The 144,179-nt window shown below is 41.9% G+C and overlaps 1 protein-coding gene across 1 annotated transcript; it reads left to right on the top strand.

Moving 5' to 3' along the window:
• Positions 1 to 54,116: 54,116 nt before the first annotated feature.
• ajap1 (adherens junctions associated protein 1) lies at positions 54,117 to 104,959 on the top strand. The gene is made up of 6 exons (XM_031868751.1): positions 54,117 to 54,906; positions 81,601 to 82,364; positions 95,945 to 96,032; positions 96,171 to 96,413; positions 98,290 to 98,422; positions 99,218 to 104,959. Exons 1-5 carry the CDS (start codon positions 54,878 to 54,880, stop codon positions 98,360 to 98,362), a joined length of 1,197 nt encoding a protein of 398 aa, XP_031724611.1. The 5' UTR covers positions 54,117 to 54,877; the 3' UTR covers positions 98,363 to 98,422; positions 99,218 to 104,959.
• Positions 104,960 to 144,179: the final 39,220 nt, after the last annotated feature.

Genomic DNA, 144,179 nt, shown 5'->3' with positions numbered 1-144,179 from the left:
TATTGACTTAAGAGTCTTTCTTAAACCAATGAAATGTTGCATTAATAAGCAATAAAACACACCCATCAATTCATACACTTACAAGATTGTGCTGTGATCTTGCTGGTGGTCAATGCTAGTTGATGTTTGTGAAATTTCGTTATCCTGTGCAAAGGACGTTCACGTTACAACAAGGAACTTTTTATTTTGTGTTGATTTTGGTGGCCCCTGCGGACAAATGCGGTGTTTTTTCCAAGAGCACCACCGCTTTGCGTTGTGAAGATGTGCACCTGTCTGAGTCCCTTTAGAAAACCTCTCATTTCACCGCAGCGCTGGAGTCTGAGCTGAGGGAGTTCATGGTGAACCTGCTTAACGTGAATTGTTCCGTCTGATGACGCAGTGAATCTAACCCGGGGAAATGCATTAACAATACGCCTAACTATAGAAATAGCCGATCTTCTCGCTGATGGTCTCGTTTGCTCATGTCGTTCTTATAGAGGCATCGGTATTACACCGAGACTGATTCATAACCAGTTAACTTTAAAGATTAGGGTTCATCCAACTGTAAAAAAATACACCTACAATAAAATTATTTTGCTTCAGGTCCAAAATATCAAATTGACTAAAACATGAAGAATATTATTTTATAGATGTCAAAGATTCTTCTGTATTTTATATGTTCTTACACGTAAATATTTCAGTGGATTTTTATCAGAAGAAGAGAACAAACTGTCCATTAGAATTCTTGTTCCCTGTTTTTGCTCGTTCTGTTCATTCTCAATGGATCTGCTTGTAAATGATATTTGGACTCAAAAGGATTCCGGGGAATAAAGGGAAATTGTGCCGACACCTGTTGATACATACCGTCCCGTAAAGAAGCTCTTGTGGCCACTTTTAAACAGAAACTATAGAAAGAAACAAACAATTTTTATTGTCATATACATATACACGAAATTTGCCTTCTGCATTTGACCCATCCCTGTATATAGGGAGCAGTGGGCTGCCAATGATAGGCGCACCGGGAGCCGGGGGTTCAGTGTCACGAACCGTTGACCCTGCGGTTACCAGACAACTCTCTTAACCCAGTGAGCCACAGTCGTCCCATGGCTATAAATAATATAAATGATAATCATGCTATAAATGATGTAGATACATTTTCTTCACTGATGTTTTACATCACATTCAAAAGCTTTCTCATGTTCAGGTGACAAACAAAAAAAAAGAAATGTTGGCAGATCAACACAAATATCAGTCAGATCAAAGTGAGCTTGTGCTCGGTTCAGTGGCTCCGCCATGGCACTTGAATAGAATGCAATAAGTAAAAGGAGGGTGTTGTTGGCTTTCAACGACAGCTTAAAACACAATGTGCTGAACAATCTCGGTTGGCAGGGAAGAGATCAAGGCAAATACTGGCATTTTCTTTCGACAACAAACAAACCGCCCATAAAGGACAAAAGGACATTCACAGAGCTGACTGTGAATGTCCTCCGAATGTCACGAAGCCCACCAACAACTAACCATGCTCTCTCATCGCTTTTCATTTTCAACTCTCCTGTCACATTACGGTTTATACTCTAGATGAGAACTCTTCTGTTTTTTGCCCTGTAGTTTAATTGCTCTTGTATAGTTTATCTTTTGTCTATTCTAAATTTCCCTTTTTCATACTAATCATATGTTTAACTCTTTATCTATCTGCATTTCTCTCCACTTACTTATTTTTGTCCTTGTGCTGCTGCATTTCCCCTCTGGGCATCAATAAAGGCTTATCTTAACTTTATTAATGGTGTCACTTTTATAGATTGGATTTGAATGACTGTCCGTGTATGCTATAGATATTATACTGCATATCTATATCTATCTGTACATCCATCTGTCAACCCATCCACCTCATCTCATACACAGGGGGCACTCATCTCACTCCGGCATCACTGGGTGGAGTTAGGAGAGGGGGCGAAAGCCTTCTGAGCCTCGCAACCTCTAATACACTGACGCTATTGAGCAGGCAAGTGGGGCTGTATTGACTTTGATCTGAATTGAGCGACTTTCATGGTCAATTTTACACGGGCTGCTAGCTCTGCACATCAATTCACCCCCGAGAGGAAATTAGATTCCTTCTTCACTGCTGGACCCACTGCAGTGTGAAGACCAGATACTTGCTCCCTCACTGTCACGTGACGTGACGTTGTCTCCCCAACGCGCACACGCACAACATGCAGCTCATCTTGTATCGTGAGATTTGTGAAGACCTTCAGTTGAAATAGAGCCGCTCCCTCACTGTTACCACTTATTCTACCTGTTTTACCCATTCGACATAAAGTCTCATTACCGTTAGTCAGCTGGTCATGGACTTTGAGCTTTTTTACTCTCATTTTTACTCTCCATCGACAGGATTATGTGGCCAAGACTTTCTCAGAAGTTCATTATGTAACAAGATTTTTTGTTTTTATTACGTTTTAAGGCAAGCAGAGACATTTTGCCTTAAATTAGGGATTGGGGCAATAAAAGCTGAATGATCATGCAATTCAGCTGTTTTATATGCTGATATAAAAACTAATGCACATCTTTTATTCAGAAGGTCATTGTTAGTCATGTTGGTACCTAATATACCTGAATGTTAATACTGAACTCATCAGTTAAATGTTGACTGATAATCACAATCCAATAACTGTGTGTAGCAGGGTTGAGTGTTAAAAGTGTTAAAAAATAAAATAAATAAAGAAAACAAGTAAAGGGGAATGTTTTGCAATTTATTTTAAGAAATGTTCAAGGCAATGCAAATGTGTTCACATTCTGTACTGAAATGAAGTGGAACCAATAGCTGCCCGGAAGGTCTGTGACGTGACGCTGCTTCGTAATTCGGCCGCATGGCGTTGCTTAAGTCAACCTTAGGGGGGAGTTTATATTAACCTATTTTCCAGCAACAGGTTGCATCTTCAACAGTCTGTGATCTCACAAATGTCTCCAGCCAAAATTATAGAAATCCCACTTTTAAATCCAATTTTACAAGCTAAGGGGCAGCAGCAATAGACAGTGACCGAAACATACAAAGTAGAGCCACGTTTTTGGTAACTGTACGGAAAAATGTTTGAATCCAGCGAAATGATTATTTTAAACATTTGGCTCGACCTAGGTAACAATTTCCTCATTCCTCAATTTCCCACCTGAACTGCATGGACATACCTTTGAAGATATAATCCCTGCTGCTGGAAAAAAGGAAAAATACTTATATATTTAATTTTTATTCCCCCTTAAGGTTGACATAGGCTATGCAATGGGACTAAATCGTATAGTGACACATGGAGTGCTGAGGTTTCAAACGGGGGCTACCTGGGTGGTAGGAAATCAATCTTAAAAACTCAAAGTACTCTTTGGAAAAACATCCCAAAAGTCTGTGCTCAAAAAGGCTAAAGTCATGCTGTCGACACAAATAGACCACAAGGAGAAGAAATGAAGACACAGCATTTTTCTCTATATGGAAAACATCTCTTATCTAATAAACAGAGCTGCATTTTCCTACTGAGTGAACAAAGTGCCTCTCAACACAAACTGGTTAGCCGTAATGGACCATTTTCACATGTTGTAGTTCATGTGCTAAAACATATCAGCCTATGTTAAGGTTAACATTTAAAACCAACTCACCAATTCACATTATTGTCCATTTTAAATCAAAAACATCGTCTTCTTTCATTTTCTGCAATTCTGTCAATACATTTTGGCCCTCAAAGATCAAAAAAGTACAAGAATAAACCCCCCACACACACACTACTGTCTCCATGTGGTTCCAGTTCACAAGCGGCTGTGTTATCTTCAGCTTGTCCAGCAGCCACATGATCCGGTGCATCTCTCCCAGTGGTTCTCTTGCTAAAGAGCTTTGGCAGAGATGCAGCGGGGGTGTAAGTGTAAGGGTGAAATGATGAGATTAATTAAAAATGCAAGAGAACATCAGCAGACTCTTTCCTCAAAGCAAGCGCTCTCACGCTCTCTTCTGTGTCATATAAAGTGCATTTTCGAATACATCGCCGCTGTACTCATTTGGCATTACAAGCCGACCACTCTCGCTGTCGTCTGTTCTGTCTGCAACGGTTTTGCGAGGAGATGACGCGCAGGAGCGTCTCAAAGACTTGAGAGTCCCTTTTTTCTCTCGCAAGAGTCTCATGGTGAGCTGTGGATTACCCAATCATCACTCAGAAGAATGACAAATTGTATCAAATTTGATTAAATTCACTGGACTTGGCTCTCTGAGGTTGTGTTAGCTGTTTCGTTCATGTAATAGTGTGTGAGATTATACAAGCTAAAGATGCTCTCAGTGCTGTTTGCACAAATCCTTAAAATATTGTCATAGAATTATTTTTGCAAACAATTGCGTATTTAAACATCCAGCAGACAGCATTCATTAATAGTTGCTGTATGAACTTACTGTTGTATACAGCTTACTGAAGTACACTTGAGCGGTGATGTGACTGCTTAGGTTAGGCACGGTCAATAGACACGGTCAATAATAATAAACATGCGATTCTAGGTGTACCAAAAATGTGAAGCAAAACTATTACATATCCTCGGTCTTCATGTCGAAGTGTCCTTTGGCAACATCCTGTGCCCTAAATTGCTGGTCTGCATGTGTTTATCGCGCCTATGTAACAGGTGGTGTCTTATATGGTGTGTCTCTGTCACCAGTGTATGTGTGTGTGTGTGTGTGTGTGTGAATGGGTGAATGCTGACTTGTGTTGCAAAGCGCTTTGAGTGGTCACTTAAACAAAAGAAAAAGCGCCATATAAATGCAGTCCATTTACCACCACCCATATAGGCTTGGTTCTCCAAAAGACTAACGATAAACATATAATAATAAACACAACAATACTCATTCAGTGCTAAACGTACTCCCTGGGGATGAATGTAAATATATTTGCCAAAGTTAGTTGGGCCAAAGGGTAGGCCCTATAGGTTTGCATATGGACAGTAGAGACATGTCCTACCAATATTTTGGGAGTACAGAATTGTCCCTACCAATATTTGAGCAAACTTCTCGTACAACGTTTGCATTATCTTCTACAGCTCACGCACAGAGAGAGTCTGAGGAGCAGAATCGCTTGTTTCCAAAAAGCCCACCGTCTCCGCTTGAGACTGACAGCCATCAACAAGACGGCTGTCTGTAGTGGTGAGGTGACTGGAGAAGGCAGAGAGTGTAGCGCACTGCGTCGTCTTCATTGCGCTCTGTGCGCCTGACAGCACGTCCATGGCCACAAAAGCTACATGAAAACTAAATTCGTACTTGGTGATATTGGCACAGTATTAGAAGATATTATCAAAAACTATATTGGCGCTCTGTTGTGCCATTCCTTGATGCTATTTGATGTTATATTTCTACAACCGATGATGATAATTTCATCAGCTGCTCTCCAGCAAACCAAGAGTGTCCGTAGCAGACAGTCCGGCCCCTTCCTCTGTGCTCCAGGATGTAATGGTTTGAATGTTTATGATCAAGTGGATCTATAGCCTGCATTGCATCAGAGTTGGTGAAGTTTATATTTGTGTGGACAATAATACACACAGTAGTCAAATGTATTCGTTATCAACTGTTCTTTTCTGTTAGTATCAGTTTTACAGGGCAGGTTGAATTTTTTTTCTTGAAATATGACTTTATTCTGGTAATATTACAATGTTTTTCTCAAAATATTTAGGGCGTGTGTGTGTGTGTGTGTGTTGAGGGGAATTTTGTATGGCCATTAGACGTCCTTGTTAGGTAAATATAAACACAGATTGTTTCAGGCATTTGAACAAATCAACAATGTGTTCTTATGGTGAGGATAGTCTCGGGGACTCTGCTTTTTATAAATAGTTTGAGCATATTGACAGCAGCACTACAATCATCCAAAGAATCCCGCATCCAGCCGTTACATAGTTAACAATTGGCATCACAAAAATTTGAACAACCACCGAGATGGTGTGGGAAATAAAATTGTGGTGGTGACATAGCAGACGGAGCAGTGCACTCTCTCTCTCTCTCTCTCTCTCTCTCGCTCTCTCTCTCTCTCTCTCTCTCGCTCTCTCTCTCTGAAGCTTTGAATTCAATCACTGCAAATTTCATTAACAACAAACCCAGCCCTGGCCTTGGAGATTAAGTTTTGTTTAATTTTTCATCAGCTCTGTCAAAAGACGGTGAGGGCAGCATCACCCGTGGCGCTGGATCAATGAGCGGATGTGTCACTCGCTGAGGATTAAGCTTCCCAGCTCGGTCACGCGGCATTGTTTGCTGTGCTCTTTTTGTTGTCAATATCTAAAGTGCAACTGCCTGATTTCGTCCACGTAAACATGCACAAACAGAGTAAGAGCCCGGCTGTTACAATACTCTAAATCTAATCCTGATGGATTTTTTTTCTCCCCCTTTCTTGCGTATGTAAGCCTCACAGAACATAAAATCAGGGACTTCATTGCTAGGCAACTAGTCTCAGCACAGTGATGGGGAGGGTGTTCTGTGTTTACTGTCAGAGATCTGCTGCTGGTGGGAGTGCAGCCTCTCCAAAAGAGAATAGATAAAAAATAGATAAAACAGATACCACTCGTTTGTTCCGACTTGAAATAAATCCAAGTAATTGCTGAACTCAAACATGAACATGTATGACATGTTCATGTTTGAGGTCCGTTTCGTCGCCCACTCCCAACGCGGCACATTCAAGTCTCACGGGCAGAGAGAGACGCTCTCCGGATTACCGCGCTGCAAATTTGCTGGGCAGACTACAGAGGGAGAGGGAGCTCTCTAGAGAAAGGGAATGATGAGGTAATCATTCACCCTGATCTGAATTAATAAGGCCTCATTAGGCAGTCGGAGACACACTGCAGCGCTGAAAAGAACCACGGTGTGGATTCGCCCCACCATCTCCTCCAGTCGGATTTGGCCTTTGCAGCCCGCCGGCGCACGCCGTGTTCGTTAAAGAGAACTCCATGTCTCATTCGCACTTGTGCATTAGCCTGATCTGATGTGCAAGGGAATTGTAGAGTGCGTCTATTGCAGGGACAGCCTTGTGCGACATGCTCGTGCTTTGTCACAACAGAACAGTTGAGGTAGCAGGTCTTCTTTGAAGGGACCTGAGGATGTTAGTTCAGAAGACTTGATGTACTGTTGTTCAGTAGACTTGATTGCGTCACATATTCCAGCATATTCCTCCGTGTCTGAATGCTCTACCTCACGCGAGTAACCCTTTATTCTGGCAATGCATGTGGTGTGTTCTGAGTCAGCGTGAGGAGGCCTAAAGCCCCCAAATGCCCAACAGGTGACTTGTGACTACTCTCATTCCCTTCAACTGACAGCAGCTTTACTGGGTTTGCACCCCTGTGCCTAAATGTGCAGACAGCCTCATTGAAAAACACCATTGATTAAATGGCCAAAGACCTCACCACAATCTAGATTTCATTACCCAGAATAAACACGTCGCATCAGGGCCTGAGCTTTTGTCTCCCTGCCAGTCTGTTTTGAAATGCAATAGATTGTAGTGGCAGATCTCTGAGGAGTGGCAGAGAGAATTGTTTCATGGAGTGGAAGCCTGTGGTTTTGGTTTTATTCCCAGGGAGTACTTGCCCGAGCAGACTGAAGGGCACTTTGGTTCAGAAAGCGCCTCAATCTAAGTCGATGTGACAGGTAGCCATGAAAAAAACGAAGCAAAAAAAAAAAAAATAGATGAAATGCAACAAAGACACAACAGCGAAATTACTGACATGAAAACCTCTGCCTGTCCTAACTTTTCTCCCTCTGCCATACATGGTATTGCATTTGGAGGACAACCAAGCAGAAAGACAAGTAATCGGAACAGTTCCAGTTTGATGCATCTTGTTTATTTCCATTTACCTCAACCTTCAAAACGAAATGGAAGTTAGGTAACAGTTAAAGATCGAGCTGGAGAGGTGAAATAAAATTCCATGAAAGTTGCATGATGTAAAAAGAAATCTGTTGCAACGGTATCATTCGCTGTTTCATCAGAAGCATTCACTGAGGTGTGACAAGCATACGGAAGAAACTCGGGGGTAAATTATTGACGACTCAGTCATTAACCTACTTCTGCTGTTTACTCAACTACTCAACTGAAATAAAATAAGAAGGGAAAGACACTTGAAGACATGAAATAAGCACATTGTGTTAAGATTTGAACTGTTCAATTGTTCCATTAGCTAAGAAAACCCAGCGTGAGTGAATGTCCACACACTGACAGATTATATGATCTCAGTTACCAATGCAATGCTTCACAACATAAAGCACACAGATCTGTGCTTTCTTTTCTTTTTTTTTAACTGTGGCAGATCTACTGCTGTGATAAGAAGACAGAATTCCCAGAGGAGAGGTCATTTACAGGACAGAGCCACGCTGTCTGTCAGAGCAAGGTTTGCATTGCTGAACAGTTCAGATGGAAGGACATCCACCGCGAGGCCAAAAGTGAATCTCTTTAAGATCCACCGAGGACTCGAGAAAGACAGAACAGCTCGCTAGATTTGTGACCAGTTGGAATCAATATAGACTACTGTAATCATGTTACTTTTCCTGTGTTGGAGTGAAGATATAAGTGTTTCAATGTAAGTAATGGCCTATTGATCCACAGGATAGCGTGTAACAAAAAGTCTTTATTCTCTCCATACTCTTCCTTGGTGCAATAAATATTGACATCCTGCCTTCAGGTCATGTGATGGAATATTGGAAATTGAAGGAGGTTGCACATGAAGGAAATAACAAAGAGGTAAACGTGATCTCTTGCTTCTTTATATGTTTATTGAAAGACCCTTAACGGAATAGTGTGAATAGCCAATAAACAAGTCCTTTCTAAATATCTTTTTACAAAGATACAAGCAACATCAGATAAACTACAATAATGCCCTGAAAGCTGCTAAGTCATCATACTACCCTAAACTAAGAAATGATGCACCTACAATAACTCCTGCTAGTATCCCTCAATGCCTTCATCCACTGAGCAAGGTAATAGATTTTCTTTTAGCTTTTTCACATTTCAATACATTTCTAAACCTCTACGATGAGGGCCAACACCTGTTCCCACTTCATTACTTAAAAGAACCTACCTGCAGTTTGCACACCCATTACCACCGTCATCAATAACTCAGACCTGGTCACAGTACTGAAAATAATACTTGTCAGGGTAATAACCAAATGACCTCCTGATGTCGGATGACTCTAAAGCTGTCAGCGTTTTGATCCGAATGAACCTAAGTGCATCCTTCGACACGGTCAGACACCCACCCTACTCGAAAACATGGAGAAATACCTGTTCATATCAGGAACTGCACTGATGTGGTTTGCATCATTCCTGACAGACCGTTCGCAATCTGTCATTATAGGGGCCAGTCTTTCCTACTCCTGTAATACAAGGCTTCCCACAAGGCTCTGTTTTGGGCCCACTTTTATTCTACATGGCACAGCATTAGGATATATGAGCAAGGCTTTCATTGCTATGCAGAAGAAGCACAAATGTGTATGTTTCAACCAAGCCTGATTTGACTGACTCCTCCCCGGCCTAAGCGACTCACAACAGATCACTCATCAAACCATGCCCGGAGTCCTCGTGTCCTGTATGCAGTGCTGGAAGACGTTTTCAGATATTTTACTTAAGTAAAAGTAGCAATACCACAGTGCTACACTATTAAAAAGTACAAAATTGAAATATAAAAAGTAGCAGTAGTCAATATCCAGTATGGCCCATTTCAGAATAATGTACATTATATTATTGGATCTGCAACATAACTAGTAATTAAATGTATCAGAAGAATGTTGTGGAGTAATATAGAATACAAGTATAAAATAGCAGGAAATTGAAACACTCAAGTTAAGTACAAGTACCTACAAATTGTTAAATACTATACTTTATTAAATGTACTTTCACCACGTTTGTATGGAAGCACATGCTATGATTCTTATTTATTTAGGTATTTCCTTTAATTTGCCACCCATCTCCAGATGTCAGCCAGCAAACCTTGGAACAGCTACAGTCGCTGCTCTGAGAAACCAGGGATCGTGGAGTCAAACAGGCTATTGCAGTAAATGGCTTATGTGATAGAACTATGGATAACTTTTTCCAAAACTCAAGAACGAAGGACCTCATTGTTGCAATGTTTCTTAGCTGAAATGAGCAGGACAAGCAGTGTATACATCTCGTAGTATACCACTTTCACACAGCAGATGAGTGCATGACTTGTCTCTGACCCATTCATAACTTTTCACAACTTCTACTATGGTGTCTATGATTGTCACCATTAGACTAGACTCCACGCTCCAGTGCACCTCCATACAAGGATTTGATCATTAATTGTCATTACGCAACACAGGGTTGCTCAATGAAATGCAGTTACAGCCCATTTGCTACACATGAAAAAAATTACAAAACAAAAACAAAACAGGAGTCCATTCCTGTAGTGCATTTATTATTTGATTATGGAGGAATGTGGGCAAATAATATGGATTGCATCTTTCCATTAAATATCAACATTGCTGTGTTGGGAGCTCTGAGCTCTCAACACTTCCTTCTCCAATGTTGATGAGTGTATCTCTGTCCAATGCCATATGCTCTCCAGTAATAAACAGGAAGAGACAACAAATAACAAGAAACATGTAGCGTAGTTCATGCAAGCTCCACATGCGTCGCAGTTGACTAATAAATGACAGATTTACAAGGAATAGTTCGCACTTTTCTCCTCTTGTGCTGTCAAATATACACCCTCCCACACCTGGACGCTTTCTATTTCTCTCTCTCTCTCCCTCCCTTTTTCCCCTCTCCAGTCTTGTTTAGGCAGTGAACTAAATACCATCAGTTGACCAAAACTGGGTATAACATCCGAAACCACGTCCAATACTGGTCTGGAGGAGGGTTGTGACGGACAGTCTGATGAAGGCCGTCGAAACAACTGAGATGCACTGCTGACACGGGTTCAGCCTGCGTCCCTGTGCCCGTCAGAATGGGCTATTAAAGACGCTTGGCTGCAAAACAGGAACGAACTGCACAGCGAGCAGCACCTGGTCAGGTGAAGCTTGAGTCGCTAGTGAAATGATGAACATTTAATTTAAACCCACCCACAGAAGAACCATCCACGCTGCTCCTTATATAACCACAGTTAAGTATGCATGAAGCTCCAGCAGCCATGGCATGCAGCATTGACACCGAAAGGTCACAGAGATTCAAGGCATGTGGATGTGCATCGAGAGAGAGCCATTAATCAGGCCTCTCCTGAGAATTTTCCCTTTAATACAACAACCTCCCGTGTGACAAGCGTCTTCAGCAGCATGAACTCCCACTTCAAAGTTGATGAGTCTCCTGTGACAGCGCCCATAGCTTCTCAGCACAAAGTGGGGAAGCAGCAGGCTCTATTTGGTTCCTGCAATTTGCCCTAATGGTTATACATACCTCATTCATTGAAACAGACACTTTTGATTTACCTTCGCAGAGCAGGGAGCTGGGTGGACATTGAGATTCCAGCGGATAGGTGCCGTGTACAACAGCGATAAATAATCCAGAGGGTGTGTTCAAAAGACAAATGGCTTTTTGCTTGACTTCCGTCCCTCCTGTGCAGACCGTGCGGGTCTGAAGGGGCAGTCGTCCTACTCTGTACACTGTTTATTCTCACCGCCCGCAGCTCTAATGCTCTGCCGCTTTGCTTTCTTATTCCACTCACGAGATCGTTCAAGTGCATACAAAGAAATACTGACTGTGTTTTTAAAGAGTTTTAAAAATCATAATAATAATTCTACACCTGCTGCACTTAACGATTGGTGTCTAAAAGCTGTTTCACAGTGTTCGGTTTTAACCAGAGATGCTTTCCCCTTGGCTTGTCTTCTCACTTTCTTCCCATCAGGCAAGAAATGACAATCAATTAATGCTGTTGTTTTTATTCCTTTTGAAGTCATTTTCATGAATACAAAGAAGCCTCTTTATGATCAGAAATGACATGAATTAGTTTGGGAAGCTGTCAGGGTATGTGTCAGATATCAAGGTGTCAACTAAGTAGCCAAAGTGCATTTGAGGTTAATAGGAATGTCATTAGTTTTGTGGGAATTTCGTCATGAAATATTGGCTGATGATTCTATAGCTGAAAAAAAATCAATGAATCATCAAAGTCGTTACAATTCATTCAATCGTTTGCGCCAAATTTCTTGGCAATACATGCAACAGTTGTCAAGATCTTTCACTCCGAACAATAAACGCCAACCTCATGGTGGCACTAAAGGAAAAGTTAAGTCAAAAGGTCAATAGGATTCATCCGACCAATGTCTACACAAACATTTCCCGGCATTCCATCCAAAAGTTGTTGTGTAATTTCAGTCTGGACTAAAAGGGTGGACTGACCCCAGAAATAGCCATTCCTGAACGCCGCTAGGGTGCTTACAAATAAACTTGGCAGTGTTCTCTGGTGGTCAAACTATGCAATGATGACAGCATTTCCAAAATTACATCAAATATATCTTCTCCTATAGCCATTTCAGATATACCTTGGTACTTATTGGCTGATATATGTAGTTACTGACATATCTGTGATAAGCTCAAATCAGTAGGGCTCTAGTCCAGAGTTGGAATCCGAGTTTCAACGTAGTTCACTGATGTGCACCTCCCACATAGAGATGGGTGAAGAAGTCTGTCACCCTTTCAAATGCTGCACATCCACCCATTATGCATGTAAAACATTAAGCAAAATAGCATGGGAGGAGCGCCAGAGGACACCAAAGGCATGTCTTCCGTATTATTCATGGGGATTTGGGTTTCACCAAAGCTCAGGAGCTTAACAATTAAAAGTTCAGAATGCATAACGTTTAAACTTTCACTCAATTTTCATTAGATCTTTAGACTGACTGTGAGTCGGCAGTGTGTTTGCAGTATGACGTACACTTTTGATTTGTGTTCACCTGCATACCTCTGCTTCCTTTAATACTGCCAATGACTAAAGAGTGTAGGTACAGTATGCACGTAGCTATTTTAAGTACGGGCTTGGATCCAAAAAATCCTTCCCAAACAAGTACAGAGAGGAGGCCAACATGTGTTGCTGCTCTCCTTCTCTCTGAGGTGCAATATGTGGTTCAGTACCACCGGACAGCTGCAGGATAACGGCTTCGATTTTTGCTCTCTGCTCCGAAATCCTGTGTGACTAAACGGTCTGCCATCAGCAAACAGGGCCGGTCAGTCAGGTAGTGAAGGGTGGACTGCAGCCAATGGACATACTGTACAGTGTATTTTTTTCATAGCTGGCTTAGTTATCTTTTGCTTTGTAAGACTTCAACAAATGTAACTACAGTAACTCCAAGGACGAACAAACCTCGCGAGTGAAAGCCCAACAGACAACACCAGAGAAAAAAACAACAGCAAAATTGCAAGCATTGACTTACTAGGTAGCCTTTTTCTATGTTTTCTATAAACAGTATATTATAATATATTTTAGGCTACTATACTACATCATATAAACATATAAACATCTGGGCCCTGTAGTTCTTTGGCGAACCTTATTCCAAACAGGAATGAATATTTTATTTCTTGTGGATTTCAGCTGTGGAATAATATGCATTAAGTGCACTAGTGAGTACTTACAGCAGCAACACTGTGCATATGAGATAAACTCAAAATATCCTTTAAGGGTAGCATCCTGTTTGTGTTTTCACTCTAAAATTGTGTCTGTGGGGGGGCCACCATATGCAAGTGCTTCTGAAAGGACAATGGGAAAATGTCCATATTCTTATTCTTAACCTTTCTTACTCTTTTTTTCCTGAAGCTCGCAGAGCATTCCAAGTCTGATTCACCGAACCCTTTTAACTGGACGAGCACGTCAGATGAATGTCACCTGCTCATGAGGTGTTTGTTAGATTCGATCATTAACATAATCTACAACCTGAAATTGCCCAAAAAGGCAACCTGTCCTGCCCCAATTGAGAAATGAAATCACAAAAATGTCATATAAGAAGAACTTCAAATCGTTGAGCTTATTCAAGGAGATGTGACAGAATATTTTAAAATGGGTAATGTTAAACTGTTGTGTCCAGCGGTCACCCTATGGAGACCCTGTGGAGACCAGCTGTTTATACCTGGCATTAACATGCATCTTGGGTGATCGGCTCACATGTGTGTCTCTAAATACAAGCGTAAACGACTGCCAAGACTCATTGTGATCCAATCACTGAAACCACTTAGCAAGGTGATCTTTGATCACGTATTTTTTGGAGTGCGAACGCTAATGCTAACTTAAGAGGAAAATACGTCATCACAGCCGGGGTTCTCCTTTTGCTCGTCTTTCTCCTGCTGGTTCTCAAATAAGCTTTTGTAGAAACAGGTAATGAGTTGTGCCTATACTTATGAAGGTTGTGTAATAATAACAGAGGCTCCCTAGTCTGAACCAAGAAAACTCTTTATTGCTCCCATATTGTCAACTGCAGCATATTATAGCTTCTATCATTCTGTTCTTATCTTTCACAATAAAAGCCCTAGACATAGACTGCATCTCTGCTTACCAGAGCTTAAATTCGCTCAGAGCATTTTGCTTAGAGGCATCTCAACAAAAATAGCATACACTGGCTGTTTCAATATCTGAAACTTTTGAAAAGCCCATATAGGTATAGTACGGGTGTGTCAAACACCGTGAACAATTTGAATTTCTTCCTCTTCTTTTAATTTCCAGCAGACTAGGCACAGGAATGCCTATGTTTATTTGCATATAGAGCGAGCAAGTGAGATCCGATCACAAGTGGACCCTCTAGACGCATGTGGAGACGCATTTTAATGTGTGAACTGACGTACTTGGAGCTGCCCACTTGTGATAGGACCACCCAAGACACAAGACCCACCCAAGATGTTAACGCCAGGTGTAAACAGGGTCAGAGTGACAGAACCTTGGGGAAAACAACTAAACTGTGAATGTCGAAATTTACTGATAAAACCATTGAAATTAAATAAATAAAATGTTGTGAAATCTTGTCAAGCCATGAAAATGGTAATATGGTGAACACACTTGGAGATTTCGTGGAAAAAAACCCCCAGATGAATGCAACGAGTTCTCTTAAATCACCATTTTCTGGGACTAAAGCAAACATCTGTGTGCGAGTGGTTTGTGCATGAAGCTCATTGTCTCCTTTAGTTATTTTTATTCCTTCACAAAAATGTAATAATCAAGACACAACATGTAAATAAGACATTTAAAAATGTGGAGTTGTTTAAAGCTCAATTTTGTTTTATCTTCTGACAGAGCTTGACTTGTTGCTTCCTGTCTTTGTCCAAAGCTAGGACACAAATGGCCAACTGGTATATGGCTCTGGGCAAGATCCCAAACAAGAGTATGGTTCAATATGTTGGACTGTTCCATTAATGAGTTGATCGGCTTTACTGATTCAAATATTCACAGTCAAACATCATAAGTGGACCTCCCGAGCTATTGTCTTCGTCTGCCTGCCTTTGACTTTCTCCTTCAAGTGGCTACTAATAGTGAAATGATGTTCAGTGGACCTGCACATTAAAAGTCTCCCAGTCATTAATTACCATGCAGGGGCGATCAATCCAAACCACTGTCAGAGCTGAATGAGGGATTGTTGGTTGGCCTGTTGTAAAACACAATTATTTTTGGAATGGCCTCAACAGCCCCCCTATTGATGAAAGCTTGCTGCTTTCATACGAGAGCGCTTGCCCTTGTTAATTGCTCGGGGAGATGTGAGGGTAATTGGGTTTCACTCACTCAAATCATGCATTCATCCACCTGTTAACATCAAGGATCTGCTATGTTACAGCAGCACAGCGCCGTCCGAGTTTCAGACAGTCTCTCAACAAAATGTTACATCTACAGAGGCCAGTGGTACCAGGAGTCAACAGAAGTAAAACCAGAGGTAACAGACACAACTGCTGTGATTTTATTCCCCGTGTTTGATACTTTTCACAAAGGCCTCAGAGTGCTCCATGTATTTTGGTGAGAATTCCCTTCCTTCCTGCTCAGTCAGTAACAAGAATGAAGATGATGCTCCTATGAGAATGAACAGAAAAAGACGGATACGGTGACTGTAGGATAAATTTTGGAGGAGGGGACGGGGGGATAATGGGTCCATTTTCTCAGTCGGATCAGTTATCTCCAGCAAATAAAGCTCATATGGTGAGAAAACAACAACCCCAAAAAACAAGAAGGCTCAATGAATCAACACGGCTCAGGCAATGTCAGTGATGCAGCTCCAGGTTGCACAATGCACACATCAGAAGATAAAGCTTGTGTGATGTCTGGCTGCAGGCAGGGGTTTCTCATGTTTGATTGCTGTTCCGTTTCATTTTCGCAGCAGTTAACAGCTGATAAGATGAACCCCATTTATCAGGTCTGCCCACTAATCTTTCTGAGCAATAACTAGGTTGGAACTATCTTGAACGGGAGGCAAAAGCAATCATTCGATGAAGCCTTGAAACAAGGCCGTACCCTCTGATGGAGAAGACATGTTCCTCTCTGGAGCAGCTTTATTAATATGTAAAGCTCATGTAAATGCAGGATCTGTCACTTGTCACTTGAGGGGGAGCAAGAGCACCAGCGGAGTGGCTTTCTGCATCTGCTGGAGCTCCTCTCGTTCCGTTAGTGCTTCAGTTGGAGGAAGTGAGACAGACCTCTTTTTTTTCTCTGTCATCAGCTGGCAGTGATAATATTTATTCCCCTCATTTAATTTTCACCCACCCACACACTGTGAAAGACCCACGCATATCATGCACAAATGGGTACATACCAACTTTCCGCCAAAATTTGCTATGAGGTGATTCTGAGTTGTTTTCTAATGTGCATTTGGGTATTTTGCTGCTGGTAATGCATCAGATGAACTCACTCAGTCTTCCATCCAAAGCCTCGAGCTGCATATTAGGATTCAGCCTAGCACCACTGGTAACACCCAAGCACTTATTGTAGGTAGCATAGGCATTTCTTTCCCCCAGTTTTGGTACCCAAACAACAGGTGCCATTACATAACGCTCAGCTGAGCAGATAACACACAGAGTCCCTTGGTACGCAGTTGCTTTTTCTCATTATGAGTGGTGGGCTGGGTTATCTGAGATGGAGCATCAACATGTTGTCAACACTTTCCAATAATTAACCCTGATTCAACAATAGCTCTTGCAACAATGTGGAACTCTAGAATCAAGCTCGATCAAATCAGGTCGTAATAGAAATAAAATGCAAAAAAATAAAAAGAAGTTTTCCCTCAACATGTGTGGCAAGAAAAAAAAAAACACGTAGTTTTTCCTGTAACGAGCCGACAGTTAAAAAGTCTAACCGACCATATAGATATCGGATTCTGCCTTTTCTATTTTGTGATGTGTACTTATGCGCGTTAGTTTCTCTAATAGCGCCGTTTACCAACTCGTCGTTGATGAACAATGTGCGTGATAGTTAAATGTCAATTGCTTAGCAGCGGGTGTCGTTGGCCGATATCGCCTGGCTCATTAGATATCGGCACACGTTTTTGAGGAAAAAAACAGAGATACAATTCAGGCTTTAATTCTTATAAACATTATATCAGCCTCCAACGGTTATCTGGGCCGCGACCCCACTGGCCCCTCCCCCAGCTTCGCGGTCGAACGCCTACACAGGAACAACTTGACAAGGTTAAACTGAGATTGTTGGATTTATCCCCGGGAGGCCGCACATTAGCTAAAGCCTGTACTGGTGGAGATGTAGGCCAATTTATGTTTTGTTTTCCTTGGTGCCTAATGAGCAAAGGCAAACGTGTATTTAACTTCACCCCAAGAGGTTTCAAATTTGAATACACCCACAGTTTGCCGTGTCTGCCATGCACGACAATTGATAATTATTATTTTTTCACTTTTAAATACTTGCACAAACAATTTCCAGCATGAAATCAGGCTGATTGGCACAATCAGACTTCAATCAGACTTCATCTTTTTCAAATCAGTTTTGTTATATTCAGAAACAGTGATTAGCACGTCCTCGCGTGACATTTGAGGATGAACTTAAAACTGCGACTATGAATCGTTTAAAGACTTTAAAGGTAAAATTAAAATGTGTCTCTGGAGAAGTTGATACCATTAGAATTTGCACAAAAATCATGGCTGAATGGCTTCACTCCATAATGTTGAAGTTTCATTCTTGCGAAGGGGTTTGCAGTGTCATTCTCTGGTCCTAAGATCATAATTACCACAATGAGAAATGGATAGTTAAACACAAATTATAGAGGTAGTGTGATAAATCCTGGGCCACAATTCAGCGGGGAAACGTTCACCTCTGTGTAACCTGCACCTAATTGGGGAACAATGACTTGCTACAAAAGGGATAACATACGTGAGTATGCTTTCCTTTTCTAGAAGGACAGTGTAAGTGCCTTTTTAGCCCTTTTGCTCTGTTAATGGCAGGGCAAGTCAGTCTTTCCGATTGTCCAGCACTGTCATCCAGGCCAAGACATTTTGACATCTGCTGGACAACTTAACTAGCGATTGAGACCATGAACTAATTTTTATAATGTTTACCAAGGTAGTAAAACAGGTGAAGGTATGCTAATTTTCTCATAGACCTCTATACAATCGGAATTCTTTGTACCATTACATGAGTCATCCCCTGCTGCCTAAATTATAAGAATGTAATGCACTTCCGCATTTGCTTAACATTTCAGATCTGGAGGTTGTTACCCGGAGCTTCCCTTTAGTGCCTCCATCAAGACAAATGCTGAAAACTAATATTGAAAACGAATAGCTCGATTTAGATAGATTTTCATCTAGCGGCTCAAAATTTTAATTTGTCCAATGCTTTGATTTGTGAAGTATTCGCCTTAAACTCTTCCATACCAAGAGTTTAAGGCGAATACTTCACATTTTCTGACCAAACACCATTTCAAATGAAGAACTGTATGACAAATGCCAACAAGAATGCATGGAGACAGAGATGGATAGGACCTGTGTTGAGAAAAGTCCCTGCTGATATTACAAGAACAGCCTTACATTGGACACCAAAAGGGACAACACATAGAGAAGAACTGTGGAGAAGGAGATGCAGAGCCTAAAGCACTCATGGGGCACCATCCAGCGACTCACCCAGGACAGACGGGAGTGGAAGAGTTTTGTTGCTGCCCTACATGCCAGGAGGCATAAAGGGCAATGATGATGATGATTTGACTTGTGACCGAACTAAACTCGGCAAAACTAATCATAGTCATAAAAACCTTGGACTTCTGGACATAATGGGTAGCATCTAAAACAGCTCTTTGCTTTAAAGATGTCCCATATATTGCATGCAATCAAATGTTTGTATTTAATTGAGCCTTAAATAATGCAATCAAACAGCAGCCTGCTCCTGTGCCAGCTAACATAGCCCTCCACTGTAGATAAAATGACTTGTTCAATTATTTATGAGGAACGGGAGGAAAAGCAGAGACGACCGGAGACTATAGGCCTATGATAAATGAAATAAGCTGAATGCTTTTCCATTTAGAGCGGACAGGGATTCGAACAGACAATTCAATGAAACCAACCGGCCTCAGTGAAAACGGAGTCATCATTAATAAAAGAGGTTAGCTTTTCTTGAAGCAACTACGAGGAAACGCATTTGCAACGGTCATACCAAAGCATCATCATGCGATAAGGAGACATGCAATATGCTGATATGGTGAAAAATACGTTTTCAAGGCTACGAGAGAACATTAGGCAGAGGCCTGAGTCGAGAATGAAAGGAGATTGCAACCGAGTGGACTTCAAAGGAGTCAAAGATTATCAAGGTGAGTCCCTGTGCAGGGAGCAAGATATAATTCCTTGTCATTAAAATACAAATTACAGCCAAGAAAGAAGCAAGCTCTGTTGATAACTAAACTCCATTTGTGTGGCCCTGTTTAATGGATCTTGTCGCACTGATAAAAGTGTGTGTTGTTCATGAAGAATTAATTACCACCCACAACCAAGAGGGCCATGTTAGGAAAAAAAGCTACCAAACAACTGTGTCTTTTATTGGTGGCAGAGTGTTTATAGGGCATTAAAAGAGACGCGCTTTTAACAGCGGCTGCCTTTATCTAGAGTTTGCCAGTTCATTACCAACCGCCCTACAGAGAACGAAAGGTTCCTCGAGTCTAATTCAGTCATGGCAATAATTTAGAGAAACCGGAAAATTGATGTGAATGCCCCTTGTCAGTTTCTTAAAAATCATTTTAAAAGATCGGTCATCGTATAAAGTACTTGCCGCATGAGAGTTTACAGCTTGCCCTTTTGCAGAGGACGGCACCTGCCATTAGCTTGGATCAGAGCCACGGCAGAAAAATGTGTCAAAATGTCCATATCCATATCTAAACCACTGCTGCAGCATAAGAAACGTCCTCCCTAGAAGTCAGTTGTTTCAGAAAGCGACATACAGTATGTGTATATTCAGGTGACACAACCTTCTAGCAGCTGTAGGAAGTATGACTCTTTTCCGTTGGGGGCATATGGAGGAAATAGGGTTATAGACGTAGGAAAAAAAAAGTTATTATAGAGCGATAAAGTTCACGTAGAAGCACACCTTTCAACCCAAAGCGTGATCTTACGAAGTTCCAGTTCATCCAAAAAGGAGTTGGATGGGGTTGAGGTCAGGGCTCTGTGCAGGTTCTTCCACATCAAACTGTGAATAAGGCTTCGTGCACCGGAGCTTTGTCTTATTGGAACAGCACCTTCCTCAAACTGTTGCCACAAAGTGGGAAGCACACTGTTCTAAAATATCTTGAGCATTGAGGCTTACCTCAATTGGCAGTAAGGGCCAACACCATGAAAAACAGCTCCATACTATAAAAGTACACAAACGTAGATGTACATTCTTTAGTCGAGCTCTAAAGCGTTGCCAGCAGTGGCATATGTAGCACTTTACTTGCGCAGCACCGATTGTAGAGAACACATGGATTAACAGCAGAGAAGTGGATTGTGCTGCGTGAGCGGTTTGAGCAGTTTCTTGATAAGTTATGATACGTTTTTGTTTCCTGCCAGTTACTGTGGGCCTCTATTGTAATCCAGTGTAACTGATGTGAATCCAAGCTGACTACAGCTGCCATCCTCCGAGAAGGAGCGAGCTGCGAACTTTTCACAGCCACCTTTCAAGCTTGCTGGGGTAGGAGTCTTTTGATAGATTCTTGGTTCAGGGTTACTTTAACACTGACAGATATTTGATGCACTCTGAAAGTGACTCTTTCTAGCGCCGTAAAAAAAAGAAATTACATATACAACGTATATAATGTGAAAAAATACATTTTATAAAAAGTTTCAATTTCATGGTTGAACAAATAAGAGTGAATAAGGGCCATCGGCTCCAATTTGCTGAGATTATTTTTTTAAGAAAAAGAGGTTTGAGTAGTTGACTTAAAAAATTGTTCTAACTGGTATTATTCAACTGACCCCTGAGAAGATTTTTTATTTTGTTTTGCGGGAGGAACCTCTGACATGTCCCAGGACCCCGCTTTACTATAACAATCTATTTTTGTTGAGAGTGTGATGATATGGTTTATTTTGCTCACATGCTGCTGAATTGGACCATGATGTATAGCACATTATGCGCACTGCAATCGAGTCAAGCAGAGAGAGCGGCTGATGACAAGGACGCCGCGGCACAGAGGGCGAATTCCTCCACAGTCGGCTGTTCCAATGGCTCAGGGCTCAGGCAAACATCTGTTGGTCGGTTGCATGTATTAAGATCTAAAACCGAGCCAATTACCAGGGAGAAACACAGCCCCTGGTCAGTCTGTCCGCGGCCCATTTCTGGTCAGCTGTTGATGACTTGCGGCTCGCTTCCATCTTCCTCCCTCCTACAGGCGTGATTGGCTGATTCTGGTCCAAGGACGGGGATGTGGGGAGCTACAGCGGTGATAGAAAGCCAAGTGACTGACTCATATTGTTTATAAAGGAATCCGCGCTGGAGTGGGTGTGAAGAGGTGGACCTCTTTGTTTATGTGTGTACATGTGTGTGTGTGTGCTTTGTGTTTTATCTCTGGCAGCTATTTAACATCGACACATTCATATTCAGATGTGCTTCCAACCGCTGGGGTTTTTTAAGGCCCTTCTATCTTTATAGGTGGCTTGATCTGGAAGGAGGAGGCAATTATTTCTGATTGGACACAGATAAAAGGCTTTGCTAAATGCATACGTGCCAGGTCTGTTCTGCGCTGTAGCTGGTGGTTCAGTGGCATCAACACCGGATTAAAATGACGGCAGGACGGTAGATAATGGACTGGTTATATAAAAATGTGTGATGTGGTTCGAGCAAGTGACAGTCACCGTGGCTAGGATGTGGTCCTGCTAATTGACGCTTGCGCCAAAATCTTTTAAATTATCAGTTTTATTCAGGAACCTAAAAAGGCACCTAAAAAACTCACTTCATTTCATATCAACAGCCATCATTGGTTTGTTTTAAGCATGACCCAGAATCTTTTAGCCGTGCTTTTGTCAGTGTCGCAATTTAAAGAAAGGATCAAAATCAACGCAGCAGAAACAGAGCTTATGTCTTTTTTCAATCAATGTGTGCTCAACATGTTTGTTCTTATAACGATGTTCTTATTGTGTATTACAATGAAAATGTCAGCCTGCATTGGCCATTATGTTGTTTTTTTTCTCAGTGGATCCTACTGACACATACAAAATAAGCTCAAGCTAAAGGTACGCTGGTGTTACACTACATCTCACTACACCTAGTGCTATGTCAAGGTGTCAAAGGATATAAATGTAACCTACATTTTGCCACCTGGACCGGATGTTTGATTAGCAGTTTGGCGGTTTCTCTTCTCGCTAATGTTGTGATATGCAGCAGCAGTGTTTCTCTCCCTTGGTGCCTCGCTCCATTTCAGTCTCCGCAGGCTACTCCATTATTCTGACTGGGAAAATCTATGCTAACGCCATCATGGGGGTACACTGCCTCACTTTCTGTTTCGGATATGAAACGCTTTCTCAATTTTATGCTCAAAAAAACAAAAGGAAATCCAAAATGAGCTTCACTTGCCCACTATTGTGAACATGGAAGATGTGCTTGTTGCCATTTTGAAGTACAAGACCTGGCACCGGGTCTTTAATGTATTTTCTGTACATGAGAGCTTGACAAGGATACATTTTAAATTCCATCAGCAAAGATCGGGGCTTTGAGGAATGACACCTGGTGGTAAAATAATATCTAATGCACATATCTTCTGCTCAGAAGATTCAGTAAACCTCCCCACAATCAGGACTTTTGGCTGTTGTTATTGCTGTTGAGTGGATTTTCCCACTAAACCTTTAAACCCTCAAAGGAGTGATTTCATATTCTCTGAGAAGTAGAGGAAGAAGAAGAAAGAGAAGAGGAAGTCAGAGTGCCCTGTCAAACAAGTGTTCAGACTTGATTCAATACTGTAAGGTCAAGCAGCTCCCATAATCCAGTGAAAATAAGATGACATGCTCTACGGCGGCAATTTAAGTCAAATAGGGCTTTTGTACAGCTCAGTCTGAGCAGTGAAGGTCAGCATTTGGCCTTTTTCTCTCAGGTTCATTGCTCACAGAAGATAGCCATCTTTAGACACCTGAATGATGTCATTATCTAACTTTTAAAGGCAGATTTCTATGAGACACAGTGACACCAGCAGATGAGTCAAAGCAACCTCTTTTCTCCCGTTCGGCAGTTAAGACATGTTATTGTCCGCAAAAGGTGAATTCGTACTCAAGTATGTATGACTATGCTGGCAGGCTGCCCAGTTTTGTACGTATATTACATTTGCACATGTGATGGCACACGCTAGGCTATGACTGCCATACCGGGTGATCAACAATCTCCTCGACTCCTCGCTGAGCCTCCGCTGGAATCCGTTGGTATTTTATTTGTTTATGTCGGGCCGACACCGCCATGAAACTGAACACAACTTTCACGGGGGGTGTCTGTCAACCATATCAAACTCAACTATTCCCAGGGAAGCTTCCACCAAAAAAGTAATTTCACACCAATTAAAAGCTGCAACAACAGAATCTGCAATTTGGCTTTGCAGACCCCTTCAAACCTGCCTGCAGCCCTGACAGTGTGATACAATGAGGTCAGTCATAAGCTGAGCATGATGATCATAATGGCTCTGTCTATTTTTTTTATTTTTGTTCATAGGATGAAGTAAAAAAAAATGGGAAGGAATGATATTAAGAAAATCCACTCTATAGGTGTCTATAGGGGGAAACTGTTCAGCAGCTGTCGGAGGATATCGGGAGATAATTAAAACCCGCACAATACCTGTCTCTGCGCCATTGGTTTTTATAGCCAATGTTAAACTGCCAGATTATATCTAATGAAAATTGGGTTGTCACTGCGGCCTGAAGAGGTGAAAATTAGCACGGGTTAGCGAATAACCTCCATTGGTGCTGCGTCGCCATTAAAACCATCATTGATAACACAGATGTGCATAAAAAGAAGGGCATCCATCATGTACTCGAGCCTCTAAGACACTGAACCCGTTGGGCCTTGAAAATCCCTTTATTATGTTGTGCCAGCGGGACGCGGCCTCTTATCAAATCTCTTATCCCACAGGACCTGTTATGGGGGATTTTCTCTGTGGGAATCTTATTATTGATGGTTTTCTCATTTGAATAATTTTGCAATAACAAGAAAATGAATTTCCTGTGTCCCTCGCCTGGAAGTATTCACGCAAAAAGTGTATCAGTGCTTTAATAGCGTGCCTGTGGTTGTTGTTGCATCACTTTGAACAAAGGCTGGGAACTATTTGAATGTTGTCTGCTTGAAAATAATCTTCTGCTAATAAGGGTATTTGTATTCTTCTTGTCACAATGGTTTTATTTGTTGATTATTAAATTCATAGTTTTAAATATGTGCCCTGTTTGCCGTCTGTTTGATGGGATTTAATGGAGAAAATGCACGAGCAACTGTGCTCCTAACACATCTGTTGGCATCCAGTAACACAACGCACAGCGCCGGATTAAACCATAATCCTGGAAAATGCCATAAAGACCATAAAACAGAGACACACAAGTGTAAATAAGTACTATTAGCAAAATTTACTTTGAGCATGAAAAATAAAAATAATGCAGCCCTACTGGCCCCAGTCAGTGCTAATATTATTATATATCCTAATGTGTGATTGTTATTGCTGATCTATTGACATGTACGCAATATTTAATAGAGGGGGGTAATTCAATGTCTTAATCTGAAATTACTAATTGTTTTATATGAAAGAGCTATAAAGATAAGCAATTCCATTATGAAAAATCTGGTCCTTTGTCAAAAATTTTGAAAAAGTGTACATATAATGTTTGGAAAAATGTTTAGTAACTCCCATGGTGCATTTCTGCATGCAATCCTCCTGAGCTTTAAGGATAACAAAGATAGTTTCGAAAAGAAAAAAAATCTTCTGTAGGCTACTTAGCATTATCAAAAGAAATACTGCAACGTAACATACGCGCATGTTGGAAGGGAGTGCAGGGAAACCTCGAGGAGGCAGCGTCACCACAGATTTCTCCGTTCCAATGAACAGCTCTGGCATAAACCACAACTACTGGAAGACAAAAGAAGTCAGAGAGGTATGAGACAGCTTCCTTGGCTATGGTCTATTCCATGCTGTGGCTAACGAGAGGATTCTGTTAATACATCACAATCAATCCAGTGATCATCAGATTTACGTGCTTGTATAGTGTGGAGCCTACATTTGTTCTGCATCAATGGGAAATAAAAGTATTTCTGCCGCCTTGTAAAAGAGTGACACAGACTGCTTTCACATCATGCAGCTACATTAGTAGAACAAAGCTTAAATTAAAACTGTATCGACACACAGCTTGGATTACAGCTCATATCGGTTGATATAGCAAAATTCATATTAGACAACAGACTTGGAACAAAGGTATAAATTTCAAATGTAGATTTCTGGCCCCCCAAAAAATACAAAAAAGTAAAAGTTTTTAAAAGCAACGTGAAAAGTTACCGTTCCTAAAAAAAACTTTACTTTTTCGTCCATTGGCGTTACATCTAACGAGTTACTACCCACCCTTGTATTTGTCACTGGTTATAGACAGATCATCTATTAAAGTAAAGGTATCAAAATGAACTTTTAACCTTAAAAGAAACAAGGTTCAATTTTAACAAACTGATGATTAACAAGAAGTATAACCCAGTTGGGATCACCATTTACTTTTATTGCAAATTCCTTGTCTGAAGTCTCTGCCTCTCTGTATTACTGTGTCCCTGTGTCAACTGATCTTGGTAGTTGAGATTATCTGAACAAAAAACACATTTCCCTAATTAACCAGACAAGAAATGTGGGCTTCAAAGGGCCCGGTGCAGTCTTTGTTTCATCGTTCCTGTTCTCTTAGAAGCAGGTAGCACTATACTGCACTTGCTGTGGATCTCTATTGGCTAATTAGATTTCATTCCTCCCCTCAAACATGGGGAAGTTGTTAGCACAGGGCGTCTTCTCGCTCCTGTACAATTTCTTCCAGACATTCCATTACTGATTGCTGTTTTTTTTTTTGTGATAACAGAAGAGAAATCCTCTAAACAATCAGAAAGCGGCCACAAATTTGACAAAGGTAATTTCGGGGCCTGTCAACACGTCAACTTGCCGAAGACGTCGCCGTAAACAACAATGGGTATCAAGTCAGCAGAAAATGAGGGATAAGACTTGAGATGTATTGTCATGACCTTCTGTTTGGTCTGTTTTCAGCAGTCAGCTGTCCGGGCAGACAGACTGTACACACAGATTTGTTGTCTGAGTGTTTACGTGGAGTATTGACAAAGCCTCGGATGAAGAAGGGGGTCTATTATAGCACCTCAGGCCCCGCTTGTGCCATCGTTGAGAGAATCATATCATTTATCTTTCTGATTGTTTGAGGACAAAATCAATTTGGACAGAACAGCCAACACCAATAAGCCTGGGTAATTACCTTTGTGCTATATGATATGTTCCCAGGGCAGTATAGAAATGTGTTCTCAGCAGAGTGAAGAAAGTCTCCACTGCACCACAGTCAGAAAAGTTCTGCCTGTCATGCAAACCCAAAAGGCGGAGCGCTCACTCACAAAAAAGGTTTCCTTCACTTTGTATGTACTTCTGCATTAGAGGACCCTTGTAGGTGGAGGTGGAGAGGGCTAGCAGCGTGGTTACCTAGTTAGCAGGAGCTCCAGGTAGAGGATTAGCTCAGAGAGTCAAAAGTCAAAAAGAGATTTCCACACTTTAGCTCTATTCTACAGTACATAGCATCGAGCATACAATGCCATGTCTCCAATATTCACTAATCATACATGAGCAGTGGATCATAAACTGCATAACCTGCACTAATCTCTACAAATAGTTTCCACATTCATCTGCATATGCCTACGTTCATATGCAGATGAATGTAGGCATATGCAGATGCCAGATTTTGGCATCTGGTTTCTGTTTGTAGTTTGATTAGTATTAATCACTAATGCTCGAGCAGGCTTTGGTTGAATGCAGGTAAATGGTCTGTGTGGAGAGCAAAAGAGGCAGGAACACATTGGCCAAAATGCAATTCCTGCACCCATCGCCCATCATCGGACGATGATTTGGACTTTTATTGGTTTAAAATTTGCTTTTAACAAAGTAGTGCAGGTGCAGGTTACATTATTCTTTGTAACTCACACAGCTATAGGTATCCTTAGAAGCTTTAACCATTAGCAGCCCTATGGAGCTGTGTTTTTACAAGCAGATCCCAATTCGAGAACGCATGTGCAAAGACATGATGTACATTCCTGCAAAACGCAAAAACAGTTCATTCAGCAATGTACAATGAAACGCAGCCGTAAAAGTCAGTATTTCTTCATTGATGTAAGAGTAAATAAGAGCACTGAAGGTCCTCCCCCGACTCGCTTCAGTAAGAGTTTGATCGACAAATGGTTCATCCAATCACCAGCTATGAATTTGAAATTTGAAAATACCTGCCATTTTCTAAACATCTTCTAATGACAGCTTCCCAGATGGATCTTTGTAAACAAACCACAAAATCAAAATTCTTAATTCTCACTGTTAGCAGGCCAAAGCATTCTTCACGTCCTCTTTCAGTACCCAAACAACAGAATCGGTTGTTTGTCAGTGACTCCCTAAACAACATATAGTTAAGAGAGTACCAGTGACGGCCGCACATTGTGAAGCGGTCGCAGTTTAGAGCACGTACTTATAGTTGTGAATTGAAATAAAAACCACTGAGTTAGGTTTAGGAAAAGATCATAGTTTGAGTTAAAATAAGTACGTAAATATGGTTCATACTAGGCTGCTTGAACAGACAACTTTTGCACCCATTTTGTTGGGGAGGGAGGTCTGAAACATTCACTAAACAGGGAAAATATACAAGTAAATAAACAAGCTGCTCTACAGAGACTTCACAATCAATTCAACCTCACTGGATGACGGAGGTTTTCATCGGCCTCATATAGGTCATTTAGATGTATTTTGCACAGGGTTTTGTTTAGCTCTCACTCCATTTCAGCCCATTAGACAAGTGTTAATATTACACGCCCACAGTGCAGAAGGAATTATCTCCACACTCATGAATATTCCAGCAGGGTTTAGGTAGAGGTTTTGGAGCTACAGTATCTTACCCCAGATCTGACTGCTCTCATCAGCCAAAGTCTCTGCAAAAATTATACATAACATCAGTCGCTCTGGAACAAAGACGAAGACAGAAATATAACTTCAGAAAGAGTTGTTGCAAATGTCTCTGTCAGCAAACCATATCAACAATGTATGATACAATGTTTGAAGGCTTTCTGTATTCGCTTTCTTAAATGCATCGACGTCTTTTCATTGCAGCGACACAAAACAAGCTGAAACTACTTCAGAGGCTTGGGAAGACGCAGACTGACAGGGTTCTGACATAAATCGGATCAAATTGCTGTCTTTCGTTGATTCAAACACATGTTCACATCTCAGCACTATTTCACAAGCTGTTGGCAGATACATAATATAGCAAGTTACCAGAAAGTACCAAGAAATCATAGTACTATGATATACTTCACAGATCATACTAATAACAGGAACATAAACAATACAACAATAAAAATGTCACCTCAGTGTTTCACTTAAGATATAATAAAACACAGTAATGTAAGGTAATTAATGAGAGGACATTTGCTTTAAAGCTGCTGTAGTTAATATTTTATTTTGGGGCGACTGTGGCTCGGCGATAAAGAGAGTTGGTCTGAGGTTCAACAGTTCGATCGGCAGTTTGATCCCCGGCTAGTCCCTGTTGATGTGTCCTTGGGACACTTAACCCCAAATTGTCCCCGTAGCCCCTCCCATTAGTGTATGCATGGGTGAGTGACATGTAGTGTTTAAGCACTTTTCGTGGTCGGAAGACTAGATAAGCGGTATACAAAGCTATACAAGGACAAGCACATTCAACATCTATTTACAAGTCCATATGGACAATTGATCAAAAAAACTATAACCGGTACCAGGCACCTGCAAAAACATGCATAAGAATTAACTAGCTAGTCCGTCTCCCACTCTCCTCCTGGCAAAGTATAGTCTCCCAGCACTAGCGAGGACGAGGGACAGCGGGGGGCGCCAGCTATTTAATTCTTGTGTCATTTGTGGTCTGATGAACATGTCAACACAATCTAAGCTCAAAGGTCAGAGACAAGAAACTCATCATTCAATAAAAACCTTATAGGAGGATTTGAAATCAAGTGGCATTTAGTCTAGGTCCAAAGTGTACAAAAGCAACAACACCGATGGATTGAACGAAAAAAAAAAGCCATTTTTGATTGATTGAAAGAAAAAAAGATGTAGTTCTTGTTTCTGTGGATAGAGACAGAAAGCGGCATCGGTTGAACGACCAATAGTTTCTCAACATGAGGTAATATCCGGCTTCTCTGACCAGAAACCTGCTATTCCAATGAGGCTGAACGCTGTCTTCCAAGCCGCTGAGCTCTGTACCACACTCCGCTTACGCTGCCCGCATACAGACAGCGCGCCGACTAATTCCACCCGAGACCAGTGCAACTCTTTCTCCAATAACACAGGAAGATTGATTATTGAACCAAGCTCATGTCACATACCGCGCTCTATTGTGGGTCATCCATTTCCAGCCGATGGCTTTAACCTCGGAGTCAATGGAGGTTAGAAAGCGAGATAGAGTTAAATGGAGACATGGAGTGGTGAGGCAGGCGAGTGATTACTGGATATGGATCAGACTTGAGTTAAATGTGCTGTGGCACTGACAGTGAAAGTGGGGTTTCCCTTTCCGGTGCTAGACGAGGTTTGAATTGTACTGCACCAGATAAATCTTATGACCTCTCGTGGCTATGAAATATCGGGGAGCTGCCTCCTCAACCTCCACACCCATGGTTTGTGGCTCCACAAGGTCATGATGGGTGATATATCTGCCAGGTGAGCTTTACTGGTTTATTGCCAACAGGTTCTTGTCCAAAGCATCATTCAGGGGTTGAGCTGCAAAGCAGCCATAAACCTGATGTACCTTGTCTTTGTCGCCAAAATGACAGATATTTGCAATTTTGATAGACACGAAGAGGGACACATGCTCACGGAAATGTAGGGATAGAAGACAAACCATAACGCCCTCCCCCTGGAAAGCAAAACCTGATATAGCCATTTGCTTTTGATATTTCTTCATGGTTTATGGTGTAAATTTTGATTTGTCGAGATCACTCGATAAAAGGTATATGGGGGGGATCACCGAAATCATCTGTGATCATCCACTAGGGACCACAACTCCTTTCCATGTCAACCTTGACAGTGGTTGTTGAGATATTTTGCTTTGGCCCAGTGCAGGTCCAACACACATCTCCATCGCTAAAGAAAAAAAATGGCTTTTCATGACATCTTGGGTGTCATTTGTTTGTATTTTTGGTCATATTCCTGACAGGAATAGTAGCACTCTACTCGCCAAAATGAACGTACCCTGTGGAGTTTTGACTACGAGTAGCAATATAGAGCAATGTTTTTATAAATAGTCGTTTTTTTGTGTTAACTGATTGAGAACAATGGCACGAAGAGCAATGAGAGAAAAAATGCACGATTTCGAAATGTAAAAAATGACAGCTTTGCAAATGTTTTATGAGGACGCATCAGCAGTCAGACATTTAGACAGGTTGCAAACAAACCTCCTGGAGAGCAAAACTTTTTTGGAGGAGAAAATGATGGCCAATTGTATACATATTACCCAATGTGTCTATTGTAGTAATGCATCACACTTTACAGACAGACTTCCTGGTCCCTTGATCTTGAATACTTACTGTAGTTGCGTAAGGGATTTGCCCCATCTGTCTTTGCTGCAGCAATGTGGCCTTGTTGTTGTAGTACAGTGTTCTCATTTCCAGATCAGGTATAACCACAGATTTCCAACAAGGTCAGACCTCCTGTAGGAACGAGCTCTTTTCAGGCACAACCTGTCTCCTACTGCTTTGGTTTATGTGATGTGGAAGTAAAAATAATTTTTATTTTATTTTTTATCATATAGTCCACTTAATTGACTCCCTAAAGATTTATCCCAGTTCCACAATTACAGCAGGTTGCAGATTTAAATGATAATCTCTTCTTCTTTCATTTAGAATGAACTCACTTCTGCACTCTATGTCCATCTCACGGTGAAGGGAAGACAGTTTATCCAATTAAAGTGAAACATACAGTGCATGAGTGTGCCCCAGTCAAACTAAATCAACTAACATGCATAAAAAGCAGCTGGTGTGTCAAACTGCAGTCCAGTATCGTCCTTGTTGAGCCCAGTGGCTGGCTTCCTGAAAGAAACCTGGCCATTACTTAGATGATTGGCACTGGCAGAGTGTTTTTTTGATATGTTTTTGATCCTGCGCCCCTCAAGAAGGTCTTTACATTTCTAAAAGTGGGCAAGTGTCTTCCTCTTAATGAGCGCTCCACAGACATTATTCACTTCTGAATATTGCTCTCAGGCAGCTTGACCTGTGCAAAATAACGGAGTTGTACTCAGTCATAGAGTGATGGTAATGAGCGAATTTAATCACAGCTTAAGGCCTTTCACAAAACACGTGATGTCAATTTTAAACTGAGACGCTGCCATGGTCTTGGAGGAAGCATGAGGACTTTAAGTGGAATCCCACAAAAGTGAAATGAACTGAAATCATATTCTGGTTGCCTCTGGATGCCCAATCAACATGAGTGAGTGTGACTCCAACAACTCCCCCAGAGCTAGAAAATCTAGACGCAAATCTCCGAGATGTGTCATGCTACTAATGTAGGGGCTGGTGCTGCTCTGCAAACAATGAATACAGATTTACATGTTTAAAATGAGTCTGTGCTTTTGGGGGTTTTAGTTGCCAGTTTGTGCAAATGTAACCCTATATTCATGAAGGTTGACTTGTTCCAGTTAGTGTGGTCTGTCTAAGCAGGCGACAGTTTCAGTTTGGGTAATGTTCTTAGATCCATCACCAACACACCAAGATAGAAGAGCAAATCTGACTACCCTCTATATAACAAACTCAAACCGCTAACTCTAACCGTAATCATTGCATCTATAAAATGTGAAGCATTGCATTTTGGGATCGCTAGCAGAAAGCGGTGTCCATGCCATTGAGGGAATTATATAGAGCAGAAATTAGCCCACTCAGAATTCCCACACCCAAAAAAATTGGCGAAGGGGTTCACGTTTATTCATTTTTATTAGGGACATTTTGGGTGCCATCATTTCCAAATGAAGTGGTTTCATTTCTTGGGTTTCTGCACGGCGTTGTAGCGATGTTGGACTACACATCTCAGAAATTACTTTAGCGAGTACAATGTTATATTAATGACGACCGAAACTACAAAAATAAGTAAAATCTGGACACATATTTTGATATTTAATCTGTTTACTGTACTCATAAATGTTGTGTAATGAAGTCATAACAATGTTATACAAGTGCAAAATCAGCTTTAAGCAGACGTGCATGCTAAAAGTCAATAGAACTGCATCAGAAACATATTTACTGCAGTAAATATTGTAGTAACACACATTCTCACAGTGTGCTGATGTGCATTTGGAGACCGTATCTCATAATTATGAGATCCGTATATAGAAGATGCAGATCTCGTCATTATGAAATCATCAATCAATATAATTGCAAGATTAGCATTTCGTAATTATGATATCTTTTCTCATTCATTCTTTTTGATTATATTCATGAGATGATAAGTTAGAATCAAGATACAGAAAAGAAAGAGATAAGGTCCCTATTTTGGTCTCGGTCTAGTTTGCAGAATGCAATGTGCTTCTGTACTATGCCCGAAAGCCAAAAGTCAATGCATCATTGACACAGAGTGTTATAAACAAGCACCTATGGTGCTTTTTTGTTAATTGGGCCTTAAATCAAAGGCGTTACAGGGAATAGAGCCACATATCTAGAGGGTGGATAAGTAAAATGATTCAACAGCCAACAATAAATAGACACCATAAAAGTGGCAGAAAACCGCGAGGCTCTAGCCAATCTGAATGATGGGAGTAACATGAGAACAGGGACTCCTGGAGCGAACCGTGACAGTTCACACTTTATTTTGCTTCAGAGTGTTATATTTCAAGATAATTTCTACTTCTCTCCCTCCAGCTCATCAGCTCATTTGCATATCCTATTGCAAAGGTTTGGCAGCAACTGACAGCCTTCTAATTCTGTTGTGAAACATCTCTGTCTGAATCAAATGTGGTGCTTTCTCCATGCTGAGCGCTGGCACGGCGCACAGTAAGTGGGAGACTCTTATATCACCAAATAACACTGCCATTGACTCATATGCAGATGATCAATACCAGTCAAGCGTTCTGAAGATTAAAACAGAACAACAGAGTATTGAACACATCGCCCTGTAGGAAGCAGGGAGTGTGCAGAATAGATGAGCTTGTCCTTGTTAAGAGAACAGATTAGAAAAAAGAGGCTTGATTTTCACTTCTGACACTCAAGAGGAGCGACCCAATGAATTCAGTGCAATTATTAAAGGTGCAATTTGTAATATTTAACTGGCTCTTGCACAAGAATCAACATCAATTATCAGTGGATTGTACTGCAAGTGCTCCCAAGGAAGTGTTTCTGATTACCTTAATTGCTGTTAAGATTTTAAACATTTCTAAACAAGCAGCTCTGGCTCGGCCTGTTTGTGATGGAAATGGTCCACATTCTCAGGACCCCTGAGCTACACATCCCGTCTGTCTCAGGTGCACAAACAGTTGGACATTGCTTTAAGCCCTTGGAAGACGGAGGGAGCTTCAGACTCTCATGATGCTAACTTCGGCTTTGACTCCAAGCGAAAGTGATATAGTGAAATAATGTGATACTTAACCAATTACTTTTGATACTGAGTATTGTAATCTTACTACTATTTGAAGGTGTAATAACTAAAAGTAATGTATTGCGAATTCCTGAGTAGCTTGCACGTCACTGTTTGTAGCTAAGCTGACAACTTAAATGAACAACCTGGATAAATGAGCTGGAATCATGTGCTACATTGAAGCCTTCTGAGTCACCACAGTCATCTCTACATCACTGGAGAGCTTAAGGAACTGAAATTTAAAGGTCTTGTGAGATTTTCGTGTCTTTTTTATTACAAAGCAGGTCTAGTTCTATATCAATAATGTGAAAGTATTCCAAAAAATTAAATCCGCAGAGAAACTGTGCCTTTTAAACGAGCCGTCAAGTCTTCTGATAGGGTCTGATGTTAAAGTCACCTGGTATCCGACACACCCGGTGAATCCCCAGGTGTAGAGACGCCATGAAAACGGCGACAAATGCATAAAATAAGGAAATGCTGACCAATCAGAGCAGACTGGGATTCTTCGTGATGGGATGCTTAAAGAGACGGAGGCTAAAACAGAGCATTTCAAAATACCGGTATATTCGGACAGACAGTATAGGGAAAATATACTTTTTTTAAACATTAAAGCAGGTAAACAATATGTCTCTTTTAAGAAATCCTATGAAATGATAAAAAAAGATAAGATAGATGATTATTTAATGCACTGCCAGTTCAAAAACCCCAAGCAAATACAGAAATGTGGCAACAGGAGTTTCCGGGCCACACTTTAAACTCATGAACTGTATGTACTGTGTGATTTGAAGCCAGCCATTACATGTTATTAAAGTTTGTAGAATTGAATTGAACTGATTGATTGCATCACATAAATGTTAACGCCTCACGCAAATACTCACATTCCACTGTAAATGTGCCTTATTTGAATATTTTAAAAAATGAATAAAAAACGTTTGTTTTTTTTATGCAGCGAATCGTTTTCTAACTAATCTAGTGAACTGTGTGGACGTCTGTCTACTGTGTTGACTAATTATGTAAATGACATTTTTAGTTCATCAGAAGTTCAGGCAGAGTTGGCGGGGGAGGATGAGATAATTTGAGAAATCATTCATTCTATCAGCCATTTGCATTTCTTCGAAGGTCTCCAACATGACCCGTTCACTTCCCCATCTATGGGATGAAACATGATTCATTCATGATGCCAGGATAAATACCTCTGCTCTCAGATCAGCCATGTATTTGTTCAGCTTCTCCTGTGATTGATTTAGTCATTTACTATACTGTTTATGACATTATGAGCAAAATGTATGAATAAAGCCATACATTAAAAAAATTAAAAATTGATTTACCCTAAGTCTAAAAAAAACAAAAAAATCTGTTGACTGGGCAAAGATACGTGTACATATAAGTAAATATACAGTATATTATAATTGAGGGAGTTATCGCTGTTTGACCATAATTATGATTGATTGTCCCAAAGAGTAACAGTATCATTCACAGCAGGTGACATGTTTATTGTTGCTTTGTTTCAGAGCGAGTCCACAGATTCACAACTCATTCATAAAGTATGTGTCTGTGCCATGTCAGTGGACTCTAAATTTAAGTTCAATGCGGCTGTGTAATTTAAACAAATGGTACAAGGCGGCATCAATTGAGCATCATGGGGGCTTGAAAAGTCATGTATTTACTCTAATATTTCACTTTTCTCCAGCACTCAATCAACCCTCTCCCAGCGCTGTGGGAGAAAGAGTGAGTGAGGAAATTGAAGGCAAAGGCTGTTATATGCAAGAATCCCCACACCGCACTTGCTGATTTATTTAGTTTGCTCTCCCTCGACTCTTTTCCCTCGCTTACCTCTCCTTTCCCACTCACTCACTCTCCCTCTCTCAATGTCTTTCTCGCTCTCCCTTCACAATTATCTCTTATAGCCTGTGAGGTGATTAATGGGTTTCATTTGACATCCTCTCCCACCCTTCGCCGAGCACCAACAAATAAAACCAGGGCCCAACACACAAATTGTCCCTCAGAAGAGCCGTAAAACTGGGGGAAATACGGGGGCTGCAAAGACAATGAAGCAGAGAGATCTGGCCTTTGGAAAGAAAAACATTTGCTGAGGAACGGCCTGGAACGATTTCCTCCGTAGCCTCTCTCCCAAGAGAAATCCCCCTACTGCTAATCTACAGTTATTGCTACTGCCGACGGCAGTCTCCAAATTAAAGAAGGGAGGGGGATAAAAAACACTTAGACCTTATCGTCCCTCCACTACCCGTTGTTATAAACACTTTTCTTTCTCTGCGTAACAGAGAAGCCTCACAAACTGGCATTATTTGCCTCATCATTGGCTAAATATTTCTGAATGAGAAAAGGTAGAACCTATCGACTCAGAGTCAATTGATCTTTTGATTTTTTTTCATCAGTGGTTGCTGGAGGAGCATTTAAAGCTTGGATTTGTGAATATCACTGACCAAAGCCTTACTGAGGCCATAGAAATCCAAATATGGGCAAAGAATTTGAAACGTCCACCAGACTAGTCCCTTGCAGAGTTTAGTCATACACTATGATGTGCCGATTGAATGGAACGTGGTTGAGACGTTCATGGTCCCCAGAGGATGAATCCTACTAACCTCAGTGATCTCCTGACTTTTCCTCTTTCACCACCATCAGGTAAAAGTTTTCACTAATCCTACAAAATGTTTCAACATCTACTGGATGCACTGACAAAGTTTTGCACAGACATTCACGGTTCCCAGATGCTTTATCTTACTGAATTTAGTTATCACTTGACATTTCCTCTAGTGCCACCATGAGATTCATTTGCTTTGAGGGATTGGCTCAACAATTATTAGATGGAATGCACTGAAGTATGATACACACATTCATGCGCCCTCAGGATGAATTGTAATCATTATGGTGATCCCTTGACTTTTCCTTTAGTAACAGGGCGTCCGCAAACCCTTGGGGGCTCAAAGAGTTGCTGCGATAGGGGGAGGCTGGGCTGTTTTTTCCAAAAATTAAACTTGGCCCATTTTGTCATCATTATGTTTGGCCATGGTGGTGCAGTGTACAATCTGGAGCGGACCCTCCATAAAGTTAAAAGTTAGCGGCCACTTACGGACTTTATGAATTGAGTTGAAGGCTCTTGGCACTCTAGGCATCACAGATATGCACTGTAATGGTAAAATATGTATTAGCATCATGGAAAGTTTTTAAAGAACATAGTGTGACATCTTGGTATAATGGAGAAGTAAAAACAGGCCCTGCAAGACACAGATGTCAGCGCATAAAGACCTGTTTTCTTAACTGAAGACATGTTCACATACGTACTCTGTTTCTCGGAAGGGTAGTTTAAAACAAGAACATAGAAACCACAACTGACTCACAGTTGAGCTACCTGCATGAACCAGATAAGACCAGACTAGACACTTCCTGCATGGGAGTCATGTTGGGCGGAGGCCTCTGTAGGTATAAAAGGATGCTGAATGTTGTATCTCGTTGAAGCTCACACCACAGACTGCTGAATGAGTATCTGTGGTGCACTCTTCCCTTGCAAGCAAATAAATGGACAAAGATAACTTTGAATCTTTTGAAGAATTTGTTATTGATTTGTGAACAACTCTCTCTTCTCCCGATTAACATAGAAATCTTCCATCACAGCACCCCTCAAGTCCTTACATCTGCAAGTGCAGAACAAGTCTGCACATTTGGATTCAGCGAGGAAGTCCCTGAGAATTTGAACATATCAACCACCACGGCTGACTGACATCAAATAAACAAACCTACCCCGAAACCATACTTTCATTCTATATAAAACATACAGCCATCAACTGCATTGTAGTGCTCATTTATAGTCACATAAAAAAGATATTATTTTACAAGGAGCCTTTGTTCCACAGTTTTTCCAAAGAAATGTACAATCAGTGTCCAATGCATCTGATCACAACCATTTCTTTCCCTGTACATTTTTAGACAGAGGTGGGCCTCTCCTTCATGCTCGAGGCCATTTCTAGCTGTCTTATCCATGAGGCATGGTGGGAAATGCCAGCCAATGACATTCAGCTCAGTAAAGGGTACATCAGTCCATCTGCTTTGCAGTTCGCAGCTGTCTGTCCACTTACCAAACCCTGTCTGGGCATCATTACCGTATGTCCACCGCCCTTCCGACAACTGGACCCTATGTGAGACAAATACAAAGGGAGCCCTGAGGTCATCCAGGAGTGGAAGTACCCAAGAAGGACAAAACTAATGTTACTATCTGCCACGCTCACTGCTACAGCACTACTGTGGTGATGTAAGTATCCTAGCATGCCACATCATCATCAGCACATACAGCATGACATTTAATTCACAACCAAAGGCTTTTCATGATTGCATGTCGTATTTTCCCCGTAACGATGATCAAATACCATTTACATGCAAACGGTACACGGGCAGAGTCATGCAGATATTCAGTTGCTAAATAGCAAATGGTAGAATAGCACCCACACACCCGGCCACAGCAAAGGTATTCAGCCGAAGTGGATCTCCAATCAGCAAAGTGCCGGGACACACCACAGTGTTTTACATTAACAAGGAAACCAAAGCAATGTGTAAGTAAGGGACGATATAAATCATTCAAATCACCTGTCTGGAAACCTTGAATTTATCGCAGAGTGCGGAATGAGAAGGCGGTGTGGCAGCTAGGGGGGGGGCGCGTCGGAGCCTTTCAATAAACATATGAATAATTTTGTGAGAGTTGTTACAGTCCGCCCGCACGCTTGATCTCAAATCGATGCATTGAGGATAAATGAAATGCCACAGAGAGCTAGGGGAATGACTAAGCGGAGGAAGAAGGAGCAGAACATGAGGCGATATTACAAGGTGATTAAAACAGTGTCTCCGTGAATTGCTACGCTGGGAGGCTGGCGAACAATGAGGAACAGGGGTGTAAAAGAAAAAGGCAGGAGGCTATCTGTTAACCCTGATTTGTTGGGGAAGCTCCCCTCAGAATGAGCCCATTTCAGCTTCTACATTTCAGTGTTTGTAAAACGTCTGGCAAAAAAAATGTTGTACATGCTGGTGGACTCGTGCGTCAGCACAATCCTGACTCTAACTGCTTCCTTAGAACGTAATACTCCAAATTTTCCAGCCCCTTGACAAGTAGCACACACAGTTTAGTGATGCGTGACGCGAGTATAGTGATGGTAGACGGTTCCTTAAGAACAGAGCAAATATTGCTTCTGTGCTTGTATACTGTATATGTGCTTAATCATAAGCTGCTATTAAGTGCTGTCATTGTTCTGTCAGGATTCCGATGCTCTGATGCGATATTGAGAGGAAGTACGTTTGGTTCCTGCTTTACTCTGGATTAAACTAATCTGATTTGAGCCTGGGATGAATTTTATTGGATTTGTGCAGCAATGCCATAACCCGCCGAGGCAGGGGAGTACTAAAGAGGAAAATAGGTGTGGAGGGACGAGAGGGGGGCGAGACTTGATCAAAAACATAACACAACTTTAAATCCCCCCCCCCCCACCTTTGAAATCCAGAATGACCGAATGTGCATTAAATCTGCATTTACTCACTAGACAAAACGGGGGCATTAGGACAGAAGATGCAAGTTATTATGTTCGTACAGCAAAATCCTTTGAATTGCAGATGAAAGCATGTAAGACCTATTAACTGACTCGTAATAGGCCGGTGGCACGCAAGCTCTTATCAAAACATACTGTTATTCAGCCCTTGGCAGACAATAGTGGTGGTATGGAATAGCCGGGTATGTTATAAGGATGATTGCAGCTTTTGCTTCAAGAGTCGTGTTCCCTCTACAAATGTCATATTTGCGTAGCTTGAGAAGAGAAAAGAGAAGTTCATAGCCGGAGCGTCTTTTATCCATGGGCTGACGTTTTTTTTTTTTTTTTTTTATATTGCTCAGCAGCGGAGTGATTTACACCATCCTGGTAGTACAGCCTGAGGGGTAATACCATCAATTTGGCCTAATTCAGTTTCAGTGACAAACCTCTCACACTGGGTAAACCCATTCCCTCTGATCACCTCTCTGCTTAAGTGGCCGGCAGTTAAGAGTGTGTGCTAGTAGCACAAAGCAGTTTCCCAATGTGGCACCGTGACAACTTTTTAAGTCAGATTGCTGTCAAAACCTGAACAATCCCAACAGGTACAACACTGTCTGGTACCATAAACCTATAAACACACAAGGTCAATTAAGTGACCTTTTGATCACATCACATGATCCTTATCAGCAGTTAGAGATGGATGAGAAGTCCTTAAAATTAGCGCCTTTTTTTGGAATTTCAAATCCCATGACAACTGGGAAAAGTCCGACTGATGATGAAGATCACGACGTGATATGAACAAAAGCTCTGGATCCCCTACTTAGCGGACCTTGTGATGAGATTGTTATCCCCAGTTTGTTCTTCAAATTTTAACCTGGTCTTAAATATCTTTCGACCAATCACAAAGTCAACACTGACTGGGTGAGCTTGTGGTCGTCAAAGTTATTAGTCACAAGAAACACGACCAGAAATAGGAGGACGACATGTGATTAACGTCCTCAGCCTCCAACCGGGGACGATGCCGTGAACAATGCCACTGTTTGCCCACGAACATGCCCAAGTACCATTTTACAGGCAAATTGTTCCCAGTGCAGCTGGGTTCCATTTCTAAGATATGCAACGACTTCCTTCAACAACTTCTAAAAGCTTTAGTAGCTACAAATGTGTTTTTCCTAATGTTGGTGATATCTCTCCATAGTCTGGACTGCTTTGTGCTGAGTTAAATCCTTTATCGGGTTTCCTCCCGGAGTTCCAACTACTGTCATCCCTCCCTCTCGCTCCATAGATATCTCATCTTAATAACAAAGCCAACCATGTGTGATATTGGCTGTGCTGGCTTTCCAATGGCCACGATCCATCCACTGCACTCCCAACAGTATTTTGCTTCACCAATATTGAGGAAACCGTGGCTATTCTAGCTCAAATTTTCTATCCAAGCGGACAGGGGCACAGAAGTGACTTGAAATAAATCAAATTACCCTGCTGGTCATTATGCTCTGTCTCTTGAGAGTGGAGGTGAAGAGCTCGTATTCCTGACCCGAATTCTGCCTCAGATTCAAAATTCACTGGGAAAAAAAAGTAATAAAAGTAAACATGCCTGTGGATCCTGTTGTACTTTATTAAAGAACAAAGATATGTCTTTAGTCTTACTTTAAAAAACGAGGTGCAATAAGGAATTCAAGCGTAACTTATCGATAAAGGCTGACGTTATGATGCTCAGAAGTGTTTCATATTCCTCCAGGTAACACAACAGGATCAATTAAATGAGATTCCCTTCAGTCTGTGCTGAATTTGCTCTGGGCATTCAGCTTGCAGATATACTGTGCAGACAGTGTTCCTCCCTCCAGGCTTCTATCCATTGTCTCTGCACAGCACTGCTGCCATTTGTTACTATTTTCCCCCGCCTTGGACACAGGGGAACAAATGCTGCACACGCGTGACCTGCACGGGGAAAAAAGGGGAACCCGGTATTTCTCTGCACTTCCATCAGCGCCACCAGCCAATCAATTAGAGCATTCTTTCCTCCGCGGCGCAGTTCCTGCTTTTAAAACATGCCCCGTGTGTGTGTGTGTGTGTGTGTGTGTGTGTGTGTGTGCCTCTTTTCTGTCAGTGTTGTGCTTGTTTCCATGGCAATGACTCCCGTGCTCCCACATTCTCTACTTCTAGGTAGGCACTGCCGGGGTGACACTTCTTTGCTGAAGAATTTCTCATCATTACAGCTCCTCCGCTCTCGACTAAAGAGAGATATTCCAGCAGTACGCCAATTGTCCTTGAGTGTGCTCCAATATATTTTCATTGATATCTCATTGGAAGGCTCGGGTGTTTACATTCGACATACCGGAGTGGCTTTTATACTCGTGTTTCTGGGTGTTAGGCTGGATGAAAAGGGACGAGGAAGAGGAAACAGACTGGGGTGCATTCTTTTACTTTATGCATGATAAACGTCAAGGGGAAATGAGAAAGGTCGAATGAAGCACAGCATTATGTTTCTAGAAGTAGTAATGCTTTTGCGTCATGATCATGTCATTTTTAAGTTATTTCATTCTCATGTCACAGATTTGAACATTATGCTTAACCGCTGGGATTTTTTTGGCACGCCCTGAATTTAGCCCCCGCCGCCAACACAAATTGAACATTTCTTCAAGGTCAGCTCTCCCACATTTCACATCGCCGCACCCCTCCTTCCACCGGCTCTGCTGACGTTGCTCAAATTCGAACTGATTTATCCGGCTGCCTTTGTATGATTCAACAAAATGACAGACTATAAGAGGCAGAGCTGGAGCAGGAGGGACGTGCCGCTGCACATAACGGCCTCTAAAGCCATGCATTACAACAATAAGCTCTTGATAGGGTTTCTGGCAATGTGCCTCTTTATTTTTTTTTTGGACAGTCATTTTCATTTATGCATGGGAAATGCTTGCAGCCAGAATGCACAGGGATGAGGGTCTTGGAGAAAGTCAATTAGCAAATCAAGCTTGATTTAATGTTCCCTCCGCCATCTCATCATGCAAAACACTCAAGCACTGTGGTGATTTATCACGTGCCAATCTTTCCCACTTCCAGCGAGGACCGCACAGTGTGTGAAATGGATCGAGTCACTTTGTTGTTTCCTTTCTTCGCTTGTTCCAGGCATATGTCCATAGATGCCAAATGAAAGAACCCCGGTCTGTTTTCTTTGGAGAGCATATGCTCGTGGCTCAAAGACAACAGCAAAAAATGCTCATCCTTGTTTACTCAATTTCACAGTCTCCTCACAAACTCCACTTTTCCTTTTCCCATTATTATATATATATATTTATTTTTGTTGCGCTCATTATAATTAGCTTAATTACATCTGAGGAGCCACCTTGCTGACAATGTTGCTTGCGTCATCAAATTTGCAAAGTCGAGGGTGTCGCCTGCCTGGTGACACGTGGAAAATGTGAGTGACTTCGCCGCAGCTGTGTGAAAGCACAGAAGAGAGCTGAATGCAGTGTATCAAGCAGGCAGACGTTGTTACAGACAGGCAGAGCAGGTGAACAGGTACATTTTTGCAAATGTGCAATTCCCTCCCTATCCTCCCTCAACATTCATCTTCAAGCTATCTGTCACGACATAAACTGTCATTTCTGTTTTCGGGCATCTCCTCCTGTATTTTTGTTTTCCTTTCCACGCCAAATGCTACATGTAAACTAAGGTGAATGTGAGTTGAAAATCTGCTACTGGTGCTACGGGTCTTTGAACTGAGAAGATGTGACATTTCCCTGAAAATAGTTGAGCGGCGCTGGCCAAAGGCCCAGTGTGCTGACAGGGAGCCTTTGTCTGTTTGTGTGTGTGTGTGTGTGTGTGTGGGCCCTGTATTAAATAAGAGACAGAATAAGTGCATGTCCAGCTTGTTGGGGAGTGTCGAGTATCACAGCTCTGGATGGCAGGAGATCAATGGAGGTGGCTCATCCACACACTCTATCGGCCGCCCTGCTCGCTCTCTCTTCATCCTTTTATCTCCTCCCTCACAGACCCTGGTAGCGAATAATGCAAAGTACCCTAATTTCTCATTTTTCAGGCCACTCTCCTACGAATTGCACAGCAACACGAGCGATCAGTGCGCAGGCGTAAGCCCCCGCAGTGCAGAAGCTGTTTGGGAAACAAAAAATACATGTTTAGGTTTAGGAAAAGATTGTGGTTTGGTTTAAAATAGCTACATTGGTTACGTAACTTACACACATGGCGTTAGTTGACTACGTAAGTTAACAAAAGTAAGGTAAAATAAGTCAACATTGAGTTTTTGTTTCACACGGCACACTATCGGCTTTCTCCTGTGAAAGTCGTTCGTTTGATGTGTCCATCCACCCTAACTTCCACTTTATGCAGATATAGTCGCTCTTTATACTACGCCAGCTGACATCCTTTGAGGCAGCTCAAAGCGATTACTTTGGTTATGTACACATTACAGTGCATTACTTTTATTAGGTATAAGCACGAAGAGTGAATGAGAACCTACCTCGATCTTAATGACCCTAAACAAAGGCAGACAACTGAGCACATTTTGTGCATTTGAAACATTTGAAATTAAAATTTTAAAAAAGCAGTAGACCTAATGTTCTGCTTATGTCATCTTTTGTGTGACACAAGACGCACACTTTGGCATCACAAACACCCCAAAAGTTAGTCTTTGCATAATCCGAATTGGATCCTTTAGTGCAGTGAAATTTTGAAAAGTCTCGAAGAGCCATATAAGTAAATTATTATGTCGTTTATGAGTGCCGGGAGCAGCAATAATCAAACTCCCTCAGCCAGAGAAAGAATCTCATAAGTATGCTCTATGGGCAGAAAAATATGAAAGCCTGAAAAAAAAAAAGAAGCTTTTTCAGTGCATGCAGTTCTCTTAATACATCCATGCATTCATTAGCCCCTTTGTGCCGGGTAAAAGCCCACATCCTTCAAACTCCACGGCCCAGTTTCTAACACAAGCTCTCACTTAACAACTCTCCAATAGTCTGAAAACCGTCAAAACTCCTCCAGAGCCACTGCAGACGCTTCCTTTTCAAAGGCTGCGTGGTGCTCCTCATGACTAGAGAATGAAACATTCACTTGTAATCATCAACTTTTTCATGATTAATCTGCCTGTGCTCGTTCTGCTGCTTCTCCTTCTCTCTCTTTTCTTCATCTCCTCCCCATCACCAGACCCTGTTGTACCACACCTGTCCACTACAGATTCACCTGACTGCACTTGTCGTCAGCCAGCTCCCTGCACAGCTGTTTAGCGGTTTTGCTCATTAGCTCCTCAGCAGATCCGGAGACAGTGTCCCACGTGCACTGGCCTGATTGTGTGTGTTTTGTAGCAGATGTAGGGCTTGAGCAGTCCCTGCTCCTCAGATCAGACTCGTTGCCTGCCGATCTTGCATTTTAACTCCCTTATGCAATAAGTAGTACAACACACACATGTGCTGGAGAGGTATTGATTGGGCTAAAGTTAAGAGGCTGTAACCTGGCAGCGTTGTTATTGACTGTACTGCATTGTAAGATAGCTATATCATATTTGGCTTCCACTTCCACGTTATACAGTGTATTAGATTATACATTTAGGGGATGAAGCCCAAAACTGCAGTTCTATGAATGGCCACTTGATCCCCGTAGACCCCCCATGTTAAAATGCCCAACAGAAATGACCATGTTTACAGCCTGGTACAAAAGAACGTTTTGGTCTCTATAGCTAATATCTGTACAATTGAGAGCGGGGCTGCTTTGAGTGACATGCCGTGGATGACGTACCAGCTCGCCAGCCGCCAGCTGTCTGCACAAATCAAGCAAAGGAATAAAGTGAACTATAAACATTATTACATGTCAGCGGTAATAAATCAAGCTGTGATTGGACAGTTGATTGTTTTTCATTTCAAAAAAGAAAAAGCTTCCTTGCGCCTCCTAATAAAAACGAATGACAGGTTAGAACTGACAAGTTCATGCTGCTCTTTGTTGGACAACACTGTAGTTCAGTACACATCTCCACTGTTTTTCTGGCTTGCGATTTGATTTCAATGTTCCAACTGTTTCAGCTATTCAGCTATCAAAGAGAAAAAAAATAATTGTTCTTTTTATGACACAGTAAATGCCCACATCAAAAGGAAATGCATACAACGAAGTGTATTGTTTTCCACTTTCTTTTCTTCATCTCTCTGATTGTTTCAGGTATTTTAAATCTTCCAGACACAAAGAGTCAACTGGTCAGTAACACCGTGGCTCCAGCGTGGTCAGTAGGAGTTTTAGGTGTATTTGATTTGATGGTGTTAACCAGGAGGGAGCTGCATCTTGAATTGTACTGTGACAGGATTGCAGAAGTAAATGGACCCATGCGAGTGAATAGGAGCCAAGAGGCATTGCTTAGAGGGAGTATTAGAAGAAAAATATTCCGCATGAAGTAGTCTCCCCGACTAGACTGTCAGTACGTTCCATTTAGCCTCTCTCACAGAAGAGTGAGTGGGCAGTAGATGATGCAGGTAATGACTGCCGTCAATTGTCGTAAAGGTGGAAGCCCTGCCTTCATGTTTATGCACTTGGAAGCTGCTTTCACGTCCCATTTCATACATCTTATTTACTAATTAGCTGTTATGCTAACAGACACGTCAGTGTAGTAGACAGAGTTGGCTCCTGCAAACCCCCCCATTACCAACCAAGAGATGATGACCTACAGGACTGGCTCGATGAATACTTCGACCATCTACCTGATTCAAACAACAACCGTCCAATGTTAATGATTTCATATATGTACATTTTCATTCAGAATGTCTCCCACAGTTTCTAAGTGAAACGGGGCTTTTCTCTCCAAATGCCATGTGTTGAAAAGAACAAGGAAGTTAGACTGTTCATCGCAGCTGCCACTAGATGATGTTGCCATAGTAACACATCAGCTTCCTCAGTCACGTGGTCCATATTTTTTGGTGCGTGACATATAGTCAGATTACATGCTGCATGGTTGCCATGGTAATTATCAAGAGTGTAGCAGTGGGTATTAACAGTCTAAGTGAAGGACTTTATCTAACAGACCTCAGGTTTACAGTGCCTGCTGCCCTGCTTATCCCCCCCCTTAAACATTTAGGTGCGCAGCACAAATCAATAAGAGGCCATTATTCAGTGTGACACCTCCTCCAAAATAATATAGTAAATCAAATGAAATGGAAACTTAGAAAGGTCATCTGTAACACTTGCACCACCTTTCTTTCTTGATGTATTTGTTTTCGTCAGCAGTTTGGAGGAATCGAGTGGTGAGCATGAGTTTCTAACTTCTAAATCTAAAAACGCCATCCTGCACTAGAAACGTAATAACACACGACAGACCCACAGCAAACTTTTAGGCTCGCTTGTTTTTACAAATACAGTCAGAAGGCAATTTGAGGGGACGACGACACGGTTCCACCGATAGATTCACCGATCAGACTCTTTCAGTCCAGACACTGATACCTGGGCTTTGGGTATCGGCCGATAGACCGATGTGATACCAGTGTTTAAGCTGTATGCCTCACTGTGTGTAAGTGGCTGGGATCATTCTTTTTTACGTAAAGCAACATTGGGATTGTATTGAACATCGCTTTCCTAACTTTGTAAAACATAATGGAACAAATAAACACAGATATAAATTAAGTGAATTGTTATTTATCATTAAAAATAATAATTCATGCACCAGCGGTAAAAAAAAGTCTTCAAAATGAACACCTTTTTAATGCAGCAACAAACTGGTCAAAAATCCAGTATATAATGTGTAGACATGGAATTGAATTGAATAGATTGACCCTATTGTCCCCGCTATACCCGATCCGTTATCCGATCAGTCCCTCCAGAGTGCATGGGCAGAGGGGTCCTTCAGTTGAATAGTCTACTCTGCCTGACTCACTGACCCCTGTATCTGACTGAGGTCTGTGCAAATTAGAATCTGTGGCCCTGACCATGGCTCTGAAATATTAACAGCAGCAGTATAACACATCCTTCCATAGAATATGATATTGTCCTTCTGAATTCAAACTCCAGCCCACAAAAGGGATATGTATGTCATCAACCCAGACAATGAAAAAAAGGCACAATGTAAACTTCTCAAAGATGAAATAGCACCTTCTCTTTCGTATTAAAAATGATTTATGAAAGAAAAATATAAAAAGTTGATATCATAAGCAACAAAAGGCACCCGTCCTCAATCCTCTCAGGGATTTTGCTGTCCCGGACTCTCCAGCTTTTGTTTAGCTGAATTCAGGTGTCACAATGTAACTGACATTACTGTGTTATTTTGCTGAGTGGACCTATGACTGTTCCCTATTGTCATTTGTCCCATTGACAGCTGTGGTCTAAGGCTGAATGAAACTCTACTGTTCTGTTCTACATTTAATCTAAATGAATTTTTCAACTCCACATTGCAACTTTCGAAACTTTTAAGGAAAGTAAATCTATCTGAATAAGCTGTTTTGTCTTTCAACCCCTGGTCTTACACGATACATTTAGAGATGAAAAAAGACACGTCGAACCTTGTGTGATGTAAAAAGTTGCTTGCAGAAACATTCCCATGATAGTAAGTATTTTCCTCGCATCATTTTTGGGCTTAAGGGAGATATGTCTGGCAGCCGATTGTGATTGGCACCACTTTGCCCACTAGTAGCATGAAGCGGAAACTAACAAATTCCCATATTACAGCCTTTGCAATATATATTTTGTCTGCGCTTGCGATTTCAGTCTGAAATTCCCACTAGCAATGACTTTGAAATCTGGAAACCTGAGAATAAATTCTGACTCAGTGCCTCATAACTTTTGGCAAGGGACCCATCGCAGGGCGTACAACTCATTATGTGGTGCTGCGGGAGGATTTCGGGGATATGCTGCATGTAGTTAAATGTATATTTGTCTCTTGTTTTTTTTAAAATATCGTTTGAATTATATGGGCAGTCTTGCTGCTCGAAAATACATGCTAAACCTGTCCATGAGAAGATTTCCCCTTTTAAAGCATGAGAATTTCCCAGAGTGATATTATAAAATGTGTAACTAAACTGTGTAACAATAGCTGGTTAAATGGGTCTTTGCACACACAAACAGGAGATAGCTCCTGAGTAATCAAGCAAAAGCAAATTCTGAAAAGCTGCCAAAACACCGGATTAAGTGATTTGTATAATGGAAGCATATGGGCAGACAGATATTGCTACCACTTGACAAAAATGAACTCAATTACAATAAAATTTTATATTCTCAGTATGCTCAATTAACTCAGTGATGTAACAGCAGACTACATAGTCAAGCATGAACTTTGAAAACCCCCCCTGTGTATTCCCATTCATTCCTGGTAATAAAAAAAACAATCTTACAGTAAAATATATACAATATAAACCAAATATACCTGTGAAAAGGTACCCAGTATTGACACATTTAAATTGAGTTTGTGTTGAATGTACTGTACAACAATCAATGCAATGGAGCCACTTGCACTAAAACCATATATGTTTATGTTAAAATACCATTACGCTGTATGGTGGTGCTGCAACAGGGAGATTAGAAAAAACGAGCACATCTCTGTGGGTGTAATTGCATTTTAAACATTTAAACATCTCCTAATGTATCTGTTAAATATGGAGTCATTTGGTGAGGAAGCTCAGTACCGTGTCTTGAAGTATGTCTATAGATTATGGTAAACACTGTCTATTTAGGATGTTGTATTTATTATTTGAGTGGTATTCAGCAAGAGAGTAGATACTGTCAAAGACTTGGAAATATTAGATTTAAAGTCAAATCGAGCATTGTAATTAAATTGTATTTACTAAAGTTACTGGTATAAATAAATGAACACTGAACTAAAAAATAAAAGGTTGTCTTTTTTTCTTTCCCCTGACTGTGCAAACCAGTGCTATCCTATAAGTGCAGGGACATTCCCTGATTCCTTTAAGCTGCACTGATCAATACTTGTATATTAATAGATTGAATCACTGTGTGTAATGTGATAGATGTCAGTCTTAGTAGCAGACCCAGAGACCATTATCACCTGACTGAGATTCAGTCACTTCTACAGAGCATTTTAATCCTCCTTTTTGCTCATTCTTTTTTCTCTTAAGGCTAAAAACACACCAAAGCAGCGGTGAAGTGCGGCCTGCGGAGAGCTGCTGCGCAATGTCTATGAAGAGAAGCGGCCGCCACCCCGAGCTAAGCGAGCTGCAGCCATTTGATAACACGGCGAAGTGCGTCCAAACTAAAAGTTGAGGAGAGTTTACATTACATTACAGTCATTTAGCAGACGCTTCTATCCAAAGCAACTTACAATAAGTGTATTCAACATAGGTATTCAAAAGAACTACTAGTCACCAGAAGTCATAAGTGCATCTCCTTTATTAAACAAGCATCTAAGAGCATAAACCAGTGCCAAAGTACAGTGCAGAAACAAACTAATACGAATACAATGAGTGCTGAGTGGAAGGCTCAGGGTAGTACTTCTTGAAGAGGTGAGTTTTGAGCCTGCGCCGAAAGATGGGCAGCGACTCTGCTGTCCTGACGTCAGTGGGGAGTTCATTCCACCACTGTCGGGCCAGGACAGAAAACAGCCGTGACCGGGTCGATCGGCCGTAGGGACCTCTGAGCGACGGGGCAACCAATCGCCCCGAGGCAGCAGAGCGAAGTGGTCGGGGGGGGGGGTGTATGGCTTGACCATGGCCTGGAGATAGGAAGGAGCTGTTCCATTCACTGCCCTGTAGGCTAGCACCAGAGTCTTAAACAGGATGTGAGCTCTTACAGGTAGCCAGTGTAGAGAACGGAGAAGGGAAGTTGTGTGGGAGAACTTGGGGCGATTGAACACCAGGCGAGCTTTCTGGACAAGCTCCAAAGGTCTGATGGCCGACGCCGGGGCTCCGGCAAGTAGTGAGTTGCAGTAGTCCAGGAGGGAGATGACAAGAGCCTGGATGAGCACCTGAGCCGTCTCGTCAGTGAGGAAGGGGCGAATCCTCCTGATGTTGTAGAGTTTAGCTTTTGGCAGCGAATTGCGGACAGACCAGCCAACCGGTAAAGAGAACCCTGTGACTCCTGTGACATGTTGACCTATGTCACAAAGAACTGAAACAAATGAACACGTCCTGGCCGCAGGAAAATGTAATTATTGTGGCGAGCCTGACGCTATCTGGGGTGATTTTGGCGTATGGCCCACAAGACAGACGACACTAGTTGGTGTATGGAGCATTTAGCAGTTTAAGGGTCATAGTGTGGTGAGCTAAACAAAAATGTAGGAAAACAATGATGCAGCTTTAACGCACCAGCCCTAGCAACTAAACTCTGACCTTCCAGGTTACAAGTAAGGACATTTAAATACATATAGAGATGAAATATAAAATGATCATTGTCAACCTGACATTCGGATGGACATTACAATTCCCCTTTTAGCTTAATGTACATCAAACTGATGTTGATTCATGTGTACTGCCCCATCTGAATAAATAAATAAAAATGAATGTAGGTATGAATTAATCTATTATTATTATAATTATAATCTAAAGGTTCCCTGTAATGTCAAAGCCAGTGGGCATTTCAGTTCGGATTAAAGCCTCAGACAGCTGCAGAGAACATCGCCAACTGTTTCCTGAGGTAAAGAAAAAAAAAAAGGGTTTAAAAAGGAAGGCCAGACGGATAGTTGATTGAACTGTTGCCATGTAAAAGTCTCTATATTTGCTGTCTGCAACCCCAGCAAGACCACGGCCGTAAACCCCCCATCTGAAGCATCCAATTCACCCTGCACACTTAAACTGTGCCCACAACTGCTGTATAGAATGACTCAATCCAGCTTAGCAGATACACAGCAATACTCAAATCCCTCTTCCTTTTAATTCACACTCTCGAGGCGGGGTGTTAATGGCTTACACAACAGATGTTCAGTATGCTGCGTTTAGGTCCATGTGAGCTGAAGCCACCCACAGTCTTCGACATGCACGACAACCTGTGACTCGTTCTCCGAGGCAAAGAAAAAAAGCCTGTTCACGCTGCATCACACTTATGATGCTCGCACGGGAACCCAACGGAAACAAACATGCGCGTGAGCACGAGTGCACGCACAAGCACACGCAACACGTTGAAGACAACATGCAAAACAGTGAGTGTGGGGGAGAGAGCGTTAAATACGAGGGGAATGGATGGAGGAGGTGACAGAGGGGACGAGAGCGACGGCAGCTCCCATCTCCCGGGGAGCTGCTGATGGGCTTCCTTGAGAGAGAGAGAGAGAGAGAGAGGTATCCACTTGGATCAGAATGTATACACACTAATGCAGTAATGAGGGTTATTTGACAGAAGTGTGCTTTATGGCGACAATTAGAAAGGGGAGGAAAGTTGCCTCATCATGCGTGGAGCAGTCAATTTTGTAAACAGCTGCTCTTCATCTGATTGGGAGGAGAGCGCCTGCGTTCATTTCGACAAAATACTGATCGAGGCTTTCTTGAGGAGCGTGAGTTAAAGCCCCGACAGAGCTACACAACCACACCTGAGGCGAGGCACATTTTTTCCCCAGGTATAATTATGAATCTCTCTAGTCGAGAAGTTGTGCACAAAACAAGTCCAAATACATTGAGCATAAACAATTCAGCCTTGTAAATTATTTATTTTTTTATCCCAGGAAAGGCCAGAGCATTCGCAAAGGCTAAAACAGGTGCGATGTGTTCATTGGTTTGACACTTTGACCCCGAGCTGTACATGAAAGGCCGCCACATTCTCTATTTTTCTCACGCAAGAGCTGATCTTGTCATAGGTAATATTTTCACCTATCTCGCTGCGCGGTCACATCAGCACATTGATTCTAATGTAATGGGATTTTGCCTCCCGCTGACATCTTGCAGTACATGTGTGCAAAATGCCTGCAGGATGACAGTTTAATGCTGTATTCGTCTCATATGGGAAAGACGGTAGAAAAGTAGCTGTCACTTCAGCATTCAGCTGGTAGATATTGTGAACAACACAGTTAACCTCAGCTTAGAAGTTATGGTATCACTACTCTGAAGCTCAGGGTGATGGGATGGATCCTGACATCTGAGACTTCCTGAATTCTGACTGTGTGTATATATATATATATTCTTTCTTTTTTTTGTAAAAGGGGCAGCCAACATCTGTACAAAGTAAAGCTTTTCGAAGCATTTTCCATGCTCCAGGCAAAATCTAAATCTGCAAACATTGTAAAATATGTAGCACTTTTGTTTTATTGTAGCCACCCTGCAGCATGGCTTTAGGGATGGCAATACTGGAGCGTTGGTCTGTCCACCGCTTTGGTCCGGACTGAAATAACAGAACAACTATTTGCTGGATTGCCATGAATTTTTTTGGAAAAAGTCAACGGTGGCCCACAGAAGACGAGTGATCCCCTGAATTCAGCTCTAATGACACCGTGAGGTTGGCATTTTTGTTTCTGAGTGAAATGTCTCAGCAGTCAAGTCAACCTATATCCTGAAAGAGTAACTGCAGACTTAAACATGTTTTTCAAGTTATAAACTAAATGACATGACTGTACTTTGATGAAACACCTCAGCTGGTGTTATTATTGTCATAAAAATCTGCATTTCATGGTTAAAAATGGCTCAAAACACCATCTGCTGTTTTAATAACGTACTAATCTTGCAAGGCCGATTCTGAGGTAGAGTGGACCGTTTGGGACTAATGTGATGAAATGAAAGAATGTCAATGGCTTCTAATCAGACCCCTCTCCTCTAACCCTAATTAGTTCAGTGACCACTGTGTAGCATTACAATCACAGCACAGCCCATTTAGTGTCTGGCTAGTTAGCTAGCTAACGTTCGCTTGCTAAATCCCGCCATGTTTGCGGGATTAGCAAGCGGGCTGATGGTCAGCGACAGCGGTGTGTCGCTGCTCCCCACCACCAGGGGTCTACAGCCGAGAGGAGAGCAAATGGACGGTACCGAGAATCTATGGTTCATGCTGGCTGTATTGAACTTGCTGCAGCCTCGATGGTCCCTCTCCTCCCGGCAAAGCAGTCTCCCAGCTGCGGGGAGTGAGGTAGAGGGTAACTCAGTCTCATATGTGGTCTGATAAACAGTAAACCCGTCAAAAATCATTCCCCCTGCCATATAGCTATTTTCCAAGCTACTGTAGCTAGCTAGTGGGCGTGGTTTCACCTCTCAACCCCTTGCCCACTTTTATTTTTTTGCATTTTTCAAAATTATGCAGTGGGGGGACTTTGGCTCAGACCTGGGTTGAAGTACCCCCACCCCCCCCAAAAAAAGACACTTTAACATATATGCCTAATCCGACACTCATGAGTGTGATTGACGCGACGTGAGAGACACTCCTCCCATATGAAGTGAGGCACTCCAGCACATGGCATTTTTGTCTTTAAAATGACGTCACAGCCGCGAGGTGCTCAGCAAGCAGGTCGTTCGTCAGTCTGAGAGAAGAAGAGAAGCAGCAGGAGGCGGACCAGCCTCCTCTCCTCTCGAACGACAAACTCTCACTCCCGCTCTCTCCAACTCCTCTGAAGCAACTCTCAACCTCCAGGATTCTCCTCCGTCGTTTCCCCTCCTCCTCTTTTTTTTCAGTTGCACCTATTTTTCTTCTTTTTGTGTGTTTTCGTTACTTTGTCTAACCCCTACGCACCGCTCAACGCCGCCAGAGATGTGATGTGGCTAATGAGGACCCCCTACCAGCGGTGACTTGTCTCCTCCGTGCTTCAGAGGACCGATCATCCTCATCTTACAGCCTCAATTCTTTGGACGTTCGTCTTCCTTTCAACAATGTAGGAGAAGGTGCGCTTTCATTTCAGCGACGAGGATGCCAACTACATGCCTTTTTATTTTTTTTGCTCGCAGCATCTTACATCTTTGTCTTTACAGCCGGAGGGGGGGATATGAAAGATTTCCATGAAGGCAAAGTTTGAGGGTACCTCTGTCGGTTTCCCGCAACTCACCTGTCCGCCTGCACGCACGAGCCCCTCTCCGTTTAACTGATCAGATTTTTCGCCATCACAACAATTGACGCGCAATTTAAAAGAGACCTGACTGTTGTTCTGGTATTTAGAGTGGGGTTTGGCAGCGGTATTGGAGGAATTTGACGTGCGCAACGTTGAAGGATATGTCTTAAATGATGGTTGCGTTGCTGACAGCCGGAGTAAGGTCCGTCACTTGAGTGTTTTCAGCAGCTACTGTCGACTTTGGAGGAAACCCATCTCAATGGGAGGCTACTTGAAGGACTGAGTCGGATTCGATAGCCGAGAACAATGTGGATAAAACGGAGTGTTGCGCGCAGGTAAGACACGAACATTTTTAATTTAATGTCATAGTTATTACAGTGGAATTTGCAACCGAGAAACGTAGATGTTATATGATAAATTCACATTTGACAAAGCTGTTCGACAACATGCTGTCTTAGTTATTTCATCTACGCCACTGCAAGTTATGAGTCTGCTGGAATCGATGACTGGATTATATGTATCGATAGGTCTGTGAACAAAAAGTGCAAACGTAGGTTTTCTGTACCACAGTTTTCAAATATACCGACTCTTTTTCGTTGTAGTGTTGACACTGAAGAGTGTTAATACCGCGGAGGCTGTATGTGGATATGTTTAGTGTTGTTTGAAGCATAGAATATGATCGAAAATTTCACATCCTGCACGCTGGGGGTCGCCAACAGTACGGCGCAAGCAACACACATACACTCACAGAAGCACGCGCGCGCTCAAAACACACGTGTACAGACGCCCGCGCGCACGCACAGCCTCAAGGTTAGGTCTGCCGGCTCCCTCTTTCACTTGTGAGAAACAAACATGCACGCGTTTCTCATACAAAAACGCGGAATTCACAAGGTAAATAAGTCGGTGAAAAGATACACGACACCTTCTGGCTCTGGGAGTCTGATAAATATATGAATATATAATATGGAAGTATTGGTATGTGGTGCACTGAGTATAGTGCTGATCCCATATAGAGGAGAGGATGCCTTGTAGATGGAGTTTTACTTCATCCATCACAACATCCACTCAGGCTTTGCTTCCTTTCTCCTTCTGTTCTTATATGACAATTAAAAATGATCTAGGCATAGAACAAATGAAAAAAGGGATACTTTCTTTGTTTTTATGATGAGTGAAATGTATCCTTACTTAAGCAGTATAAAGACCAGTTTACAGACTTTTGACTCAGTTAGAGAGTCTGCAAACAAAAGCTAAAATTGAGCTCATAAATTTGCCGTGAAAGAGATTTAGAGGTGATGACACGCTGTGAAATGAGACCAAACCTGCCAGCGGTGGCATTCCTCTTGCCAACCTGCTGGATCTCGTTCCCCCACCAGTGGCTCTAATTCTTGACCATTTTGAGCCGTTCATTTATAATGCATGACTCACACTGTAGCTACATCTTAGAGCTGACCTGGCAGGCTAATGGCAATGCACGCCGTAGACAGAGCGGTTGCATAAGATGATGAAATGAAATGCATTCATGTTCCCATATCTCGAGATTGATCGGTGAGAGGCACAGAGAAACCAATTTCCATCCTTAGAAATGTCCCTGCTGCTTGCTTACATGATGTGGAATGTCAAAATGGGATGCGAGGGTGAGCGGGAACTGATGTTATGGACTTCTCGTTTGTAATAAGTCACCATGTTCCAGATTGCTGTTTGCCATCGCAGGCTAAAATACTGTGTTTGCTTGTGATTGTCCTTTATTATGATGGCAGTGTTTGGTTTCCAAGACATTTAGTGTGTGGGATAAAGTATTGGTTGTGTTTATCATTATTAGTTGAAAAAAAAACAAAAAAAACAACAAGAAGAAACGAGCAGTGAACATAATGTAGAGACAGCTTCTGTACCTGTTGGAACAAAGAACAGACCACCTACAGAAACTTGATGTGTGGGTGTAAATGCAACAGCACTGAGTTTGGCAGCCTAGAGAGGAGGATGGATGGATGGATTCCTCAGTAGATTAAAGCCGTGGATTTTAAAGACAGCCACTGTAGTTACTCTTTATGTAATTTGGGCAAGACGTCTGATTAAGACACCCTGTGGACTTGGGCTGGGGGGTAATTCAGTATAATCGCTTATAGATTTTCATTCAGTCGTTTTTAGTTTCAGTTATTTTAATTGAGTGTAGTTTTCTCTAAAGTGATGCTAAACAGTGGAACACTTGGATATTAATGTGTTTCTTTTATGAGTGATTTGTCATACATTTAGCGCAGTGTGATATATAAAGCTATGGCAATATATTCCATAGACTATTTGAACTATATTGCCCAGCTTTAACTCACTGCAAAGAAAGGGCAGGAGCTGCAATAAAGTTTGAAAAATCAATTTTTTGTTGTTGTTTTTGAATGTCAAAAGATAGTAAAACATGCCCATCATAACCTGCACACAATTTGAAGTTGTCTTCAAATTATTTCTTTTGTCTAACCAATTGTCCAAAGATATTCAGTTTGCGATTAAATAAAAGTGCAAAATTTGTGAAGCTTGGATCAATGAGTGTATAAATTACTTAGATCAATGGTCAAAATAGTGGTTGAATAATTTTCCATGAATGTATGTATTTTATAGGTATGGTTAGAGCACTTGAAATATGTTGGCGGAACACAGTTGCTTGTTGAAAGCCTTTTGAAGCATCAAAATTTAATTAAAAATCAATTTCACAAGTAAGATTGAAGAGGTGCTTTATCCTCATCAAAACACACAACACTGAAACTTTGGCAATGGCAAGAGGTTGGTTCATTGGATGAATAGTGTGCAAAGCCTAATTCCCTCTACAGCATGAACTACGAAAGCATATAATTATTACTCAGGAGGATGCACATGGAAAGGAAAAGTGCCAGTAGGAAGACGCACTACATCAACACGTCCTGTGAGCTTGCATGCTGCGTTGCCTCTTAAATGTGACACTTTCCAGTCAACGTTTCTCAAGTTTCATACATGTAGTATCTCAAAGACGATAAATTTAGTTCCTGTAATGGTCCAGGATTATAACTAACCCGAACCAGAGAGTGTCTCACTTGAGGGCTAACCAGCAGGTATTCATCTCTCCCAGGCTCGGCATCTCCGGGCTCAATCTTTCATGAACGTCACACAGTCTTAGGTTCCCCACGGTGAGCTCTCATAACGCGGAGGCACTGGAGATGCAATCAGGCCTCGGCACACTGCAGCTGCAAAATATAACTGCCAGAGACACCAGTTGCCTTTCAGGAGGGCTTCACTTGTCAGTTTCCACTTGCCTACGACCGAATATGTTAAATCCAGGTGACCCTCCAAGTGTCTGGCTTTTTCTGTCCTGGATAAATTCCTGTAGTTAATGGGGATGGGGTAACTGTGATATGTCAAATGATTGAACATAAGGAAGAAAAAGAGAGGCAGTGGCTTGAATGAATCTGGAGCTCGCAAATGATGTGCAAATTTATGTGCGTTGATATTCCTGGTGATCATGTGTTTAGTATTCTGTGTCTTGTACCCGCTTGAAAAAGAAAACTGCTTTGTATCTGAGATTAATATCACTGGCTTAATGAAACAAGGCTCCTAATATATCGTATTATTATACTCCACACTGAGGTGAGAAACAATTGCCCTTGCACGACATCATCAGTCTAAAGTAGCAGCGTCAGGCGTATGACCCGTCCTCACTAGCTATTCCAAGACCCGCGGGTCTAAGCGTGGCATTACTGTGGACGGGTCCATCAGATATACAGATATTCCTGTGATTTAGGTGCCATCTTAATAGCCTCAATGAGGATTATTAACTGGGCCTCTCTGGAGCGTGATTAACCTAATTTGCAGGGAAATAGGCTGTGTTGCCTCTCTGAGATCCTATCCTCTGGAGATGTGTGTGTGTGTGTGTGTGTGTGAGAGTGTGTCGTAAATATCCTGTGCTCAGCAGTCTGTTAAATCCAGAAGGACCAGAACAGGTTGTCCCTGTGAAATAGTATAAGAGACAAAACAGACATGGATGCCGTTTGGAAATACAACCAAGAGAGAAAGACAAGGGAGAAACTTGCTGTTGCTCAGTACGGCCATTGAGACATAGGATGAGTTAGAGACAGGCAGAAGTGGACCATAACGGCCACATGGCTGCATAAAGGATGCTTATTGTGAGGACTGGAGCTCAGCTCATATAGCTTTTGGAAAAATCACAACACATAGCAATGATTATAAGTATACTTTTCTTTTTGGATTTGAAAATACTGTGAAACAGGATTCAGACCGTCCTGGGACAGTAAACCTTTCCACTAAAAACATGTAAAACTAATTGTTGTTCAGAGGTGGACTAGCAGGTTTCTGAGCAGGTTTAACTGGGTGACAGCTTAAGGAACCCTAAACTAATGATGATCATTTGAGAGTGGCAAATTAGTGTTAAATATGGGTTATTTTAAGATGGATCTATGAGCTACTTGGGCCAACAATGACACTGCTGTCTTCCGAAGCTAAAAGCCCCTCATTCAGTGCCCACCAAAGTGCCAGCATCCCTCAGCCTGATTGGGTTTAATGACCAGCTTGTCCAGTTTGGGCTACTCGAGAAAGTGTGTATTTCTATTGCACTGAAGCACATCCATCGCAGCAAGTGAAGGAACTAACGGTACGGAGCTCATACTTGATTCATGTAGCGAGCCTTCTGCCGGATCAATACTGCCTCTACAAAGGATCACATTTATCCGTCATGGCCCTTCCCACTTACTGGCCTTCTCCAGGCACAGGTGGGCGCCTCTCAGCTGGCCACTTTTCACAAAAAATACTTCATAAATGAACAAAAGAAAGCTCCCCCCTAATAACTGGGCCAAAATAATGAAAACGTTGACAGTGAGAGGCTGAGCTGATTGGGGCATTGTCCTGCTAGTCTGATCCTTTTTCCCCTTCTTTTTCTATTTCACCCTATTCCCATGCTCTTTACAGCCCTGCTTATCTTTCTAAGCATGTGGGTCATGTACACTGCAGTGAGGGTAATTAATGGGATGATGCAACACCCTGGCTGTTGCATCCTGGACACCCTCAAACCACACACATCTGGAATCGCATACTAAATTACTATTCATAATAAGTATGACGTCAAATTGAATATCTAGTGCAATCCAACTGCATAGTTTGTGAAGTTTGTAAAAGCGAGAAATGCCGCTTACTGGTTATACTCAACTGGCCTCCAGCGTCTCTTTTGAGCCAGGCTCAAAGCTGGTAATGTGTCACTTTATTATGTTTTAACATATTTTCAGGTGAAAAAGTAACCGTTTAGATCCCCAATGTGTGGTCAGTTTATCCAAATGACGCCTGTTTGAATATTTGCCGAGACATTTTCAGAGACGGGGCTGACTATGCTTACTGTGAATAGTCTGCTGGTAATGGCAGACTTAATCATTCATTTAGCAGGCAGCATGTAGGAGGCAGTATGTGATTTTGAACACAGCCATACACTCTCCTCTCTTTCTATTTTTCTTATGTTTTCCACTCTGTACTATGTTCCGAAGTCAGCGATGCAACAATGTTTCTTACACTTCAACCATACTAGCAGCTGCCACTGTTTAGCCTTACAGGCATGGATGGGTCTGTGTGTGTGTGTGTGTTGTACAGTACAAAAACATATGGAAGATTTCATAGAATATTTGCCTCCCAGGGGCCTGCTGCACAGAAGCAATCCATAAATCTCTGGAACTCTTTGGAGAACCAACTGTGGTATTTATCTCCCTAATACAGGATATCAGCTGAGGTGAGCTCAAGTCCTACACCTCAGAGCCTGTGTTTTTCAAAGCTAAACAACCGCCATGCAGCTGATCTCTGAAAAAACACAACCAACGCATGGGGATAATTCCAATTAGGGTATTGTTATTTAACAGATGCGATGAGGTGAAACACATTGTAGAAGTCCATTGGAAGACAGGACACTGGCAATCTCCGAAATAACATGTCAAAACAGAAGTTTTACTATCGACACATATGATTCTCAGCTTCCCCTGCACCATTGTTTTTGACCTCTAAAGAAGTCACTTGTTTCCTGGATAATAGGTCATGTCTAAATTAAGGACTTATGGATAACTATTACTAAATTTTAAATGTTGGATTCTGTTTGTTGTACAGGGGATAAAGTACCTGAGAAAGGTGCTTGTGAACACTCAGACTCAAAACTTATGTCACTCTGCAGAATGGATCACTTAGCCGGAGCAGGATCCAGGAAGATTAAGCCCTCATAATCAACAAAATAGAAAGTGGCAAACATAGGGGGAATAAGTAATGTGATTCCTGTGTATCTTGGCTATAGAGTTAGCCTCCACAGAGCCATTTGTGTGAGCGTGTGGGTGAGTGTGTGGGTGTGTGTACATGTTTGGCTGTATTTGCCCTGTCGCGTAGTCTCAAAGCTTGAGCACACAGCCCGTCTCAGCTCCAGCAAAGCCACTGCATATTCAACAGGCTGCAAATAGAGACTCAGAGGTATCACAGCTCCAACGGAGACAGGATGAACCCCCTCGGCAGTACTGCATGAAACGCAAATACTTCCAGAACTACGGCACAAATACAGCCCTCAACTAGGGCAAAATGCTCGTTTGCTAGACTATCTGGTGCATGCATGCGAGTGTGAAAAGATCAGAAAATGTGTAGCACTTTAATGTTGGTCATTAAGTAAAATATCACCATAATACATTATAATTACAAGATAATGATCATAATTATATCAGAAAATGTCACGAGCATTATTTTTTCCAGGGGTGACACTGTTGAAGTATTTGGTATTTATTCCTGCAGACCCTGCTCATATTGCAATTAAATGCCTTATGAGCTCTGGAGCCCTTACAAGATGATGTATGAGCTCAGTAAATATAAGTTAAGTCACATGCCTGAGAATAACATCCGTAACTGTGTTGTACCGGGTATGTAGCATAATTAGATGTATTATCACGTACATTCTCCTGCCACTTGTCAACAATGAACACATAATTGTTCCATAATCATAAGGCATTGTAAATGTATTATTTGTTGTAATCATTAAACAATACGGCTGGTGATATTCATATATTTTTCAGCAGAAATAAGAAAAAGTGTAGTCAAAGTCTGATATACTGTATCTTCATTTCATTTTAATCATAAAAACATTGATTGTAGCGACCTAGTAATTATGGGTGTGATGGGATTTTAATAACCTTACAACACATTTCCATCCTGTGACATCTGGTTGTGATAATGTGCATATAAAAGCACAAGGTTTATCAGCCGTTAGCTTTCAGACATCAGGGCCTAAACCTCCAGGATCTGCCACCCCCCCATGAGCTTCTCTCAGAAATTAAAAAGGCCGTTGGAGCCTCATCCCTGAAAAGTGCTTCGCACAATGGGAGTCGTGAGAGTAGGAAAAAAAAGCGCCGAGCAAAGGCGGGGGAAAAAATGAGCAGAACTGGATTAAAATAACAATAGAGCATTTTGCTAATGGTCCATTTTGAGCTGCTGCCACAGAATGATACTGTCTGTGAGAATGATGGTGGATAAGAAAGGTGCTGATGTCTGCTAATGCGCTGCACGCCGTACTGTGTGAGAATGTTTTTGGAAAGCAGAAGTATTCTCACTCTCATTCTTCCTCTCAAACACGTCAACGTATTAACACACAGTAAAGCCTGCAGACAATTGTGATGAATTAGGCTTAGTGCTTTCCTTTGGTGAAGAATTTACCTCCAAGTCCGACAATTTGTGAAGCACTAGTTCAACAATGTGCTAAAGGTTGCCTTCAGTGTCACAACAGATCCCATTGTGTCCAGGACCGTGGCCCAGGTGCCAGTTAAAATGAGTTTTAAATGGAACAATGGAGGAAGTCATGTAGCCTCATAATTCATAACTATCCAATATGCAGCACCTTTCATCAAGGCTGCAGAGAGCTCCTTTCAGAATTTTGTATACCTTCTGACATTTTCAATTTGCCTTATCATTAACAGTTTATTGAGTTTATTGGACTGGAATGGCAGCGCTGATATATTTTTCCCATTAATAACACATTTCTCGGAGAAGTTCAGCCTTCATAATGGCTATATGTTTTCCTAAATGACAGTTGGGTGTTTCTTTCAAACTGTTCACTTGATTACACTCCCTTGTCTGGGTTTTATTTCCTCGTGCAAGTGGAGATGATTCCGGTCAATTTAGGTGTGACCTCTCAAGAGACACTTGGATTACAATGTACTGCAGCTATGGTAGATTTACTTGTACTTATAAAGCGCTTTTCTAGTCTTCCACTCAAAGCGCTTTAACACTACATGTCATCATTCACACCCATTCATTCACTGATGACAGGGTCTACCATGCAAGGTGCACCTGTCCATCAGGACTAGTTCATCATTTATACCCATTCACACACAGCCTATGAGCAATTTGGGGTTAAGTGTCTTGCCCAAGAACACATTGACATGTACTAGCGGAGCCAGGGAATCGAACCGCCGATCCTCTTATTGAAGGACCACTGAGCCACGGTCGCCCCTGCTCTAGCTCTGATCTTCCTGTCCGGTTTCAGCGATCAATGCATTACAGAGTGGAAGGGTGGCGAGGTGAGATTAGGATAACTTTCTATGACACCGAGGCGTCAGTAAATACCTCGGTCCACTATGAATAACATTACGTGTAGAGTTGTGTCATAGATATGTATTTAATTCATGCTCTTTCTTTTGTTTGAGACAATTATGAGCAATGTCCTCTTAACCTTAGATTTCATGAATGATAATATGAGAGCATATTATTTCTCCATTTAATTTATTCATGATGTATTTCAACTGACTAACCCTTAAGTGCTGTTCACCTTATTGCAAAAAAAAGAGGCTTTTTTAACGCATTATTTTCTTGTAGTGTGTGGTGGGTTTGACCTATGAAAGGTCAAACTATCAACAAAGTTAACAGGATTTATCCTCTGGGAACCTGGAATGTCTCCCCCAAAATTTCACGACAATCCATCCAAAAGTTGTCCAGACCCTGAGCCCGATCCAACCAACAGACGCTAGTGCGGCCTAAAAGCTTTGCTTGATGAAATATCGGAGGTACAAATGTTTGTTACAAATACTGCAGGTCTTGGCAGAGTCAGTTCTCCAGGTAAATGGATAAGAGGATGACAGGTTGTGAAACTTGCAAATAGCTGGTATATTGTTTTTATGCTATAAATATTCCATCCAGACCGCCAAGTTTTATTCTCTAAATAATGTAGAGCTTTTTATGCCACCACCCATGGTTTCATTTCTTGGTTGTCCCCAGTGTGTGTAGAGAACAATGCAAAAGGAGGAGGAACACCCGGGAGACAGGTGTATTAAGAGGGGCAGAATGGTCAGGCAGTGTCTGTGTGTGTGTGTGTGTGTGTGTGTGTGTGAGAGAGAGAGTAAGTGTGTTTCTGGAGCTTGTAGGATTTAAGCTTCCACATATTCCCTCGCTTCCCTCGAGAGTTTTGCTCTTTGCAAGCACCGCGCAATATAAGAGCCTCACTTTTGCTCTATACTCTAAATGTCCCAAACGTCCCCAGCCCCATCGTCTGCTTTACCCCTTTACCCCCCCCCCCCCCCACACACACACACAGTGAAGATAAAGCTACAGCAAAATTAAAACCGCAATACTGGATATGAATGAAATCAGTTTGTGACAAGGAAGGAAGAGATTATATAGTCATGTGCATTAATGGGACTCCAGTGGCTTTACAAATGATATAAACAGTACACATGAAAACAATAATACTTATCGTTCAGATTTTGTGTTGCAGTATTTTGCCCCTCCTGAAAGAATGCAACATCAATTTAACCTAAGTGTTTGTATAGTTTGAGTCATCTTTGTTAGGTTTTGCTACTGGTGTTTAACTCACTCGCTGTCTTTAGGATGTGCTAAAGTTTGTAGCAGTACTTGACATTCTGACTCATAAAAAGGACACGATGATCGATGTTATTTTGTTTAACGTTTCCTGGCTTTAGAAGCTGCGCCGTAAGGTTGTTGACAATGTCAATCCTGAGATATTTAAAGGCTGAAAGTCTTACACCTTGTACCCCATCAATCTCAGTCAGTGGCACTACAAACGTATTACTCTTAAAGTCAGTCACACCTGAGACAGTTTGTTATTTACTGACAGCTCTAAACGAAGGCAAGCTTCATGGTTGCCTAGTAAACATGGCATGTGCATGGCTACAACATTGTTCTACGTTGTTTACAGGTTACCAATAGGCATCCTCCTGCCTCCCGAACTGTTGGTTGTAGCCTAAGGGTGTTCCAGACAAAGATTTTAGATTGTTGAATCTGGTTTGTCAAGTCGACTGATTGTCGAGTCGGTTTTTAGGAGCTTGTTGATTCCCCTCTGAGCTTTAAGTATCTATATAAAAACAGTAAAAACGAGTTCCGTTAGCTAACGGTTAGCCAAACACACCGTCCAGAACAATAATCGTGTTAAAACTACTTCCGCACTGTGTCCATGGGCGCAGGCTAGCGGAAGGGGGTTGTTGATGCACTCAGCAGTGTTATTCCTAGCTGCCGCTACTAGCCGGGGGCTGGTAAACAGTGGTCAATGAGGTCAATAGCAGTACAAACCAGGCAATAAAAGGTGTTTTGAGAAAGTGTGAGTCACCGCAATTACGAGAAGTCCTTGAGCATGCAGCTACTGCATTACTGGCCTCCCAAAATATTGTCCCGTTTGCTGCAGCAGGGCTTCAAGCCACAAACTGTTATTATAGCGCCACAAACAGCTGTTTCTATGTGCCTACCCCAGGTGATTTTAGAGAATGATGGGGCTACTTTCCTATTTGAGTGCGCTGGTAAATATATTTATTCTTTGTTTCTGAAACTGAAGCCCTACGTTGTCGTTATTTATGAATGATGAATCATCCTTTGCTTCATTACCACACTCTCCTGTCACTGGGGCGATTTGACTACAAGCTTGGCCGTCGAATCAGGCTCCTTAGAACGCATCGTTGAATAGTTGACTATTCAGGCTCACTGTATAGTAGGCTGTATAGTAGATGTGCAGTGTAGCCTGTTTCACAGGAAGTAGACACGTGGTATGAGCCGGCCAATAGCTGCGTATTTCACGCAATCTATTTAGCAAGGGCACCGTTGCTGCATCTTGTGCTTAGTGGCGCCCGAGACAATTGTGATTGGTTTAAAGAAATACAAACAAGCCAAAGCATTTTTACCATATGCCAGAATGATAATATGTGGAGCCAGACCTTTCTTTAGCGCTGACACTGCCTGGTGGACACAGGTGTGTAACATGATACCATTCGTACAACTCGGTTCTGTCTCATTCAGAGCATGTCTGCAACTAACCGTTAACCGTACAGATCAGTGCCTTGCATGCAGAGGTGCTGCGGTTGAAGAGTTGGCAGCCACGATGTTGCTTGCATTGTTGTGGCGAATTGTGCCACTTTCCCAGTAATCTGTGTTACCGCCTTGCATACTCTCAGGGTTTCTACCAGTGTATGGCAATTCCGGTGTAACATAAGTGAGTGTCCTGTCAAGAGAGAGAGAGCGCGCGTTTGTGTGACGTTGAGTGTGAAGTCAGTATAGCTGTGAACGTAGCAGTGCATTGTGTGTGCAGCTTATTTGCCGGTAAATAAATGCTACAACTCATCGAGACCCAAGCCAAGCTCCTATGTCTTACTTGCTACTGGCTGATTAAAGGGAAGGGGGTTAGCCCAAAAGATTCCAACACCTCTGGCTCAGGCTCACTTAAAGTTCCTTTTAACTGTTTAACTGATAGCATTAATCCATCAAAATGAATTAGGTCGATTAAACAGTTAATTGTTATGATGGTGTATGTTAGTACCTTTGCTTGCATTGCTTCTCTTTTACAAAGACGTAGTTAAGTTCAACTGTTAAGTGCTTCCCTACTTGAGGCTGTCTCAGCAATACAGTACATCACTGCTGACCTCTTGAAAACAGTGATTATTCTGGGTCAGACTCTCTTAAAGCTACATGCTGGAATTAATGGAACTGGGAAGGGCAGAGAAGGACTGTTAAACATGTCCTCTTTTTCTCAATACGCTGCAGCAAAAAAAAACAACTGTCCCCTCACTAATCCCAGACAGGTTTCTATTCTATTCTATTTCTATAAGATGTGAATTTATGTTTTCTATAAGACAGCAAGGCAATTACCAGCATATTTGAGAGCAATAAGTGAGAGTGATGCAATTGTTTACTGTGCGTCAGCACTGGTCATGTTTATTTTAGAGGTCAGTTTAGTCTTTGGGGAGATTAAGTGGCATTTTTAGCTCCCCAAGGCTTTCATGGACTTGTGATTTTACGGTGACGCTGATATGGCTTGAACCCTCCTCTATTGTCGAAAGCTGTTGTCGTAGTGTGACAGTGCATGATGTCATTTATGTACTGTACATTCAACAGTCTCAGCTCACCAGGCAGTGATCTGTGGAGCAGAAGATGGATGTTTTCCCTGGACAGCAGAGAGGTGCACTTACCGTAGACGTGGAGCGCTCACATGCGGTTTTCTGGGCTCAGCAATAATATCATGTCAGGTTGTAAAAGCTCTCTGAGCTGCTGATGCATCATAACACCATCCCATTACCAGAGCCATATGTAGAGTGTTTGGGCGAAGTGAGCCAGAGTACAGTGTCATAGTGACAAACAACAGTATAAATACAGGGCTTTAAATTAATTCAATGTTTATCACTTTTGGTGGAATTATATTATGATGATGATGAGATAACTTCATAATAAATGTTGTACAATTTGAATGCTTCCAATCTAATTTGAACTAAAAACTATTATTACATAACAGTATATATTCAATTCGTCTTGTCGTTATTTAGTTATTTAAAAACACATATTTTTGTTGTTTATTCAGTATTTCTGTTTGCAGCCCTTAACAAACACCATTTCCCACAAACCCCTAGAACATCTTGGGTTGAATGTCCATGATATAATAATAGTAATAATAATTTACAGCAAAAAAAAGAAGAAAAATGTACATTAAAAGAGAGCATTCTTGGTTATTGTGTGATGGAAGTTGCATGATGTAAGGATGCTTGGACCTGTAGCTACTGTGTATGTTTTTTATACCTTTTGTTTACCTCTGAAAAGCTCACAAAGGTTTCAACTTCTAAAAGCAAGTGCTGCAGTAGATAATCAATAATGTTAGAGTGTGGATAGTAAAAAAAGTAAAAAGCAGTAAAAAACATTTGATAAATTGGTTTATAACAAATAAAAGGACTAAATAAAAGATGGCAATGAAAAGGCCTTTCAAGATACTTACTTTTGTTGGACAATATATTGTCCCAGAAATAGTTGCACATTATTAAAAAGATCGTTGCCCGAATATTATTGAGTAATGAACTTTTGTGACAGTAGAAATTGAAAGAGAAAAAAAATATATTAAAATATCCTAAATAAATACAAAATAAATATAATAAAATCACACAAATCAGAACAATAAATAAAACGGGCTCTCTGGCTCAGTTAACAAAAATGTGCAATGTTATAATGGTCGCGAAGATCACGTCGGCTAAAATGTTGGTGAAAATCTACAAGTAAACAAACAGACATGTCAACACAACGGACAATATCGAGGTAAGCAAAAATGATTGAGGTCATGTTCATACATTATACGATATATACCGTACATACAAAAATGTAGTGAAAATATTGTGAAATATTCTCTCTCTCTCACACTCACACACACACACACACACACACACACACACTCGAGGGGTCATTGTTGTAATTTGATGAAGCAGTCAAATGCAGCTTGCCTTGCCAGTGGGGTCTGATCTGCCCTCCTGTGTGTGCTGCCCTCACAGTGACTCATCTGAAAGGAGAAGTGTCCTTGTTCTATGGCCTGGATGTTATCAGTTTTTACCCCCCAGAGGAGCAAGAATGCCAAACAGCTCCTTCCCCATTCGCTCTTTTATTTCTCCATCTCTGTCACTCTCTTAAGGTAATGCAAATGCATACCCCCCCTCCCCCCCATCTCTATTTTAAGAGTCTTCTCCCCTGTGTGAACGGGCTATGCTCGGGGCTGGCAGAATCGGGGAAGCTGGAATGAATGGAAACACATTGTATGAGCTCTTAGCAGCATCCCTCTGTCTTAAGTGTGTTCTCAATCCATAATCCTTTAACATTGGTCAATGTAGCAACTCGGCTACTGGATCTACTAAATAGCACCCCTCAAAATGTACGACTTTAAAGGAAGACATAACCCACCCACACATCCCCTGGAGGCTTTTGAGGAAAGCCGTGACATTGTCATGTGTTTCAGACAACTTGGCTATGAATAACATCGAATACAATGATCCACACAGGCACTGAATGCCAGAATGAATGTTTCCAAGTGGAAACATATCTGATTATGCAGACACTCTCAAAGACAAGATCAACATCATATTCCTTCAGATATCCCCCCATAGCGCATATACAGTATATGGTGTTGACGTGCAAAGCTGCTTGGTAAATATGAAATATTCATTCACTGACTGATACTAACCAGATGTTAAGTTGTAACATTATGATAATAACTATAACGGTTAGGATAACATGCACAAGATCATCACTAAGAAGTCTGTTTTATCTGAGGACATGTTACTGTTTTTTAGTTTTCACAGAGCTTTGCTCTATTAAATATATTACAACTGTTTAGTAAGAAAGCAGGAATTGTATTTGGATTGGTATATTTAAAGTAAAAAGGAATTTACCCTCAGTTACCCTCACTGAACTTGAATAAGACTACTACCAATGGAAACATAGCCTTCGTATACACTCTGGAGATGCTGCCTGGCTCATCTTCATGGTGCTGGAACCAGCAGCAGAATCTGTTTGGTTCGGCCCAGAGTGCTTCTGATACAGACACAGTTATAACAGTTCAACAGAAAAGCACAAATCAAGTTCCTTTAGTGTTTGTTCTTGAATGTGTTTTTCTTGAAATGTTGTCGACAGGAAGTCTTCCCCTTTTCTGAAAGAAAATATTTCACATGACCGGGGGCAACTTACCAACGTATGTGTCCTAGCATTTTTATAAAGTATATGTGACAGCTGCAACTAAATACTACAGTGAAAATGCAGAGTTCAGTGGCAGTCGACGATGGACGATGTCTACCGAATTAGGATTGGGCGGTGTCTACCAGATTAGTGTTGGCCGATGTCTACTGGATAAGTGTTGGGCAATGTGAACCAGATTAGGGCATTATTGTAGATGGCATTAAAGAGTCTGGAAAAGTAAAGTTGATTGAATCTGAAGAAAAATTGAGAAAACTCTTTGTTGAAAAACCAACTGGATCATCAGAAAATAGAGTTGGATGGGGCTCATAGGGCTGAGAAGCATATGTCATCTTCACAAAAGTCCCGGCCCATTGTGGTAAGATCATTTCTGTGACTGAAGGACCAACCTGCTGTTCTAAATAAAGGGGTTGAAGGGTTCAGGACCAATGAGGACTTCTCCTTAAGCCAATAGACAAAAAGGCAAGAACAACTCCCTGTAGTGAAGGCGGAGAGAGAGAGAGGTGATGTTGCATGTTTGAGATATGACAAACGTATTGTCCCTCCACCTCAGAACTAGTGGTGTAACAGACCACTGTTGATCCGTGAAGCGTACGGATCCCCCCTCATGGCTCGGCCTGCAAGTGAGCCGCGGATTAATTACACAGTTCACCGTTAACCACCACAGTGTGAAATAAAGGTTTACTGACGATCGTTATCTGCCAATATTTAGTAACGTATGCGATGAGGACATCTGCATTTATGTATTGATCCATACATCCATACATTCCTCAGTGCGTGCTACTTTGACAGAGAAAGCTGAGCTCTCCTGCTTGCGGAGCTGTGCCGACATGTAACAGGATGCATTGTTCGCCGGACGAATCCTATTGCACATCTAATGCAGACACAGTTTCGACCTTTCTCTGCTGCATTTCTTCTTTTGTATACTCTGACTCTCATAAAAATGTCTGAATATCCGAGTCAACAGAAACACTAAAATCCATCCTCATCCATAACATCCTCATGGAATGACATTTTTCGCTGTTGGAAAGCAAAGCTAGTTTATAAAAACCTATGATTATTCTTAAGATGTATGTCATAGCAACCCCTTCCCTAAAGTGAAGAATCAGTATTTCTACAACTTAAAACTGGATTTATTACATCACTGGAGTGAGATAATCAAATGTATTTTTATATCATTGTGGGGCAAGGAAAAAAAAAGCTGTCTGTAACGTTAGTTTAGGCCATTTTCTTACTCGTACATAAAGTGAACAGAATATATAAACCAGTGAATAACGTCAGATGACGCATGGTGTAACTCTATGTTACCAGAACAACAGCAGTGCCAAAATTACTTTAAACGTGGAGAAGATAGAAGAAACGTATAGAAAATCCATTTTAAATGACTACTTCTAAGAAATGGCCCCCGTGTTGAATATCCTAAAATATCCTGCTTGGGTGGGGACAAAAGGCCCCCGCCCTATTCCTCTAACAATATAGCACTGACTGCATTTACGTACATTTACGATCCGCACTGCATCACATGAAATGTGCCACGTTCTCCCTTTGATATTTATCGCATATCCTTTATTACAAGGATTCCAAAAGTCGTGCTGGAGTCCACACAACACCGAAAACATTTAAATGTCAAAAAGAACAAATCACGTCAGTGAAAACGAAGTTTGTTGTTGGGATGCAGTCTTCCTATGCAGCTCACAAAGTCTCATTTTAACCTCTTGCTGTTTCTGTTTGGACCCACCAGAGAAATCCACCCACTGTAGTTTGAAATTCCATGAACTGCAGCTGATGAACCTTGTCCCCAGTGGATCTCTTTTTTTTTCTTCTTTTCCTTCTTCCAAGTGCCATTTTTAGAAGTGTGTGGGAGAGACACGGATACCATAGTTCAGCGTGTAAATGCTCTATCAATTGCCAGTGCTACCCTTAAAAAACAAACCTGCTGGTTATTTGTTGTAACTGAATTATTGCCACAAGGCTGAACAGCAGCACCTTTCCCAGGGGAGAGGAAAAAAACCCCACTGAGAGGTTTCAAACCACCGATGGAAGACAGTGTCTGCCATCTCACCCGGCTTTTCATCAGCGGTGGAGTCACCTTCAACGTGGCACCTTTTCAATGGCTGTGTTGGCTCGAAAATGATGTGTACTCAGTGGCAGGGCTGTCGAGGACCGTGCTGATAAAACTGCCATTGCTGGCAGCGTGGGGACGCAGAGCGAGCGGATTGAAGAAGGCATGCCCTTTTTCACCTCCCTCAGGTGAGAGGCCCATCTGCTGAGGCCTCACTTCCGCAAAACTCCCCACAAGTTCTAATTAAGACCTACTTTGCACAAGTGATCACAGTGCGATGGTGACACAGGAAGTGGGCCAGAGATACGGTGCGGAACACAATAATTAGGTGCAGAGATAATAGTTTTGTTTTACTGGGTCTAACATGACGCTAATCCTTCATTAGCCCCTTGTATTCTCGTGACAATAATTTATACACACTATAAGGAAAGAAGCTGGCTCTAAACTGAGACATTTTTAATAGCCCTATGTGTAGTGCTTCTTTAATGTATTCTCTGCTGTTTTTCCACTCTTTGTTAACCTTGACTTCTTATGATTACTAAAACATTGAGGCTCTTGTGAAGGATTTTTGAAACAGCTTCAGAAGAGCTTTTAAAGTTGGCCTCATTTACAGAGACAATATCCTGCCCTTTGTTTCTTTGCTTATCTCGGCCCCGCTGGCACAGGGTTTGCAGAAACGCCGCGCATAATAGCCTACACAGCACTCAACCACTTTGATCTTTTCTGGGGGAAGAGCACAATCATCAAGCGCTGGGCCTTGCTGGCCTTCTTGAACATGCTTGACATGCTGCAAGCCTCAAGTATGTGATGAGTTTCCTCCTCTTGGGGATAAAATGGTGATGGTGACTGGATAAAACAGGTCACATACTGTCCGATTAGGCGTAGATACTGCTGATTTGATCTGTATTTACTTCTCCAAATTAATATCATGCTCAGGTAGCAGTACCGGGAAGAGAGGACAGCAGCTCTCTGCATTTCCAACAAGAAAACACATCTGCTAACATTAGGTCAACATTAATTTAATTACCTCCGCAGGGTTCGTCTGTTTGTTTGTACATGCATTACAGTACGTTTCATTTTCATTAACATTGTAAGATAGGGCGTTTGTGCTACATTCACACCCCTTCAATTCGGAACAACAGCTCAAAGACAGCTACCATGTTGTTTAAGCAGTTAAATACAACAAGCTAATGAACACACCAGAGTCACAAGAACGACTTCCCAACTCTGGAAAAAGAGACCATCCGAGGAACACCTGAATGCACCATTGCCTGCACTCTCCGTGTGCGAGTGTCATTCTAGTTTTCTTCTAAACTTCTTCAAACTGATCCCAGTGGCGGTGTGTATGTGTCCAGCACAGGATCTGCAGCTTTTTAATCTGTGCTTGCTGCCTTTCCTAAACTGTGCGGCTGGCCCACTGGTGCCAAACGTCAACTTCTGCTGCAGCTGACTGTTTGATATCGAGGGCTGTGGGGTTTTTGGCAGGCAGTCGTTTCTTGCAAAAATCCCCAAAGTAAAATTACAAAATAAGTTACGATGTTTCATGGTGTTCAGTTTTATTCTATCAACACAGACAGCAGGTCAAACAGATGTGACTTCTCTACTCTGCTGGTGAAACGGTGTGCGTGCACATTTTTACTTCACACAGTTTTATGATTTTGAAAGTTTTGTCAACATTTACACATTATTCTGTGGCAGTTCCACCATTTAACCCTCAACTTACCAACAAATGTAACATACGAGGACGAGCTAGTGAATAAACAGAGCTACTGTAACTACTGAAAGAATAAACTACTGTAAGGAACAACCATCAGCAAGATGTTAACTTCTTCTTCAAAACATCGGTTGCATAATTAATGTCATCTGAAGATAAAAGAAGATTATAATCGTTTCATCTGTTTTATCTGTTCATATTTAGATATTAAATCTGCGTAAACTTCGGCTGGGGGTGGGGCGAGAACAATATGAAGCGTTGAAGGTTGTACTTGTAGTACCAGCAAGAACTTCAATCTACTTTCACCCCTGATGTTTCACCCAAAATGCATGAAGCGTATTAATATCAAAAGTAGCCTAACAGCTTCTATGGAGCAATACTCTGAACTGAACACCAGCCCAAAATAGGTCAAAACATTGACCGGGTTACAATCCATACGACCACTTTGCCTGTGATTCCACAGTCTGTATAGTAAACATGTATGACTCACATGCACACACAAAGGTTAGCTAACTGTGCATCATATCACTGCTGACATACGTACACATGATATGAGTCATGCGTCAGAGTTACTGCAGGGATGGTGCAGTTGTACTCGTACAAAGTGAAGCACAGAACTTAGAGTAACATGATAAATGGGCCGTCATGGGATTTTCACTGCAGCTGATTTGTAACTCCTGACCTGATTTTACACCCTGAATCATTTCATGCTCTCCTTGGCATTTTCAGTGTTGGTGATGTAGGGTATCTGCGTTGCATCTGACAAATGTAACATTCACGTGACTTCACTTTGCACAGAGCCTACTGCAACGCATGGACGGCCTGGTACATTAAAATCAGCTTCAAACATCTGCACATGAGGCCGTTGCGCTGATGCTACACATGAAGCAGAGGGAGGGAAATGTAATTACTTCATCTGGAGTGCATTAGTCATTGTGCTGCCGATAAAACGAGAACCCTCAAAAGTGCTCCGGCCGAATTCACGGATCACGAGAGAGTGAGAAACATAACAGGCCGGCCATAAAACAGCGCAATCCACAGTAGGGCACTTCACAACAATGTGACATGTGGGACGTAGACAATATCCTCTTCTGCAAAGCAACCTGTACCTTCAAGGCATAGCTCTCCGTGTGAATGGCCCTTTTCATTAACCGCTCTCACCCTTTGCTCAAGCATTTGATTCAGGATTATACTCTGAATGTTTTTCACAGACTTCAAAGGCTATTCTTTCATTCATTTTGGTCTTTTGATGGCATTATGTTGGTTGTATGAAGTGTCCAGTTACGAGGGAAGGTAAATTGTATTAAGTGCCGTGTGCAACGGATTACTCAGTCTCATGTTTTTCCCTGTTTGCGCAGCAGTGCAGCGTGGGTTTTGAAGAGGAAACTGACAGGGAAACAGAAAAAAATATCCTCTTTGGTTACAGCATTAGCGAGACTGACGCCGTGCACTTAAACTCTGCTGGCAACGGCTTCGATCCTACTTTATATGTTTTTTAACAGCATTCTGGCCATAGGCATGTTGTACACGTAGTTGCAGAATGTTATTTATTGATGACTAACTCTAGAATGCAATTAAGATGAATAAATCAGCTTGAGTCGTATGATATTTTGATTAAAAAAAAGGGAAACCCTAATTATGCGCGGCAGACCGCAGTTCGCAAGCATGAAGATCATGTGTTTAATTTGCAGTGCCTGTCAGGGCCTAATCCTAACCCCCTTAACAGTGGCATTTGTAGGAAGCTGCAGAATAAGTTGGAAGTAGATTTACCGAATATAGTACAGCTTAAATTGGCACAGAGGAGAGAGAGGAGTGAAGCCTGGTGAACCCTTCTCGAGGGAATTTTCGTATTTGGCCCGAGAAGCATAATCCAAATATATTGCTCCGAAATATCACATCTCACATACACTGTTACATCACGTGCTTTCTGTTGAAACTCTACATTGCTTCAGGTTGATGAAGGACAGACACGCATGCACACGCACACACACACACACACACACACACCCACACTCACGCACACAGTGTTCCTCTTAGTTCTGGCTATAATTGTGTATATAAATGTGTAGTTGGAACATATGGCAGGCATCTTGGCAGGATCAATAGGTACAAGAAACAATGAGAGATAACAGCAAACGTGACTTGTACAAAAAATATTATGTTTGTGTGTCTGCTCCAGGAGTGTGTATGTGTGAAATTATTTTTTTTGTATGCCTGGTGCGTCTGTGAGCAGAAGCCCAGGCTGCTTCTTTCATCTGCTGTCTGTCATGTCCTGGTTAAAATCATCACTCCAGCAAGTCTTTTGCTGACCTTCAAACCCGACTCCTCCAGGCCAACAGACAGGCTAATTAACGGTTCTCTCCATAACTTCACAGAGTAATTTCACCCCCCGTATGTCTGGCTGTAGAACGGACTCGGCATATTGAGATCCAGGACTTGAAAGCAGCCAGTTGGGTCAAAGAATATGGCCCGAATAACGCATATAAAGTAGCTTACAATCAACTTCAACTTCCCCCAGTCTTCCAATAAACATATGCATAGGGACGTGTCCTCCTCCTCTCGCAACACACCAGTTGTTCAATTTTTCAGCTAAATGCAGTTCTTCACTGAAAACCCATCTGCCTGTGTGCCCCGCAGGACGATCACTACACTTTGTGATGATAAAAATGTGAGGCGCTGGACAGCACGAGCTCACAATCAGGAGATCTCACAATTTCCACTTAAGGGATTTCCTGCCATCTTGTTGAGGCTTAACTATACACTGAAGTTCGTAATGACGCCATGATGGAGCATGTGCTCACAAAATAGGACACCAGACACACATTCCCACCAGAAAGCAATCTGGTATGTTCACACTGTGAACGCTGCAATTTGTCAGCCATCTGTGCAGTACACTTCTGAATTATACTTTCATTATGTGGGATGTCAAAGAATATTAGAAAGTTGCTTTTACATGATGAAACTTTATGTCTTAGGAATTATTATTTCCAGTCCAATTTATCTGCAGCACGAGCTGTTCTTTCTGTTTATAATTGTACTCCATGTCAACATTGAACATGTAAGCACCAATACAGTACTTTACTGGTGTATGTAGACTGGTCAATGTGTTACCATGTTACTGAGGGTACCATAATGAATGCTGCCTGATACTGGCTTATTTTAAACTCATTTAAGAAACGCTAGCAATCATTTAATTATCGTTACTTACAGTTATGTATGACAATTCTGAAAAAAGACTGACATTGTTAAAAAGAATATAGTAAGAGTTCAGCCTCTTATTTTGTAATATTGATCATAGACTATATAAAAAGTGGACGTAGTCAACCTGACATCACTCACAGGTTTGTGGACTACGATTTTGAAGCCGTTTTGAAGCCATCTTGGTTTATTTGGAACCAGAAGTGATAGGAGAGGGAGGAGCTAAGTTCAACCAAACGCTGAATGAGACATTTTCAGGCAGACTGAAAAGACACTGTGACAGGGTTAAAGTTGTAAGATGAAAACACGTACAACTTCCAGATGGGACGATGTGGTAGCAACCTGTCAATCACATGGTAGCCCCCCCCCCCGCTTAAAACACACCGTGCTATTTTACTCTAAAGCGGACCGTAAATGTAGTTAGTTTAGCTCAGCAATAGGCTGACAGATTAGAGCTGTTGACTCTACTTTGTGCTTCAGTCTAATAATATCTGTTAATTAGCTACCTAATACTTAAATTACACAATTAGTGAAGTCATTACATAATGCATTATTTGTTGTTTGCATAGATAATTGAATGCGTTGTTATGTTAGAGAACTCGGAATTACAACCTGCAGCGTGTTGGTGAACATGATTCCTCAATGGGTCCTGTGACATCCTCCTTCTACAATAGGCACTTATTAGTTATTGTCCTACTGTAGCACGGTAAACACAGGTGTAATTCATTAAATGAATTATCGTCCCATTCTATTTAGTGTGTCACACTGAGCCAGCATGCAGAGCACCAGGGCCAACCTAATGGAGCAGGGCCGTGCTTAATGCTATTAACACCTGTGTTTACCCTGCAATGTCAAATACATTGTATTTGTGGTTGGGTGTCAGCTAATTAACATCAGGGTGTCAATGCTTCAACAGTAGGCACATTGTGTGAGACAGGGAAAATACATTAATACATGAAATGACTAATAATTCATTGCAACTAGACTTTTAGAATTAAGTTAACTGATGTGTGCATACGTTCATAAATATATACAATACTGAAAGACACAATGTTGACTCGGAATTAGTACCTGGAATATTTGAATGACGAATACACCATCTGGTTTACTAAGAGTTGTATTAACTGTGTCATTTAGGCGTGATGTTAATTAATCACCTCGATCTGTGTTTATGCTCATTAATTAACACATAATTAAACAGAAAGCAAGTAATCAACAATGCAGGGACACAATACAGCTGCCATAAAAATAATTAGGATATTAAGGAACAGAAATTATTCAGATTAGGTTAACAGACTAATGGGAAAGCTCATATACCACATACACTTTTATATATATATATATATATATATATATATATTCATATATATACACTGGCGCTGGCCAGCAATTGTAGTTTTTAACATTTTTGGACAGATTATTCATGTTTTAATGGAAGGCTCCTCACAACAGTGCGTCTTGATTGATTGTGGTACTGAAGAGGATGTCGGTGCAGCTGTAAAAACTACCATGATTAATATTTGATATCACTGCTTAGCTTACTGTTGGGGAAAGACAAGAACCATTTTGAATTTTTTAGCATCAAAGCTCCTCTCACTTTTTCGAAATGTTGTGTTGGGAGTTTAAATCATTGCAATGTTACACCTATAAAACAATCTGTACCCAGCTTGATTTCATCGTCAGCGCTCTGCGGCTTTCATTCAGCTGTTGCCGTTTTAATCGCGGTTAATGTCTATTTCACACCACATAACTTTTTTCACTCGCCACCTGCCGAGATCTGAAGCAAATCGGCATTGGACCAATGTTGTGCTGCACCTAAGGTGTGGGATGTTTGCATGAACAAACATAACACAGAGGCTGTGTTCAAAATGGCATACAAATGTAATGCATTGTTCCCATTCAATCAGTATCTACTGCGTACGGCCTCCTAAACGAACAATTAGTGAGATTTTATCTGTAGACTATTCACACTGAAGCATGCTCAAGCGATAGCCGGGCCGGTCTCGAGGCAGTCAGCCAGCGGCTCCGTCACAGCTCCAGAAACGTTGCAGCAAATAACGGGCATTATTTGGATGACCTGACCACGGTTAATTTCCTGAAAACAGTATTGAAACTTAATAATAACCAATAATAACAGGGCCAGTCTCAATGCACCGATTCACCTCAATTCTGTATTATTATGGGTTTTCTCTCTGGTCAGTTAACTCTTGTTGCCATGGCTGCTCTGAAGTCTTCCTCATTGTTGTGTCCATGTTTAAACCCCACAGGGTATTAAAGCGAGGTGCTTAAAGGGTATCTGTTTAAATAACTAATGAGGACAACATGTTTTGGCATTGGTCCAGTATTGAGGAATAATGCAAACAGCAACTGCGAAATGAGCAGCGACAGAAAGTGAGCAGCGTTAATGTACCATTCCGTAAACTAAAAGTGTTGTTTTTGCCACTCAGATTGTTGTTATAAGAGTCTGACAACATTATGGAAGAGACCTTACAGAGGAATAAAACGTGTTTCTTGCCTTTCGCTTGATCCAGTGTGTTTGTTATTGTGCCCGAGTCCCGCTCAAGGAGAAGTCATGTTTTTGCTGCAGGCGGCCGACTCCTTCACATTGTCGAAATCATCTTAATATTCAGGCGTGACACTGGAAATATTTTAGATACCTTTAAGCTACTCTTTCTATACTCCTACACGTCAAACTTTCGGCACTCAGGTTTCCACCGCTGTCTTCCGGCAACTATTCACCTCGCGAGGTCTCAGAACGAGACTTCCCCTTGAGCAAGACTCCATGATTTCAGACACTAATAACAATAACAATGGGAGCCTTATCATGGCAAAAGCAAACATTTAAGTGGACGAAAGTGACGAAGCCAGCCTGCCCCAATAGGATTACATTGCAGGCCATGAGCATGTTGAAAAATACCGAAGTTACCCTTTAACAAACACGCTTTACAGCTCTTCTTTTCATCCTGCTCCAGATCACATTATGTATGATGAGTGACACCACTTCCCTGATCAGATCTTGCATTAATGTGGCACGGAGAGTTAAACTTGAGTCTCCTCCAGTGTGTTGATTGGTGAGGTGCCAGGATCTCAGTCTGAGGTCACAGCCAAAACACTCACACGACAAGTTATGATGACCCATATTTTTAACTGTCCTTAATACACTGACCTTGACTCTGCTCTTTAATGACCACATCAGTCACCATTTACGGCTCAATCAAAATGTCATTCTGCATTATTTATCAGTTAGGGGTTTGCTGGTCCGGCACAAGTCAAATAAAAAGTGGGCTGAATAATAACAACATGGTTCAGAATCACTCCTTGTGTGTATAGAAATGTTGACCCAACATCACTTGAATTGTCTTAAGTCCCTTTGTTCTTTTATTAGTTTGCACAATTATGCCTGCATTTAAATTTAGCAGCATGTCAACGACGGATGAAAGCATGAATCAGCATGTTTCGACTTGTCTTAAATGTCAACGGTATTTTGTAACTACTCACTAAACCATAAAACTCAGTCACATAAAAACATTGTGTGCAGAAAAAGACATTGGGTCTCTTTTTTTGAAAATAATCAAGTTTGAATGAATTAGAACTTTTATGTAATTTGTTTAAATAAATTGAAATGCGACCCACGAATATCCTAAACAATGTTGCTGTTACTGAAGAGACAAACCAACGTCACTCTCAGGTGGTTGTATTTTTACAAACTCTACATATAGCCTCTATTCTTGTTCACACATCAAATCCAAATAATTTTTTACACATTTTGTGCAAACAAAGAGAACAAGAACAGGCTTAGTTTACTGACAGGATATCAGGGCATGCAAGTGGTCGGATGGATTGAATTTCTTATTGAAATTTACATCCAATGATATTTTAAATCTATAGCAGAGCAGTTATAATACATCACATCACTCGGTGTGAAATTTCACAGAGTTTACTGCGATCTTTACTGACTGTCTCTCATTTGCCGAACATTCACATTCAAACACGATGACGTAGGTCTGCGTGTGAGAAGAATCACCTCTGACTTGTATCGCACTCGTAAAACCCCCGCCTTCCCAACAGTAGTCCAGCTTGTCTTGTCAAACGTCCCTCCAGTACAGCTAGACGATAGTTAGAGACCTGCAAGAACATGACTTGGCGATTATACGAACTACGGACATCGTTGTGTCGCCTCTGACAGCCGATGAACCCATTCACACTTTTCCATCCGTCATCACCTCTGTGACACTTCCAAAATGAGTCCTCGGCGTGGGCTTAAATTGGCCAAGGACAGCAGAGATGAAAGATAGCCCATAATGAGGTTTCTCCCTCAGGAATCAATGTGTAGCTTTGTTCCAGGGGCCACTGAAGGTTGTCTGTAAAAATCAGTCTGCTGCAGGGTCCCGGCCTGAGCACCCAGCCTATCTATCACCTTGCCATCTTGTTGATGAACAGACGTCAGGTTCATACAATAACAAAGGGCATTTTTTGGACATACTTTGGTTTTGAATACGTTAATGCGGTAGCTGTGTAGGTGAAGGTTTCTGCGATACTCTTGTGGTGCTGTGTCTTCTGCTGGCCTTGCGTGTTACCTCCCTGATCATTGCGCTGCATAATCAAATCGCCCTTTGGGAATCAGATGACTTTGTTTCAGAGGGAGATAATGCAGAATATGATGATCAGCTAAACCAGGCCTGACCTTGTGTGTCGGCGTAATCATCCCCGGATTGATATGAATCTGTAACATCAAGGATAAGTCATCACTGCTTTTAACTGCTGAGAGCAAAGAGTGCAAATCCATAATCTTTCACATGTTGTACAATGTTTACTTTGTGCCCCAACCTTTACGCCGCAATTCAAGAGGCGCTCCGCGAAGCTAATTGTCATCGAAGATTAATTGAGTCAGAGCTGAAGAAGTTGCGGAGTAGAACTTTGCTGGGAGTGCAAAATGGAGGGTGAATACTGATGTGAATCTTTACAACTGACCACTAACTTGAAGGTGGGAGACGGAGACAACCCGATTAGTACGGTTTGAACATATAGTGAACATACAATGAATCTAAAATGCCTTCTCTCCTTCACTTTCTCCCTTCTCTGCAGTCCGTCTGCTTTGAGGCCAGGCAGCTGTGTGGGGCACCGGGTGTGGATCCTGCTGGCCATGACCCACCTCACCCTGGACTTCTCCGTGTGCAGCCCCCTCAGTCAGGGCATCGGGGTCAAACTCACGCCAAAAGCGGTGCCTCGTTCTCGACCTCGCTGGCAGCCGCTGTGGGACGCGCCCAACAAGCTTCACTGGAGAACGGTGAGCCCGTTGGCCCGCCGCCTCCTCAGCCCTATTCCTCCTCCACCCCAAGACAACAGGGCAGGGGTAGGGCCAAAGGTCAAGGGCCAAAAGCATCGGAAGCCAGCACATAAAGGACAAGCAGCGTGTAAGGAGTGCCGGTTGAGATACTCTCAAATGGAGACGAGTGATCCTTTGGCTGTAATAGCGGGGGCTCCGGCAGCTTTGTCCGGCGGGAGCAGAGGAGACGCAGTGAGGTTGTTACTTAGAGCCAGGAGGCAGCTCAAATGGGACAGCTATGACAAGTCTCAGGAGGGCCGGACTACCACAGTGGCTGGATTTATCGACTGGGGACCCACGGGGACAGATAGCGTAGATGACAACGGCAAACAGGATCCCAACGCAACGCTGTCCACCAAGGTCTCAACCACCACAGTGGCCACAACCCCTAGCACTACAACCAGGCTGTCCCAAAGGACTTTCACTGTGGTCACCACACCAGAGCCCAAGAGGCTAAGCACCACCAAGGCCACTGTCGGCTCCGGGGAGACTGTCAAACCTAAGCCATATGGGGAGACACCAGGTAAGACATAAAACAGCTTCACGGCTCATCATCTAGCATGAATTCCATGGTTACCATGAAATCATTCTTTGAGCTGCCTTTGTTGCATCTTTTTTGCTTCAGTCACACTTAACATTCACCCTTCAATACAGAACAGATGCTGTAAAGATTTCCATTTAGTTCTGTTCTGCAGGTTGTCATTTTAACGAAACAGTAGCTCACTTCACCTTTAACGAGAGACAAATTACAAATTCATGAAATCATTTCTGAAAACAGATAAGAAACCTGCATGGCATACAAATGAACTCCATGGATTTCATCCAGATAAATAAGCTCCTGCTCTGCAAAGTTCATACAACCTCATTTGTTCATGCGATGAGGTATCTAATGGTCAAATTTGTACCACATTTATAAATGGGCCTTTTGACACAGTGTGACAAACTCAAAACAAAGCAACTGAATCAGGAATGTTCAGAGCATCAACTGAAAGTTTGCCATTGTGAAGGTTGAACGGACAAATAAAGGAGTCCTACCATTCTAAAAAGTCAATATGTAAGACTAAACTTCAACAAACTAATATAATAATGATATTTAAAGGGCTAGGGTTGGGGTTAGGGGTTTTCTCTAATTATATTGCAAACTCTTTTCTACCTTTTCACTGTCGCACATGACTAATGATATAATTATCTCTGATATAATATCGCAGCTTGGGAAACCAGCACCTTATTCACAGAGTATGCCCTTGACCACACTGTTCTGCTCGTGCCTGACTTACTGTACATGACCACGTGTGGTTTTTATGGATAGTAGTCCCAGTGCAGCGAACACACAAGGCTCCCAGCCAGACATATTGGATTTACCATTTCATTAAGTCCATGAGGAACACGGCGCTTTAAATGGACCATACAGGTAGCCATAAAACATAAGTCATGTTTAACAACTTGTGAAGCAAGCACTATGCTAATTGCACCTTTCCCCATTTGGTGCATTAATATGAATGTCATAAAATTAGGCAGCTAACAGTAACGGTGATCAAAAGTCCTTGGCCACCTCCTACTCAATTACAATGAAAAATGTCTTAAAGCACAGCGGAATGTGGAAATGTACAGTAGAAGTCCTGCTGTTGAAAAATAGTCCTCGCTCTGAAAAATGAAAGAAATATCTACATTGCCTTAATTATGAAGCCTAAATAAATTCACATGACAATTCCCCTGTGTTGTTTTAGGACTTTACTGTTGTCTCAGTCCAAACACTTGAGTTATACTGTTTGGAGAAATGTGGAGAGTTTTTGGGGGGTTTTGTGGAGCCGTACTGAGATGACCGTACCAACCTTTATAGTTTTGATGGAAGCTTAGCTGCATGCATAGGTCACGTCAAGCTGTGAGTTTGACGGTCCTAAATGGGAACAAGGGTTGGGAAATATGTTCAAAATCAGCCCAACAAATGGAAATTGCCGATATGTTTGTGTTCGAGTTTGCTACGTTCCACAAGTTCTCTCAGCAAATAAATAATCAAAATAAACTCACATTAACTATCTTCCTCATTAAACAGAAAAATACAACCGTACAGCTTCTGAATCTCACTGTAAAACACTCTTAATTCAAACTCGACAGAAACTAAATAAAACTCAACAAACCATGTTGGTCCAACAATCACCGACTCACTGAGTGAAAATATGTTGGCTCTACATGTTGTTTTTACACGCTGCCTCTCTCTCTGGCTTCTGAGCAGTGTCTCATACTTGCTCTTCGGAGGCAGACCATTAAATAAAAATATGAAAATATATTGCAAAAAAACAAACAAAGAGGGATGTCATCAATCGCACATATATTTGTCCAATCATCCAACCCCCAAGCAACCGTTGAAGCTGTTTGCTGTTCATGTTAAAAAAGAGAAACACTCAGATTCTTAACTGGGAACACAAATGATCATAAAAGTAGGTTTTAATGTTAGCAGTATAAATCCATATTGTGCTATGGTGACGGAGGTGTGTATATTGAATGTGAAATGAAGTGGCAGCATGTAATTGCCTTGTCAGCGATGTTGTGATCCCTTTATTTTCATTTGATTGGGAGGTGAGTGCGTGACCACCGAGTGATTCAAGACGATGGCTTCATATTTTATCCTGGAAGGAACTCTGATGAGGAAAAGAGAGGTCTGGTTCCTCAGACTGGGTGCACATTATTATATCAATAAGCAGACTGTCTCATCAGAGCAGATCAAAATAATGTCTTCTCAAAGCAAAGCCCGGTGCTTAAATGCTGCAGAAAACGTTCCTTTTTCCTTCACAACACATTAACCCGTGTCTGCCTCATATTGGCCCCAAGGCAAGACATAATTACCACACCGACAGCACAGCATTGGATCGCTGATAAAAGGAAACTATTAGCGAAGGAGAGGTGCTTCACTCCGTCTCTTTCTTTTATCTTTCCTGCTTTGTCTTTGAAGATGTTTATGGATGCATTGTATTCAATCTAAGTCTGATTATGGAAACTTAGGTAGGAAAAACTAATGATGTTAATCAGGTGATAATCAGAGCTCATAACTATTCAACTCCACTGGATTCCTGCTCTTGTGATTTATTATGGCATGTATTCAGTCCAATCGAGAAATACTTTGTCCCTTATGGAATAATTTAAGCAAAGTGTCTTTGCAAACAACTGAGGAAAGAGGACACACACACACACACAACTCATATCTATTATATAATATAGAGAAACTCTCTCTACTTTATCTGAAATGTTGTGTTGTTTTTTTAAAAGAAAGGATAGTTATTACATTTTCTGGCTTAAAGGATGGCTCATATTTACTTGTACTCACCTTGTACTACACAGTGTAATAACATGGCTACATTGCGGTTTTATCGTGCAATGCGGTCTCGAATGCATCTTGGTTGCATTTACACTTTACTTTTGTGATATCAAGAGAGAGAGAGCAAGGGAAATGTTATTTTGGACCTCGGGAGATCATTTTCACTGCATATTAAAATATTTATGTTAACATCCTTTTAACCTGCATACTTTTAGTGGGTAATTGAGTTGACATAGTCATCCTAATTAAACAGCAAATTCCCAACATCAAATAGCTGCCTCAGTGAAACGACTTCATTACAAATTGTATGGCAGTGCTTAAGACAAAGGGCTACTTCGGCAGTGCTGAAAGAGGTTCTCTGGTTCTTATGGCGAGTGAACTTCCATTTAATTGCGCTGAATTCTAAATTCAGAGCGTATCTATTTCCTCCACACAGCTTCTCAACATGGCAACGGCTGAGCCAGCGGCCCGCAGCACAACATCGCTAACACTGCAAACAACGGCAGAGGTGCTGACAGTTTGAGAGACGGTGTTTACCTGAGGGGGAGCCAGAGGGTGGGCGCTACACTGCCACGACAACGCCGTCGGTCACGATGGCCTTAAGAGCCTTGTAACCGCCTCAAGAGCACAGTGCAGAGCGGAGGCCAAGAGCTAGCCAGTGGGGCACGTTCACGTGCACCGACATACACTCAAAGCACGCGCGACTGATTCGGCTATGTAAACAAAGCACACAGAGGGAGACCGAATGCTCTGCTCGGGTAGACATTACTCCAATATATCTTTATAATGATGCTCTGAATATTATTCAAAGAAACCTTAAAGGCTGACTTTGGGAGTTATGCTGGTGCACATGCACACCATCTCATGATAATGGAGATGTATTACACTGAAAATGTATAAGCGGTTCAAATACTGCTCATACATTCCAACTACGAGTGTTCAAATAGAAGAGGGGCAGGGTGCGAAACATGCAGCTCCGTGAACACCAGGTGATCTGTGCCCCACGTGAACGGGTGAACGTCAAAATCATGCGCTTTAAATACTGTTGCAATTCCTCACTATTTGATTAATCCCAGTAATCAGAGAATCAGTGTGCAAGGGAGCTGCTCTGTGTCCAGCAGCTGTGTCTAGCAGCTGTGTCTAGCTGCTCTGTGTCTAGCAGCTCTGTGTCTATCTGCTCCGTGTCTATCTGGTCCGTGTCTATCTGCTCCGTGTCTATCTGGTCCGTGTCTAGCTGCTCCGTGTCTATCTGTCTCTCTATCCAGCTGTCTCTCTGTCCAGCTGTCGCTCCGTGTCTATCTGCTCCGTGTCTAGCTGCTCCATGTCTATCTGTCTCTCCGTCCAGCTGTCTCTCTGTCCAGTTGTCTCTCTGTCATCCAGCATCTCAGACAGAAAGGCCTCAGCTCAGAGAACACCTCTGGGAGAAACGCACCCAGCCACACTGACGTCACAGCTAATTGTAATCTAAAAGCGCTGATGTAGAAATGACAGGTGACACAAAAACATGTCTATTATGGGCAGAACTTCAACCAACAATTACTATGTTTATATACTATGGAACTCAAAAATGTTAGTATCTACTTATCCCGTTCAGAATAGTGTGGAGCCTATTCTGTATGTTGGGTTCCTTTTATTAATAGCAAATACGTTACCTGGATATGACCTATTTCTGTTTCCTTATACAACTAAATTAGAATAGCTGTTTTTGGTAAGAATAATACACATAATGAATTCCACATAAACGTTCTGGCCACTGCAGCTCAGAAGATGCATATATGTGTTTGTATCATTGCAAGTCAGGCTCTCGGGAACTGTGGGATTACAGCAGGAGCATCTAGCCCAGCAATAAACGGTCTGCATGAACTAATTCACTCTGACTCATGAATACTGTGGGCAACCAGCACAAATTCAAGCCATTAGTGTACTTTGTCTCAGCCACATAAGGCATGTGATGTGAGTATCATGACCGTAATCATCTCACGCTGTGTGTGTGTGTGTGGGTGTGTGCACATCACTGTCAAACATGAATGCAAGTGGTTGTTTGTGGAAGGAAGTAGAGAGCAGAGGAGGAAAGGATTTCTCACATAGAAGTGCGGCACAGTAGTCTATATCTTCCACTTTCTCACTCGACTGTGGTCTAATGTAATCATTAATACATCGAGTGGTGATGCATCTCTGACAGCCTGTTGCATCCGTCTCACCATGAAGGCAGAAAAGACTCGCAGCGAGCGCCAGAGCCCAGCGGACCAGTTGCCAAAGTTTCCTGCCTCCTAAAATAAAATGTCTCCTCACATTAAGTCCGAACACACACACACACACACACACACGTTGGACTAACTAGGCAGAATCTGATCATCCAGAGTCTCGTCATTAATTTACCTCTTTTTGTCTCTGTGCAGAGGAGTTTCACCATGCTCAGATACTCACCCACTCGTTTTATTATCACCATGTATGTGATGCCAGCTAGGCCCAGTCGAGCCAACACAGTCTGTGTGTTGTTGGTAACCGTAGTCAGACATTATTTTTCCGTCAATATTACTGTGATTTCATGCATTCTGTCCCCTAAGAAGGAACATTTGCAATGTGACTTGATTGTAAAGTATTCTGACTGTTGTTGAGTGTGAATAAGGTCAGCCAGTATAATTAGTTTTGGGGGCATAACATAAGAACAAATCTGTAACAGTTGTGTTATAGATTTACCTATAATGCCTGATGCTATGTTTGGAGCAGACATGGTCCATGGACTTTAAATCCTCACAAACCATGTTTCATTAGTCTTTCTTCTGTGACATTTTGCCCACCAGTTTGGCTTGTTCGGACACCAACTGTGTAATGACACTGAGTACATGATAACTCGCCACAGCTCGTCTGTGTTGCACTTATTGACTGCAGGCTATGTGTCTTTACTCCCACTCACCGTTGGCATTGAGAGTGCAGGACAACCAAAGGGACAACTCCTTCTGTTGTTGCAGAAAATCCAACAAGTTCACACCCTTTCCCGGGACAAAGACGTTGATGTGGCTTGTAATCAGTGAAAAAGGCCTTTCTGTGCAATTTATAGTTTGATTTTCTTTTGCACATTTAGTATGCACAGTTTTCCAATGAACAGTGTCAGCACATAGAATTTAGTTGTCATTTGGAAAAGCAGCCTCGCTGAAGGTGGCTGTAATTCCGTAATCAGGCACTGTGCCATGTTGAAATAGCCCAGCAGGCCACTGGTCGGAGTACTAAAGCAGCCATGATAATTCAGCCTTGGTGGTTAATAACTTAAACGTACATGTGATTCCCTGTGTTGAGACCGTGTGCATTGTCAGCCTCAGAGTGTTTCTCGTGCATATCTTACTCCGTCAGGAGTTTGTCTGGATGATGCAGCGCTTAGCGGAGGCCTCCTGCTGATCCTGCTCTCACAGCGCTCTGGACATACAAGAGGTGGGAGGAGGAGGAGGTGGTGGTGAGGGGGGAAGGGGGGGGGGGATAGCTGTGGTGCATCCAGATGCTCACTGATTGTTCCCGGTGACTGTGCTGCTAGTAACTGCGACCCCCCTCTACTCTACACAGATGGAGCTGTCAGCTCCATTATGGCTACGAGATGATTAAAGCTGCAGTCAGTAGAGCCACTACTGATAACTTAGGTCTCGTTAGACGGTCTGAGGCAGGCTTGTGTGGAGGAAGCAAAAGGTACCATGTGTTCCTGATCGATACTGTAGAGACATTTTAAACAAATGAAAAACAAATGTGGTACCAAAAAAAAAGAAATTAGTATTGTATATTCCTCCTTGTAAACTGTTTTAGTCACACATCTGAGCCATACACATCATAGAGTGCAGAAACAGAATAATAAAAAGCTATCAATCCACAGAACCGTAATAAGTGGCAATAACAGGAACCAATAACGCTCTCTCTCTCCTTACCATTATCTCCCTCCATCTCCCCTCTCTCTCGCCCACACACACATTTCATTGTTCATTTTTCATTTCAGGGTTGTTCAGAAAAGCACTTCCCTACTTTTGACTGTCATTAGCCAGAATTTTTGAAAACCTCCTAAAGCCTTGTTCAGCCCTGTTTTTGCCATTTCCGGATTGTATCTAGATTGATTTTAGGAAATATGAAAAGCAAAAAAGAATACATGAAATGTAATTTTTGCAAATTGGATACAAAGCACTTTTGGAATTTTTGGTTTGAGATTCCAATCAGATTTCTACGGCTGCATCTCAGCTGATGCTCTGTTCGCTGGAAACAGGTTTCAAAGTGCTGAGCACAATCCATGCTGCCACTAGCAGAGCGCTATGGAGGACAACAACAGTCTGCATAGTTTTTTGTCATATAGCCGATTTATGTATAATGGATGTGGCCCACAAGCTGTTAATCGAATAGGCCCACCGTAGAGCCTTACAGTCCTGTCCTGTGGCGTCCTGAAACAGACACGTTTACATCACTCCAGTAAAAGATGGTATCCGGCGTAAGAGCCAGCAGGTGTTTACAATAAATAGATCCGTCCCGCATCCAGCAATTCACATCACGCGTTCAAGTTTGTGAAAGGAGGGTTGGAGGGTTAAATGAATGGAGTAAATAAGTAAGTCTACATCCACTGTAGTGCAAAGTGAGGACATGTAAAATGTATGTTAAGTGTCCCAGGAATCTATTTTTAAAGAGGCGAGCGCAGTGAACATTGTAATGCAGCATTGTGACCCGCGGTGGACCCGTAGAGGCGTACGATACAGCCTCTTCAACACGGAGAGACACAGGGAGATGGAGAGAAGGCACTTCTCCCAACGGTTACCATGGCAATCCAATAAATTTGCCATTACTCTCTGTATTGACTCTCAAGAAAGTGGGTAAAAATGAATCTGCTTTTCTCGAGCGTTAAATTCTGGACTTAAATGCGGATGCCTGGTGACAGGCGTGCAGAGTCAAACCACCCCCCCCATCGCCTGATTTACAGAAAACCGAGCCAAGAGGAGACGAAGGGGCCAGACTGAGAGATGCTGTTTCACTCTCTGTCTTCATGGCTCGACACATCTGCTTGAAGGAAGAGGAAGTGCAGATGTTGACTGAGACGCTATTTGGATGCAGGAGAGCTTCTGTCAATCCCAGGGGGACAAGGCAGAATTTGAATACGACTTGTTGAACAGAGACATAACAGAGAGGAAGACGGAGCACACATTGGAAGTGGACTCGGAGCCAGACAGTGCAGGTGCACGGTGTGTTTCCCACTCCAGTCACCTGCTCAACAATTCAGCGAAGCTTTGTTCGATAAAAAATAACTCCCGTCTCCAACATGACAGTACACAGATTTCAGGATGACTGATTGAAGCCGCTTTAGTAGCAATGCCATTTCACACCCACCCGAAAATTACAGTCATTTCCATTTGTCTGTTGCTAACAGGATGAGCTGCTGTGTGTTCCGAACAAAGGCAGGCACGCGAGACAAGCGCGTCCTCCTGTGAGGGACGCCGTCATAGAAGCAATGGTCTCTTTTCTCCTTGTGGCCGTTCTAACATTTGCCGTCCAGCTTGACTGAGTTACGCGCCGCCGCCGCCTTTGACACCGCGAGAAAAAGGCATGAGAGTAATTGTTTCTCTCTCCCTCTCTCTGCACCCTCTTCTTCAATGAGTGTTTTAGATTGCTTGGTGACTCAGTGGAAATCAGCCTGGATTGACACTTTGACACCGACGTTAATTGGCAATTCCTCACCATCAGCATGCCGCCTTTGACGGAAGTCTTCCCGCCAGCCTGTCGCGCTCAGGTGCCGGGTTGTAGGAGAGGCCATCTCGGAAACGGGTCACGCGGCGCATTAGCCTGTATTGATGTGTGGGAGTGAGGTGGCTCAACTTTTGTAAGCCACAGCTATCTGTTTTCCTAATGAGTGGGCCTTTTTCCACATTTCTTAGGAGCTTTCAAGCCGGGGCTGCGTGGGTTTAGGCACCATTAGCCCTAAATGGCTCTTTGCAATGGCTGCCTGATAGGGCTTACTGCTACATAATGAAGGTCCGGTGAACTCACACACACACACGCTAAAGACTGACAATAACTCATACATACATGCATACTAATTAAATAGTTTCCTCATCATCTGTCCAGTATTGCCTGATGGCATTGTTACTCAGAGGACAAACTGCCTGCTGTCACATAATTCACCGTGTAAATCGCAGATTTAGGAATTCAGCAAGGTCATGGATGCAGAGGCTGAAATTGTCTTTGGTCACTAAAAGTTATGGCCGGCTGTAACAATATGTTCTCATTTGTGGTTTTTTGACTTGGAGCATATGTCCACAAGTACATTCATTTGATATTCAATATGTTGATTTTTTTATTGCAGGATGCAGTCTGTCATGACAACTTGGCATGTCACATGAATGATGGCTGAATTCCATTTAGCTGCTTGAGTTTCAGGGTCCTGGTATTTGGCATGCCCCCCACTGTCACACTATCATGACTTAAGGCCTTTACATGCCTGGGTTGTGATGAATAAACGATAAGAAAATTAAAAAAAATTAATAATAATAAATAATTTGCATCGGAGGTATTCTGCAGGGAAATAAGTGTTGCTGAAGTAGCAAGAGTTACAGTTTAGACTCAGCTCTGTGTCCCTCACACTGAACGGGCATCTTGGGATTATCTTGTGTCAGTAGAGCAGCTACTAACATGTTATGTTGTTTTTTTAGTTTGATGTAACCAACATCAGCCAATCACTCCCTTGTTTAGGACCAGGACACAACTCAATACATGTGTTAAATGCTGAGTGAAGTCCTCTGACTCCTGAAGCTGCGATGCTTCAGGTGTAAAAATAACATTGACCTTTTCTCACCTTATAACCTTGTGGCAAAGGTGTTAGCAAAACTGGTCGGCATCCAGCAGACTCCAAGTCCAATATGCATTCTCCTTATAGTGCTGTTTTGGTGTCCACCAACCCCTGAGGGAAATATATGGTCCTTTAGCTTCTAGTCGCTAACTGTATCTGCTGTGTGCTGCACGCCAGTTAGCACACAGTGGATTTATTGGAGCTTTTCCCCTAAAAAGAGCTGCCTACTGTGTCTGCAAACCAAGTTGATGAGGGCGGTGAGACTGAACCATGAAGGTTGAGGGTCGTAACACTAAAACAATTAGCTAAGAAGGTCAATTAAAGCTGAGGGCAACTGCAGAGTCCTGTTACTATTCTCTGGGGTTGTCACTACCTCTTACAAGTAGTCATTTGATATTTGAATCTGTACTGAGGCAAACATTGTATTACTAAGGATTAATACACATATCTTTGATGTATTCGGCCTGAAAATACTGAGATAATGTGATGTGACAATGGTAAAAAAACATATTGAGATTACCTGCTAGGCACATTTATTGACCCCACACTGAGTATTTGTGTCTACGCTGGGATTCTTTTATTAAAAGCAGGTAGCAGGGATACATTTCATCTACCCGCCTTGCTTTTCTTTGACGTGTTCATCAAACTGTCACGGCCATGGAGGCAACAACAAAAAAAAAAATCTCATTTATTTCTTGCTGGGAGCAACGATAGGGGCTCAAATCCTGCTGCCACCAAGGTCACGAGCTAGCTGTCCTCTCCTCTCTGTATCTCTTTCTGTCTCCTTCTCTCTCCATCTATCTGCCTCTCAGCCTCTCTTTGTTTGGCAGTGATTTGACCGAAAAAAACCTAACCGGGTATATTTCTGAAGCAAGGTAACTGCCAAAGGTGACGTTTCAACCTGACTGCCAGGGCTCAATGAGTTTCAGACGGCCAGGCCAAATCTCCTTCCCTCCAACTGGCAGTCCTGGATGAAAAAAACTCAGATTTGTCAGCCATGTCATTATCTGCTCTATTATCTCGTCACCCTTAAACGTAATGCCCTGAAAATGAGGTTATAATGGACTTAATATTGGTGTTTGTTTGGGCTGGACCTCACATTGTCGTTTTGTGTTTCATTAAGGAGCTGTATGAGGGAACAGTGTACGTATGTTTTGGCTTCAAACGGCAACCTGGAGGAACTCTTAATGAGCTAGTTGGACTTAAATACAATGAGAACATGTAACGGAGTGAACTACACACAGCATGCTCGCGTTTGAGCTGCTAAACATGCGTGCGTTGTGTTCACTGACGTAACATTCACCAATCGATGGTTGCATGCACTCCTTGACAGTTTGCATTATACTCAGATGTTCCCCTTGCGTGGGCAGAGGAGTGTCCATTAGAGGTAGGGACAGTGCCCACCCTTATGTAGTGCCACAATGTGATCTCATCAGGGGTGGTATTACAGAACAAATTCGCCAAGTGCACTTTTTAATTTGAAATTTCCTGACTGGGAAGTGCTCCCTTTGACGCCGACATCAATGTGAAACAGAACAATTCTCAGCAGAGAGCTCGGCTATTGATCAAGGTCAGGGGAGAGCTCTATTATTCCTGAACTCGGACAGATGTTAATTTACTACCGAACACTTTCAACCTAACAGCCTCGACGTCAGCCGGAGACGGGCGGAGAGGGAAACGGGGGATATGAGGGAAATGCAAATTACTTGCCAGATAAGTTAATGTGCCTTCGCCGTGGCGAGGGACTCTGATTGTGCTGGGAAGGTAAGGCTTCCCTGAGCCAGCCGGAGATATCATTAATCTAAGGTTGACCTGGCCCAGCCCTCTGCACCGCCCTGCCCGCAGAAGTTTATTATCCAAGAGGAGGCTTGGCAGGCAGCAGGCAGGCAGAGGAGAGGCCGCATGCTTTTCCAAAACGACCGAGCAGCACTTCCTTTTGAGCCTTTCCAAAAGACAAATTGGCTTGGATCAGCAGCGAGGCAGCTGGCTGATGGAGAGGTGAGATGTATAAGGCACACGTGGGCATTTTCATCATGACGGCTTATATTTTTTGGGTGTTTTATTTCCTCCAACCTCCTGCAGCACGTCACCTGCTGCAGTGTGTCATTGTGTCCTCGTGGCCCTCGTGCTGTATCACTCACCCACTCACACACACACACACACACACCGTACAGCACCGTTGAATAGGCTCACACTAATCCTCACTTTAGACATGTACCGCACAGTTTTGTTTGTGGATTACTGTCCTCTGGCAAAAAGTGAGAGATCAGCACACACAGGAGTCTTAAGAGTTTAAATAAGAACAATGCTTTTGTCCTGTAGTCATACAGAACAAAGGGAGCAAGCGGAGAGCCGTTGGTCCACATTCATATCCGCAAAGGATGCATAGTTTAAAGAATAGACATAATTGTCCAAACAGCTTCGCAAAACAATGCAACGAACCAGATATCTGTCACTAAAGTGTGCGGAATGACTTGGTTTGATTATACAGAGGTTGATGGGTTTATTATCCTTCTTAAATCAAAAGTCACCAGTGAAAGTGAGAGTTTGAACAAGTTGTCAACCATTGTCTCTGCTGTCCTTTTGATAGCACTGTAATTGGGTTTTAATTTGTCCAATAATGATTTTTTAAATAATGGGGCAGACAAGTGCAAGTAGATCTTAAACAGCCCGTGCATTATGAATATTAAGTGGGTGACCGGTGGATGAGTCCTGGCTGGAGCTACTTTTTTTTACCACTGTCGCATATTATCTGCAGTTCACACACTTACTTTAGTACATAGCATGACTTTACCACAGACATACTGTCATCAATTAGCTGTCCTAGGATGTAGCAGGGTGACAAAGCAGCATTATTCAATATTTTAATATTTACAAGGGATCAAATGACGTTGTGCATCAGTTCCCCTCAGCTTTACGCAGCAGTTTAGCTCATTGTTTGGTTTTAAGCCACTGTGTGCTCCAAACAACGCACATGCAAAGTGTTATGACTAGCAGGTGAACATAGCAGAGCATTTCACAGCTCAAGAGTCCGATATTTTTCTTAGCAGTAGGTCGAGACCAAAACAGAGCCTAACAGAGAGGGAATATTGGGTTCAGAAAGTCAGGTGGACACATTGTAAAATTGATATCGACCCAAAATAACAAAACAAGGTAGAAGGCAAATTCTGTGAATGGTGTAGTTTGACAAGATGTGAGTTGTGCAAGCAGTGCTGATGCATTTATTTTCTTTTTTACAATTTTGCGCTTCAAGCTGGTCCCATTAAGTTTAATCCACATAAAATGTGTTTATGATTGTTGTATCGTCCGTGTCAAGTTTTGGCAATACGACAATCCTGTACTCATTTACACATTTAGTTATGTGTTTCTTTATGTTGGTATTAAAGCCGTTTTAAATTCAGTGTGTAATAAACACTTCCAGAGTCTTAAATGTACTTCATTTATGCTCTGTCAAACAAACCAGCTTCACTGCTTACTTACTGTGTCCCTCCTCTGCCCTGCGTAAACATGCCTTCCTTCCCAAAGCGCTCAGACTACCTATCAACAGGTGTTGCTGATAGGTATATATCTGATTTGATACAGCGTATCAAACAACCTGCTCCCACTTAATGTTTGAATAAAATCCACAGAAGTACGTTCAGGGGAGAAAAGGTTACAAAGAGAGACGAATAACAATAAAACTGGGAATAATACGTTTTATAAGTACTTCGAGAAAACTTGGTTATCCATTACAGTTGGCTGTACTGTCATGGAATAATTCATATTCCTCTTAAATAATGAATAGCAGTGGATGACAGTGTCATCAATACTTACTGAAGAGCAAAATGTCACCCTCTTCCTTTTCAAGAGAGCCGCCCTGAGTACTTAGTAGAGTGTGTACAGCACAGAGCAGAGATGTGGAGTGCATGGCTCTGTGGGCAACAGGAGCCAAACAATGTCCTCAACAAATCTAATCCTCTTGCTCTCGTGTTGATTTTTCTCTTTGCAGGTTTGGCAGTTCACCAGATAATCACAATCACTGTGTCTCTCATTATGGTTATCGCAGCCTTGATCACAACACTCGTCCTTAAAAACTGGTAGGAAAGATTCCTTTACTTTGAAATTCATTAACTGCACCAGCTCACACGTTTGCCTGGAAATCCTGGCAGACGATCCAGCAGGGTACACGGTATGATTTTATGTTTGTTTCTTGTCTTTGGTGCGTGTTTTTGTAGCTGTGCGCAGTCGGGAAATGGCCGCCACAATAGCCATCAGCGCAAGATCCACCAGCAGGAAGAAAGCTGCCAAAACCTGACAGACTTCACCCCGGCCCGGGTGCCCAGCAAGGTGGACATATTCACTGCCTACAACGACAGCCTGCAGTGCTCACACGAGTGCGTCCGGACTGCCGTGCCCATCTACACTGATGAGATGATCCAGCAGACGCCTGTCTACAAGACTGCTTACAACGGGAACAGGTACGCCGGCTCAGGGCTGTTTATAGCACAATTTGGATGCACATTGGAGCATTAGTGCAGTCAGCCAGCACTGGAAACACACAGACACTTTATGTCCACTGCAGTTATTATCCTTGATTTTATTAGAGGCTGGAATGGCTGGAATGTTAAAAGAATAAAAGAAAAGACGCAGAAGAAGAATGGAAGAATGAAACCACTTTTTACAGCAGAGCCAACTCTAAGAGGCGTTTCAAACACCCACTGAAACGGGCAATATTCATAAAGTAAAGGCCGTGCCTCACACCGTCATTTCACACTTTAAAACATCCTGGTATTTCTTCCAGTGACCAATTATGACCAACTAATGTCAGATGAAACAAATCATGTTTAAAAACTTAAATATAATGTTATGTAATGAATTCTTAATTAGTTTAGTTCTGACCAGTCAGGAATAAGCAAATTTTTTACATTTTCATAGCTATTTACAGACTGCGTGGACTAAGATGCACAAGAAGCCTAATTCTCCTTTACAATGATTTATCACATAACTCATTAAAATATGCAATAATTGAGAACAGTGTATACGAATATAATAGTGGCATTAGAATGTTCCAGACGCCTCCAGATCCTGGCTTTTACGACCCAAATGTTTCTCTGGGGTGTGTGTACACTCGGACCATCCATATCGTTGTAGAGAGCGGTGATCGCAGCATCTCTTACTGCCCCCCCCCCCCATTCAAAGCAGTCTGGAATTGGACCTGGTTAAGAAATCAGTGTATGTTTCCTAATAATAGTAATGGTTTTATGAGGGGATCCATGTCTTTATAACTATCCCATGAAATGATGTCTCATCGTTATCGGTGCATCTCTAGCTTGGATTCCTCCCACTCGTCCCCGTGCGTTTGCTGTTCCTCTGAACCACAATCAGCTCCAGTCAGAGGTTTGTTTCCCTTAATGCTGCCGCCCATCGCCCCGTTCTCCTCCTTCAGCCCAACACCTACCTCAAGCTGCACACGAAACGCTGAACCTACCAGTGATTTCCGTGGTTGTGTACCGAGTCCATTGATAGATGTGCTGTAGGCAACAGGAAGCCATGACGGTGCCATTTTCTGTCTAACGGATCCTTCTGACAGCCTTTCAAATGGCAGACAGTATATACTGTATATATATGTGATATCAGCAATCTGCACACAACACATCCCATGTTTACCAACCCAGCTAATACGTGCTGCTTCATACCACAAGATGCAACACCGGTGAGTCATCGGTGTGTTTGCATATCGCTGAGTTGAAATCGCTTCTCTCTGCGGGGAAGACGTGTCTCTCTCTGTGGTATAATCTGACATGGCAGGTGTGTTTTTCCACAGAAATCAGGCATAAACTTTCATTTGTATGTAGCGTAACAATACGCTTTGTAGAGTTTCGATGGTGTTTACTGTCTGAGTGGATAACAGCAACAGTCATCCAAGCTGCGGGGCCAGCAAAGATGGTCACACTTACTCTGTGTATCCAAAACCCTGTAACAGATTCATTATGCTGGCAGCGAGGATAGGATCATTCATCTGGTGTAAAGAGTCCAAAGTGTCTGTATTTATTTATTTAAAGTCATGGAAGGGATGGCCACATTTTCAGCAACATTATTGCTGATAATCCAGGATTTCCAGAGGCTCCAGTATGCGATTATCTCTGTTGTGTTGGTCTGTGACCGATGGTACCGTGTTCACAGAGGCGCTAAAGGTTTGATTGCTACAGCAGGTCTGTGAGAGGATCTACGGAGTCCTTGGAAAACAGCTATCAGCGCGCCTGCTCAGCAAATAATGTCCCTTCAGAATATAAATATGAAAGCTGTCAAACTGCCATCCGTCAGTATTAACGTTCCCGCCTCTTTATCCCGCAGGCCCTCCCCCACTGAAAGACAGCTGATTCCCGTGGCCTTCGTGTCAGAGAAATGGTTCGAGATCTCTTGTTGACGAGCTGAAGGCCTTGCTCACTTCCTGTGGGTGGAAGAGACTTCCTGAAGTCACGCTCCGGTGGGTACCGTGCCACTTTGCCCCCTTTGCCGATCACCGTCTGAGCCTCGACGCTGCCCCACTTTGGGAATAGATGAGAACTTGGCATATGTTTGGTATTTGTGACATGATTACGCTCCTCTCTGATAAAAAAAAGAGGTTGAGAAATCCAGTTCAGTGCGGTATCAGAGGTCTAGTTGAGATAAGAAGTTAATTATGTATAAATCACTATTTATAAGCTATACGCTCACAACTAATCATTTCCCTCCTCATCTCTGAAACTCTCTCATTCATATGTATGTCGCCGCTCTCATCCTCACACCGAAAGCATATAGTTTTCAGCACTCTGAACAGGAGTGAAGGAGCCCTTTTACTTGACTTGTGCCATATTTTTTATGCATGGCTAATATATGCCAGAATGAAAGTTAAACACATGCTCTGGCCCCACAGTGTTGCTGGAAGCCCGGGGGGAGGTGTGACGTCTGCTATTGACCCAGATTTGAAAAGGAATAGATGGCCTGCAGGTAGTGCAGCGAGAGGAAAGCGCCTCGCCGATGTCTGGACACACATTAGTCTCAGTCAGAGTCCCCAGTGCTGCGGCCTTAAAAGACACAAGATCCCTTATCATTGTGCTGCGAACCTAATGTAGTACAGTAGATATTTCAAATACAGCATTGCCATTTCTTGTGTTTTTCCCCAGGCCAGAGCTGGATACCACTTCGCCATAACATAAAAGTAGAAAGCCCTCTCTGTGTTCCAGTGATGGTTTTTTATGGTTTCATTCATGAGTGATAATTGTGATTTTGTTCTCCGCAGGCTCCAGTTGGAAACAACGAAAACACACAAAAACAACTTCTTTTGTAAAATAGTGTGATCACTCTTTGGACACTGGTGAAGATATTTATTTTTCTAGAGATGACAAGCAGAGCAGCCACAACGCTGCCACTCCATACTTTCCAGGAACGTACAGTCATTTAGATATAGATTATATATAGGTCTATTTACAGGATGTGTGGGATGGGACTGTGGACGTCACAGGTGTCTCAAGGAAAACATTTGACATTTGAAAAAAAGGAGCCCAAGGAGCTGCGGTGGGTGGAAGACAAACTGTATTTCTGAACAATGTGCCAATAATGCCACTATGTGCCACAACCTGGATAGAAGGAAGTTTCAACAACAACGGACGGACTACAACAAAGAGCGCTGTATCAACCCTGTATCGACTCCAACTTCATTTTGGTTTGTTTTCTAACAAATGTGAAAAAATGCTACAAATGTATTTGAAAATGTTTTGAAATAGTTTTAAGAAATGTGTTGCAAAAAGAGTCTAAAAGATATTTATAAGACACATTATTCTATTAGTTTGGGGCGAGAGAAGATGAGGGGGGGGGAGAGAGAAACGGTATATGCTTTAGTGAACAGTTGGTTTTAAAACATTGTTTCTATAGGTCCCATTTTAAAAAGAATACTTACGTCTATTTTTTTACACAGTACAGTCTGCCACAACCGTGGAGGTCCGGAGCACTCGGGATTCAGCGCTGTTAATTAAATACTCCCACCCGGGCCGAGATTATAACAAAGAAACCCATCTGAGTCCACCTGGTGCCAGCCAATCCGAGAGCTTAATGTGTGCGATTTGCACCTCGATTTGGCTTAATGGAAGAAAGAAACAAAAAGGTTTCTGTGGTGCTGGATCACAACGAATCCCACAGCAGCCAATGCATGAACAGCTGGAGTAAGGACCGCCACAACAGACGGCATGGAGCTGGACAGGACATTCATACTGCCTCAGGTCTGTCTGGCTCTTTTGCACACTTCACGTTGGTCTCAGTTTCAGTCGCTGTTTGGGATGAATTCTAATGATTGGTTATGATTTCTGATTTGAGAAAAAAAGTGGAATAGATTCAATATGAGCTTCAAATTCAAACCATTCATGTGACAATTTGCATGAATAGCAAAGAGATTGAAAAATGAATCCCTCCACAGAAAGTACATGAATATCCCCACGCAACTCCCAGATTCACTCGATAAATTAATAACGCATTTAGAAAAGCTAAAAAGTCTGAATTACAGTAAATCAAGAAGAGCATGAACCAATTTGTTGAATACGGAACGTCAAATTATCCTCCGTTCTTCCACTCAGAACGGAGAAGAAGCTGTGAAAGAGGCGTCCATCAGGATCAGAATGATGTTTTAAATGCGAGGGAGGGAGGGAGGAACTCTCTGGACAAATGTGTGGCAGAGGTTAGTTCTAGCATATCACAGTTTCAGCTATCACAGCCAGAGAAGTCGAGGTTTGTGCACAAATAGGTCGTTTGAATTTGTGCCGAAGGGAAATGCGACGTGGACGTGTGAGAAAGGGGGAGTTTCATTTTGTTCTTTCAAAAGAGCCAAAAGACTCCAGTGTATTGTCCAAGGGAGGGGATTATGACGAGCCAATCAGCCGCTGCCAAATTGCTTTAAACTGTCTCTTGTGTCAAGATGAGGGAACTCCATGGTCAGGAAGGAAGAGCTCTCCTGGGAGCCTTTCCATCCCAAAATCATCTTATGATCAACCTCCCAGCTCTGAAAGACAGACTACCATTGTGCTACGAAGCCTTTTGAAGGAAGCCGCCTACGAATCTACCTTTTATTGTGCTGTGGGTTTGTTCAAAGCACAAATACAATTCTGTAATTGTAAGCGTTTTTTGGCTGCAGACAGCAATATGTACAGATTCTAAAAAGGCGGCAGAGTTTTTGTTAGCGCGTCGAAGGTGGATCTCCAGTAATTCTCTTCGGGTGTTTTCAGGCTTATACGTCTTCTGAAGGATTCGAGGAAGCAGGTTGTCCCAGGAGGCGCCAGGACGGCCTGGGATAAACACTGTGGTGCAAAAACAAACACACACAAGCTCCTGCGTTTGCCCCTTCACAACATGAAACACCCACGCTCTCATGAATGACCCGTACCAATTCAGCCTCACGTGTGTTGTCAAGGCTGCGGAGTTGCTTCTTTGACATAACATATATTTTTTTGAATGAAGAGTGTTATCTTAAATAGTCGAGAGGGTTACGAAAAACTGAACTGTATATTCTACACGTGTAAATGTATTTTCTATATATTTGCTTCTATTTGTGTACAGGTGTGTTCTATTTTTCAGGACCTGACCCAGTTTTTTGGGGAAGGTTTCAGCTAGATCGGGGATAGTGTCTTTGTTTACATGTGTAACTACAGTATTTCTTTTAAAAACACAAAACTAACCTTGTGCCAAGCTTCCTACCTGCACTTTCAAGCAGTACGTGTGTTATATCTTCAGCTAGCCAGTATAATACTCCAGTAGACGCTGCAATAGTTCAGAGGACTGGGGAGGGGTTTCCAGGTGGGACGTCTGAAAGTGCTGAGTGGTTCCAAGAGGTGTTGTGATCACACCGTGCTGTGTTCATGGTACGCTGAGAAACCAATGACTCTCTGCTCTTAAATATCATTTCTACATCAACTCTAATATTGAGTGTTTCATCACAGGAATAATAAAAAAAGATAATCAGTGTAAATCCAACAGTAGCTGCCAAGAAACCAACTAAACTTAACCTAGACTGGGTTGCATTCATTTGTCATGTTTTCTTTTTGTATATACAACTGCCCCATAAAATGTATGATTTGCCACATTGTAATCACTGCGTAAACAAACTAATATTAGCATTTATGATTAATGACAATAATCAGGGAAAGACGTTGTGAGAGGAAGATGGTTTGTTGAGTACTTTTTGATTGACCTGTTTAAGAAATGCCAAGAGTTACGCACAATGATGTGAGAAGCCATTCATCAAAGTCTTTAAAGGATATTTCTGGTTTATTTTAACTTGGGCGTTTTTCTAACCTTGATAGCTGTTTTTTTTATAGTCAGCCTCCTAAAAATGTTGGCCAAAGCGACAACCAGAGTATTTTGACATTTTACACACAAAATGAACAAATTAGGTCCAACGGGGTAAAACACAAGCGCAAAACTGTGTGCGCACACAACTACGGCAAGCACAGTTAGTCAAAGTTCATCCCTTTTACAGTTTGCCTTTATTTTCCCCTTCAAATAAGTTTACAACCTGATTGCTCGTGCCTTGTTGGATTCTTTTTTGAACATTGAACTTGATTGAATACAATATTATATTTAGTGACGGCAGTGACCCAAGTTTTACAGAACCTGAATTATCCTTTCAGCCTAACGGACCGGTGTGTAGGACTGAGGAGGCTTTATTAGCAAAGATGGAATGTAATATTCATAACTATATTTTCACCGTTTTGACGGCTCGAGTCTGGCATTCTGGCCTTTGCCATCTTGGTAGTTGCAACAAGCGGTGACACGAGGGGGTGGGGCTAAGAACAACTAAGACTCCACTACATGCTACACACTGGTCTTTAAGTACTGACGATCGTGAGAGATCTGTGCTGAACTATCATGAAGTAGTTCCCTACGAACACCAAACTTTTAGAAATATTGGGCTGCTTTTTGTGACCTTGCCGGTTCTTTGAATTGCTGCAAACTGTCTCATCAAAGAAGGTACAATGTGTTTTTCCAAGTCTCTGCATTAGTAACACTGTAAGCTGATAACTGCAAAACGTCAACATGACCTTACTGGAAATGGTTGAAATTCGATACAAGGCTAAAGAATGATTGTGTGAGAGTGTTTCCATGTTCTTTGAAACCTACAAAAAATATCGAATTGTCGAACAAAGAGAAACCTTGACATTTGGAATTTCTTTCTCCGTTTCAAAACAAGGGTTAGCCTCGAAAAGCTAGTTTGCATCGTCAGTATCTCAGTAAACCCACAGGCGAGCTAAAAGCAACTCTTCTGCATTCCTGAAGGACTTGTGGATGAGGGAGCGGCTCAGACGTACCTTTGAGACGGGCTATCTGCAGACATCGGCATAGATCACCTGTCTGAATTCAAACTGATACGTAGGGAAATGCCTCGCTGCTTCCTCGCCTTTTCAGTTCATATATTTCGGGATGGCTGACGAGCGTGGTGTATCATAGCTAAGAGGGAGGGAAATGATTCCACTCCGCTGGTCAGATCTGATTCACGAAACATCATCTGAGGGCAGCGCAGGCAACAGCAGAAGGGAGGGAGGGGGGGTGGAGTCTTAAACAGACACCAAAGACTTGACATGCATTTTTTTTCCACAGCAAATGAATATTTTGCAGCTCCCGTTTCTGTCTCTCCAGCAGCCCATGAAACCTACACCCCCCTTCAGCACAAACAAGCTGTAAATAAATCAGCAAGGGTTCTCCCGCTCGTTTGCAGAGACCGTGTTTCCTGTTTGCATATTAGACATACAGAGTGATCACATGTGTGTGTGAATTAGATGTAGCCTGAACATCTGCGAGGCCGAGTTTTTTTTCCATATCAAGGGAGGAGGAGAATCAATGCATGGACTCTGTTTAATCATGGCCTTCGGGTGTCTGATGAGCGTACAAACATGTGATGTGCTGGTGAGTTTCATATAAATGTCAGCAAGGTGACACTCAGCAGGAAGAAGGAAATATCTGATTTGAAGACAAAAAGTAAAACGCAGCGGACAGGACGACGTTTATCTTCATAGACTGATATGTATCTTACTCAATCCTTTTTCTTTTGCCGTCAGAAACCTGTAGCTCCTCGCACCGCTTCTCCCTCACGGTTTCAGAAAAGAATCACGTACTGTGCGCTTACTGTATTTAAAGCGGAGGGCTCTGACTCTCCTCTTGAGTCACGTTTTTACTTTTCTATTCACAAGAGCTAAGGCACTGTCACCGTCAGTGCGTGTCAATACAGTCAAAGACTTGAAAAAAAAGAGAAAAAAGAACAACATCTCAATTCTCCCATAATGCCCCTCTGCTAGATGGAGACCAGCTGCGTCACACAAATCAGCCGTTTGATTAGTTTGCCCCCGACGTTGTAAGGACATTTGGAAAATATAGATCCTTTGCTTGTTCCCTGAGAGTTGATTCAAATAAAAATAAAAAAGATATATATATAAATATCACATAGTTTCAATTTCTGTTGGTGAGGAAGTTGTTTGTGATTTCTTTGTTCTTGGTGGGGGGGGGGCGGGGGTCACATGCGGGCACACAGTGGTCTGTTCATCGAAGCCGACTTACAATCACAATCCATACCTACCATGAAGGAAACCTGACTCGAGTTGTGTTGTCGCCATAAAAATGAAGAGTTTGTACTTTGTGACTCTTAAAACTTTTTATATTTGTGTTTAATATATCAATGAGTACCTCTGTTAACTTTTGTATAAGACCTATGACTATAGTATATACAAACACACACACACACATACAACACACCTCCACAAAAGGGACTCAGTCTGTCTCTGTGACGGCTAAATGTTGTGTGACTTTTATTTTTCGTGTCTTATGAACCACATCTCTTCCTTTTGTAGTTTATTGGTAAACGTTTCGATTTCCAGGTGACTATGATTTGGTTACTCTTGTACTACTAAGCTCTGTATTTGCAAGCACTGTAAATGCGATTCTCATTGGATTCGTCCTCTGTACATTTAGTACTCTGATGTTGCTATTAATAAAATGTAAAACAACATGGGCTTGTGCCACGGGGAGTTTCTTGGAGCGAGTCCGAGGGGAAAGGGCAGCGATGGATGAGGGCCAATTAAACAGCACAAAATAAAAGATTTCTATTTGAATTCATGCTGGGTTCTGTATGCGTTTGTCAAATCAAATGGCATGCTTAGTTAGCATTTTAATCAATACATTATTATTTTGTTAAATTAAATACACGAATATATTGACTGCAAACAAAGGAGATCAGCACCAAGGAGAGCACCACGGCGCACCGGCCTTTACACGGTTTGACACCGGACCAGCGTTCTTCAAACACTGCGAGAGTTGGACATCAATAACAGAACATTTAGTGTTCATACAAACAAGATACCGCGGGAAAAGTAAATAGAACTTTAACTATAATGTTATCTCCAGATATCAAACAATAATTTACATCTCATTTGATGGAATTGTATTGTTCTGAGCACGCAGATAACGAGGTGAGAACAAAGCACGAATGCCAGATAAATAATAAGTAGACCTAATGTCACAGTTATGATGATCATTTCTCATGGAGTTATCAAAAACAGAAAATTACAGCACTAATAAATATGGGCCTCTTATAGTCTTATTACCTAAGAAAACAGTATCATTCCAATCAGTCAGCCACAGATCATAGAACAAGGCAACTCCATCATGAAGACAATTTTTCAGTCAGAGTATCTAAACTACTTTATTTTGAGGTGAAACTGAAAATGTCAGTAAAATGCAACGAGGCACAGCTACAGGGAGGAACAAGTGGACTGTACGCCGCCGCCCTGTTTTTAGATCTCACTCAGCACAATGTTATCACAACCGACAGAAATGCCGGCCAAAGCTGTAATCAAGCCGAGCTATCCCTCGTCTGCCTGATTCCCACTCCCACAGTGAGCTTTGATCAGATCCTGGTTCACACATGAGACTCACTCTGGTCTTTGTTTTGTACTGGCTGTGTCCTCTAAGTAATGTTCATAACGGTCACGGTTCCATTCATGCAACAGCTTAAAAAAAACACTCTAATAATTGTCTGCATATTTAAAATGTTCCATCTTAGAAAACGTACGAATACCCGAGGATTTTAATGATATTATTATTATTCAATAAATATCATGAAGGGTATTAGCTGCTGTGTTTGGCTGCCTACGGTCTGCATTGCTCAAGTGTTATGAGTGTAATGTCCCATAATTATCCCACTTTGACAGCACTTCATTTGCTAATGTGTGATTGGCTATTGTAAATGTAGGATTATCTCTTCACGGGTCTAAATGTGATCAGCTGGGAGTCTCTCTGGGGTCATTGACACAGGAACATTTGTTATGTTACTGACACTATTATTATGGTTATTATCATCGGCCCAAATGCACTATTTACTCCTTTAACTGACAAAAGTAACTCTGGCACCATAGTCCGTCTGAGTAAAAAGCTCCAAAATGAGCAGAGACATGTTTGCAGGAAGGACCGTAAGTGTTCCAACAGCTCCTTTTATACTTGATTAAGGTGTGAAATGTCTTCTAAGCTGGCTCTTCTTCCTATCTCGAGCAGTCAACCTTTAATAATAGCATTGATTAAAGCTTAACGAGCACAGCGCCTGCTTGTTTAGTATTCACTTCAGAATGTTTTTTTGCCGGCAGGGTTGCAAATCCTGTTGAACATTCGATCAAAGTTGGAACCTGATCTTACCGGCTCACACGAAACAGCCACGGGCATCTCTAGCACCGACTTTTCTTTCTTTCAGTTGAGTCACTATATATATGGCCTTTGTTCTTAATTGTGTTATATTTTGTGTCAATCTGGCGGGATGGTTCTCGGCATGGCTCTGTGTCTGTCTAATCTGCCGGCTCACCAACTTGATCCAGACTGAAACATCTGAAACATCATTCTTTCTATCGACATTCATGGTCCCCAGAGGATGAATCCCAGTGACTTTGGTGATGTCTTCACTTGTCCCCACATGGAACCACCTCAACGTTGACATTTATGATTTTGCTTGTTATGTCTTGACAAACGTTAGAGATATGTGGTGCAGACATTCATTATTCCCACGGGATGATCTCTAATGACCCCTGACATTTCATCCAGCTAAATCATCTGGCCTAATTGTTAATTTGTCCAATAATTTGGTTTTATGACTAAAATACTTCTTAAACTGAAAGCATTTCCACAAATTTAAGCTGTACTTTATGTTAAGTGGTAATTAGCAAAATGCTAATGCATGCTAATATGCCAAAAAACGATGGTAAACATGGCTAATATTGCCTGCTAAACATCAGCATGCTAACCTTGTTATTGTGCGTATATTAGCATGCTGACGTTTTGCTAAAAGTAAGTACAGGCCTAAGCACAGCCTCACCACTGAACTACTGGATGTATTACTATTACAATCATGTTCCCTAGAGGATGAATGCTACTGACTTTGGTAATTCCTAATTCCTGATGTGAAATTGAATACATTAGATTGTCCAATACTTTGATTTATGACGACAGTAAATACCTGCAAAGTAATAAATGTCTCATCAGCCTCAGCTGTACATGTTTAGCTCAGGCACTGCTCAAAGAACACTGTTCAGCCTATAAATCAATGTTCAGACTTGTCAGTGTCTTGATGAATCGCCACGTCCTAAAGTGTGTTACACCTCAGTGTCCTGTTTTAAAATAGAAAGTAAAGTAAAGCTTTGCACAAATGCTAGTGAAAATGTTAGCTAGTATTTTTTTTTTAGAATAACATTTATGTTATCATTATCAAATTTAGTTTGATTGATCTGGTAATATCTGAAAAGATAATTAGGGTTTATTAAACCTTTAAATCGTCATTTGTATTTTATTTGGGCATCATTCCTATCGACGATAACAACATTATATTCACCAAAGTAATTGCTGAGATATGGGAACGTGGCAACACTACTAAAAAGAAGTAAAACGGGGCGAGAAACTTCAGGAGTTAGACCATCTGAAGATTCCATAAGTTGTAATAACCAAGAGTTATAGTGGTGTATGTCTCACTTTTTCTTTAACTCAATTTCTTGCAGTTTATGACAACAAATCATAGCCCCCCCTGGACTCCATTAAATTAGAAACCCAACCCATCCTCTCACCACCAGCCCCATGCTACCAACCGACTCCGCCCTAAAATTTGATAAACAGACAAATGCAGTCGTCAAATCCAGTTCCTTTCAGCTCTAATCCATAGTTAAATTAAAACCTCTCCTCTCCCGCCCCGACCTGGACATAGTCATCCATGCCTTCATATCCTTATGGATCGACTAGTACAACTCCCTCTACTCTGGTATCTCCCACTCCTCCATGTCCTGCCTGCAACTCATCCAGAAAGCTGCTGCAATGCCGCTGACTGGAACCACGGAAAGATAAAGAGCTCACCCCACCCCACTGCACAGCACTTTGGTCAACTTTTGTTGTTTTTAAATGTGCACTATAAAATAGCTAAACTTGGAACTAGAACTTTAATCTGATATACTGTATATGTACGTTAGCTTTGCTAGGGAGCCGCTAACTCTACAATGGGGTGTTCCAGGATATATAAGCATGTTTGACCTAGGAAAGTGATGTCAAAGGGGTCAAAAGGAACAGAATCTGATTAATTCATGCACTTTACGCTAGTGTTATGTGGGACAGTATCATGTGAAAGAGGTGGAGTGGATTCCCAGTAGACTGCTTTAGTGCTTTGAAGCATTCATATTTCATTTCAGCTCAACAATAATTCTTGTTCTGCATGAATGATGCAAGTTTCACTTGTTTTGGTAATGGAAATATGACGTCACACTTTTTCCCACTTATTAATAAATCCCATCATTTTGAAATGCTGGAACATAGCGGTTTGATAAACCAGGTGTTAGCCAAATGCCACAACAACAAACAAAGGTGGAGGCATTTCCGAACTCCTTTACCCACACATACACACTCAGCTGATTCCATCAACGAAAGAATAAATGTTAATTTCCCCAAGCAGCCAGTTAGTGCGTTTCCATTTAACAACCTATCTTCTGATCAGAGGCATCTCTCTCACTCTCTCGTGCCCTCTTTCTCTGTCTCTGGGTTGTCATATTCTTTCTGCCTCGCCCTTGCTTTCTCTCGCATGCTGTCTGGACGTTTTTTTGGGATCACCTGGAGATACAGTTCTCCTCTCCCGTTTGACGAATCGGCATGGGCAGAATGAGTCCTCCTCTGTGCTCCCTAAAGCCAGGCTCTGTCCTCGGGGGGACCTGGCAGGCCGCATTAGCATGAGGCCAGTTGGATTGGCCCGCACTGTCTGTGACAGGCCTGGAGCCCCCCTTGCGCCTCATACATTAAATAGAATTATGCAGTCCTGCCCGCACAGACGGGCACGATCAATGGGGTGGACGACACATGCCAACAGCTGCCAGGGAGATATTTTAGTGTGATGAGATTAATCCCTGCTGCAAACCTGCACCCATCAAAGACTCTGCCACCAGCAGGTTCAGACAGCACAGTCAAAGTGTATTAGCTCCTTGGTTGTCCGGTTAGGAGTGGAGGGACCGCTTCTGACTGACAGCTGAAACAGGTGTGGGCAGGACTGAGAAGACTACCAAACAGGTGCTTAAAGTTCTGTTTCTCTCATGAATTGTTGGTTTTAAGGCTGCAGCAGAAGAAGTCTCAAACACCTAACCTCCTCACATCTGCTTCCTCTGATCGCATGCAGCTCATCAACCCTGGAAGTTCAGTTCCACAACTTTTAATTCAAAATCTGCTACCTCCGGAAGCGTAACAAGTCATATAGCTTGGTCATGTCTTCACCTAAAGTAATAGCTGGAGTGCTGAGGAGCCAGAGGTTGATTGTCCTTCTATAACAGAGCGTCATGCAGGCTCTCAAAGTGTGTCTGTTTGATTATCTTCATTCATATAATCCAGCTCCAAAACTGGGGTTAGCTGCAGGGAAAAGCGGGTAGCGTACCCTCTCCAGCAGGAAGTCAAAAGACAGACAGCTTGTGTCTCGCAGCTGTGTGTTGTTGCTAGTCTGGTTTGCAGTTCTAGACGTGGCACAGGTCAGTTCTACCTTAACAGGTAGAACTACCAACACATGTGCCCTGAAACTGTAAAGCTCATAAGCTCTCTTTCAAAATATACAGTATATGGTATAAGAGTTTCCCCATGCGGCGAGGACAAGGAGACACAAAGTTTTAATCACAGGTTCTGGAGAACATCAAGCCTGCCTTTAGTTACATTCACAAAATGCACATTTGTGTTGCCGAATTCAGTGATAATGGTCACTGCTAATATACATTCCAAAATACAACACAAATAAAAAATGGGAGCCGTCAAATGCAGAAAAGAGAGAAAAATTGAATATGCTAAAAAAGAGACTGTCTGCTTAAGAAAAACAAGAGCATCAGTTGTTTCGGGAAATGCCCCAGAAATACGTTTGCTCATGCTCAAGTAACAAAGCCCTCTAGCAGCCGTAGTAATTATGGCTCAGAGAGCCAGTCTGTCATCAGAGGAAGGAAGGGACAATGAAATGTCGAGCTTTAACACGTCAGACCACTCATTTCAAAAATGTAAAAGCTTTAAAAAGCCAGTTAGTGTAAAAGACCAACCTTTAGATAAACATCATTATGTAGTACAGCAAAAAAATAAAGAATAGTACGGAATATTAGATGGTTAATTGCAAGATTTTAAGAATAAGATGCGTTACTATATTGCATGGTCAGTAGGTTTGTTGTATATGAGCACATGTAGATAAACATATGCACAGATACACCTAATAGCATGCAGAAATGTGTTATCCAGGTTCCTTCATTTGAACAGTTTTGGGATTTTCTGGCTTCATGTAAAGCAGCGATGGTTAAATCCTTGAAGAACCTAGAGGTGACATTGCAGTCGCCACTTCCATCTTTTTCTTCAGTCTGTGATTAGAACTTAATCCTCCGAGTGAGACCAAAGAGATATTTTATAGCTGTGATAATGAGCTAAAAAAAGAGGGACACACAGCACCAGAGTATTACGCAGCGCTTATGGTCAAATGCCATGCAATAAAAACACACTCATCCTTAGTGCCTCCAGTAATGCATTGTTAAGTCTGCAAATGGCAAAACATTTCCGGGTGACAGACCAACTTAATATGTCCCTTAAAGGGGCTGTGAGATGCCAAAGGATGAGAGAGAGAGAGAGAGAGAGAGAGAGAGAGAGAGAGAGAGAGAGCGCCTTGCACAGACAGATTTGGGAGTTAGGACTTTCACGATTCCTTCAATAAACTTGAAACCAGATGAGGCTGCCCCAGGACCGCATAAACATGACAATTTAATTCCTCTTGCAACTGGAGGAAACTCTCCGAAACAGGTTAAAACCCGGAGCCTGGAGTCGCCGGAGGTGATTTGTGATGATGTCACGCAGCTAAAATAGCTCCTCATTAGCACCTCTGAAGCAGGTTGCATGATTAATCGTCACCAAAGATTTACAATCCAATTATAGAGCGTCTGGGTGTGGAACAAATGGCTCACCTTTGAGGGAAACACATCAATGAAAAGACCCAAAATGGGCTTTTTTTTTGGGGGGGGGGGGCGTCTTTGTGCCTCGGGCTGATTGATGCGGAAGCAGGACGGGCGACGGTCTCTGTGATGTTCGTCAGTTCCAGCGGCCATCGCTCACCATGCCTCATTTGTCATAGAAAAACATGGCAAGTCAGTGAATTGAATGTTTATTATTGACATCAAACACCTTGTTGAAGCGATTCTACATTATATTCTGTCAGAGAACCGGCAACAAAAAAATTGGGTCTCAGTCAGCGCACATTTGTGAGCACACCATGTGCCTGCGAAAGCATTTTCTGTGGGAATGACTAATTTAGCAGCCAACGCTTCTCAGCTCTCCAGCCTTGCCTGAAGTTTTAATCCCCACATTTGCATGGCTAAACATAGATCAGCCTCCACACATCCTCGCTGGATATCGACTCGAGGAAAATAAACGCTTGTTTTGACTGCACGTTGAAGATGTTGAGAAAACATGCATGAGCTCACCCCTTCTCTGTCTTTTCTGGCGGCTTTCTTAACAGACCACCTGTCTATGATACAGCGAAATACTATATGCACAAGTTCCCAACCGAAGTGAAACAACCTTGTTGGGGGCCAAACCATTCTGTGTTCCCAAAGACTGATTCAATTTCTTGCAAATTCTCCAAGAGCGTCTTTGCTGAGAGAGGAGAGAGCTCGCAGATGCGGAACGGATGCAATAACCGCAGACTCGCTCGCTAGATAGAATAGCTTTATCACACACTACTTGCACTGCTGAGCTGCGGTATTCTATCTCGCTGGTATTTTTCACACACAAAGACATGTACAAACACACACAAAAGCGCTAAATAAGAGGCGGTTGGATATGCGTGACAATGCAAATGCTGTTTGTTGTGAAATAGATTGATTTGCATTGTGATTAAGCAGGTATAATGCTAATGTGTGTGTGTGTGTGGGTGTGTGTGTGTGTGTGTGTGTGTGTGTGTGTGTGTGTGTGGCTGGTAATAGTAGCTGACACTGAACACATCGCAGCAGCTGCCCGGTCCTCCAGTTTGGCAGAGCTTCCTATTGGACGCTGCCTCGCCTTTGGCAGAGAATGTGACGCAGAGTTCAGAGAGACGTAAACCAAGCAGGGTTCATCCTCATCTGTTAGTCACTACCGAATGAACGGCTCAGAGGTCGAGGAAGAAAGACACAGCTGCTCACCGATGTCCATCCACGGAGATGAAAAACCATTGTGTCAACAAGATGTTTGGCCGACGAGGTTTGAGGTCTTTGTGAGTGGTGGTGTTGGAACGCATTCTATCTTGTAGCCGCTGACAAAGCTTTCTGATAAAGATGACTATTGAACCTTGTTCTGAATGACCATCAACAATAACAAATGTACTTGCAGGATGTCCACATGTTAAACCGGTCTTGATCTCCAAACATGCTGAGACTCAACACAAAAGCAGGGCACAACCAGTTTTGGATTTTAAAGGCTAAAAATATCTTGTGTGTGTTGCTGCCAACAGCAGATGTGCTTCTGTTCATTGACACTAAAATGAAAAACTTCTCTCTTTCCACATCATATCATACAGAAAGCTGTGCTTAGGAAGAGCTGCAGCTTGACTCAAAACCGCTCTGTCTTGATCGTCACCCCCCACTGAGCCTGTTGTCCCACCTCAGTCAGGTTTAGTCACATTCATGGTGAGTCACCAAAACACCAAAAGAGCACAGGCAAGGGAAAAAAAAGTGAGATTTTGTCGGGGTGCACAAAACCTGTCACATGTGATGGTGCTGGATGGTGTGACTGTGTCTTTTTGTCATCTAGACCCAATGTATGACATCCAAGCTGGTGAACCCTAGGGGCTGCAAGGTTCGTTAAAAATGAAACGCATCTTAAATTTGTCCTTGAGAAAGTTCCCAAGAAAAGGCGACGTCAGATTCGTGATGTGTTCCGCAGATGTGTTCGTCTATGTGTTCTTACGGCGATGAATCCCTTTGTCCTTGTAAAATGAAGGCATGTGCCGGTTGATCCTTATTAGCTGCCAATCCCCATAAAAGGGCCGGAGACTGCAGGGCCGTGTGCACACACAGAAACCGCAATGGCCAGACGAAAGTCTAAATTAGACTTTAAACGTAGAAAAAGCCTTCAATCGTTCTGAAGTGGAGTGCAGGAAGTGAGCGCCGTCGTATTTAGTAGCGTCGGTAAAGGAAATAAAATGACGTCACCGGAGGCTGATGGGTATTTGTCATTTAGAGCCATCCACCGTGCCAAAATGACAAAAATATTAATCAAATAAATCGGTCGTGTTAAGTGTCGTTGAGGATCTCATTGAAAGAAAACATTGAAATAGTAATAAAGAACGGGAGAAAGTGTCAAAGACAGAAACAGATTCAACAGTTATTCTCATGATGGAAATAAGGAACATGTCAAAAGCTTCTGAAGTACGCTATACGAACACTGAACAAAGACTGTCACGTGGCCAACGGGTAACAATAGGCTATCACACTGAAAAGCATCTCTTGTGCTGTGAAATTAAAAATACAAAATCACTAGAATAATGGAAAATAAAACTTTTGTATCAGGAGTGTTTCATTTAGTTCCAACTTGGTTATAAACCAAAGTAAATGCCATTCACTCATGTAATTGCTTTATCCCATTCAGCTTGAAAGCAGCCAGGATAAGAAGTTGGGCTGCAGGGTTTCTGTTTCTTCTCGTTCCGGTGATCTCCGGCACATAATATGGCTGATGCTGTCTAATGTGCGTCAGCATGTTAAATATTTCCAATCACGTCCCCTACAATGATGCGTTATCCTATATATCCTACTGGTTTTCTTGGCAAGCCCCGCCCTGCGTAAAAATCCAAAAGCTTGGATTGGCCAAAGCCTCGATGCTTGCCAAGTTAAAGGTAACCCGATTTGTTGGCTATCCTGACCCGAACTATGCCAAACCTCAACCAGTCGCATCGGCCTCAACCAGCCACGCAGGGGTCCACACATCGCTCTCTCAGTTCGACTGACTTTTTCTTTCTTCAGCACATAGAAGAAAGAGAAGTGTAAATGCTCCGTAACAAATCTCTACTTGAATTTGGAGACAAATTCCTTTGTCAATCCTACTCAGACAGCTACCTGGTCACACAAACCAGTAGCAGCAACTCACGGCAACACGGGGAAGTCACCTCTCGAGGGTATTGATTTCTCCTCCCAGTGAAAGTTAAATGTTCATTAAAAGAGTTCAGCAGCGGCAGGAGATGTGGGGTGCCCAGAGGCCATCTCTTCTCTCGCTGTGTATATGCTCCCACGCTCTCTCCCCCCACCGCACCGCTTCATTCTCTCCCGCAGACCAAACACAGATTGACTTCAGTCAGGACAGCCCAGAACCGCCTTTTTCCCATCTATCTCCGGGACACGGTCGCTTTCCTCATCGCCCCGATTGTCCTTCTCCTCTCGTTCCACACAGAACTTTGATTACCTTCCCTTCTCAGCCCAGTGGCTCTGAATGGCCAGACCGGCGGGTCAGGAGTCCAACTAACAACACCGGGAGCGGGGAAGAATAGGCCGGACTGAGAGAGCTCCAGCTGGAATTACTGTTCGCCTTTTGCGACTTGTTTCCTTTCAGCTGATGGAAGATGACTTATTTTTCTTTGGCTGACTTCTATTTCAACCAGGCGGGAGAAGATCAAAGAGGCAGAAGTGACAGCGAGAGTGAAACTCATTTTTGGATTTGAAAGTAGTTTACACAGCACCTACCTTCCTCTCTCATTATTTAAGCAGAGAGGTTAGGGCGGCAGATTTGACTGTGTTACTTCTTTTCTTTACATTAATCCACAAAGTGAAAATGGGCCTTTAAGCACGCATCATGGTATGAATATACAGTATACACAGTTGACTTTCCGAACCCTAAATGCTCTCTGAAAGGGATCGACTTTTAGAAAACAAAAAACGACTCCTTATCTAGCAAAGTGTACAGGTTGTGTATTAAAAAAAATACAGAGCTGACCCCAGTTTCAACTTAAGGGGTTCAACAAGATCAAAGCTGCTTCTGATGTTAATATTTTAGAGAGCGGGGAAGAGAAATTGCACTTTGCTATAAGCCAAAAGCTTTCCTGTCGGTTTTGTTCATTGTAACGTTAGCTCCTGATCCTGGGGGATGATAGAATTAAGCAAACTGAACTTACTCACTTTGATGCAACAAATCCTTAACATCGCATGTGTGTGTGTATGCAGTGTAAGACTATGGGAGGTATTAAGTGGATGAGCGGAGTGAAGTTGCTGTGTCTTCAGATCAAATTAAACATTACAGGAACAATTAAGAGGTTTTTTTTTTTATGTGCAATAATGCTGATGTTTTTTTTTTTACAGCTTTACAAGGATAAGTATAACATGCAGTGAATTGAGAAAACAAGATACACATTTTTCTCTGACTGTCTACTGCATGTCTCTGTGGAAGTGGTTCTCTGTGTATCATGGTCCATTATGAAATTAATTTGCTCTGTCTGACATATTCCCATCCAGATGCTAATTGCTTGCAGGCAACAGACGAGGTGGCACACTGATTATTATAATAGATATGTTGGAGATTTTCATATTTTGCAGACAAGCGTCCCGCCGGCTTGACCTTTCAGCTTTTTTTTTTATGGGACTGCCCCGTTTATGATCAATACAGCAGCCGCCCTTCTGAGGATTGGGCCCTGTGCTCCGGATCCTTTTCTCTCATAGTCCTCTGCTGTCATTACAGCATCATCAGCATCATCAGCATCAGCATCATGAGACTGAGCCTTACACTCAGCTTTGGTTTTTGTTAGAAGGCTCTGTGTTTTTGGAATCGATCTGTCAAAGCATCGCTTCGATTGCATTTCCAATTTTGATTTATGTTATGAGAGCTATTGCTTTGTCTAAACATGCTTACACACACACACACACTGTGCTGTGATGCTGTGAACTGTCTGCCTCACTGTTCTCAATGAAACTATTATTTTTCACAAAGTCACAAAAGAGAATACAAACTTAATTGGCGCAGTGAGTCCAGCTTAGAAAAGAACATGAGTAACACTTGACATGACACAAAACCACTTTGCAGGCTCTTATTATGGAGGGACATTCTGTAAAAAATGTGGAGGAATAAGGAGATAATCAGTGATTTGTTTCTCATAATGATGTCGTTGATGATAGGAGCATCATTACTGTCAGTGTGTTAGAAACACTGAGACTTCCAGAGTCAGTATTACTGGAAAGTTTGAGCTTTCAAAGTCATTTCAGCAGGTTTCATCAGCAGCAGCTGGTGAGAACATTAATTGCCAATCAGTTGATCTTAGCAGTTTGCTGGGGTTAAGACCATCTCATCTACTTAATGTCATCCACTGCCTCTCCCTCCTCGCATGGATCGAATGTTGTTTAATTACTAGCCAACTGTAGAGACTCAATGAACTATTAAATAACTTAATGATTTGGCACTCTCCCCCCCAATAGTTCAGATCCGGTGAAGCGGCTCGCTGCACGAATAACACAAATGACTACAGGCGGAGGTGTATCAGCCTCGCGCTCCTGTACTCACACCAAGCACATTGTAATTTAGTCGCTCTGAACCGGAGGATGTGTGAGCACCTCAGAGATCATAAACACTACAGACAAAATTGTTATTCTAGATTTGCTCTTTGAAAAGGCTTTAAAAACACAGTCATTTATTTCTGCAGCGCTGACTCCATCCCCGGCGCTTGCAACACCGAGCCCCTCTCCCCCCCACCCTCCGCCTCCATCGACCCGGAGGTGCTGTATCACCAGATTGAATAGAACGTTGCAGGCTTTATGGATTGGTGATGAGATGACTGCCGTCTAGCCTGTCGTGACCCGCTGTGTCAACACTTGCAGCGGGTCTCACAGCTACTGTTTCATGCCGCTGCTATACCTGCTTTTACTAACAGCTTAGGTGGGAAAGTGAAAGTGGTGGATTATAAACGACAGCTTAAAGGCAGCTGTAGTAAGTCTGTACCACTGGAGAGATGTCAACCCAGCCACACGGCGGCCGAAGGCGGCGTTCATGTCGCTAAAGATTCTTTTCAGTGCTGATCAGCCTGGAACTGAACGAGCATATTACCCTGGACTGAAAAGGGAATGCAGAAATGTAAACACACTTATAAAAGTACCATGCTGTTGGGTTCTAATATTTACATATTTCCCATTAAATTCAAATTATGCACAATAACATCACTGCGGACCACTCTCAAAGCACACCGTTCTGGCAGTTTACCGAAATTAGAAGCTGTTTTTGTTTGTGTCCTTGGATATATTTGCTATTAATTGCTTGCTGAGTTGGATTTTCCAAGAGTAGGCCTATTGCACGGTCATTAAAAGCAAGGCTTTGCTGAGTCACAGATTTGATGTGGGTGTCCCTGCACCAATGCACAAATAAGGGCACTTTTCAAAACACTCCCTATTGAGTGCTAATCATGTGATTGCACTTTTTCTTCACTGGTATGACACTTTGGTTATTCTTATTGTATATGTTTAATTGTTTTTTCTTTATAAATCAGATTAAAGGCATTAAAACCAGACATTGAAATTCATAAATTCAAAATATGATCTACAATTGATTAAACTGACTCAAATTGAATTAAAAACAATTCACTGCTTCCATCTGATTATAAACATATTTATGTCAATAAGACGTGTCAATTTGAGTGTTTAGATGAAAATACCCAAGTTAATTAAAAATGCAATGGTTCATGGTCTGATTAACGTACAGTATAATCAGATACTTCTATAGTTGTATTTATCTCTTGCTCATAGTAACCCAAACTAATCCTTAAAAATAAGAGAAAAAAACATGTCAAATAGCTGGTGTTCCTCGTAACTGTGAGCGTGTTGGGAATTTGTGCTCCGCCTGCTTGTGCTGATGTGACAGGAAGACAATAAGAGAGTGGAGCTGAGGGAGAGCGCAGGCAAAACGCAATGCGCTGCTGTGCCACAACTTTATGTTGATTAAGTTTTCATGCCTCTGCATCGGCGACTCCCCTATCTTATTACACATACTGTATGTGTGAAATTGTCAGAGCACTTCTTGAGTTATGGCCCAAAATATTTTTGTCTCAATGACCTTTGACCTCCAAAATCTAACCAGTTTATCCTTAGGTCTAATTTGAAGCAATTCCCTCCAGGCGTACAGGAGATATCGTGTTCACAAGAATAGACCGGACAGGCGTACGGATGGATGGACAAGCAAACACACAGATGGACGGACACACAACCGGAAACATATTATGCTGGTGTGTTCAGCGTACAGCGGCCAAGCTGCAGCCGTGTTGCCACACCCTCACCTCTGCAATAACATATTTTGCATCTGCAGGGGAACAGAGAGTAGAGCAGATGTAGTTATTAAACACTCACAGAATATAAGACGTTTGGTGAAAGCAAGCTACTACTAAAAACTAAGTGAACGACAAGTACAGACATTTGGTTTTATTGGTAATCTAAGTCACTCAGATTACCGACAAGATTGACTTGTTGAAAAGATCTCACTAAGATAAGATGTACAAATTAAATATATACATAAATGAGACTTTAATCAGGAGCACAGCTTCATTGTATCATCAGGCCATCAGCACTGAAACTGAGCAGCTCTTCATTTGGTGAGTGATGAATTCTGTGCCTTATTTGATTTTACATGGTTTGTATGCATTTCAATGGAAGAGACCTTTCTCAGTCAGAGTAAACCATGTTCTTACTGAAGCTGCATGGCTCCTCAACAGCAACGTTGGTCTGTTGGTCCAGATTGAAATATTTTATAACAACTATTCTACAGCTAATCATATGAACTATTGGTCTGATTTCCATGACCTTTTGTGTGGACGTGGATGGCCCCCACGGGATGATCCCTAAATGATATTCTGACTTTGCTGCACGCACCATCAACAGATTGACATTTTGGGTTTTCAGATACAATTCTTTAAAACGGATTGGATGAATTACCATGGTACATATACTGTATATACTGTATATGGTGCCAAGATGATGTATCCTAAGGACTTTGGTGATCTCCTGACTTTTCCTCTAACACCATCATCAGGTTCACATTTGTGGTATTAAGTGAAATGTCTCAACTATTGTGTGCACCAAATTGCCATGCAATTTGGTGCACACGTATCCTCCCCTCAGGATGAATTGTAATGACATCAACAGTCCCTTAACTATTCCTCTAGTGCCAACATCAGGTCATACTTTCATTTGTCCAGTACTCTGATTTATGACCAAATACCTGCAAAACTAATAACATTCCCATCAGCCTCAGCTGTACTTTATGTTTAAGGATAATTAGCAAATGTTGCAAATGCATGTCGTTAGCCTTTACAGGGTGCGGTTCATTGACTGCAGTTCACTTTTGCTACTGGGTGCTGGATATGCTAATGTCACAGAAAGCAATGAGCACTTCACGGCAACGCTGCAAGCAAAACATTTCTTTTTACAGTCAACACTTGAAATGACGAAGGCAATTGCAAATGACAAGGTAGTACAGAACGTAAACCATACTTTGGTGTTTCACGCTTACCTCTTTACTAAACTGATTTATTTTTACACAATTTAAATCCTACCCTCCAAACTAAAAAGAAATCTGGTTTGAATTGACATCAAAACGTCAAAGTTATGATGGCTGTTGCTGGGAGTGCAGTTCATGGTCAACAACAGTGTTGAAAGAAAAGCCTCCGATTTGTCTCGGAAGTGAAATATTTGAACTAGGTCATTCATACTGGGACAAGCAGGGGGCAAAATGACCATGCGGCTTGATGAACACTTGAAATCACCCCAGAGGGGAGGACCATCAGGTGCATTTATTAGGGATTTATCCCACGGTTTTGTTCACTAGCCTGTGTAGAGCAATAGGCATAGAGCCAATAACACGCAGTTCTCTGCATCAACCACGTGAACAAATTGCTTGAAGGAAGGAAAGCATCTTTGTCTTTGTCCTAGATTGCTGAAATGTGTCTCCTGTTGAATAGCCTCATTATCAGTTTTTTATGTCATCTATACTTTGAGTGTGAAGCCCTACTTTTGCAGCCAGGGCTGCCAATGAGCTGGACAAGACCAGGCAAGACCTTTTGCCTCCAAGTGACACAAAGTGGGTACAAGTCATTTGAAACTTGCACCAGGTACCGTGGCGCATAAAAGTTTGGGCTTACCAAAGCAGCATTTTCCCCCCGTGACATCATTCCCTGAAGATGTCCTGGTAGTAGCAGCATACCCTCCCTAATCCTCCTCCTCCCCTGACTCCCAGCCTTTTGCTATTGTAATGCAGGGAGGGAGAGTAGAAAGTATTGAAAGCCTTGTTTTCAGCAGCTGCTGTGTGTGTCTCCGTTGAGCTTTTCCTAATTACCTCCCAAAGGAGCCCTGCTGCTGTCAGACAGAAAGAGAGGAGGGCGAGAGGGAGCGAGATAGAAGAGGGGAGACAATGTAGGGGATAGGATGGGAAGAAAGCCCGAGTGTCGACGGGAACAGCAGGACGGCAATACACAGTGAAAAGAGAGCGAGTGAAGGGAAATGAGGTAGAGGCAAAAAGAAGAAGCTTGCATGCGATCTTCCATTTAGCCTCAGTCTGCCATGTTGACTTCACTTTAGTTCTGGAAAAAAGGTAGAACGCCTACATCTCCAGTACTGGATTTTTAAAAATGCATGGAGCCACAGACATATCCAAGGGCCAAACACTAAAAAACTGTAGAAAGGAAAGTGCTGCTTTCACATTCTATTTAGTGAACGTCCACTTAAAGCAAGTGTATAAAAAATATACTCAGCAGCAGCTGCTGTGGACACAAGTGGCAAGTACCGTTTAATGACAGACTTCATAGTGAATTTCCCTTCATTTCCCAGGATTCTCCTGAGTCCTAAATCTGCGATTCACCTCGCACTGCTTGCGTGAAACTGCTGTGCCGTGGAATCTGCCAATGTGTACTGTCTGTCTAGACGATAGCTGTAAGCTAGCTAGCAATGGACACACCGACTCCATACAAAGTGCTTCTCTTACTATGTGCTCGAGATGGCTTGGAGGACCATATTAAACCAAGGCCCGTGGAAAAACGCCTCTCTTTGAAGCAAATTCTACATAGTGGCCAAACCGTGGAATTGCAACTTCAGGGTCTGTCTTGTGCTGGGCCCGAGGAGACTTTCAAATAGACCTAAATTGGGAAAGAGATGTCTGTAACTCCTTGGATGTTTAAAAAAAAAAAAAAGGTAAATCAACGTCCTATTGCGAACACTTAAATAGCTCTTATATGTCATTAGATTAGATCATAAATCATATGAATGCGCCAGAGACTAAGTTGGACCGAGAGCTGGGATGCGGAGTTTAAGGAAACGCTATTCTCTGGGCCCCATTATCTTTAAAATCTATGGTCGATATGGGCAATTTTATCTGAATTTTATAGTCAGATGTTGAACTCTTTTTGCTTCATGCTCCAATGAGCAACTTTAATAGGAATGAATGGGGCGCCCTCCGATGCCGATGTCGTTATACATCCATGCACTAAACCAATGTCTTCATGTATTATTTATAATGCAGAGGAGTGCTGTGTTTAGTAACAGGTTGCTAGCTTGGTGTAGCCTATAATTAAGGAAACATGTTGTTCCTTACATTTCATTACCCATAAAGGGTAAATCAAGTCTCCATGTAGATTATAAAGTAGATTACTGCTTTGTTTTGCCTAATGTAAAACGTTGGTAGCCCATATGAATAGTATGGACTATAATCAAATAATAATAAAAAACAATCTTGGATCTCGCTTATTTTGCTCCTTACATCTAATTACTTATGAGTCCAACTCGATAGTAAAAGTAGATTACTGTTGCGACAAACAGCGGGACAAACAGGTTTTCGACCTGGCACTCATATTCTTTGTTAGACAAGGAAATACAAAGACAGACATTATGTCTGTGCCATAGAAGCATTTAACGTGAAAGTAACCATGTTTCTCATGATTAGAAGAAGACTTTGGCCAGGTTATTTTAACCCACTTTGTCTTTCATGCGTTCAGCCAAAACCAGGTTACTGGAGTAAGCAGGTCATGAATGTAATTCTCTGTGCAGGGAATTGAGGCCACTCAAAAAGAGACTCCACACTGTAGACAAAGCATTGTATTTTGGGTTATTTTATGTTCATGTAGATTCATTTTCACATTCCACTTCAATTACATATCATCGTAGCAGCTCCAGGTTTTTCATTTCATTTTGAACTGCCTTTTTCACAAGGTTTTCAAGCTAGAAACAACACGCTAAAAGTGACCAAGATAATTTACATCTTTTGCCTTTTATATGCAGCTCTTGCTTCCTGAAACAATACAGAATTTGCTCCTGGATTTTGGCACACACTGCAAACTCACACAGGATTCAAATTGTAAAGCTTTCCCAGTTATCACAAATCAGGGGATATAACACCAGTCCTGAGTAAATAGGCTCTCAGAGGGCTACATTAAAACGCATTGCCACAGTGATAGACTCGACATGGAGGCTGTGAAAGTATAGTGTTATCACTGGAGGGAATAATGTGTAAATTATATTTGAGCTTGAGGAGGGATTTCTTTGTTCAAACGTCAGAGACCGTTTTTGCTGACCAGGAAACAAATCCTTATCATCACTTGCAGGGAGCCATGGTTCTAGCTCAGAATTGTAATTCTCTCTCACAGACGAATACATTGACAGTATATTGCAAATTTAAATTAAAGCTCCTGAAAGTTACAGGTCATTTCCCAAAATGCACTGCTGTTATGAGCTGTCTTAAATGTAGCTGTCCATGGTGCTGAAAAGTAAGTGTTTGCCAGCCTTCGTAAAGAATAAATACTTAACAATAGGAGCATCATATGTGGTTAATTATCACACTGAGTACATGCTGAAAATATAGGCTGTAGGCAGAGCCTCTGGCGTGCCGCCTGGTGTATAATACACAATCCTATTAAATCTAGCAGTGAGGGTTTTGATAAGCTTCCTGGAGGAGACACATTGTCAGTGAATGCAGGTGATGTCCCTTTGTCATCAACTTAACATTCCCATACACAGCTTCTGTTCGGAGCCGGAAGAAAACAAAGCGCATCCACACAACAAAGAGACTAAAAGGAAATTATGCAATTTAACTTTCCTTAATTGACAATTCATTTAAAAAAGAACATCTCTTTGCTTCCTGTGTTACTCTTCTTACCAGTAAGAACTGTACTGACCTCAATAGGACGTTTTGACCTGTCATAGTAAGGGAACCACAGGTCTTACTAACAATGTCTATTCAAGTGTCCTAGTAAGCCACGGCAAAGTGACAGCATGCACAATAGCAGGACCCTGGAAGTGAAGCAGCTAAATGGAATCCAGCCATCCTTCATCATATTGTTTACACCTGTGCTTTTTTTACTGCGACATGTCAAATGTCTTTTGCCAAGAATAGTTATATCGTACTGTATCTGGCAGGCTTAACATGTCACCTACAACACACAGGCAGAGATCACTGAAGTGCTTCACCGGGTCCAGGTGTGATGTTTGGCTTTTTTAAACACTTAAAGAAACACAAAAGCAACCGCACTGAATAAAGGAATACATTTTGTACTACGTGTTGTAGTTGTGACCTTAAAGTACACACTGCTTGCAGACATGAGTTAAAGACAAAATTTACCCTCAAGGCTATAACAATGTGGTGCTCTACTGCACGGATATCATCAGTTTTCTAAAAATATCTTTACATTGATATGCGTGACAGAAGTTTTCATTTCTGTGCAAAAGACCGTCTACATTTTATTATTTGCGATTTGCTGACATTCATCCTGCTCCAGCCTCTTTGCAAAGTTTGCACCAAGATGCCCCGGGGCCTGAATTTATCAAGCATCTTCATCACTAGTTGTAACTGCTCTGAAAGGGAAACTTGGACGCTCATACCTCAGAGTAGGACTTGAGAGTGATTAATGAAACTTACTTTCAGCAAGGAGAAAGTTTACTCCTATAGGAGAGTGTGATGTCGCAGGTTTAACGAGCCTCTCTGTAGCAAAGTAGACTTCAGCAAAAAAATCAATTATGAGCATGTACTGTGGTTTTTGAGAGTCGTGATTTGGCGTATCAAAACGATGATGCCAGGATTATTAAAATTGTTTTAATCTCATAATGATGATTCACCAAGAAGCCAGGTAGGCTGTAAGATAACAATCATTATCAATAAATGTAAATACAACCTAAAAAAAAATGATTGGACACTTCACCCTCTGCTAACTCTTATGCTATTAAACGTGGTTAAAATCATTTATCGATGAAATATAACCATGTGTTGAGAAAAATACAGTACAACATATACATACATAGCTTAAATATAGCAACCATATGGATTGTATGAATGCAGATTGTTTTTTCATATCCTATAAATGAATGAATCGGCACATTATTTGAGGAGCTGTACAAACAATCAACAGTTTGATTTATTCATGCCAGAACTGTTGGTCGGGAAAGGCCCACATTGGAACTGTTGCAAAGCTACATTGTCTTTGTCGTCGTGAGGTTTCCGAGGTCTGAAGTTCCTGTGGAGAGAGCATATGTGCTTTCTTTTGTAAAAATGTCAATAACTGCAACACAGTTCCCTTAGAATTTGTGCCATCTCCTGGCGACTCCTCGGACACTTCTAAATATCAGTAGACATACGAGTCATTTTCACAGTTATGAAAATGTATGAAAAAAAAAACACGAGAGCATCACGAATGCATCACGAGTGATTTCTTACTCCGGGACAGTTGATTAAAACGATCAGTGGATTACTGATAAATGAAGGCATTAGTTTGGGGGCCAAATAAAGTGAACACATCTGTGCTTCAGATCACTATCCTGACACACAATCACTGCGCATCCCAATGCAGGCCGATTGATTAGAATAACAACGGCAATAATGTTGACTGACTCATGAATAAATTAATTCTATTGACAGTCTAATTGAGTGGCCAATATCTGTCTTACATCATTCATTCTTAGCGGCAGCGTAGAGATAGGAAAGGGGACTTTTAAAGAAATGCATGCATTAGTTTGTACACAGTATATACTTGTATAATTATATATATGGACAAATGGGACCACTGTCTCAAAGCCATACCTTGTAGACTTGAGACAAAACACACAGTACAATTGCCAAGGGAGAGTTGTATGACCAAATATGCAGCCTAGGACTTTAACTAGCAGCTAGTGGAGCCGCTCGCAAGGTGGATTCCTCCTTTGTGAAATTACTCATGGAAATGAAATGGGATCGGGCAGAGGTATTTATTTATTAATATATCAAGCGAGGGGCATTACCGCGGTGGCATATTATTTTCTCTTCTCCCATTGCCCCCCCCCCTCGACGGGCGGCATTGGTAAATGTGTGCTGACAGCAGAGGTTACCTTGAGCAGGCCGCTGGACCTGGGGGCTGTATGTCTTCATTTACCCCGGTATCTGCAGATGCCAGGGAAAAGGGAACGTTATTTTCTGTGTCTGGCCCACGGGGAAAACTGAGGCCAACGATGTCGGCCATGTTGATTGTTACCTTGCTCCAAGAATAGCACTATACTTTTAGGATGAAGCAGCGAGGATGAGAAGGGATGGGTGGCGTGTGTCTATGTGTGTGTGTAGCAGAGGCAGAGGTGAGGGTTTGATGTGAAGGTGTTTGGGTCACCGGCTGGACACACAAACACGCATGCATGCACGCAGACACACACACACACACACACACACACGGGTGGTGGAGGGGGCGGTTTCAACCCTGGCACCGAGAAAAAGTCAGGTGTGTGGTGTGATTATAATGAACATCTGTGTCCACCCATTAATCATTTAGATTATTTAGGTCAACCTTGTTGTAAACACCTTCGTCACTACACAGTGCCCCATAATATGACTCTGTAGTTTAGCATGGCATGAGTCCGAGCTGATCTGATGATACGGATAATCACGAGAGCAAAGGTTGTAACAGTTAAAGCGATGTGTTTATCTGCCCTAATGTCAGCAGTGTTGCCAGCAGGTCAGCAACTTTTGAAATGTTGTTGCGGGTTGAATTTTTGGACTGCTGGTTTGGTAGACCGATTCTGCATGCAAATTACACGGTATCTATAAAAATAAATATATATATAAAAAAAAAAGATGTTCTTTTTGACTGATCAGCACGTACACGCATGGATTATGAGACACGTCACATGAACAGTCACCCGTTGGGTGATATGGGTCACATAAACTAATAGCTTTTTTGTCAAATGACGTGATTAAATGATTAGATTAGAATCGCTGATCAAAGGGCCATTGTGTGTGTTGCCCGTAGTGATGAGGAGGTTATGTGGGTAAAGTTAGGGAGGAAGGAAAGGTGGGTCTTTCTGCTGTCTGGCGATGGGAGCAAATTAATACACAATCTTTCGGAGATAGCAAGCTTTCAAGGGGTTTTAAATTAAGCCAAATACAATTTTAATGACTGTATCTCGTACAAGACAGGACAGGGGGTGAGGCAGGGAAGATCAGATGAGAGTGTAGGCCGGGGCAGAGGAAGTGAATGGGAGAGGAAGGACAGAAGGGTAGAGGAGAGGAGCTAAGTGCAGCTGCTGCTCCTGTTGCTGTACGAGGAGGAGCAGAGGCAGGAGGACCTGAGAGAGCAGGGCCAATAACAGCGAGACCAGCTGCCGCTGCAGCACGCCCGAGTACACATAGGCAACCTGGTTTTGATGAGGTGGATGGGGAACCCGAGATTCAAGCCTTTAGCTGTATATAGCCGACCATGGTGAGTACCACATCAAACATATAGAGCAGTTTGGGGCTTGATCTCTTAGATGTATCAACAATCATAGCCACCGGAGGAAAAAAAACAAATTGTTCCAGAAGGAATGTACGGCCACTTGTGTCATCAGCGAATGAGCGGCGAAGCAGGGGGCGCCGAGGTGGCCATTTATTTGATGTTGGGTAACTACCTGGAGAAGCAAGCTGACACTCAACACCATCAACACAGGAGGTCGATATCTTATTCTGGACTTGTTCAGAAAACTCTCTCAGACCTTTGAACAAGGTCCTCAGTGATTGTTGCCTTTGATCCTGTTGCCATCCATGAACACGAGGCAGGGACGGGTGGCTTCAAGAGTCTCGACCGCCTCACAATAAAGGAATCGGGCCGGAACACGGCGAGTGAATGCGGTGGCCAAGCAGGTACAGGACACCCTCCCATGGTTAGTGTCAGTTGCGTGTGCTGCACACCGACTCGCCATGTGCTGTAAGGGCGCTTCATCAGGAGTGGCTTATATGGACTCCTTCAGGAACCGTTTACAGCGGATACACCTGTACTGCAGGAACGGTGCTGATCGCATAGCTGTACTTAAGCCTCCGGAAGAGTGCTCGGGCCTGGATAACATGAACATCAAGGTAATATGAATTTGGGGGCACCTGATATGATTTGACTTAATATGTTTTCATCTCATGGCTCCAAAAATATTTAGGAAGTAAAGGACACAGGCTAACTGAGCGCCGTCCTGGAGGCATTTGCAGAGGAGACGGAGCTTTGCTGCTACATCTCAGCAGCCTGTCAAAGGTGTTAATGACACCTTTGGACTAAGGACTAAGGATGCTGGAGACCACCAGCCGCCTGGGTCTTTCATGTCAAAGCTCCACCCAGAACTGGACAACCCTGCGAGTCTCAGGGCTTATAATATTGTCCATGAGGAGGAGAGGAGCAAGATAGGTTGACATGAAGAGGGACGAGCTTTGGGTCAGGTTCAGGAGCCAGGCATGTTTGTTTTAGATGCCTTTAAATAGTTTTTTGTATGGACAAACACATTGCAGTTCAAAATATATTGATGGCCTGCTGGAGAGCCTTGAGAGAAAGTGTGTGCTCAGCTCCCAGACACCAACTGGCAATGAGGCAGATACGTAACGTGGCCAATGTGCAGCTCCTTGCCATTTATTCAGAATAACAAACTACTTCAACATTGGTCCTCTTTCAAGCAGCAGATGCTCGTTGGCGTCCGAGGGGGTTGAATGGGGGCAGGCCTACCCAGAACTGAGCAAGCTGGCTGCCATTGGCCTGACCATCCAGTTTCTAGTGTAAACTGTGAAAATGATTCCTCTTCAATGAACAGGGTAGAACACATGAGCAAGCAATGTAGTCATTTGATTTCATTAAAATCTCACCACCATGAGCCCCCCATTCCACACACACTCATCTGTTGATTGTTTTTATATTGACAGGTGAAGACTGATCTGAGAACAAGGAGGACACCTTACCGCTTGAGCATCAATGGCCCGGCAACAAGTGAGTTTGCTTTTGAGAGAGCCTTAGAGCTATTCTTTCAGAGCCCTCAAATTATCAAAGGCTCCCAAGGCTGGATGTCAACTGTGGCACCACTAAGGCTTTGTTTCAGACCACCTTGAACCTTCAGGGATTAGGGACAAGGACAGGGAAGTGTTAGGGAGCCTTAAAGAAGTGGGAGGGAGGGAATGTAGGGGACTGAGATGGGGCGGAGATGGTAGAGAGGTTGGAAGGGCCGGAGGGGGACTGTGATGGGCAGAGGGGAGATAGGCACAAACCTTTAGGATTGTTGGAGTGTTTGTTTTATGTGATTTTACTGTATATGAGTTGTTGATATATTTTTTGTCCACTGAATGTCAATAATTGCTGTGAAGATTTATATGACTTTTATTATGTTCAATAAAAGCGTAATTTGCTAAATCTTGAGACTCGCATGTAAGCTTCATTTACCCCATTCATTAATGCAAACAAATCTACTCTTAGGCCTCAAAAGCCCTTCTGGTGACGGCAGACACAGATGTCTCCCAGCAGGCCGCACTTTGAGGGCGCAGTAAAAACTTTACCTACATTACCTCCGCTGCTACAACTCCATCCTTGAGGAAATACTGTAAGTATTTGATTAAAATATTGTGAAGCAACATGATGAGGTGCTTCAGCTGGAATAAGGTATTGCATTAACTACAGTAAATGCATATAAAGTAAAACATATATTCATGTTGTTTATTCGGGCAGGGAGGAGGGAAAAGGGAAATGAGAGCGAATAGACAAAGAGAAATGATGAGAAATGAAGTCAATGCTGAACACTGCAGTTCTTCAAATGGCCACTTGAGGCTGGCTCCAAAAGCGAGTCGATCCCCATGTTATAGTTCCCCACTTTACTGCAGAAATAAATATGCTTACAGCCGGGTTTTGGTCTTTATAGTTATTTTCCTCTTTTCATGACTGTACTGGGGGTGGGGGGGTATTTTATACCGTCTATGCTAATTAATTTTGTCACACAGACCTGGCAACCCTAAATGTAAGCTACATGTTTAGCAACAAAGCTAACAAGCTTGCTACCCACTGTTGCTGAGCATTACCAAGGAACACATTATCAGATGGATGGATGGATCAATGGATGGATCGATAGATAGATATTAAAAAACATTAAGAACATCAAGGTGCAAGCTCCTAAAAACTATCTTGACATTGTCCGTTGTTTGATGCTGACACATTGTCCTTATCTACTTTGAACATAGCTGTGCCCTCTAGCTCTTTCTCTTTGATTATAATGGAATAGATTAAGAGTGTATATGTACGACAGGGAGCAGGAGTCTTAGCCACAGAACCAAAATGAAGGGTTATTACAGTAAAATACAGGCTGACACTCTTTAATCCTCAGGGCAGCTATTACGAAGGAAACTAATAGGCACATCAGTAATCACGGCCAAATTCATTCTCTTATCTCAGCCTAAAAAGCACCTCCAGATAGCACTATAACAATCTCTGTACGAGCATCTCTCCCAACATTTAGTAAAAAGTAGACTTTATAATTGCTTTGTGAGATTTCATGAGGTTAATAAATGCAACTAATCAGATTGAATAGAATAAGTGATGTTGGTTAAAATCATTAAACAAAAAACACTTTGTTAAGATTGTACATTCCTTACGTCTTCTCATATGCTTGCTATGAGTTTATATCTAACTGACCAGACAGGGAATGGTTTGGATTGACTCAGGCCTCATTACTCTACACCAGTGCTCGACCTCGCTAATGCTCTGAATGGGAGCAAATCCCTGCAGCCAGCTTCCTAAGTGTCGTGGAAAGCCTTCCGAGAGGGATGGAGGCTGTTAGAGCAGCATATTAATGCCACTGGTTTTGGAATGACATGTTCATCAATCAGATATGGGTGTAAAATTTAGTCGTCCATCTGGCTATGAAGTCTACATTAGAGAGCCAAACAAAAGCAAAATAATTGCAAAAACAGTCTTTGTCTCATAAAGCACTGGTTCAACATTTAACTCCGTTTGCCAAAGCTGTTGGTTGGTCATGAAAATGTAAAAGCATTGTGCTAATTATACTGACATCTGAAGAATGTCTATCAAATGTCAAGTGGGTAAGTAGTGCACAAAGAGGCCCTCACAAATTTGGAAAACGTACATCATTCAAATCCACCCTGATGCACTGTTGTTAGGGCACTCAATTTATTGAATTTAGTTTAGTTTTAATTTGCATCCTAATTTGACCCTGGCACCTCTGACTAAAGATCAGGGTGTACTTTCAGTTATTCATGAGTACTCTGAATTCAAATAGTCTCACTCCTCCAGGTGCTGAGATGTGGGAACATTTCAGATGTTGTTATTGTTCACAGGCTCAAAGTGGTGAGGGTGTTCAAATTTGATACCACACTTATTTAGAACAAGAAAAAACGGAGATAAAACTCAGCGAACTTTGCCACTTTGCTGACAGCCGCTCTGTCACCCCTCAAGTGTTTTAAAATACAAATATGACGACTGAATAACAAAAGAATATGTCAAAGCCAAAGTCAAGATTTGAATTTTCTGAGCACCATGCATTAAACTCTGTTCTGTGTGATGTCTCAGTTGAGAGATTTTACTGTTACTTTTTGTGTACTTTTACTTCAACTGACCTACATTCCCTAGAATACCCTTTGGCAAACCCCAGAGAGTGTGCCTGAATGAATCATTTGTATTGTCGGTAGAGGATGCAACAGTGCTGATGTTGAGAATTTTTCCAGTCGAAAAAGCAAGAGTTACCCTTTTCCAATCAATATGCGACTTTGGCTACTGTTGGTGGCGAAACAGGTATGGTACATCTTACATAATGTGTGAGCATTAGACATCAGTTGGACCTTTGTTTTTATAGTGATAGCAGAGCCAGTCAGTCCACTACTTTGATCTAGACTGATCCAGGTCAATGTTTTTACATGTACATTCATGGTTCCCACAAAAAAGCGCTAGCAGCAAGTTGACATTTGTAATTTTGGTTAGATTTCCATGGAATTTGGCACACGCATTCATGTTGAATTGAATGATGAATTGGGATAACTTCACTGACCCCTTAACTTTTCCTCTTGCGTCAAGTCAAAATTTCCATTTGTCCGTTGCATAATATAAAAACAAAAACACTTGGCTGGATTTACAGGAAATCTTGTGTGGATGTTCATGGTTGCCAGAAGATAAATGCTGATGTTTTTGGTGACCTTCTGACCTTTATTCTGATCCTCCACTAGAGCCTAAGCACTATCAAATTGTATTGGAAGGTTTACCATGGAATGTTAACTCTTTCATACAAACCAAAGGATTTGTATTCATTTTGGCCATTACTTTAATTCCAAATGATCAACTTACTACAAAATATAACTAAGCTGAGGAAACATTTGCATTATGATTGTGATATGAATGCTTTGGTGAAAATGAACACTGACAATCTTGTGGCCCCACTTACTGTAGAGAAACATGACATAATCTGATGGGCTGATTGTAAGGACAATTACTAAACCCATTCATGTTCCCACAGGATAAACCCTTATCCTCCATGACCTCCTTTGCAGTGCCATCCAACGGTCAAACGTTGCATTATAAGCCCTTTATTATGGCCTCACACTTGACAAAGCATTATAGATTATACAACCGTATTCACATGCTGTGTACTATATAGTACTACAGTGACGAGTGTTCTCCTTGAAGGGATAGTGGAACAAGCCTTAGACCTTTATCCATGTTTTCTTATCATCATTACACAGTCATTACTGGAAATATTGTGATGATGCACCATTATTCTCTTTAATTATCCATGAGAATACAAGCTATAGCTGTTTTTTGACATTGCTAAAATATAAGATTCTTCCTTTCGTAATTTTACAGTCATCTAAACATATAGATTTTTGAGTGTCTCATTGTAAGGTTGACCGCAAAGGCCCCACAGCTGCAAGTTTCCCTGCAGTAAAATACAATTATTTTTAATCTTCACACAAATTCCTTTCCATCCTTTCCACTTTTTCTTTCGTTGTAGAAATAGCTTTATCTGTTCTAAAGCTTTGAGAAAAAACTGCTTGAGCAGCTGGGGGTGAAATAGTCATTTCTATAAGTTGTGGACCACATATGAATAACTGTGGACTCTGTATATGGTCTCTGGCTTCTGGAGAACGATAAGTGTTTCAGGTCATGGTTCCCTTCTACATATTCCCTCATGCATATGAGGGCAGGCATTCGGTGGATGATAACTCACTCTGCTCAAATTAATGTCCACAACCCTCTCTGCCTTTACTGACCAACTGAAAAACCCAAAGGACGGTCCCTTCTGCTGGCAACGCCATCTCCCTTAGAGATTCTGTCCTCTTTTCCTCTCCATGCCTCCCTCTCTGGTTCTCCATCGGTCCCCTACACAGTGGCAGGTGCACTTGGGGGGCTATGAAGGGTCTTTGCCAGGAGCTTGAATGAAGCCTTTATAGACTGGCTTTCAATGCCCTCCCTGTTTCCCCCTGTGCTATCATAGTAAAACCACTATCATCACTGTTATGATCTACAGCCCTCCAATCGAGGCTTCTCTCCGCCCGACAAGGGGCTTATAAAAACCTCCTGGGGGGTGGTGATGCCCCATTTCAATCAGGCTCTGGAATGAGAGCACCCCCCCCCCCACCACCCAGACTCACCACAGAGACAGAAATTGCATGTAACTTCAAGGCACAGGCTAGGGTGACAGAGAGCAAGATAGGCACAGAAGTCTGACACCCCAGCTTTCAGTGGAATTACTGCAGAATTAAGCTGGTGAAGTGAGAGGAGAGGGAAAATGAGTCAGCACAGCCTGTCATTGTCACTAGTCTAGCCTAACACCAGGGCCACTGTAAACCCAGAGATGCCAGTTAGCTCTTTAAAAACCTGCAACATTTGATCCAAACAAACATGTTATGCAACTGTCACTGATTGCTATGCAACAGTGATCCAACCTATTTTCAGGTTAGATTTGCTGTTCACATTCAGTGTCTTTACTAGCAAAGAATCCTCAGAGGCGCAGGATTTAATGCATTCGATGTGTTTTTGTTTGTGTGAAATTATTGCAAGAACTGGAACGTTAGCATGAACAGGTATAGTCACTATGCCAGGTTACTGCAGTATTCACTGGATGTGGTTGGCCTGACGTCTATATTATTTATTGGAGCCAACACTGTCCCTTTTGATTCAATGTTTTCTTTGCCTACTGGGTGCAGACAAAAATAACCTGCTCGCCAAACAGAACATCGAATGACTGACTGAATATACAAATCCTGCTTGTTTTTAGACATGATAGCAGGCAGCACAGCTGTAGGGACGGCAATGTCATTCTGTCAGTCGGTCAATCCACCACTTTGGTGTAGGCTGAAATATAACAACTATTGGAAAGAACTATCAAAATGTGGATGAAGCCTACTGACTTTGGACTTTGGTTACAACTTTTCGTGCCACCTGCGGCGGTCAAAGCTTTCAGATATCCAGCGAAATATTTCAACATCTACAAAATAGATTGGCACAACATTTTGCAGAGACATTCATAGTTCCAGAGGATGATTCTTAATGACTTTGCTGATCCCCTGACTTCACCATACAGCGGCGGGGCTCTAGAGATGGTGATGTCGTTCCAGTCCACTACTCGTCTCAGCAACTGTATCATGGATTACATACAATTTTGACATTTGTGGTCCATGGAGGATGAATCCTACAAACTTAGGTCAGCACCTGACTCTTCCTATATCGCCACATGGTTTGGATTTGTGGGTAATGAAACAATTGCCTTGAAATCTGGTACACACGCCCCCACTTCAGTGACCCCTTAGCTAGTCATCTGAGGCCACCATCAAGTCAGAATCTCAATCTGTCCGATACTTGGTTTATGGCATGGCACCTGCAAAATGAATGATGAACTTAAGCTATACTTTGTGTTTCATGTAAACAAATGTCAGCATGTTAACATGCTAAGCTAAGATGGTGAACATGGTAAACATTATACCTGCTAATAACATGCCGGCATTAGCATTTAGCTCAAAGCATCACTTGCCTCAGCCCGGTTGTTTGTGCAACCCGCCCGTCTCATGCTAGCTAAATGTCACAGTCTTGTCTCTCTGTCCCGCCTCTCCAGCTTCATTAACGATGCCCCTTGACCCTTCATTGCCATTTTCCATCCACCAAATGCCCTCGGACGGACTGCTCCACCCATCTACATATACCAGCCCCTTATCCCCAGTCACTTGCCAGTTTATCAAAGTTTCCATTTGCGTAAAGTCTTTGTTTTCAAGCCACCAGAATCTAAATCTAATCCCAGCTCTGCCTTTCAGCTTTTGTATATTTCTTTTGTTAATAAATCACTGAACTGCAGGATACCCGTCTGCCTCAAATTTCTGCAGTTTAGCATTCTACAAAACACTCAATGGCATCATAAAAAGGCAATCAGCTGCCAGTACGAGTGGTACACATACATGATATTTTACTCTACTTTATATAAAACTAAGTATGATACAACATCCCCACAATGACTCTAACCTTCATGAAGGTTATAATATTCAGTATTTGTTGAAACTATTTTTAGAGAATCTGATGCACCACAAACCTCACTAATAACTTGAGAAGGCGGCACATGCTATGACAACAAAGGCAAATAATGCATGTGTTAGCAGCTACTACAGTGGTAAAAACAGCTGGAAGATTTTTTTGAATTAATAAATACTTCAACTCATGTATGGCAACAGCAGTATGGTTAAGATGTGGTTGAAGTTAAATTTAGGTGAAATTAAATGCCAGATTGTTTTACTTGTCTTAATACATTCTACCTATTGCTGCTTTTTTGTACACCACACAAATATAATCCTGGGCGAATATGTTTTGCTTGTATTGGATGCTTAACCTCAACTCTAACATTTTCACAAAGTAAATAGAGAGTTCCTTCACTATTTCCCGTGTGAGTGCATTGACATTATGCTGGACAAACCATTTATTGACTCCTGCGTACTTAATTCTGTGAACAGTTTATCCAGAGGGTTATGAAGAGACAAACTGATTATTGACAATTGACAAATGAAGAGTCATTTGTATTTTGCAATTACAGAACACCATTCAATTGCCAGAAATAAGGTCACAAATGAAATGGAGAGCATTTTGGCAATTTGTGTGTGTCCCAGTAATGTTTCCGTTATGTGCACTAAAGTCTGGCTCCAGTTTAGCTATCATGGTCAGCTGGGTCAACATGCACTGATGCACCTGACTGCTCCTGCCCTGATAAGTTACGGGTCATCGGCAATATTGATTGTTACAATCAATAAGAATCAACTGGAAGAAAAATCTGAAAAATCCACTGCGTCTTTAAATGCTTTTAATTTCTGTACTCCAAATGTCTGATGCAGCATAAATACTAATTCCCGCTTTATTGAGCTACTATTAGCATAACAACTTTCCAGTTCAATTTATTTGATCTGGTGTGCAGATCACATTCAAAATCTCTTCCAATTAGGACACAGCTTTCTCTATGTGGTCCGTTTCCATACTTAAAAACACACAATGACATAAAGTACATTCAGTGCTAGCTCATTAGGTACAGCTAGCTAAAATAAGTGTAATTCAAAGAACCGCTCACTCTAGTTGTTTCAAGCTGTTGCGGCTGCAACTAGCCAGACCATCAACCAGGCATTGTGACGGTGTTGTTTCACTGTTCTTTAAAAATACACCAAATACTTTTTTTTGTCGTGTTTCATCAAAAAGAGTATGTTTACTTTGAAATATCAGACTCTGTTGTAATCAGTGTAACCACCTGAAACCACCTGTTTGCTAACTGCAAAATGTAAATGTATTAACAATAAATCTGCCAGTAGCAACATATACAGTAAGTTGCTACACATCTAATATGGCAGCAGCAGTCAACCTGAAGCAAGCAATGCTACCTCAAAACCACACTGGCCCCAAACTCCTTTTGGTTGAGGATGAAAACTAAAGCCAGGCGGTTTTATTTTCAAAAACATGATTGACATGACTGCTGAATATACTAAATTCAGATGGAGGTTAATTAACATATACAGTATTTGAGACAAAAATGTAGTGAATAACAGACTGTATTTTTGGGTCAAAGTCGCAATGATTTTTGGCTGCTGCCATCTTGGTTTCTCGCTGTCGCCATCTTGTTTTCTTGCAACCAGAAGTGACACGAGATGGTGGAGCGAAGTACAGCCGAACGCTAAAAATGGTTTGAATTAACTTCCATGCACTACAACCACAGAAAGCAACAGACTATCAACCTTCCACACAGAATTTCTTTATTTCAATGTAAATAAGAGAGTGTTTCCCTTGAAGCCTTTGTATTTGCCACCTTTCTGCTGCAATGTGCATTTCTATGATAGTGTATTGACTGGCCTTCGTGGCAAGAGCAGGACAAACCACTCATCATGTGTTGATACCTTGAGAGCACACAGATGGAGAGGGTTAATCATTTAAGGTGCTTCCAAAGTTCCTTCCTCATTCAGTTAGAAAAATAGCATTCCCCCTTATCCTTCATTCATGAAATGTCCTCTAAGCATATGCAGGGACTACTTCTATCCTCACTGCCAATTCCGTTTTAAAGGAAAAAGCCCTTTGAAGGGCAATTTGTTAATTATTAATTGATAGATGGCACTCATGCACTGTAGTGCCTCAACATCATGCTTTAGATTCAAATCCTTGATGGAGATACAATGAAAGCAAAGGCCAAATTGCAGAGTTGCCCTTTGTATCAACAGGGGTAGGAAAATATATTGAGTTGAACTTTCTGGGAACAAATGCCCCCCACCATCCCACAGTGATTCGCAATGATCTTTTATCAAACAACGCAGTGCCATTGCCCTCTATCAAACCGCTTACCCATCAGCCATCACTCCAATCCAGGGTTTTTCAGCATTGGCACTGGCACTCAATCAACGGCGTCTCTCTGGATTTCCCAAATGTACTGATCCTGCCAAAGACTCCATTGCCTTATTAAAGTACAGTCAGAGAGGCAGTTCTGTTGCGGCGAAGGATGAAGCAGCCTAAGGGAGGGGAATGAGGAGCTAGTGACAAGCAAATTCATTACACCACTTTTGTGGATGGTGTTGTAAAATAGAGTGTGAGACGCTGCACAAAGGTCATCCACTCGCACGTTTTTGCTGTTGGGGAAGGACCTGCATAACTGAATAAGCTACTGGCGATGTCTTGACCCTTTACTTGCATCCGGCAGTCTTATTGATTTTTCACAGAGAATCCTGTTGTGTTTGAACTAGGGGACCCCAGGTTATGTGACAAGCACCTTGTGGTCATGCTTTGCGTTTTAAATTGCAAGATTCCTTCATCATTAAAAGTAGATGAACATTTTTGAAAAATATGCTTTCACCTTTTACATTTTTTTTTACAGGATTAATGGCAGCAGTGATGTGACGGCACTTCCTCAGCCTTGAAACAAGCATCTTTTGTTGGTTGGGCACATACTGGGAACTCTAAATGAATCAGACATTCAAATTCAGATTTAGTAAAAAAAATGAATTGAAAACCACAATGATATTAACGATAACGCAATTTACTAGCGAATAACTTGGTTTGCAAGATATCTTATGATAAGGTGTTTTGTTATTTGTTGTCCAGCAATGAGCAATGCACAAGCCCCTGAGGTGTTGGGTAACAAAACTACTTGGTTAGCTTTAGAAAACATTGTGGCAGGCACTTTCAAAAAATATTTGGCAGTAACTGGATGAACCATCGGCCAATCAAACTGTTGCCGAAGCGAGTCGGGGGGAGAGCGAAAACATTTTTCAGTACAAACCTTCAGTGCCAATACTTTCCAGTTCTGATATAACTAACACTATTGCAGCATCTACGTTTAGCTCTTTATAAGCCGCCATTGTTGTTTTGAATGAACAGTTGTTATCATCCTACATCACCCTCCCTGGCTCACAATTATGGTGCATTCATTTTTATAGATATAGCTACTAACAGTGTGTGAGAAAAGCCTCATAAAACCACAAACAAATCTAGATAACTTGTTTTATTCAGTATAATCAAATTACTTCCCTGTCACATTCATTCATGCTTTCATTTAATCTTAGTAAGTTTATTGTCGTTCATTGTATTCAGGGTGAACACAGAATCAGGTTTTCAGTGTACATATGAGTAGCAATTCAGGGTCTCAGGGCAGTGGTGTGAGTTTGCACGGCTGTGGTAAGTCCCAAAGCTAAGAATGTGTTACCATTTGCACTCCTAAAAGTAAAGTACAGTCTGCCACAATAATTTAGTGTAATTTCTGGAAGCTCTATATTTGTACAACTGTAGACCTAGTACATACACAGCTCAAAAATCATTGGAACAAAAGAGTTGGTCATCATGGCGTGGCTGGGTTGCAATATTTAATTTTAATAGAAAAATGTAACCAAACCACAGGATACATTAATGGTCAATATTTCTGAACCAAAAATAAGTTTCATGAATAAGTTTGATATCAGGCTCACATCAGGCTTGCAGAAACGCGCAATGCCAGGCGGTCAATATTGTTAAACAATTGCTTATGTTTTGGTAGCAAGACTGGTAAAGTTAGAAAAAATATGGTTTGTGTTAAAATAATAATGTAACAATGTAACGTAGCAACCGCTACAATGTAACTAGCATGAATACATAACTTTCCTTAGCGGACTTTCTTACATAACGTTACATAACAAGCGTAAAATCAATGTTTAGTTTTGCCTTCACACGGACTGGGTGAAAGTCCTGTGTTTGTTTGAACCATTCACCAACCCCTACGAGATCTTAGTGCACTTTTTCTCTTGTTAAACTCATTACTCAACCTTCAACTTATTCGTCGTTCGTAGAAACTTACAATGCAACATTTTTTTCCTGGTGACTGGGCTGAAACTGTTCTTCCAGCTGACCATAGTGTAACATAGCATAGCACTGTGGTGTCATTAAATGCAACATGCGCTATCCTGCCGTATTGGACAAATGCACTGAAATTTCAGAAGATTGTCGTGTAACTGAAGATTCAGTTACACAATTGGTAAACTGAGAGGAATTTATTTCCAAAAACATGAATTATTTCTTGATACATAAGCAGAGGAACTATGTGTTGAGTAAATAGAGCCACATTCTCATTCTGCAACTCCATGGGCTACTTGAGAGCTAAATATAATGCCTCTGAACTCAGTAACAATGGACGATGCAGAGTCATTTTAAAGCACAAGCTTTGAAGGCTTTGTAGAAGGTACAGTATGTTGCCATATTCAATCTGCAATGGATTAAACTGCTCCTGCTCTGGCCCAAACCTCTCATTATAAAGCAAACAAATGTTGACATTTTGAACACATAGCAACATATAAATAACCAAGGGACTCATTACTTACTTTAAGATGCTTAATTGATCCCAGAGTGATGAAAACGATTGGTTGTTTTAATTCCTTGCGCGTTAAGTGCAAGCAGAGCAAAATACAGTAATTGCTGGGCAGCTGCAATGCAATAAATTCTTAATTGGTCCGTGTTTGCACCATTACATAGAACATCACATATGACATTCTGTACAAGGGTGCCATTTTGCCGGGAGCCCTTAGCACAGCAAGGTGAGAAAAGGACCTAGGCTGCAATTATGGAGTGAAGTCTTTACCTGGGATCTAGGCGTAATTAATAGACCTTTAAATAATTGGGTCATGAGGAGGTTACACATGCTTAAGGATGAAAAGCGACCAAGCGGCGAAGTCTCAGCCAACCCTGACCTTGTTTCCTACTGCACCTTTAAACTCTTTAATTACCCGATCCTGTAAAGAAACTCATTTGGGAAATAAATTGGCTCCACACTATAGGTTTAGTTGTGTATCGTCTTTCAGCTGATAATGTAATTTATTCACATGGCTTCAGGTAGTGAATACAATGTCGGTTGGTTTGTGTCTCATAGTGAGCTTTGCAGGGCGCTCCATCTGTGTTTCACAAATAGGAGAAGTGGGGAGGTTTGTTGTAAATGTAAACATCCATGCTTGCCAGCTCCCTGCCGGCGAGTATCGTATAGTAAATGCTCGATGCGGGCGATGCTCAATGAGAGCTGACAAGTTTGTTGATTGGATGAATGTACAGAGAGTCTTTGTCATGAGAATTATGATTCATGCATTTTGGTGAGCGGGCTGGAGAGTGGACCACACAAGCACCCTTATGCATCACAAGTAAACGGGAAGTCAGTGAAATGCGAGACACTATATCAGTGTGTCAAAACTGATCAAAAGATGTCCTTCCAGACTAAATAGTGCATAAATTCTGTATTGTGAATTAAGTAAAAAAAAAAATTAACCACACATCTGCATAATAATATACAATTAAGGGAACACTTTTCGGGGGAGTCATGCGTAAATTATGCCTGAAATAAAAAACTGGTAAAAGAAAAACAAACCCAAAACAAAAAAAACATTTCCTGCGGGGAGTAACGTGTTTAGGTAATGTGATTACCTTTTATTGATGAGTAGTGTCAGGGATTACAATTAGAAATAAAAAAATGTATTGTAGTTAGCAAGAAGAGAAAACCTAAGGGCACATTTTTCATCGTGTTGGAATTTCGCTGTCCACACTGCATGAGTTTGCCTTCCAGCTGTCTCGACATCTTGACTTCCAGACTAATTGCAACCTAATTTTTTGTGCTTGCTCAATAGCTTTGTATGAACAGGTATCTAACAGCACGTCTGGAATTAGTACAATTAAGGTAAGTTTGTCTCAGAAGGTCTCAACCTTCCATCACAACTGCACTGTGCGGCTCCTCTTGTAGGTTTTATCTCCATTATCCACTCTGTGTCACGATTCATTTGAGCAAGATACTAAATTAGCCTGATTGACACTGAGATAGAGCACTTAACGGCCTTGAAGTAGGTACTGAACTATGTGCAATTACTGTTAATATTGTTGAGAGCAGGCTTCCTCCAATTATGAACATGTTTACAACATGTCTGACTTTGATAGGATGACAGACACTAACTCGGCATAAAGTGTCTAATCAGTGTGTTAAATCTTATTTTGCACCATTTCACACAGTCTGAACTGTTCTCTCTATAAAAAAAAGATTCTGCATTCACATGTAGACTGTCAGGACAATAATTTGACATTAAATGCGTTCTGGTTTCTGTTTTGTTTGTTCACATTCGAGCAGGCTTTGGTTGAGTGCAGGTAAACAGTCTGTGTGGAGAGCAAAAGAAGTGGAATGCGTTGGCCAAATTGCAATCTCAGAACCCACGAGCTATCATCTGATGATTTAGATTGTAAACTGCCCAGTTGTGAAACAGTCCATCCGAACACGTCGCCTCTCAACCCCAGTCTCACAACTCAAGTTGCTAATTGAATTGTAAAAAATAAGCAGGGCAGAGAAAAGGCGCTGTATCCGCTGGCTACACAGAAACCCCAGAAATATAGCCCCTTGCTCCCAGAGGCTTATCCTTTGCCAGGGCGACTGCGGATATGTGGAGTGCCCGCTATAGAAAGTTACATGGTATAATGATGAGTACAAAGAGAAAGTTACCCAATTTTCTCCTAATTTGCAAAGGGAGAGAAACACCAGTTGAAGAGCAGTTGACAGACTCGTGTGACCTCCATGACAGCGGATGTATTGAGCCACTACTATCCACTGTTATGATGAGCTTCGGAAGTCGGTAGTGCACCGATGAGACTCACCAGTGCAGCACAAAGCCTACTTCAGTTTTCGTGAAAATATTCTGTGCATTATCTTTGTGCATTTCACATGTTGCAAGTTAACAATCTGTGATAATATTATGGGTGTGAATTTGTGCCCACACTCCATCATGGCAATGTTTTTAGTTTAGAGTTCGAAGAACTAATTCAATTCAAATTTGACAGTAAGCAAGATTGACTACATGCTGTAAAGTGTTATCCATCAGGGAACAAAAAAAAAAAAAAAGGTCATCATTTCAATGTGGCTTCTATACAATAAAGAGAAATTTGATTAGCTTGACTTTGCCTACAGTTTACATCTGTTTCCAGGGCAGAGTCTGGCTCTCAGACTGATCGACATTTTGAATTCCTTTAATGGAGATGCAGGAGCTTCCGAAGGTTTTTTTTTATAAAGTGCAAATCTCAGAGGTGGTTTGACAGCTCTGCTGAGAGTGGTGGATGACATGGCCTCATTGAAAATGATTCTTGTAGCTGAGTGATGGAAATATCTGCAGAAGGGGCCGAAGAAGGAAGCTTGACCTTCTCCTTCTGATTGCTAAGGGAAAGACCAAGGACAGGGTACAATGATGTGTTAACCTTGTATAAGAAAATGATTAACATTGCACATTTTAAAACCAGATAAAAGGAAAACAGACTTGCTTGTTACAGTCTCAGTGATTTAGACATGGCAGATTTCTTGGTCTCCAGGTAGCACTGTGTAGCATACCCCCTCCTAAACAGTTCTCACAGCACTTGTGATTCATTTTTTTTCTTCTGGTAACAAGTAGGCCTGAGCTCAGAACATCTCAGCATCAGAATGGAATACTTTGCTCTCAAACAACATAATGTTTTACATGACTCAGCCTTTATTCACACTTTCTGCTTACTAAAAGAGACACTGAGCATTGGTGGGCATGTGTACCGTACCATCCTCCAAACAGAAGATGAAGCTGCTAAAAGAATACGAAAAAGCTGGACACAGTGAAATCTTGGTGGATTGTTTCCACACTGACTGAGTTCAGGCTTTGGAACTTGTTAAACAGTGATTATTGTAGAATCCTTTGCTCTTCATTAGATGCATAAACTGGGTGTTATAAATGCTGTTGCTACTGTATGACTATGCCGAAGGACAGCCGCTTGACAGGAAGTAAATTCCAGTCGTTTAAGGGTGATGAGAAGCCCTAAGTGTGGAGAAGCCTTCATCCGTCTATTTGGTCGTGTTTGCTGAGCTTGTGGTTTCCACCTCAATAACTCGTCCCCAATGTACAAAGAACTGGACCTCCCTGGCAGGGATCAGCTCCATCCACGCCACACAGAGCCAGGGAAGGCACGGGAGGGCAGAGAATAAAGAAATCATGGAGTGGAAAAAAAACACAGAATAACTAAAGTAAAGGGGCTACTTGCCCTGTAGAAGAAACACATTCAGAGAGGAAGTACTGTATTAGAGCAAATTACAGTAAGTTGTTGTAAGCTGTGTTGTTTACCTATACCCATTAAAACAGCAGAAGACAATATGAAACACCACCCTACATGAAAGTATCATGAGCAAAACAACATAAAATCCTAAAGCCCAAATGGCTGCATCTAAAGAATGCCATGTCCATTTATTCATGTGTAGTTTGTATTTGCCTGTGTTGCTACAAGAAAGGCTATTAAAAAAAGATTTACCCCGTAGGGAGTATGTATGTACATAGTACATTGTACTAATCTTCCTATTGTATTATGAGATATATTATAACACAAAACTGACAATTTGCCCTGAGGGTGATACAAGAAGAAAATGTCTGAAATGGAAATAGTTCATCCCTTGGGAGGCGTGAATATCCTTGGTACATTTCAGAGTAATCCACCTATTGCATATGTTCTG

Source organism: Anarrhichthys ocellatus, unplaced genomic scaffold, assembly GCF_004355925.1.
Source record: "Anarrhichthys ocellatus isolate YVR2014 unplaced genomic scaffold, GSC_Weel_1.0 scaffold44, whole genome shotgun sequence".
Classification (NCBI taxonomy): Eukaryota; Metazoa; Chordata; class Actinopteri; order Perciformes; family Anarhichadidae; genus Anarrhichthys; species Anarrhichthys ocellatus.
Note: the sequence above shows the minus strand (reverse complement) of the source record. Positions and strands in the feature narration are given on the sequence as shown.

Bases quoted from the DNA above. Each gene is read 5' to 3' on its own strand.
- ajap1 (XM_031868751.1), top strand. From the start codon at position 54,878: ATGTGGATAAAACGGAGTGTTGCGCGCAG. The intron at 54,907-81,600 runs GTAAGACACGAA...CCTTCTCTGCAG, and splicing joins AAACGGAGTGTTGCGCGCAG to TCCGTCTGCTTTGAGGCCAG. The intron at 96,414-98,289 runs GTACGCCGGCTC...TTTATCCCGCAG, and splicing joins ACTGCTTACAACGGGAACAG to GCCCTCCCCCACTGAAAGAC.